Genomic DNA, 144,179 nt, shown 5'->3' on the forward strand with positions numbered 1-144,179 from the left:
ATTCCATTAGAATTCAATTTCCTGTAAACCATTTTTTTTCTATCCTGTCAAGTCTTAATCTTGCTTTTCTTGATACAGAAATCAGAAAGAAAATAAGAGTTGACTAGTCCTGCCTTCCTTCTTTCACTGTTATCATTGACCCAACTAGCTTATATAGACGTCATTTCTTTTCTTTGAACTTTTCTTTTGCCCACAAAATAACTTTACAAAACTGGTTTTGCCCACCTTAATATTGCCTGTCAGCTGAGTTTATTACTCCTGGCACTACTCTTAGATGACTTACCATACTTTGAAAACAGAAGCCCGAGCAATAACTCTAGAAACATAATGTGCTTAATACCTTTTTATTTCCTTCCTTAATAATTAATCATTTGTTTTCTCAGAAAGAACATACTTTGTAAAGGGATTTGTTTTGATGTTTCTTGACTGTATCTATTGTGTCACAACCAAATACATCAGTAAATTTTTAAAGAATTAAATTTGGAATTTTAAAAGATCACCAAAAGGGGGTGGTAAGGAGACAAGCCACCTTCTACCTGCATGGGTGCTTTGCCAAAGGAGATTTGCAATCCATGTAACAAATGTGTTATACACTTCAGAAATTTGTTATGAAGAAACCTCTTTGTAGATCTTATAGTATATATTGGCGATGTTATTTACTATAGGAAAGGGGAATGTAGGGCTAAGGACTATCCCTAACCATTCCTAGAATTCTCTCCTTCTTTGTCTCTACCTCCTGGCTTCCCTATCTTCATTCAAGTCTCAACTAAAACCCCAGTGACTATGTAAAAGTGACCCACCATAATACAAGAGATAAAATGGGTATGGAATGGGGTCCAGGGAACTGACATCAGACAAAAAAAAGAATTTTTGAATAATTAAGATCCCAGAAGAGGAAACTGTTGAATGAGTCTGACTTGATTGCAGTCTAAGAGCTCTCAGTCTTTGAATCTCAGAGTTGCTACTATTATTCAATTTCTCTCATATTATAAATGACATATAAAAACAAATGGGGCAGCAATGAAAACAATAATTGACATTGATAAATCTGTTTGTTAAAGGGATTACACATCTTTTTGATACTAGTCACAGAATATATCAATATTCTCTACTCATACTCAGTGCTTAAATTTCCTTCATTTAGTAAAGAATTGGAAACAACACATTTGGCACAATTAATTGTATATGAAACAGGAAAGAACAGTCAGGGAAGGCTGCTGTATACACAGATCTCTACATTTCCTCTTCTCTCTTCTTTTCTCCTTATGTACTTTGTTCCATGCTAAATATAGCATATCTCATACAAGGTAGGGAGTAGGAAAACTTGGCCCAGATATACACACAGATACATGCCCATAGCTTTAATTATTTTGGTAACTTGATTTCAAGGTACACATCTCCTTTCTGTGTTTAAAATATCTTGGGGGCATGTGGGTGGGACACTGAATGATTTATATTTTCCTTAGCAAAAGAGTTTTTCTTACGTAGGCCCAAAGACTGTACAAGAAGGGAACTGAATACTACAACATTCGTCTACATCCCAATGTCAAATATTTTCTGTAAAGCTCTTTTTCCTGATAGTGATAGGGTAAGAGTAAGAAAAGAAACTAGAAAATGAAGATTACCTAAAAGGATATGATGAATTCAATAACAATTGTATTTGAATTCTCAAAATAAATGATTTCCATTCCCATTACTGATAAGAATTTAGGAAAAAGCACAATTAAGAAACGGCAGAGTTTCTCTGATTGAAATTCATATCAAACCAGGTAATTCAAAATATACTGTGCCTAATTTTTTAGTCTGAAATCTGTTAAGGTATATTATTGATTTTGATTTTTAAAAGTTTATCAAACACATAAATAATTGGTCTTAAAACTGATCTCACTAAAACAGTTATATCTATTTGAACTTTCAACTCAAAAACAGATGATCATAGTTTAAAGGAAATTTAGGGATCATTGAGTACACTCCGTTTATTTTACAAACAAAGAAACTGAGGCCCCAGAGAGATTGTAAAATATCTAAGGTCACACTGGTACTTAGTGGCAGGGTCAGCATTTGAACGTAGGTCCTCTGCTCTGTATTGCCTCTTTCTTGATTCAGCACAAAGCTATGGAGGGTAGGAGTCCCAATTAATTGGAGTAATGAATAAAAGAGCAGACATTAACACATGATTACCATTTCTTAGAGAAGTTTAATCAGTTATCATAAAGAGGAGACAAAAAGTGCCTAGACTCTGCCTGCCAGAAAACACTTGTTTTCCATGCCAAGCAAACAGATAGGACAACCTAGGACAACACTGGGTCAAAATATAAATTCATTCATAAAATCTTTTAAAGAAGATCAGTGGAAAATCATGAGTTGTATGACCTAACAAAAGAGCAATAAGCAATGGAGGAATAAAGAAATATACAGAAAGTTTGGCAAGAGAACAAAACAACTAAAAATGATCCTGAGAGCATTAAAAAATAAAAGTGGAAGAAGAACGAACAGAAGAAAATAGGAAGAAATCTGTAGAGACTTTTACAATAAACTTTTTCTCCATTAATATACAATTTATTGAAAGATACAACAATAGAGATAACTTTGACAATTTTGTGATTGTTAATATCAAGTGATGCATAAAACAGAGAGATGTGTGTAGCTGCCAAAGGTTTGTGCTATTACACTAGAAGATGTTCAGTGCAGAGTTCAAATGAAAGAGGGATTTCCTATATATATTAAGGTCCTCCACTTGTGAGTGGCATTGTGCGGACTGCATCAAGACCAAGAGATTCCCAAGATCTATCATTCATATATGAAATCAATAATTACCCAAAATAATTCTGTCTAAATAGTCACAGAGAAAATACCAAGTGGAAGAAGAATGCCTATGTGCAGTTAGATGGGCAACCCAAAGAATTCATCTTTCTGTGGATATATCTTGGACAAACACCTTGAATGGGCCTTGAGCTGGACCTAGAATTGAATAAGAGGGAAATGGTGACCTGCTTTGAATTTGGGAAATTGTTCAGTCCTTAAAATGATGCAATGAACCAAAGGTCCATTTTTTAAACAATAATATTCTTCTAGTGATGCTATATAGCTATGTATGATGGAATTCTGCAGTCTCTGATTTAAGTGTTCTGTCACCCAGAGGACAATGGAAAAGCATGTGATGGGAAGTGGGTGGGATAGAATATAGTAGGACAGGCAAGTAGTATGGATCTATAGTATTACCCAGCAGGAGAAAAGAACCCTGGTTTGTTAGAGCATAAAATAGCTAATTCTTCTGGGGAATCCCATATCCCAGGATTTATACAGTCTTATAAACAGAATTTTTCCACTTAGGAGAAAGTATCTGGGGTCAACTTATTCTCCTGAACCTACTCAACTCACATAACTGAGTATTATTAAAGTAGAAATTATGAGTTTGTGCCTCCATATTATGGTTCTTTCCCTTACTGTTCCTTGGCTTATTTCTTTCTTGGTCCAGAGACTCTTCCTCTTGATGCAGGAGTTTTCCGTTGGATCAAGGAACTTAGTCCAGGATCTTCTACACTGTATCCAGAATGTATAGTGACTTTCTTTGTATCCCCAGTGCTTAGCACCTGGTAATGTTTGTTCATTGACTTGGGGTCATCACGAGTTGTCTTAATTTATGTCTTGCCATTGGTATCCAATGACTCTGGGTGAGAGAGCGAGGCTGATGACTTTCCACAGCTCTGCCTCACTTAAATTCAATTCACTTGAAAGTTAAGATATCACCCTTTTGATGCAATTGATCCTCTTTGAGAATAAAGAACAACAATCTATGAGTAGTAGTAGCTGTCCCCTGGGGACCCAATCAGACAGTTTGAGTTGGTCAATGCTGCTATTATTTCTTCTTCTTCTACTTCTCCTCCTCTGTCTCCTCCTCTTCCTCCTTCTTCCTTCTTTTTCTTCTCTCCTCTTCTTCTCTTCCATCTCTTCCTCCTCCTCTTTCATCTCCTCCTTTTTCTCCCTTTGCCCATCTAGGGAATCATACCCACACATGTGAGTGATCTATCCAAAGGAATATAATTTTTTATTGCTTATATTTTACTTTGCAAGGCATCTTGGGGCTTGGAAGTTAGATTCCCCCCCCCACACACATATACACAACCAGTCCATTTATTTATTTTGTAATTTTTTTTTCAAAAAGCTGGAACAATTAGCTCTTTGTCTCATGTAGTTTTAATTTATGATTTCTTGAAATACAGCTCTGAAAAGACAGGCTTTGTAAAAGTCCATTGTGATTCAAATAGAGTTACTTAACTATGCCTTTAAACCCAAATCACTTTGTCTTTCGTTGCTTGACCAATAATAGGTCCCAGCCCAAGATTTTCTCATTCATTGTTTGAGTTTTGATGGCTCACTTGTTTTCTGTTCTAGCCAGAAATTCTGAGGATCTTTTCCTCCCAGATTGATTCTTTTGTGATGGCAAACTAGGCCATCTTTTGTCTCAATTCTTACCTAGTCCTTGATCACTAAAAGAGCCTTGTCTCAGACAAACCAAGACTTGGGAAAGACCTCAGTTTCAAAAGGCTAGTCATCCACTGGATTCCGCACCATTGCCAGTAATAATGTTTAATATAAAATTTTGGAGTAATCTCTTTGTTCTCTCTGAAGCAAACTCAGAGAATGCCTCTCCTATGTCAACAAAGCCAGCCAAGGCTGACTCTACATTCCTTAAGGAGACCTTTGTGTGGGATGGCTCAGGTCCCTACATAAATCAATTGCTCAGAGGCCTCTCAAAATGATGACAGAAAAGAGATTTATTCGATTCTCGAGAATCTGGACAATCCTACAGCAGTTCACCTGGAGTAGGAAAGCCGAAGACAAAGAAAAGGCAGTGATTTATGTAGACTCTAATGCAAGTCCCTCCCCTCCACTGACCATTATCCTCATTAGCTGAGAATATGATCTTACATTCTAGACACGAAATCTAACCAATCCCTTTTGAAATGAAGACATTGAAGAATTAGGTAAACTTTATCCAATCATTGAAACCCTAATGTACTACATAGTTTTATATCCTTATATGGAATTATTCTGTTCTAAAAATATAGTAACCTTGAGCCTCTCAGTCTTACCTCACCCCTGGGAGAAGAATTACAATCTGAGAAGTCTTCACTAAACCTATCCCACTCACCTTTAACCTAAGACACTATATCTTGACATCTTAGGTCGTAATTTCTATTGAACTTTGTTTACCCTTTCCTATGTCAGTTATCTGTTTAGGGCAGGAAGCCTGCCACTTACTAGTGGTGGGATTTCCTTCTTTATCACCGAGACATATGTTTACCCAGCTGGAATCCCAAGGCCTGACCAACATGACTTTGTTAATTGTCCTCTCTTACTGAATTTATGGTTTGCTTAATTAGGAGAGTTCCTCTCTCATGGCAAAATGTATGTAAGCCAGAAGATTTCTGCACTGGGTAGCCAGAACATTTCTGGCTCCATAATGCATTATGTTACCATTGTCTTTAATAGGGAATTGATTAATTAATCAATTAAATTATAAAATGTATGCATTCAGCCTGTTGCCTTTTCTTTCAAAGTTTTCAGGTTAACAGTTATGGCGCCCAAACGTGGATTGGAACTGTGGAACCGAATGGACATTTCCTCATCTCGCCAACGCCAGGACTCCGGCGCCAATAGGAACCGTTTTTCCTAGAGTCCTGGGCCTTGACGGGGTCAGGGTAAGTCCTTCCATTCCCAGCTTCCAAAGGACTCAAAAATTCCCTTTAAAGATAACCGCAGGACAGAGACCACTCTGCGTGAAAACGCCTCTGTATTAATTAGGTCTCCTCTGAAGATTGATCTAGGGAAATCAGCTAGCTATGGGTCAGTCAAAAACTAGAAGTAGAAATCCGGCTGACAAGACCCCTACTTCTTGTATGTCAAGCCGTTACCAACCTGATGATCACAGGTATTACTAGCACTAGTGTTAATCAACTAAAGATAGCCCTAAATTACGTTGGCCACCACAGGGCTCTTTTGGACCAGTCAAAGTTACTTTATCTCACAACCAAATTAAGTTTAAAGGCCAACAAAACAACTAGCCAGCAGCGAGAATATTTCCTCTTGGGCTTGCTGAGTTGGCTGAGTGAGAACAAAAGACAGGTAGCCTCTTCCCTGTAGGGCTGGGAGCTGCTTCAGCACCTAGCCGTATCCTGGCAAAAATCCTTTCTTCTTCAAGGGCTCCCGTCTGTCCTTCCCTTCACTCCCTCCGTCCTATTCCTCAACCCTTTCCTTCCTCCCCCTCCCCTTGAAGGCCTCTGATCTGGGGAAACTGACGGCACCTAGATGCAATCTTTCCCCCTGGCCTTCCCCTACCTTAGACCTGAGGAAGGCAGCTTCTGTTCAAGCCTCTGTTGCCTCCCTCCTCCCCATTCCCCCTCCCTGCTTTCCCGTAAGGGCTCTGGTCCTGAAGAGGACAGTAACAATCCACCTAAGAACTAAAGGCCTGAACCTATTCCCATAGGGCCTGTTCCTTTAAGACAGTCAGAAACTTTGGGGCACCAAGGCTCCCCACCCCTCCAAAGACCACAGGGGTGCTCTGAGCAAAGGCTGCAGGATTCCCCTTTATTATCAGACCTTGGATTCTTGCAACCCCCTTTTCTCAGAAGACAATAGCCAATTCATGATGGGGATTTCTAGCAAGCTTCTAATTGCCTTCTCTCTCTGGATTGTTTTTTGTGAGCTACGTTTGTATTTGTCCTGTTGTCAATTTGTCTGTTGGTGTATGTCCCTGTCCGTATCATGTGTGCTGTGAATGAGTGTGTTATCTTGTAAGATTTAAGTGCCAGCAGCCAGACTTCAAGGGCTGCAGCTACGGAAGTAAATAAACAAACAAAATTTTAACACTTTTCCTTGTTGTTCGGGTCTGGCCAACCTGGAATTACAACGAAAAGTTAGATCATCTTAGGTAAAATCATTTTAGCAGATTTGTATGTTGTGAAATTAATCAGAACTATTTCGGGAACTGATCATTTGAAATAACTCCTAAGACTGTGAATAGCCCACCTTTCTAGGTACAGCTTGGAAATGCCACCTAGGTCCTAGACATTCCGCCCACTGTCCCAGCAGCTGCATATCGCCTGATTGTAAAATGCTTAATGTAATGATTGATATATGTTACATACAACATTATTATCTCTCTCTAATGTAATTATTACCTTTGAAGTGGTTTTAATTGCTAAAAGTAATAAGATCAATAATTTCTGGAAATGCAAATTATACCATTTGCAGTTATTGTTGTGTTAAAACTATCTCTAGGATTGTATTTCTGAATTTCTCTTAGACTTTAAAGAGAAAGCAATTTATAATTTGAATTTTGTTGAAACTAAAAGATGTTGGGAAAATTGTGTAACACCAGTTGTGTTACTTTATCAGTCCTGCTAACTTTGTCTTTTAGTGTTTTGTAACTGTCATTTAGAAAACCAGGTATTTTCACCCTTGTCTGTTAAAAAAGTTAAAGCTAAACAATTTGGCTATCTTCTATGAAGTTGTAGGATTGTTAACTAAGTTATTTGGGATTACTGTTTTAATACTGAAATCTAAAATTGTTCAGTGATTCCTGTGTATGGAAAGGAGGGAATGGAGTGAAAACTTTATCTAAATTCCTTCTGTTCATTCAGAACAGTACTCCCATTCCTGTGGATAAGATCATCAGTCCTAGTAAAGGAATTTGGTTGGTTAATGAAAATTCTAAACAATGAATATTACTTGCTCAGAAGTTGTAATAGATAGAGAGAATTTTTAATAATTGGTTTTTACATCAGGAAAGTTTTAAATTTGAGAAGGAAAGATGCTAAATGGAATCCCTTGTGTGTGTGTCCTGGTAAATCTTTATTGTTTATTGTAACTCCAAGAGAGTGGAAATAACTGTTATCTGACTCTAAGCTGGGATTAGTGAAACTTGCTGTTTAAGGTAAAAGGCATTTGGGACTATAATTCTTTTTGTTTTGAGTTTGAATTTGGGTATAGTTGTCTGCATTAAATCAGTATCTGAGACACATGCCACAAAGGAATATTTCTCACCTGACTAAACACTGAGGGGGCAATTCTGGACTCAATCTAGGATGGGATCTCCCTGCCTCAGTTTCCCTATTGTGTTCCTTTAAAAATGAATGTTTCTCACCTGACTATTTCTGAGTCTGGCTATGAAACAGATACTGCATGATTGGAGAATTTCACTCCTATCTGAATTCAAACAGAGTAAAGGATGTTTTATCCTTTCATATTTGGTATATCATATGTCCCTGCTTTTTCCTTCTATAGCAAATTTCTGTGGTCAATAACAAGTGACCAGCAAAACATGTGAGCCTTTTGTGTAATCTTACTGGAAAATCTAATATTATTTTTATCTGAAATTAGAATATATGCAGAAGTTTATGTAAACTACTTAAGACTCATCTTAAGATGTTCTCATTGTTTAAAAAGATTTTAAAAGCAACAGTGTTTTTCTGTGAGTCAGTCTCTTACATCTAAGAGTACTGTAATAATTAAGAATTCAGTTTGTTATAATACTTTGGGAATTCATATTACTTAAGAACATTTTTGTAACAACTTAGCTTAAATTAATTTCAGTTTTAAAGGTTTATTTTTGCTTAAGAAAGAAAAAAGAAAGAGATATCAAGCATTTTAAAAGTTTCCAACTAGTTTTCTTCATAAGAGTTTAGTGAACATTAGAGTAAATTTTAAACTGTTTTTAAAGAAGGGAAATACTTTTAGAAGAAATGTTTTGAAAAATCATGTGTGATTCTTAGAAGGCCTACTAAAGCTTCAAAATAATATACTGTTAAATTAAGCTGTTTTGACCTGAACATGTAGTCATTCTATGGCCTAAGTTAGAGTTAAAGTTTGCATTTGAATTTATTATATGCTAAAGATTTAATTCCTGAAGTATCTCATTCTTCCAGAGTGAGTATAATTAGGGAAGAATAACAACTTGTGAAACAAAGACATAATTCCATCAAACTATAAATTTAGTCATTAACCTCTTTGTTTTGTTTAAGCTGGAATGAGATTCCAGTACAGTTATGCTAGCAAAAAGTAATAACTTATGAGCTATCTTGTCTTATGGTTAAAATGTAAAAGCAAGTGGAAGAATAGGATTGAGAGATTTGGAAAGATAAATTAAGTTCTGGTTGAAACTATGAAAGGTAAATAAGATTTGGGAATAAATATGGGTTATGCAAACCCCTCTTGCTCCTAGATAGTTGTTCTGGATACTTTTGTGTCAGTTTCAGATGGTTTAAAGAGTGAGGAAGTATTTTATCTGAGGGATACCAGCCAATATTTGCTATATAAGACTGGGACTGCAATTTACTATTGTTTGAAGCTCTGATTACGGGAATACTTGTCTAAGTTATCATAAAGCCAATTGACATGTGCTGCAGGCTAATGGTGGATGCTTGGAAAAGTTTTGAAGACAAACTTGGACACGGTCTAGGTAGGATCTTCCTAACTTTATTTCCCAAATGTGCTATTTCCTTTCTGAAAAAGGAAATTCCCCACCTGATTACCTCTAAACCCTGCTTTCAGCACCTGGTGACCTCACGATTACATGTCAGATAATGGCTTATTCCTGAAATCAACCAGAACTAAGGAAATCCTTTCCTTCTGTTACCATTGTCCCTCTCTTTTTCTTTTATAGCAAATCTTTGTAATTAAGAAGTTCTGTAAGTACAATACTAAGTCTATCAAATAATAAATGGAAATTGAAACATCTCTGAGTTACTAAAATGGGATGCAGGAATGAATAGCTTACAATTTTAACCTACATTCCTGGCCAAATAAAAATAAATATAATATAGAGATAATATCAAGGAAATGATTAGACCAAGTAATAAGAGCAAATTTTGAGGAAAAGCAACAGGATCAGACTGATTCCTCTAAGAATTATATACAGGAGTATATGATTGGCTTCTAAAATTTATCATGCTTTTGATAATAAGATCTCAAATCTGGATTTTTGCACAAGATTGTATAAGATAGTGGTAAATTATTTCTTGTCTGTTAAAGTACCTGTCAAATCATTTAAAAGGCAGATGAGTTCATTTTATGGTTGAACTCTCACATTTTAAAAGATTCTTATTCCAGGTAGAAGATTTAGGTAGAAACAGAAACAGCAAATAGGATAAACTGTAATTTTCTGAAATTTCAAAAATGGAGAACAAATTTTAAGTGATTGTACTAATTTATATTGTCAAAGTTATCTGGGAACTTAAGATATGAACCAGAAAAGCAGAATTCTCTTTTTAAACTATCCCAAGAATAAAACCTATTGTCAAAGAAAAGATATCTAGGTATCAGATAACTACATGAGAAATCTGGGATTCAAAAAGTGATGCTTGAATGAAAATCAAGGATGGATTACTGAGATATCAGGAAGTTAATGTTAATTAATGATTGCATTTATTTGTACGGTTCATGTTTAAGTTTTCTTCTTTTATATTGGTGACATGTAAATCTCCCTTTCAAAACTAGTCTATTGTGAGCCATCTAAGTTTTAATCTGTACCTGACTTAATGTAAAAATATAATTTGTGAACTGTAAAAAAAAACAAAACTTCACTGTGTTGTTTGAACCTAGCCCTGCATGGCTGGGAAACTGAACTATTGCTAAGTGTCTTTAGCCATGTTAACTATGTTGTATTGTTTCATCTGAATTATCAAATCATGTTTTCTGGGAGACCCTGTCAAGTTTTCTGTATAGACTTTTGGATCCATCTGTCACCTCCATTGCTCCTGCTCCTGAGTGGATCATGCCCTCCAATTTTGAAGAGGATGCCAATCTGAAGAAGATGCCATCACATTTAGACAACTTTCCCAAGAGCCTGGACCAGACTTGCATGAAGAGTAAACTCTCACACTACTGGTTATTTAGAGGTTTTTTTCATATCTTTGTTGGTCTACAGGCGAAGCCTTCATCTTGATTTATGTCTTGCCACTGGACTCTGATGGCTCTGGAGGACAGAGTGAGGCTAATGACTTTACACAGTTTTTATCCAATTCACTTGTAAGTCAAGATATCACCCTTATGATATCATTGGTCCTCTTTAAGAATGAAGGACAAAGGATAAAGAACAAATACAACAACATCAAAGCATATTGTTATTACTATTCACCCCTACACTCAAAGGCAACCAAATAGACATTAGCAACTACCAAATTATAAATCTCATTTCTAATAAATCTGTAAATTTTTTAAAGAATGATTTATGAGGATAGTCATATGACTTTAACCTTGATAAAAACATGGAAACTGAATGGACAGGCTTCCATTAGTGATTTTTGACAGTTGACCATATTTTTACAGTCAAACAGTTGATTGGGAGATACAAAGTTATATATCTCTATATCTATACCTATCTATCTTTCTATCCATATATATGATGCCACTGCATTTATTTATTTTCAAAAAAGCATTTGATTGAGAACAAAATGTAACTTTATAGGTTCTCCTTAAGCAAAGTATCTCATATTCATTAAAATTACAAAAGATTCTTGCAAATACAATTACAAAGATACTTTTGTTCAATAATCTACAGAGTATCAACATCAGGTAATGCAAAAAACAGGCAGATAATGCAAATCGAAGATTTTCACTACTGTCATGGTGGGTGTCCTCTATGTCATTCAAATAGAAGAAGGATTTCATGAGGTTCTCTTGATGTTCCTGTTATGAGTGAAACTGAGCTAATTGCCTCAACCCCTCTAAATGCCTTAAGGCCTTTTCAATGAGACAGTTTGGCCATTTGAAAGAGATTACCTCAATTAGACACATCTGAAAAACAAAATGAATGAAAAACATCTGCTGCTGCATGCAACTGGATGTGTAGTTCATTGAAGTAGTCCACCAGTATTTGTGTATTTGTGTGTCTTGACAGATACTGCATAGTCACAATAATCTGTTATCTAGAAGCAAATAGGAGATCAGGATTGATCACATTAAGGAAATTTTGCCATAATCTTCGTATTCTCAAATTGCAGTCTTCTGCCAAAGTTCACCTTTTAAATACAAGTAATTCTTCTGGTGATGTTCATCATTGTGAATCATGGAATATCACGATCTTAATTAAAATTGCAGGTGACAAAAATATAAAATGGGCATAAGTAAGCTCTATAAAGATATTAAATAGTATTTGTAAAGTGTTATAGAAGACATTATCATGGATCTGTATGATGAGAAAAGGAGATGAACCAGTGTGAGAAATGCGCTTACTCTACAAAGAACAATACTTGTTGTGAAGCCAGGAAAGTTTTAATTTTACATTTATTTTACATTCCCAGTGAATGGGTACCTCCAAAATGGAGAGTACGCTTGCTCAGACAAATGCAATAAGCCTTTTTAAGCTGTTCCCAATTTGAATTTCCTCTCCTTGCTCTCCATTGGCTAGATGCAACCTCCTGAACTGCCCACTTCATGTTCTCTTACTTGGTGTTTTCCCCCTCAAACAGCTCATTAAGCATGCACACAAGCTTCTGACCTTTTACCTGATCAGAAGTCTGCTTCTGCTAGAACCAGTCACCTCTGACTTACATTCCGTTAGCACTCAAAGCTAGGAGGATTTTTAATCTTGTGGAAATAGAATTCCTTTTTTTGTTTCCCACACCCAAAATGGAATAAGAGTGAAAGGTTATATATATAGCTCAAATATTACACTAATATCTACCAAATATTGAAAAAAATAAAGATCTTCAGAATGATAGGTGAATTTTAATGGAGAATTTATGAGAATATACAGCGAGAATAAAATAGGATAAGGAGAAGATGACTTGTACCAATGAGCCATTGAAACATTAATGAATTGTACGTCCTAGAATTATGCTCAACAAGTAATAGTCAAATGAATGAGTAGCTGGGGTCTTAGAAACCAACTAAGTGAACTTCTTAATATTTCATATGGAAAAATTAAGGCCCAGAAAAGAAAAGTGACTCACTTGCAAGTCACATCAATTAAGAGATTCATTGCTAGATAACTTTGACCTTTTAACAGAGAAGGAACCAAAGTAATGTTGCTGAGAACTGCAATTTCGATTACCTCATTTCTTCAGCTAAAATACTTTTGCTCATTTTAAGGGATTAAGCTCCAAAGTTATTTATACATTCAATTATGTTGTTCTTGCAAACTTTCTTCTAATAGGCCCATGAGAACACAACATCAAACCAGTATTTCTAAGTTCCTCTTCCTGGAACTCTCTGAGGAACTAGAAGTACCAATAATTGAACAACAAAGGATTTCTCACAGGAATGAATTCTAAAAAGCTACACTTGAAACATCATGGGAATGGAAATCTCACCATCATAGACACCTCATTAGAGATATTTTAATGAATGTATGGGCTGAACAACAACAAAGGATTTCTTACAGGAATGAATTCTAAAAAGTTACACTTGAAATATCTTGGGAATGGAAAATGCACTATCACAGACCCCTCATCAGAGACATTTTAATGAATGTATGAAAACCCTAAATATTAAAACATGAATAACTTTAAAGCACTGAGTAGTATTCATCACATAGAACAAAAGTGTCAAGGAAATGGTCAGATTTATCCTTTCTTTATGGCTATTCTTTATTTCACAAGTTCTCTAGAAGGTTGATGAAGATGAAAGTGAGGAGGCAGATATAACTGTGTTGACAGGGTTGATTACTGTAAATTTAAATCTGTGTGAGATATGTGTTCTTTATAGGCTAAGAGGCTGGGACTGTGCCTATCAGGTTTTTGCTAACATAAGAAGGAGAAGCATTAAGCATTCAATCAGTCTGTCTCCTGACTGAGCCAAAACTTAGGATGGAACCTAGAAGATTTCTATTCTGAACCAACTCCACTGTTAATAATCACTTAAAGTGAGAGAGAATAAAGAACTTTTGGGAGTAGGGCAAAGGGAGCTAAAAAGAGAGCATCAAGAGTTTTGGGCTGAGGAGGAATCATTATAGTTGCTTATTATAGATTTGAAAGTGGTCAAGAGAAAGGCAACGATTACAGTTCTCAGCTTTTCCCATTTCTACACTCTCCATTAGTGCCTCATCAAAGCTTCAATCTAAAAGGAGAGGGATATGCAATAACTCTAATTCCCATGGATTATAAGTGGCAGTCAATATCTAAAGAACAGACTTACAATATAATCTAGGGCCAGAAGGAGTAACAAGGGAACATACATCAGAGAAAGTGGGAGGTTACAGAAAGATTATAACAATAACAATAACTTGCTTTTACACTGTGCTTTAAGCTTTGCCAAGCATTGTATATATGTTAATGAATTCACTGAATCAAAAGGTGGTATCTGCCCAAAGCCAAAACTAAAGTTGAGGTAGAAACTAGAAATGGAGGCTGGCTATCTAGAAAGTTGGGTCAGCCAAAACAATCTGTGCACAGAATTGTTTTTAAAACAGAGGTTCTCAACTTGGGATATATATATATATATGCACTGGTTAAAAAAAAAAAAAAGGCTTGGCCAAAGGATATGGGGTAAGTAACCATATTATATTATTGAAATATTCCCAAAATAGTAATATTCATGAAAAAATTTGTGGTTTGTACAATGAGGAGGAAGAAAAAGTGAGGAGGAAGAATTATTCAAGGAATTACCCCTATTGAACAAACCTCAATGGATAAATATGAAATACTTTTCATGTTGAATTAGAAAAAACTGCAATAAAACTCAGTGAAAGGCAAATTAAGTGGTCTTTACAATAATCAGAAACTTTGATTTCTAATCAATGAAGTCACAGAAATTTTGCTGTACTCTTGAAGAAGTAAGTATATCCTGTTCTTACTAAAGGAACTTTAATTTCAATTTTAACAACTTATCTTTGTGAATCAGAATTCTAATTCCTGTTCCTAATAAAAATCCCAATCAAGTAACAAATTACAAATGGATTATGAGATACTGGTATCTCATTTAAACCTACACTAAGGATATAACCAAGAGGTTAACAAGAAACAGAATCAAGAGACTGCTTATTTACTCTGTTCTCTTAACATTTAGCAACTTTATGTAACTAAAATGTTTGTTTTTTTCTAGGATTTATTTCCTTTTATATCAAATTGGGGGTAGAGGGCTTACTGAAAGGCAAGGTGTTATAGGACAAAAAAAAAAAAGTTAGGAATCTCTGCCCTGAAACTCTGCTTTGTTTGTATTCTTTAATCCATCAAGAGGTGGCTACTTCATAGAAGGGAGGGCATCTTAAGGGACAGTGGGATCAGAAGCAAAACACATTTTTGGGAAGGGAAGGTAAAAAGGGAGAGAAAAAAGAATAAACAGAGGGAAAATAAGGTGGCATGAAACAGATAGTTAATAATCATAATTATGCATGTGAATGGGATAAATTCGCCCATAAAATGGAAATGGATAGTAGAATAAATTAAATAACAAAATCCAACAATATGTTGTTTACAAGAAATACATGGAGTAAAAATAAGGGGCTGGAGCAGAATTTGTATGCTTTAGATGAGGTTAAAAAAAAAAAGCAACAGCAATAATCATAATCTAGACAAAGTAAAAACAAATATTGGACTAATTAAAAAAAAATAAGCAGGGAAGCTAAAAGGTATCATAGACACTAAGTAATATCAATACTAAACATATATGCACCAATTGATATAGCATCCAAATTCTCAAAGTAAAAGTTAAATGAGTTATAGGAAGAAATAAATCTAACCATAAAATAAACAAGAAAGAAATTAAGGAGATGAATAGAATAGAAAATTTAGGTATGATAGATTTCCGGAGAAAACTGAATGGGAATAGAGAGAAATAGACCTTTTTCTAAGCTGTACATAGCACTGTCAAAAAAATCAACCATGTATTAGGACATAAAAATGTAATAACAAAATGCAGAAAAGCAGTCATATTAAATGCATCCTTTTTAGAACATAATGCAATAAAAATTATATTCAATAAAGGGTCATGGACATATAGATTAAATATTAATTTGAAACTAAATAACCTAAAGAAAGAGTGAGTCAAAAACCAAATTATAGTAACCATAAATAATTTCATTAAACTGAATGACAATGAGACAACATACCAAAACTTATGGGTGTAAAGCAGTAATTGATGAATATTTACCAAAATATAAATTGCCCAGACTAACAGAAGAGGAAATAGAATACTTAAATAACCCTATCTGAGCAAAAGAAATTGAACAAACCATCAATGAGTTCCTTAAGAAAAAAAAAGTCTCCTGGACCAAATGGAAAGAACGACTCATTTCAATGCCATATAAACTATCTGGAATAACAGACAAAGAAGGAATCTTTCCAAATTCCTTTTACAACACAAATAATGTGCTGATACTAAAATCAAAAAGGGCAAAAGCAAAGAAAGAAAAATAAAAACCAATTTCCCTAATGAATTCTGATGTAAAAAATTTTAAATAAAATACTAGCAAGGAGATTACAGCAATATATCACAAAATTCATATGCTATGACCAGGTGAGATTTATACCAGGAATGCAGGGCTGGTTAAATATTAGGAAAACTACCAGCATAATAGACCATATCAATAACAAAATGAACAGAAATCACATGATTATCTTAATAGATGCAGAAAAAACTTTTGATAAACTACCACACCCACTCTTACTCAAAACACTAGAAAGCATAGAAATAAATGGAGCATTCCTTAAAATAAGTACTATCTATCTAAAACCATCAACCATCATTTAATGAGAATAAGCTAGATACCTCCCCAATAAAAATCAGGGGTGAAACAAGAATGCCTATTATCACCACAGTATCAATACTGTACTATAAATGCTAGCTATGACAATGAGAAGAAAAAGAAATTGAAGGAATCAGAGAAAGTGATGAGAAAACAAAACTATTACTCTTTGCATATTATGTGATGGTATACTTAAGAGAATCCTAGAGAAGCAACTAAAAAATTACCTGAAATAATTAACTTCACTAAAATTACAGGATATAAATTGAACCCATATAAATCATTAGCATTTCTATATTACCAACAAAATACTGCAGGAAGAGATAGCAAGAGAAATGCCATTTAAAATAACTGCAGACAATACAAAATACCTGGGAGTGTACCTACCAAGACAAATTCAGGAATATATGAATATAATTATAAAATACTTTTCACACAAATAAAGTGAGATCTAAACAATTGGGTAGGCCAAGTCAATATAATAAAAATGACAATTCTATCTAAATTAATTTATTCAGTGCCATACTAAACCATCAAAAAATTATTTCATAGAGCTAAGAAAATAATAACAAAATTCATCTGGAAGAACAAAAGATCGAGAATATCAAGAGAATCAATAAAAAAAAATGTGAAAGAAAGCAACCTAGCAGTACCACATCTCAAACCATATTATAAAGTGTTAGTCATCAAACAGTCTAATACTGGCTAAGAAATAGTGGTAAATCGGTGGAATAGATTAGGTATGTAATGTACAGTAGTAAATGACCACTGTAATCTAGTGTTTGATAAACCCAGACATCCAAACGTTTGGGACATGAACTCACTATTTGACAAAAATTGCTGGGAAAACTAGAAAGCAATTTGGCAGAACCTAGGTATAGACCAACATCTCACATCATATACCAAGATAAGGTCAAAAATGAGTATATAATTTAGACATAAAGGGTGATGTCATAAACAAATTGGGGGAGCATGGAATATTTTACCTGTCAGATTGAAGAATAAGGGACGAATTTATCACCAAAGAAGAGATAGAGAGCATTATAGGATGTAAAATGCATAATTTTGACTATATCATATGAAGAAGACTTTGCATAAACAAAACTAATGCAGCCAAGATTAGAAGGAAAGCAGGAAATTGGGAGAAATTTCTTTTTACAGCAGTTCTCTCTGATAAAGGCCTCATTTCTCAAATATATAGAAAAATAAGCCAAACTTACAAGGATATGAGTCATTCCCCCATTATAAATGAGCAAAGGATACGAACAAGCAGTTTTCAGAACAAACCAAAGCTATCTATAGTCATGTAAAAATGCTCTAAATCTCTATTGATTAGAGAAATGCAAATTAAAACAACTCTGAAGTACCAACTCAAACCTGAGTGGCTAATATGACAAAAAAAGAAAGTTACAAATGTCGGTGAGGATGTGGAAAAATAACTAGCATACTTTTGGAACAGTTATGAACTGATCTGACCATTCTGGAGAGCAGTTTGGAAGTTATGTCCCACGGACTATAAAACTGTGCATACCCTTTGATTCAGCAATACCACTACCATTTGTATCCTAAAGTGATCAAAGGAAAAGAAAAAAGACCTGTTTGTACAAAGGTATTTAAAACAGTTCTTTTTTGCGTTGGCAAAGCACTGGAAATTGAAAGGGGGCCCAACAATCAGGGTATGGCTGAACAAGTTGTAGTACATGATTGTGATGAATACCATTGTGCTATCTATGAGAAATGACACAGTAGACGGAAAGATTCACATGAACTGATGCAGAGTGAGAGAGCAGAACCAGAACATCCGCACATGGTAACACCAATACCGTACGATCATCAACTGTAAATGAGGTAGCTATTCCAGAACAATTCAATGTTCCAAGACAACTTCAAAGAACTTGGAAGGAAAAATCCTATCCACATAACTGGTGGTGGAGTCTGAATACAGATCAAAGCATACTTTTTCAACTTTATTTTCCATTTTCTTTTGGTCTGTTTTATTTGGCAATACGGCTAATACAGAAATATATTTTGCAAGACTGCACAGGTATAATCTGTATCCATTTTCTTGCCTTCTTAAGGAGGACACATGAAGAGAAATAGGAATTCAAAATTTTAAAACATGAATGTTACAATTTTTTAAAACATGAATGTTACAATTTTTTAAAACATGAATGTTACAATTTTTTAAAACATGAATGTTACAATTTTTTAAAACATGAATGTTACAATTTTTTACATGTAATTGAGAAAAAAGAGATTAAAAAAACACGATGGCTGCCTTCCAAAAGAACAAATGATCTCGTTCAAGGTCACAGGTCCATACCACGATCACACCCGCCGTGAAGTCCAGGAGCGGCTTGGGACGAAGGCTCCCCTTTGCTCTGCTGCCCCCGGCAGTAAAGAACAAAGGGGCAGGAGACAACCAAAAGAAGGCTGGGGTTCTTCCGGTGACAGCTGAATCCTGGGGTCACCGGCTATGCAGAGAGCAGGTGCCCCGAACTTCAGAGAGGTGGGCCCTGAAGATCTGCGGGCGCGGCTTGTTCTTGGCTGGTTGGGAAGGGCTGGGTTTAGAGTCTGGAAGATTCCCTGTCCTTGGGAAGAATATTCAGCTAAGTGATCCATGAGCCTCTGAAGTGCACTGGTGTGGGCAGTTCCAACCCCGGGAATTTACGGTTTGAATTCCCCAAATTAAAACCAAAAAACCTACGTCCCCGTCGATGGGCCAGCGCAGAGTAAGACACCGGCCCCACGAGGGAGGCCGGACAAGTCTCAGGCTGTTTCTGCAGGACGCAGGCCCGCGAGCGAATAGCGCAAGCGTAGACACAGGCGCATGCGCGGCACCGGGCCAGCAAGGCCGCAAAGGCCTCAGGCTGAGCCTGAATCGCGAGTTTCTCGGGGTCGAAGGAGAAGGAGGCACCGCGGTTCGATACCGGACCTTGTGCCGGCTTCTATGACTACCATACGGATCCTAGCATCCCAATACAAAGGCAGCCTCCACACCCTAGTGGAACTTGAAATAGAGTAGGCCGAAGTACCGGCAACTTACTTCCGGCAGGACTTCAAAGCTCCGCCCTCCGTCAGCCGAGCACCAATCACAGGAATCCCTGGGAACCCGCTCGCTCACGGGCCGGGTGCAAACACGCATGCTCAGTGTGTTGTGTCGTCCCGGCAGCGCGTCCGTGGTCGGGCCGGACTCGAGGTCCAGCGAGGTCGGCCTGGGGGGCTCTGCGGTGCCGGCGGCACAAGAGCCGCCATGCGGCTGGGCTCCGGGGCCTTCGCCGCCTGCTGCGTGGTGATTGAGGTGCTCGGGGTCGCTGTCTTTCTCCGGGGTTTCTTCCCGGTGTCGGTGCGCTCTGCGTCCCGGGTCCGGCCCCTGCCCCCTGCGCCGGAGCCCGCGGCAGGTACGGAGGCTGAGCCTCCTCTCCCTCGGTCCCGGAGCTCCTCCGCTCCGCTCCTGTCCTCCCCGCTCCATCCCTCTCCCCGTCCCCTGGAGCCTCCCACCGGTGCCCCCCACCCCCGCCCCAGGATGTGTCCCCCCATACACCTGGGGCGGCCTCCCCTTCCTACCCCTCCCTCCCCGGCATCCCCTCCTGCGTGCCGCTCCCGCCTCTTCCTGTGCCTCCCCCACGCTCCATACACCTCACCTTAGGGTGGTCCCGCCCCCACCCCAGGATGTGTCCCCCCATACACCTGGGGGGGGCCTGCCCTTCCTACCCCTCCCTCCCCGGCATCCCCTCCTGCGTGCCGCTCCCGCCTCTTCCTGTGCCTCCCCCACGCTCCATACACCTCACCTTAGGGTGGTCCCGCCCCCACCCCAGGATGTGTCCCCCCATACACCTGGGGGGGGCCTGCCCTTCATACCCCTCCCTCCCCGGCATCCCCTCCTGCGTGCCGCTCCCGCCTCTTCCTGTGCCTCCCCCACGCTCCATACACCTCACCTTAGGGTGGTCCCGCCCCCACCCCAGGATGTGTCCCCCCATACACCTGGGGGGGGCCTGCCCTTCATACCCCTCCCTCCCCGGCATCCCCTCCTGCGTGCCGCTCCCGCCTCCTCCTGTGCCTCCCCCACCCTCCATACACCTCACCTTAGCGTGGTCCTGCCCCCACCCCAGGATGTGTCCCCCCCATACACCTGGGGGGGGCCTGCCCTTCATACCCCTCCCTCCCCGGCATCCCCTCCTGCGTGCCGCTCCCGCCTCTTCCTGTGCCTCCCCCACGCTCCATACACCTCACCTTAGGGTGGTCCCGCCCCCACCCCAGGATGTGTCCCCCCATACACCTGGGGGGGGCCTGCCCTTCATACCCCTCCCTCCCCGGCATCCCCTCCTGCGTGCCGCTCCCGCCTCTTCCTGTGCCTCCCCCACGCTCCATACACCTCACCTTAGGGTGGTCCCGCCCCCACCCCAGGATGTGTCCCCCCATACACCTGGGGGGGGCCTGCCCTTCATACCCCTCCCTCCCCGGCATCCCCTCCTGCGTGCCGCTCCCGCCTCCTCCTGTGCCTCCCCCACCCTCCATACACCTCACCTTAGCGTGGTCCTGCCCCCACCCCAGGATGTGTCCCCCCCATACACCTGGGGGGGGCCTGCCCTTCATACCCCTCCCTCCCCGGCATCCCCTCCTGCGTGCCGCTCCCGCCTCCTCCTGTGCCTCCCCCACCCTCCATACACCTCACCTTAGGGTGCTCCTGCCCCCACCCCAGGATGTGTCCCCCCCATACACCTGGGGGGGGCCTGCCCTTCATACCCTTCCCCTCTGCCTTCTCTCCTGCCTTCCCCTTCATGCCTCTCTTTTAAGATCTTCCCCTTCCTACCCTCTCCTCCACCCCCCCCCACTTCAGGTGAGGGGGGGCTCCTCCCCGCCCCAAGCCCCCTCTTGCTCTGCAGGTCAGGGCTCTCTCAACTCATGGGGGGTGGCGGGGCCTCCCCTACGTCTGACTGATCAGCTCTGGCCTCTCCTGCCCTTTTTGGGTCCACACCCTTCCCTGCCTCTACTGAGATTCCTCCAGAAGGATCCAGCGTCCAACTTCCTTGGCCTCCCCAGAGATGCCTTTAGTTTGTGTGTGTCTGTGGTTCGTTCAGTTTCTCCAGTGAAAATTTATGAAAGCCATACTATGTGCGAGGCATTGTCTCCACCTTCCTGGTGGTGAATTTTAAGTTCCCCTTAGGTGTAGCTCATTAAAGGCTGCAAAGAGACAGCAACCTTAGACCTTCCCACCCATTTTAAATGAAATCAGGACAAAGTACATCCCAAAGGTGATGTCTTGGCTTGTGCTTGAATTGGATGTAAGTTAGAATTACACAAAGTTGACACTAGGGGAAATAAAGTTGTTAAATAGGCACATTTTACAAGTGTGACAGACATAAGTAATCACCCAGAGTCCAACAGTGTGATTTAGAAACCTGTGTTCAGTACAGCAGGGTGGTAGTGTAGAAAGTGTGCTCCAGGGGAGAGGTCTCGGTGCAGGATTCCTGCCCCCAGTGTTGGAGGCACAGAACCCCGATTTGTAATTTCCACACTCTCTAGGGCCTGTAGAACTAGTTCCCTTGGACCTCAATTTTAACTATACTTCCCCCAAACCCCACCCCCACAGGGAAAAAGGCATTTACATGCCTTAATTGTACAGGTTAATTTTTTTTCTGCTCCTTCGTTGCCCAGTAGATCATGATGCTACAGTAACGGGGATAGTGAGCCTCAGTGGTTTGAGAGCCATTGCTCCCAAAAAAAAGTATTAACAGCTTCTCCAGGTATGAATGTATAGATTTTTAGGAGGAGGATACTTCAAAACTTAAAATGATCTATTTTAGAGCCTGGTCACTTAGCTGTACTGGTATGAAACTATTCACTGGATATTACTGACCCGTTGAAAAATGGCTCTAAGTACAGACTTTTTGTTTTGTATTTTTAAAGTCACTTCAGAATTCTTAAATGACATCGGGAAGGTACGCAAACATTTTCCCCTCTTCACCATTAACATATGTTGGACACATACTCTCCTATTTTCTATCCCATGTAAATGTGTGTAACATGTTCCCTGGGGTGGGGAGAAGAACAGTCATGAGCTTTTCTTCCTAGCTGGGCCTTGGTATCAAAACATCTTCCACTAATATGGGAGAAGATTGTCCGTTTTTTGGGGGAGGTGGGATCCTTCTGATGATACGCAGAGAGTTTCCTGGGACTTAGAGCATGTGTGATGTTGCTGTACATTTACCGCTCCTTGGCATCCTGCAGAGAGCTGAGTGATTGTCCAGTTCTCCCCTAACTCCCTCACAGAGCCCAGCCCTCCCCCGCCAAGCTTTCATAGCCATCTGATCCACAGTAACATTCATTGTGGTGAGCGATGCAAAAAAAAATGTATGAACCAATTTTACCTTTAATTTCTGATTCAGAGATATCATAGTTGGAGAAGACTTGGGTTTGAGTCTTTGACACATTATCACTGTAACTATGGATTTACTTAAGCATCCTGAGCCTCAGTTTTTTATGAGACTAATAAAATTGTACTGGTAAGTAGATGTGAAGAGTGCTTTGTGAACTCTAAAGCACTATACAAATGTGGGTTATCACTACAATATTTGGCATTCTTTAGCTTTGTGTGTATGGCCGTAAATGGTTAGGGATTGCTCAGGATTATCCAAATGCCTCCTGAGCAGAGATGTCAAGCAGAAGGCCTGTGGGTGCCAAAGAGACCTGCACCAGATTAAAATGTGATTGGGAGATATAATAAAAGAAAGAAAAATACAATAAAACATAGATGAAACATTACATTTTAAAACTAAGTCCTTTTGCAACCTGCAGGGGTCCTTATGTCTGGATTAGTAGCCTCTACTTCTATTTGATTTTTACACCACTGCTCAAGAAGACTGAATACCTTCCACACTCTCTCTTCATAACCTAGCTCTCTTGACCTCCTCTAACTTACTGCAGTATGGTTTCTATGCTTACCTTATGAGTCCCCTCCCAGGGCTTGCTGTAGCTCACGTAGCTTTGAGACCAAAGCAGAATGACTTCCCACTTCTGTTGAGCACCTCCCAAATATCCATCTATCCTCTGCTGTGTGCTGCCAATTCCCAAAATGACTCTGCTCCCAGTGCCAGCATTAATTTTGGGTTAACCATCAGGACTTTTGACAGCCCAATGCTACGTATGTTAGCACAGTACCTTTTTGATCATAAAAATCCCCAGGTGAATTTATTCAGTCAAAGCACAGCCCCACTGATAATCTTCTTTCTTTGCTGTGATCAATTGAGCCTGGCTTTCTTGCTCCCTATCAGCTACAGTTGGCTGTTATTTCTTACTGTTTTTTTCTAACCTCATCTTTTCCTCCTGTATCCCATCCCTGAGCAGGTAGACAGGAAGTCTTCTTGAGAGTCTGTAGGGCTGGTTTTTTTTTTAAACTATAAATTTTATGAGATGGGTATGAGAGGACATCTACTTTCCCAATAGTTATTAATTTGTAATGATAAAGTCTTAGAATAATTTCTTAGCTTTTTTCTTGACTTGTACTCATCTTTGTATTTGTTTGGACAGACCTTGACTGTTTCTTCCATCCCTCATGTATCCTTTCTCCTCTTGGACCCCTTTAACACGACTTTCCTACCTGTTCCTCTAGTAGAATAAGATCTAACACAAACATAAATGGAGACTGTGTCTCACTTTTTGCTTCCCCTAGGAAAGCCTTTGTCTCTCATTCCCAGAAGTTTTTCCTTATTGGAATTTTTGGCTTGCTGTCCTCTTTCATTTCCTCTCCCCATGGTTGTGAGTTATATTGGTTTCTATTGCTCTTCTAGTGTGTTTTCTTTATGGCTGCTCTTCATGTCTGGAAAGATTTCTTTTCTTCACTTCAGCTCTTTAGAATCCCGTTTCCTTCAAAATTTAACTCAGACACTGCCTTTTACATAAAACCTTTCCAGAATTTTTTTTAAACTTACTTTGTGTCTCTAGTGCTTAGCACAATACCTGGCATATAGTAGGAGTTTAATAAATGCTTGTTGGCTTAACTTGACCCCTTCTACCTCCAGTTCTTGTTACCCTCTTTGCTCTAAATAACCTTGAATTTATATTGTATATACTTAGATGCAGACATGTTACTCTCAATGTAATATAAGCTCCTTGAAGTAAAGGCCTGTAGTATTTTTGTTTTTAAATCATCAAGGCCTGTCACGTTGCCTGGCACATAGAAGGTACTTAAAAATAATCCTTATTGATTGATTAATGTATAATTGATTAATGATTAATATATTATAATATATTATAATAATAAATGATTAATATATTAACTATCTACTAAATATTCTTATCATGAGTATGTTGATCATTTGCTTTTCATTTCTTGCCATAGAAGGTCTAGAGAGGTTATTTGCTGTCTGGAAAGGATATTAGAGAGGGAAATGGAGTTCGCAGGTAATATGAAATTCAGTAGCAGAACCTCTTTACAGCTCAGTAGTGAAACGTTTATAGGAAGGTTCTGTTGGATATATGTAAAACAGTCCTGGGTTAGAGACTTTTGAACCTACCTTGGTTCAAACATATATATAATTATATATAGAATATAGAATTTATGATATATATTACTATAGTAGTGTTTAGTAAATATCCCATCATTTTACAATAGACCTCAGCTGATTTTTAACATTGTGTTTAACAACTTTGTGTCACGGAAATTTAAGTTCTTTTCTTTTCCCCTTTTTAAATACTTTGTAGGACCAAGTTCCAACTGGACCCAGCTTCCGCCTCCTCTCTTCAAAAAAGTTGTTATCATGCTGGTGGATGGCTTGAGAAGTGATTTTGTGTTTGGATCAAAGGGTGTGCAATTCATGCCTTATACAACATATCTTATGGAAAAAGGATTCGCTCATAGTTTTATAGCAGAAGCAAAGCCACCCACTGTCACTCTACCTCGAATCAAGGTAAACAGTTTGATATGGTGTTCTGTAATCTCATAGTTTAACAGAGTGGCTCTATTTATCCCACTTCTTAGAATCTACACCAATATCTTTATTCTTTTACACTCTGTGTAAATTAACTTAGTAGTAATGCAGGAGATGGGTCTGGAAATATCCCAGTAACATGGTTTTGAACCTTGGTATTGCACCTTCTGTTAGCAATGAAAGTCAGCACTTGCCTGATGAATCCCCAGGAAAGGCCCTTTGGAATCTTTGGCCTTAGAACGGATCTCAGGGAGATCTGAGGGAGGAAGGAGCTGTGGCTTTACCATTCAGCAAGATCTTGCTTGTGGCTTTCCACACCTGTGCATGATTGTGTTTAACCATTACAGTCCAAAAGTGCAGAACTTTAGAACCAAAAGGGATCTTGGAGGAGACTGTGTCCAAACATGTTAGCTTAACATCTGAGGGAACGCACCCTGGAGAGACAAAGTGACCGTGGAGCTGCTTCATAGAAGAGCTTGAACTAGAGGAAGTTCTTTTGTTCATTCATCTAAAATTTAGCTAGAGCTCTCTGGATACAGAGAGCGTTGTCGTAGGTACCAGGGCAGATACCGGGGGTAACTAAGGTCGTCTGTCTGAACTCTAGGAGGGGATAAGACAGGAACAGATACCTGTGAGACAGAATACAGTGTCCCAGAAGTTTTAGTGCAGCATTGACCCTTAATAACTGTCACTTCATCCTCTTTCTTCCTAAACTTTAATAGCTTAAAAAGACTTCTGGGATATGCTGTGTAAGTGCATTAAAAATGTGTAAGCAATGTGTTAGTGACCTGTTGAGGATTAGAGATGATTCATTAATGAAGGAGGTATTATTTCATTTGAGTTTAAAGGAATTAGGAATTCAGCCAGTGAAGAGGGAGAGGAGGATGTTCCTCAGATAAAGTGCAGGGCATGCTAGCAGGGCAGGGTGGGGAGTGTATTGTGGGGAATGAGGAATGGAGAGTTGTTAATACCATGAGATAAGGTGGAGAGATGCGTGTTGTTTGTGGAGAAGATACAGGACTGGACTAGGCAGAGCAGTCATAGAGAGCTGCTGGAGATGATTGAGTCTAGGACTAACGTGTCTAGTTCTGTGAGTTTTGGGTACCACCGCCTCTTCTCCTGCCTTAAGCCTGTGAGTTCATTGGTATAAGTAATTCCTAATGAGGAAACTCCCACAGCCAGTGCGCATAGGCATCTGCTCTGTAGCTCAGAGAGGCACTGAAAGGTTAGATGACTTTCCTTATTAGGCAGCCTAGGAATTTAACTTGGGTGTTCCTGACTGAGGCCAGCTCTCTATCCACTATATCATGCTGCCTCTTGGTTAGTGGATAAGGAAGATATTTTGGCAACAGTATGAAGGATAAATTGGAACAGGAGAGAGTGGAGCTGGCAGAGATGTGTGCATGTGTCTGTAACATTGGAGGTGAATGGTCATGAGGGCCTGTAGTAGTGGACTTGATGAATTTTCGAGGTGCTGGGACCTGGGAATGCCAAGGCACTTCACATGCTTAAGCCTTCTCTTAGTCAAGTGGCAAATAGTTTATTATAATACTTCAGCAAAAGTTGGCAAAGGTCCTTAGGGAACCTGTGAGATAGTGAGGATGGTGCTGGGGCTTATATTCGAGAGATAATAATTTGGTAATGCAAGGGGTCCAGGTGTCTCAGGGAGCTATGGATGGGAAAATGTAGGGAGTTTTGCAGAGATAACTTTGTTGATAGCAGATCTTGAAGGAGTTGTCAGAGGCATAGATGTTGGAGAATCTGGTGTGAAGGAGTCCTTGGGCCAGCCAGGGACAAAAATCCTTGGACCAGGCACCCCTGTGTCCTGATAAGAGAATGTATTCTGCAACAAGGGAAATTTTTCTCACTATTTTTCTCTGAGAAATTGGGAGGCTTCCAGAGACATGATTTTAGGGCTGGGGCCCAAGCACCCCATGAGAATGGCCCTAGGAACAGAGTTAAAGGAATGAGTAGAGAAGTTGTGGTAGTCTGTGAAGGTTGAGCCAGAGGGAACAGTCACACCAGAGCTTCAGGTTTGGGAAACGGGGCCTGATGGGGTCATAGAATAGAAGCAGCAAAACCAGAAGGAGGGCCGCTTTTGGGGGCAAGAAAATAACCTCTGTTTGGGACGTGTCGGGTTTGAAGTATTGTTGGGACATGTAGGCAGCTGTGTCCTGTAGGCTGCTGTAGATGAGATTTGAGCTCAACAGGGAGGCCAGGTCTGGAGATGTAGATTTGGAAGTTATAAAAATGAAGAAGCTGGCAGATAGAAAGTATAGAGAAGGAAGAGAAAAGGCAATATGGTTTGTGGGAAAAGCCAGAGATTTAGAATTCAAAGGTGATGCAGAGTCCCAGCTCTGTTTAATAAATGTTTCTGGCTCGATTGGAATGCCTTTAGGTAAGCACTTAACCTCTTAGTGCCTCCATTTCTTCATCTTTAGAAGTAGGGGATTGTAGTAGATGGCTGTTTTCTTTTTTTTTCTTTTCGTAAATGAATTTATTTTTAGTTTTCAGCATTCACTTCCATAAGTTTTAAATATTTTTCACCTCCCTCTCCTCCCCCCAGCCCACGACATCGTGCACAGGCTCTACCTATATATTCTTATTAAACATATTTCCACATTGGTCATGTTGTATAGAAGAATTAGAACCAATGGAGGGAACAGATGGCTGTTTTCCAAGGAACCCTACAACAGCTCCAGCAACAGGAGTAGTTTGAAAGATAAGCAGAGTGGCTCCTTGGTTGAGGCCATAGGAGGAGGGAACATTCAGTGTGAGAAGCTGGGCAGCAGAGAGCTCTAGAAGATCTCCAGCTGGGCATCTGCCCACAAGGAGGTATTTGGTGACCTTAAAAGGAGTGGTTTTAGTAGAGTGAGTAGGTAGTTAGGAGATAGAAACTTTGGGTATAGACAACTTTTTGCAAGCTCTCCATCCTTTTGTAAGAAAGAGCTACCTCCCCCCAAGCCTTGAAATTAAGATGAGGTAAAGACAGCTAAAGAGATAATGGTAATAATAGTAACGACTGATATTTACATGGGACCTCTTGTGTAAGATAATTTAAGCTAAGCAGGAAGGGATAAAAATCCATAATTATCTTTGACCCTTTCCCTCCTAAGTTCCTTATTTATTTACCTTCACTTGGCCACTTCCTTGGTGGCGCTTAAGCAGATGTATGTGGTACCATTGATTGCACCACACCTGGATACTAGCAGGCTATTGACAAAAGACTGGGGGTATAGAAAAGGAAACTCTTAACTTTTATTTCAAGTGAAACAAGACTGGAATTTTTCCAAAAGGAATTTTTAGGAGGAAACAAAGAAAGTAAAGAGGGCATAAATGAGTTAGTGTCCTTATACAAGCATAAAAATAAAATCTACATTATGTACAGGGCAGCTGGGTGACACTGGATGGAGCCCTGGACCGGGAAGCGGGAAGACTCATCTTTCTGAGTTCAAATTCAGCTTCAAACACTTACTAGGTGTCTCAGTTTCCTCATCTGTAAAAAGACCTGGGGAAGGAAATGGCAAACCACTCTAGTATCTTTGCCAAGAAAGTCTCAGGTGGGATCACAAAGAGTTGGACATGACTGAACAACATTACATACATTTCTGATCCTAACTTCAGTTGTGATAAACCAAATATTTATTTGATTTGACTGGTCCCTTTTACTCACTGTAGCCCTATTTGGGGGCCCATCCCCCAAAAGCCACCCTGGTTAAGTTTTCAGTGGTCCCCTCATGAAAAGTTGACGTTATATAGCTGGGAGCTTTAGGCATATGTAGTTTTGATAGTACACATCCTGATCATCATAGAGCAATCTTCAGGGTCTTTACTGGGTTAATAATAATGATAATGATCCTAGTTGGCACTCACATAGAACTTTAAGTTTTGCAGAATGCTTTACATGTGTGTTAACTAGAAGTAGAGAGGAAAATATTTTATTAGGACAATTGGAACAGAAGATTGAGAGTGAGTGTCATTTGTCTGTGGATATATGCTCATGTATATGTTCCTGCTTGACCCTTATCTCTTCTTTCCTGAGACTTCTTTAAAAAAACAGTCTTACATACATAGCATTCCCTGTGCCCTACTTCTAATAAGTACTTTTACATTTTCTCCCAGACTGCTGCTTCCCTCATTCTTCTTATCCTGGCACTTATAATTTCATTGGGGTGGATGCCAGTTCCACTGGTCTTGATCAGAATCTCTCCGTGTCATCTTTTCCTGTGCAGTTTTTATCCATGTCTTTTTTTGTATATCTCAGACTTTTCAGGTCACATCTTAAACAGGAGTTGAGACAGTTCTTGTTACTTTCCATGCCAGAGAGATCTGACCACAAGGAAGGTAATGTGAACCTGCCTGTAGGGGCCTTGTACAATTCCCTCCTTCACATGTGCAGGGAAAATCCCATCATTGCTTGGGCATTTCCCACCTTGCATCTGTTTAGTTGCTGCCACCATTTAGTCCCGCACTATGGGTGGAATGTGTTATTAGTTGATGCCCAATGCTTTCCATCTGACTGATTCAAGAGCACTGATTCAAGACTATTGTAGGACCTTTGGCAGGTAGGGATTTCATTCCCTTGTGGTCCAGGTTGCAGTGAGTGTTCTCATCTTTTAATGTCACCAGTCTTCTCTGTTGCGGTAGGGTGATGCTCCTCCTTTCTCCAGGATGTGTAGCCTTATTTTATAGGCAAGGCCTTCTGAGTTCCTTGCTGTCCAGGCTGACTTTGATTTCCTGCCTTGACTGTCCCCTCCCCCTTTCCCAGGCAGTTTGCCTTTTTTGCTGTGTTCTATTTTGCTCTGACTTGAACGTTCTCTCTCAGCACCAAGGATAGATAGCCTTGTGAAGAAGCAAGCTCCCATCCTCTGTTTTGGCTCCTTTCACTCTGAGCCAAAGATCTTCAGGCCTTAGTATGCTAACCAGTACCAGTACCGCCACTGCTGTGGCATGGAACAGTTTGCACAGCAGGGGTCCTTTGAGTTTATCATATTTTATCTTCTTTTGCAATGACATGGTCGGTCATCACTGACTCTGAGATGCTGGCAAGGATTCTTCACTAACAGAGAAGAACTGCCTTGTGTCACTTGGGATAAAATGAGATGAATTAGTGCTGTCTTTTTGGGACTGGTCCATGTTACCAAGTGTTTCTTTCTGGTTTAGAAAATTTATATATATGATTCAATTCAACAAACATGTATTTGCTGTAAACAGAACCCTATCCTTAATATTGAGGCACCTACAAATCTCATATAAGACCTCTCTTTGCTCTCTTGGAACTGTCTAGCAAGGAAATATGATAAGTAGACAACTGTAGTAAAACAACAACAGTGTAAATCTACTAGTAAAGTGCAAGCAAGGTGATTTGTGTGAGGTTTAGGGGATGAAAAATTGTTACTGCCTGAAGGGGATTAGGGAAGACCTGATGGAGGAGACAGCCTTAGTTGGATCTTAAAGAACTAGTAAGGAATTTAACAGGGAAGGAGGGAAATCCAGACAGAGTTAACAAAGGCCTCAAATTTGGAAATTGTGAGGAATGTTAGGGAGATGGTAAATAGCCCTAGTGTGCTTGGTTCATAGATATGGAGGAAAGTGTAGAAATATGAGAAATATGAAAAGATAGAGTGGTGCCAGATGGGGGAAGGTCTGTGTAGGATTATAGATTTAGGTACAGAAGAGACCACATCCAGTGCCTTGGCCACTTAACCACTCTGTCTTTGATACCAAAGGTACTAAACCTTGGGCTCACATGCTTCCTTCTCTAAGAGACCTTTCTCCATCCTCCTAGCTGCCAGTGCCTTCCTTTCTCATGTGATAATGCCCCTATGTATGTTTGTGTAGTCTTCTCTGTTATAAGGTGTATTTCTCGAGATCAGAGATTGGTTCTGGTCTTTGTGATTCCAGCGTTTGGCACAGTTCCTGACACACAGCAAGTGCTTAATAAATGCTAGTAGGTTGATTGAATAATTGAGAAGGTGGATATTATGGAGGCCAAGAGGAAAGAGAAACCCTGTCATCCCCTATTGGAGCCCTGAGGGACCTTAGAGGCCAGCTGGTCCAAATGTAATTTTGCAGATACAGAAGCAGTGTTCGTATATAGACAGGAGGGTCAGACTGTAGGCACTATTATTCTCTAAGTCCTTATAACTCTCAACATTTATGTGACTTAAAGATATACTAAGACTTTTGGGACACCCTGTATAATACTTTGTAGTTTTCAAAGCACTTACATATGGATTCTTTTAGGATGTCTTTGGATGTTAACAGGTTTGGTTGTTTTTTAAAAAGAATGATCAGTTGGATCATTTTGAATCCCCTTGTTTGCTGTAAGGGATTTATTGGGAGTGAGAAATAGCAAGACTTCCCTGAACAGCATTTTAAAAGGAATAGATAGGCCTTCTAGACTGCCTCCCTAAATTCCTTGGGATGAAGAAGGCAAGAAAGTAAATTAAATGTTCAGTGCTGATTTTTCTCTAGCATATTATTTTAGGTCAAATTTATGACAGTTATATTATGTACTGTGCATATGCTTTGATAGTACCTTGGAGGCCTGAATATAATTGGATCTCAACGGTATACTTATACCTATTTTATAGGACTTTTAAAGGGAGCCAGTGTGATTTAGTAGAAGTAACATTGGATGAAGCATTTGAAGATTTGGATTCTAGTTCTCTTTGCCACTAGAGCTGTGTGTGACTTTTAATAATGAGTTACCTCTATTGTTCTCAGTTTTTTTGTATATGCAGTAAAATGAGACCAAAATAGATGGTTTCTAAGGATATCAAAAGGCAGTTTTCAGATGAAAAAATCAGAGATATTTGTAGTCATAAAAAATGCTCTAAATGACTTGATTAGAGATATGAAAATTAAAACAACTCTCAGGTACCACCTCATACCCATCAGATTGACTAATATGACAGAAAAGGAAAATGATAAATGTTGGACAGGATGTGAAAAAATAGGGACAGTAATGCACTTTTGGTGGATTTGGAAACTGGTCCAACCATCCTGGAGAGCAATTTGGAACTATGCCCAGAGGGCTATAAAGCTGTGTATGCCCTTTGATCCATCAGTACCACTGCTAGGTCTGTATCCCAAAGAGGTCCTATTTGTTTTTGAGTAGTTCACTTTCTGCCAACCCCAACCCTCCCCTGAGGCTTCCTCTATGACAGATTGTTTTTTAACTCCAACAAACTGGCCAGGGTTGGGTCTGACAGCCTATGCAGCATACTGTACCATTGATTTTCCACTTCTCCAGTATACTGTTTTCTAGCAATGCCTTGGATCAAATGTGAAGCCTGCCCACACTTTAGGAACCTAGATGGGCAACCCTTAATCTCCAGTTCTTATCCTTATGCCACTCTTGTTAGTCTTTTAAAAATGCTTCTATACTATGTCACTTCATTGCTTATAAATCTTTGATGGAGATCTATTGCCTACAAGATAAAAGTCTACTCTAGTTCATCTGGAGTTTAGGCTTCTTGTCTCTAGTTTTTCTGTCCTTGGATCCCAGCACATTAAAGTAAAAGAGCATGGAATGTGAGTCATTCCAGGGCTCCATTCCCGGCTTGCCATGACTTAGCTGTAGGACTTTTGGTACATCATGTCCCCACTCTGAAGCTTATTTCACCTGTTTGTAAAAGGAGAAGCTTGGACTAGATCAGGGTGGGAAACCTGTGACCCCGAGGCCACTTGTGACTTTCTAGGTCCTTGGGTACAGCCTTTTGACTGAGTCCAAGTTTTACAGAGCAAATCCTTTAATAAGGGAACTTGTTCTGTGAAGTTTGGATTCAGTCAGAGGACTGCACTTGAAGACCTAGAAAACCTTGAGGCCGCAGATTCCCTACCCCTGGACTGGATAATCTTTTTTCTCTTGGGGAAGCACTCTAATCTATTGTAAAAATCATGGGTCACTCAAACCTCTTGGGGCCTCATTTTCTTCATCTGTAAAATGAAAATGATACTGTCCCATCCACCTCCCAGGGTGGTTGTGAAGAAAGCCTGGCTGAACCTTAAATTGTTTTATAAATGTTACATAATACTATCTGTCTCTGAGAGTCCATGGTTTTGTGACCTAATTTTTTTTAATGTTTCCTCCTACACAGGCCCTAATGACAGGAAGCATCCCTGGCTTTATTGACGCTGTTATGAACTTTAATTCTCCTGTGTTGCTGGAAGATAACCTCATTGGGCAGGCAAAAGCAGCTGGGAAAAGAATCATCTTTTATGGAGATGATACGTGGATTAAGTTATTCCCAAAGCATTTTATAGAATATGATGGAACAACCTCCTTTTTTGTGTCAGATTTTAGAGAGGTGAGTGATTTGATGATGCCAGTTAGCCAAAAATTTTTGTTAGCTAGTGACTAGCCTCTGAATTAGCTAGATTGGTCCTTGGACAACAGACAGCAACAGACAGCCTCAGACACTAAGTGTGACCTGAGCAAGATGCTTCATCTCTCTCTGCCTCAGTTTCCTCATCTGTAAAATTGGAATAATATCACCTGCCTCTTAGGGTTATTGTGAGGATCAAATGAGATAATATTTGTGAAGTTCTTGGCACGGTGCCTACTGCATAGTAGGTGCTATCTAAATGCTAGATAGCATTATTATTTTTATCATCATCAGTAATAATAAATCATTGTTCCCTTCCCCCTGTGTAATTAACGGTTCGGGACCTAATTATTCTCTGCCTTGTATCCTAAGAAATAATGATAATGATAATAATATTTACATAAGACTTTAAGGTTTGTAGAGCACTTTATATATGTTATTTCATTTCATCCTTGGAATATTCCCATTTTCCAGATGAGGAAACTAAGTCTGAGAGAGATTAAATGAATTGCTCAGAGTTCAAACTCAGATGTTCCTGATTTTAAGACAGATTTGCCCAAAACAAGCTGCCTATTTTGGCTGTAATTTCTCTTCTTCTAATAAAATTGTTGGTGCTGTTAGTAAAAAGGTTCCACAGGTCATAAATGGCTGTGATTCAGATTTTTATATTTACATTTATACAGATATAGACACAGTACAGGACTCACACTCTTCATCCTTTGGTCTCACTGTATGGCCAACTCACTTTTCTGTTCATGTTTATCCTTCATATTTTTTGTACAACTTCTTGTATGTCAGCCATTGCCAATAGTGTGCTGCGTACAGCTTGCTTATTTAGGTGCATTCTGTGTTTCTCTGTTGCCCTTTCACTCACAATTTTGATTTTTTTGCCAGTCATAGTTCTTCCTTATTCTTAGTCCTGTAGCATCATCAGAACATCTTAGGTTGATAAGATTGGTGTTACTCTTGGCTTTTGTGAGCAAATCATGTCACTTGAAACCTAAAAACTGCAAAGAATTGAAAATCTATCATTCTTTTGGCCTAATATTACAGTAGTGTTATTTTATTGTATTAGAAGAGAAAAGCCTGCTTACCAGTAGAATTCAGCCAATTATTTCATTTTCACCCATTGGGGAAAGGAGAAGGAAGATTAGATGAGTGTCTAAAGGTATTTTTTTCCTTCCTTCTGAAGGTGGATGATAATGTTACAAGACATTTGGAAAATGTATTAAAAAGGGAAGACTGGGATATGCTAATACTTCACTACCTAGGATTGGATCATATTGGTCACATAACTGGGCCACATAGTCCTATGATAGGACCAAAACTTAAAGAGATGGATTACATCCTAAAGAAAATCCATATTTCGTTGTTGTCCAAGGTAAGTAACTTGGGGGTGAGGTGGGGAGGTGATTGTTCTGGTGACCATAGATTTTGATCCATTGCTGTTTGTTTTTTTGAAGAAAGAGAAGTAATAAGAAATCTTTTGTTTTCACATTTTGCCTACCCAGGCATATACTCTTTTAGGTTAACATTAATATTCCTGAACCTTATTATATTTTCAGGGAGAATTTGTGCCGTGTACATCATAGGTGTTCAAAAAACATTTGGTAAAGGATGGCATGATTTCAGACTTTGGAATCATCTGGGATTATTTACATTCTTATTTCTTTGGCATAGCATCTTGCCCTCTAACTTCCCCAATGTATTATGAGTGCTGTGGGTTCATAGTGTTGTTTTTCTTCCACAAATGCTATTATTTTAAAGACTTTTTAAAGAAACATCTACATTACATTAACATGGAAACTTGTCATGACCTTAAAAGTATGTGTGAATTCTGAGCACACTACTGATTCATTTAGAGATGATTTGGGGGGGTTCAATCCATAAATCTCTTTATAGCTCATCTGCTATTAGAATTTCTATATCAAAGGAGCAAATCATTTTATTGGAGTACATTTGTTATGATTGGGGAGATGAAAGATATTTTCAGTGACTTGATGAGGACAGCATTGCATACATGAGAGTACTTTTCATCCAATAGAGAGAAACCCCTTCAGCTGTCTACTCCCTGTTTCATTAACAACAATGGCCATCCAGTTGCTCTTCTGTGCGTGTTTAGGAGTATTGCCTTTTCCACTCCCATACCCATGATAGAAGTTATTGCTTTCCTAATTTCTTAGTACTTCCATTACTCCGATGAAATCATTGATCCACCTAGGATGTATTTTCTCATAATCTTGACTCTTCTGTAATGTTTCAACAATTATTAATCAGGAGATCTCTAGGGCTGATGAAGATCAGAGCTGGATAGCTCTAAATATCTGTGAACGATGGGGAATCCCTAAGGGCTGTAAGACCTTTAGGAGCTAGACTAGATGGATTCCTTTAGTTCCTGAGCCTTATTCTTTCCCTGTCCCAGTGTTTCATGTATGTTACAGCGCGGAGAGGCAGACCAAGGATTCTAGAACTTACAACGGCCTTTCAATTTGTAATGCAGTTGAGAAGTTTGTCCTTTTAATTGTAGGAGAGAAAGGCTTCTTTGCCCCATTTATTGGTCCTTTGTGGAGATCATGGGATGTCTGAAACAGGAGGCCATGGGGCCTCTTCAGTAGAGGAAGTGAGCACACCTCTGATTTTGATCAGCTCTGCATTTCAAAGGAAAAGCGGTATGAATTTTGAAGTTTTTTTTTTTTTTGTTAAATTTATAGTACTGCATTTATAGACATTGTATGTACCATAGTCTCAGTTTTTCAAGAAAGTTTTTCTTAAACTGTTAACCATTTTGCCTCTGCAATCCCTCTGACTTCTGTCCCCTCCTCTCTGTTCCCATTGCTGTCCCCCAAAGTAGACTTGGACTATTCCATCCATCCTTCGTGTCTCTGCCTGATTCCTGTTCCTCATGCATAGACTTGATTATGTGTCTATTCTTCCCCATACCCTTCCTTGACTTCTTGTTGCCTGCCAGGGGATCTTTAGCCTGTCATTCTAGGCTCTTAATGATATGGAGCCTTCTTACCCTCTCCACTACTTTATTTCATACTGCTCCTCTCTACATACTCTGTGTTCCAGACAAAATAGATCATTACTGTCTTTGCACATGCTGCATTTGACACCCCCCCCCCACTTTTCTGCCTCTATCCCTCAGATGCTTTTCCTCCTCACTGTTTATTTTTTACCTGTCTTGACCCTCACATAAATCTTTGTTGTGCCTCTTAACATCTATCTGCAGCAAAGCTCTTTGTGTATTTAATGTAAGCCATGTGAAAGCAGGGATGGTTCTTGATCTGAATATTGTGTCTCCCTGAGTGTCTTCCACAGTACCATACATGTGATTCTTGCTGAACTGACTTCAGTTGTCATTTTTCCTGGGCGGTTTGGGCCTGAGGATCAAGGGGCAGGGCTTGGAATCACTTGCCTACTTCCTAGAGTGCATCTGGCTTTAAGGACCAGAAATGTTAACAGAGATGGTACTATGGAAAGAACACTGGTTCAGGAGTCAGGATCTGGTTTCAAATCCTGCCTCTGATTCTAGCTGACTCATTGAGCTTGCATTTCCTCAGCTGTAAAGTTGAAGGGATTGGACCAGGGCCCTGAGGTCCCTCCTATCTCTTGATTTGTGGGCCTGTGAAGCTAGCTGAGTTGTAAAATGTGAAAATTATTGCCAAGATATCTGGAAATAGATATGGACAAGCGTTGCCTAGCCTAGGCAGGCCTGGATGGGTTGTGATTAGCATCATCAGAAAGAGTAATTCCATGTCTGCAGTCACTGATCCATTGAAGTAGTGGGAGTTATTAATATATATTGTGGGAAACCTGAAGATTTCTAAGCAGCTTATTTAGACTAGAAGGGGAAAAGGAATATTTCATTTTATGGGGAAGTTTCCATTGTCTAAAATCAATTTTTTTAAAATGGTATTAGCTGGCCTGAGTTAACTAGGTCACCAGAGATCACAGGCAACAGCATCGGACTGGATTGAATGTTGGAGGCCTTTGTAGTCTCCCAGCCAGTGAGGCTTGGTCCTTTCCTTTTCCTGTAAGGTTCTTAGAGAGTTTATATTCCAATTTATTCTCCAGCTATGGTCTTAGCAGGGATATGGCTGGCTTAATTAAAAGGGGTTGCAGGTAAATTGACACCCTATTAAGAGGGAGAGAATTTTTTTAAAGGTGGCACTAAGAATTTTCTGAACCTTCAGACAAAGGGAGTACAGAATTAAAAGAATTCAGCACCAGTTGCTTGTGATGAAATGGTCTTTCTCTTACTGTTGATGGAAAGATGAGTAAGATTTATCTTTGAAATTGGTTTAAACTGTGCATAGTGTTATTAGTAAAGAAGGATTCCTCTGCAGAAATCTCCTCTGATGCTTCACTGTGGCATGGAGGGGAGCCTCAGTTGTCAAAGACCTTCCCAGTAGCATCCTAGCTCTGGCAAGTTCTACCAAGCTAGAAAGCCTTTGAATTATGGGCCTGCTAACTGTGGATCAGCCTGCAAACAGAGACATCCAGTAGCTAACAGGTTGACTTATTAGAAGACGATTAATTCTTTGGCCTTAGCAAACTGTGAAACAAAGAATACAAAATAGTCCTTTGTGGCACCTCTCACCACCATAGTGATTGTAGTGAGTGCTAAGGATAATATGGGTTTTATCTTTCTTTTTTTTCACATGTTTTATTGATGCTTTTTTAAAACATCATTATCACTTCCCAGTGATTCCTCCCATTCACCCTTGTAAGGAATGAGTATGCTTAGGCAAAACAAATCAGCACATTGGCCATATCTGAAAATATATACCTCATTCTAGTCACTCAGCAAATATTTATCAAGTGCCTGCTATGTACTAGACCCTGGAGGTACAAGTACAGAGAATAAAGCAATCCCTACTCACCAGAAGCTTACATTCTAATAGGGAAATACAGTATGTATATATAAAATATATACATTGTCATGCTTGCATTTTAACAAAAGAGTAAACTGAGGCAGGCCTCTGAGCAAGATAACATTTATTATTGGCTGCCTGTCAATAAATAGGTCATTGGCTTGCTTCCATTAATGCCAAAAACTCCAAGCAAAAGAGCAGTTCCCTTTATATAGGTTTTGGGAAGGACAAAACAAAGAACAAGCAGGGTAGATAACATCATAAGATTAAAGGCAACATGATTGGTTACAGAGCTGAGAGGTCGGGAACAACCTGAGTGGTTGAAAGTTTGATCTTAGGGGATAGCAGGGACTTCCCTTCTCTCATGAGACCAAGAAGTACTCTTGGTTTGAGTCCTGGTGTGAGGTTCTGGCCCACACATAGCTTGGAGTGGTAAAGGTACCAGGTTTGAATCCCTTTCTTTCACATATATTGTCATAGATCATTTAAAGTCTTAGAGCAGGAAAGCTGGATTTTTAACCGTAAGCCATTACAGGCCGGCTGAACTAAGTTCAGAGACACAAGACTCATGACTTAAGCAATCACTGGACAAAATCAATGAATTGTAAATAGGATCAATAAGAAAATGTTACAGGATCAGTCTTAATCTTTTCAACAGCATCCATATAAAATTTAATACAGCTATATACAGAGGAGTTAAATATAAAGGAGGACACTAATAGTTGTGAGGAGTCAGGAGAAGCTTCATTTAGAAGAATACTGTTTTAGTTGCATCCTAAAGGGAAAGATGGACTCTGTGATGCCCAGGTAAGGAGGGAGTGTATGGTGGTCAGGCATGTGTGATGACCATTGCAAAGACATGCAGATGAGGGATGGACTGTCAGTTGTGAGGAACAAGAGAGAAGGCTGGTTTGGATCGATTGCTGAGTTTGGAAGGGAAAATAATCTCTAGAGAAGCCAGGAAGATTGGAGCCAAAGTGTACAGGACTTTTAAAGCTAAACAGAGTTGTTTGTTTTTGATCTTAGAGCCAATAGAGCCAGTAGAATTAATTAAGTAGGGAACTCATGGAATCACCTCTCCGCCACGGGGTGGGAGACATGCTTCACTATGATTTTTCACAAGTCATGACATGGCTTATAGAGTTCTGAAACCTTTTAATGATTTTTTTATGTTATTGGGTTTTTATGCCATCTATAAAAATAACTATTAGAATTATATATGAGATCTCTGCCCACTGACAGATGGGTTAATATACTGAACTATTTGCATATTAACATTGTCATCATAAGTGAAATCAGAAGTTGTCAAGGTGCAGCTTGGAGAAGCAAATGATGGACAATGGCATTGGTTTTATCATACCTCCAAAAGAACAAGAAATATGTTTTTGTGCGGTGCTTGGTCATAGCCTTGTGGTTTTCCTGATGAGTGTGGGCAAAGATTGCCATAAAGATAATTGCAGTTTTTGTGCCTATATTCAGTTTAGAGGATGAAGTGGCAGAGAATTCTCAAAGAAACTGTAAAGATCTCCAAATTAAAGTATATTTTGATATTCGATGACTTCATTGTGAAAGTAGGTCCAGGGAGAGCAGGGAAAAATAGGATGGAAAACATGGTTGGGGGAAGAAATGAAAAAATCGCTAAAGCTTTAGGATTATGGACTTATTGAAGCTAGAGACCTTAGAGGTCATCTTATTCAATCCTCCTATTTCATATTTGAGGCATCCAAGGCCGGAGAAGTACTTCAGCATTCAAAAGCTTATCTATCTGGAACCACCTCATCTTTTCTGTCTTTTTTCTTACTATACTAACTATACTACCTGCCAAGGATCCGAACAAAGTTATTTGCCTTTCCTCTTATCTGGTTTTTACTTTCCTGCCTTTGGAGTCTTTGCTCACACTTTCCCTATATCTGGAATTTTCTCTACCTCCTCACATACTGAATTCTTGGTTTATATTTTTTAAATTAATTTTTTTCAATGAAAAAAAAAATCCTTTCTTTCTCCTTTCTGCCACCCCGATACCAGTTGAAAAAAGAAAAGCAGAACTTTTCTGATAACTGTGCCCAGCCAAGCAAAATATATTCCCACATTGATCATATAAAAATACATATGTGTATGTATGTATGTATGTATGTATGTTGTGTCCTTTACCCAGAGTCTGTCATCTCAGGTTCCTAGCTGAGGTGGGTGGCGTGCTTCAATACTTCTCTGGCATCATGCTCGTCGTTGTATCTATCAGATCGTTGTATTCTTAGGCCTTTCAAAGTTCTTTGTTTTTAAAATATGCTTGTTCTTTAAGTAGTTCTCTTTGTTCTGCATCAGTTCATGTAAATATTCCCAGGTTTCTCAGAAATTGTTCCTTTCATCATTTCTTTGTCCTGTTTTTTTAGCCGTTTCCCAGTTGGTGGGCATCCTTTTTGTTTCTGGTTCTTTGCCACCACAGAAAAGGCCATTATAAATATTTTTTATACATATAGGTCCTTTTCTTCTTTCTTTGATTTCTTTAGGCCTAGTAGTCTTCCTTATTTCTTTAAACCCTACTAATCTGCCTTCCCCAGGAAGTTTTCCATAATCTTCCCTTTTTCCCCATGCAGCAGTGATGTTTTATTGCTTAGACCTATACAAAAATATTCAGCTTTTATTTTTCTGCTTTATATTTTTAAGACAGTTTTACTGTGGTTACTTAGCTCTGTGTCATATTTCCTTGCTACATTTCATTCCATAAAAGCAAAAACCAGGTCTTATGTTTCTTCATCACTGGCATAAGGCTCCTTACATAGCAGGCACCCAAATAGTATTTGCTTAATTTAATCCTTTAAAGAATCATTCTGAGAAACACTTCGGAATATATACTCTTTTCACTAAGACAGCATTTAATCACATCGATTTCACCCTCAGTGACATGAGGTAGTTCTTTTCTGTCAGTGAAGAAAGAGTCATTGCCAGGATCTCAGAATGCCTCGTGGTTGTCCATGTTACTGCAAAAGAAGATCAAATGGAAAAAGTTCCAAGGACTCTTGCTGTGCAAAGTGCTCCATGTGAGCTCACTGGCTGACCCCGGGAGAGTGGAGAAGGCAGGCAGCAGATGATGAGAGCTGCCTCTTCACAAGGCTGCCCCTGGTGAGAGCATTCAGCCAGCTCATGAGACTTACATGAATATGACAGTAGAATGAAACTCAACAGGAGAGGTAGGCTGCCCTTGAAAGCAGGAAAGAAGCTCACAGAAGGCCAAGGCAAGAAATCAAGATCAGACTAATAGCAAAGAATTCAGAAGACCTCTTCTCCAAAACGAGGGGAAACACTCTGGGGAAGGGAAAAGAGCATTGTCCTATTGCAGCAGAGAAGACTGAATACAGGGAAAGGCAAGAACTCCTACTGCACCTTGGACCATGAGGGAATGAATGTCATCTGCAAAATAAATTCCTTAATACTCTGTTTCTTGAACCATAGTTAGGATTGAGCACTGCATCAGTCAAGAAGGTATTCTACCTGTGGTATGCAGTGACATAGCAGCAACAATTGAATGCTCTCAACAGGCAATCATGTCACTAGACTTATGTGAAAACCAGGTTTATTGCAAGAGAAATGAGCATGCATGTGGAACCCAAAAGGTTCCCAGTTTTTACAGAAGTTTACGTTTTTATAATAGCATCTAAAAGGAATAAGGGGATACCAGGAAGACGGTGTAACATGGGAGGAGGATCAGTGTAGCAAAGGGTGGAGAAAAGACAAGACCACTCCCCACAGGGAGGAGCAAGGTGATGACAAAAGCCTCATTCTTTTCCCTTGAAAAAATATGAAGATAGGAAGTTCTCCTTATCTGTAAAGGACCTGAGCTGCACAAGCATTATCACAGCTTGGCACAGAGTGATTCATGTCTTGCCTCCCAAGGACACACAAGGAGTCCAGTTTGGGGTACAACAGCCAATTGTGCCAATTTAGGGGGAGCTTCATCCTTGACACATTCAGGACCTCCTGCATGCTTTGAGTCCAGTGTTTCTGGAAAATATGGCAACTCAAAAAGACAAGTTCAGGGACTCCTTACCAGCCCTTACCATCATGCCTAACTCATTTGCTAATGGCATTCTTCCTGCTTATGTCAAGGAGGGGAATACAAGGCACCTACAGATGTGCTTCACCTTATCTCCCACATGACTAGATTCCTCTGGCACAGAGACTGTTAAGAACTGCCTCATTCCTGTTTAAAAGGTAACCTGGAAAACCTCAGATTTACAAAAAGAATTAGACAAGAACTGCACAGGCCAGGAAGGTTTGGAAGAATATGTTGTGAATATTTTCTTAACAAAGACTTAGAAGGTTCAGGATTTGGTGAGCACTGAGCATCATCTCAAAAAATGAAATTGATTTCCTCTTGGGAATTCAGTGGTTACTGATGGAGTCATTTCAGAGTCATATATAGTCAGACCACATAGGGCAAAAATTAAAATCAAAATTTTAAAAAGGGATGGATGAGAAGACAATAGTTACATTTATAATACTCCCCAAGAAACCTTATGTTGAATATATTAAATTAGAAATGGGTAAAAGGATCCATTCACTGTGGTTGTGATCATTGACTCTGATTATCATCTTGTCTTAGAGAAGACTATCATTTGAAGCAGCCAGGGACATTGAGCTTTCCATTTCCAGCCTTCTTTCACTATTCCTTTCACATACTCAGCTTTAAAACTAGTCTCTGCACTTGATACATACTGTTTCCTCCTTCTGCTATGCAGATCATTCTCCTTGTCTCCTCATCTCCCCTTTCAGAATCCTTCAAGGTTTAGCTCATTTGCTCTCTCTTCCATTTATTCTTCCCTGATCCCTCTGCTACCACAGAGCAGGGATTTGAGTGGGTGTTCAATAAATGCTAATTGAATTGAATTAAATAAGATCGTTTTACCCACATTCAATTCAACAGACCTTTATTAAGCGCTCACTGTGTGCAGTGTACTGTGTTAGAACTGATGGCTGGGGGTGGGGGAGGAGGAGATGAATACAAGGTTTAGTTAATTGAGTCCTAAATTAGATGGGGTAGAATTTTGCATTGTCCCAGCTACCAGCATTCAGTTAGTAAAATGATTGATTTTTTAAAATAGTTAATTTTTAATTTTCAATATTCGCTTTTATAAGATTTTGAGTTCTAAATTATTCCCCCCTCCCCCAGATGACATGCAGTCTGATTTAGGCTATACATGTATGATCATATTAAACTTATTAAACATCAGTCATGTAGTGAAAAGAATCAAAACAAAAGGGAAAAACCATGAGAAAGAAAACAAAAAACAAGAAAAAAGAGAAAATAGCATGCTTCCGTCTGCATTCAGACTCCACAGTTCTTTCTCTGGATGTGAATACCATTTTCCATCATGAGTCTTTTGGAATCGTCATAGATCATTGCACTGCTCAGAAGAGCCAAATCTGACAAAGCTGGGCATTGCACAGTGTCACTGTTACTGTGGACGGTGTTCTTCTGGTTCTGCTCACTTGACTCAGCAAGTTTGTGCAAGTCTTTTCAAGTTTTTCTGAAATAAAAGATTCATTTTTTAAAAAAAAAAAACCTTAAAAATTTTGTTATTGATATCCTTTTTACATTACCAAATTTTCTCATAGTATCCCCATTTCTAGAGAGCCACCCCATATAACAGATAATATTTTAAAGACAAAAATAGAGAAAAAATTAGCAAGACATTCACTGGAGAAGTGAAAATATGTGCAATGTGTCACACCATGGACCTCCTACTATTGCAAAGGAATAGACTGGGGATGTCTTTTTATTTCTCTCCTTTGGAACCATGTTTGGAAACATTACTTTTTAGAAGGTTGTAGAGGATCCCACAATGGTAGTGTTTTAGAGTTGGAAGACACTTTGACACCATCTCCCCCAATCCCTTCCTGTTATATGTGTGACCCCTGAGGCCCCAGAACTCTAGAGAGCAGCCCAAGTTCATACAGTTAGTTAATCTGAGAGATGGGATGAGGGCTCTGGGTTCAGGGCCCTTGGTATCACACTGCCTTGAGTAAGAAACTCTCTCACTTTTCCAGGCAGCTTCCAACCTCCAGAACACGTCCAGCAGACGGACCTGGCTGCCACACTAGCAGTGAGCCTTGGTTTGCCGATTCCAAAAAACAGTGTGGGGAGCCTGTTATTTCCGGTTGTAGCAGGAGCACCAATGAGAGAGCAGCTGAGATTCCTGCACTTAAACTTGGTACAGCTCAGCAGACTGCTGCAAGAGAATGCACCCATGTATGAGAAAGGCAAGTCGCTCATCTGCTCTCTTAGGAGCTGCCCTTCCCTCCGAGCACACAGGCATTTTCCTAATGTGTTTTTTTTCTTATGAGGCCAAGGGATTAGAAATGAGGTGTAGTCATTTGTTTTCCTGTATGCGAATGCTGCTACTGCCTTCTTTTTGTAAAACTGCCATGCTCACTATCAGCAAAATTTGTGCATGAGATTATCTGCAGCAGGGTCACTTCTGAGAAGGTTGTATCAGGCCTTCTTTTTTTCCTGTGGCACTTAATGTGAGTTGGCTGGCAGTGTTTAGGGAATAACCAAATGGAAAATGAGTTTTTATATGCCTATTAGAGTAGTTTGCTACTGTTGGAGTGGGTAAGGCATACTGTAGCAATTATTAAACTTTATTACTGATAAGCACTAAATAAAGAAAAGGAAAGAGAAAAGGAGCAGAAGTTAGTGGAGACAAAGTATAAGGGAAAAAGGGTGAGGGGAAGGGGAACTTGTCTGTACAGAAGAGTGAGTCAGTTGGGAGAAAAGAAGGTTGCTCGTATTATGGTCATTTTTTTTGTTCTGAAGTATTTAGAACCATTTGAGTCCTGCCAGTAATCTGTGATCCGACAGATGAACAGATAGTAGAGAGAATTTGAAAACATATAACTGAAGTGACTAAGGTGAAAATATGAATTACCGATATGACTAGTAAATCTTGCTAGACATACTCAGTATTTTTTGTTAGTGTGATAACATTTATCTCAAAGCACTGGGATTGATTAGGACTCGAGTCTAAAGTAAAAGTTCATAGTTATCCTGGATATTAGGACAAGTTTCTAGTTAACACACACTACTTTAGCCATGGTTCTTGAAAGTAGATCTGCTCCTTTGCCTCCTACAAAAAATGAGCTGGGTAGCTGCCCTGGCTCCCAGAGTTCACATGTCTTAGTGTAATTTTAGGCTGTTAAAACTTAAAACTTCACGAAGACTTTTGGGATACCCTATATAATAGATAATTACCCTAGTTGGTCCCTCTATAAGAAAGCACCACAGTACCATTGGTGCATTTTATCTGCTGGGAGTGATTGTGTAGGGAGTTAAACTTAGCCCTTACTTTTTAGAATTTGACCAAACTGATCCCAACTAGTGTTGACTGACAACTGTGCCAACCCAAAGAGAGTGGTACAGCTCCTGTCTTTGGCCTGACTTCATTTAAGAGTTTTATCAGTGACTTAGAGGAAGGAAGCATAGGTGTCAGCTTTGCAGGTGGTACAAATACAAAAGATACCTAATACATTAAGTAATAGAATTTGGATTCAAGGAGATATCAACAGACTGGAGCAATGGACCGAATCTAATGAAACACATTTTAATAGCAGTGAAAGGGAGAGGGGGAGCTCCACCACCAAAACCTTCTTGTGGAGCCTAGTTGTGGTGTGGAGGTGATGGTTCTTGAAGTCTGGGCTAGGAGAGCATAAGTTTTGCCATGAGGACCCCAGGGCCTGGCACTCATGTGTCAGGTTAGCTAAGTCCAGAGAGATACTTCTGTGGGTTGGCTGAAAGGTGATGAAATTTTTAGCCATCATGACTCTTAGGGACCTGTTGAGTCACAGATGAGTAGCATCTCTGCACTTGTGTACCTGTAGGAGTACCTGTACTAGTGAAATCACAGGTCATTAAAATGATTAATGTGGATGATAAACTCAAATGTACTTGAGTTCATATTAAAATTCCGGTACCTAAGTACAAGTTTGGGGAGATGTGACTTATTTTAGAAATGCTGAGACAAGCTGAAGCAGGTCCAAATAGTGTGAACAAGATGGTAGAGGAACTTGAAATTATGCCATATGAATATTTGTTGAAGGAATTGGAACTATCTACCTAGAGAAAAGGAGACATAGAATGGACATGATAGTTGACTTCAAATATTTGAAAGGTTTGCATAGAAGGTGGCATTAAACTTGATCTGGTTTCTATCAGTGGGCAGAAGTAGGAGCAAAGGGATTTTATTTCAGTCATTTCACTCCTAACCATTAGACCTGCCCAGTATGGAATTGGGCTGCCTTGGAATATAATGGAAATACTCAAGTGGAGGCAGGTTAATCACTTGTCAGAAATGTCTTAGAAGGAATTGGCACTTGTGGGATTTGGACTAAGTGACTCCTGAGTTCCCTTCTATCTAAAATTAGGTGATTTCTACTTGGAGTGGCAGAATCAGGAACCCAAAGGTCTTAGAAACTTAGAACAAGTGATGGGCAGATGCTAACAGAATTAAGTTTAATAGCATCTAATGTAAAATCTTCAGTTTAAGTTCAGAATTTCTGTACAAGTACAGGACAGGGAAAGATGACAGGAAAATACCTGGCTGTTTTTATGACTGCAACCTTAAGATAAGCCAGCAATTTGATATCTGTCAGAAAAGCTGACGTAGTCTTAGACTACATTAGTAGAAGCTTAGCATTCTGAGTGAGGAAAGTATTTGTCCCACTATCCACTGCCTGGGTCAGAGCTGAAATATTGTGTCCATTTTTGAGGACTACATTTTAAGAAGATATTGACAAACTATAGTGGAAGGTGATCAGTGTGGTGGCAGAGACTTAAAACCTAACAATGAAGGTTGACTGAAAGAACTAGGAATTTTTGTTTTAGAAAAGATTTGTGTGTTCGTCCTTCATTGCCGAAAAAGACCATGCCATCAGAGAAATAATGACATGACTTGCACTTGACTTTGTTTTGAGTGAGGGAGTGCTGTGCAGGTCACCAGCCTCACTTCTTCTCCAGAACCATCTGAATCCAGTGACCAGATATTCATCAGGATGGCTGGAGATGACCCAGGATGAGGCACTCGGGGTTAAATGACTTGCCCAAGGTCACACAGCTAGTGAGTGTCAAGTGTCTGAGGTGAGATTTGAACTCAGGTTCTCCTGACTCTTGCACTAGTGCTCTATCCACTGCACCACCTAGCCTAGAAAAGATAGAATTGAAGACAAAGTATGAGAATTGTCTACAGGTGTTTGAATCCTACACATGTGGGGCATATAATAAATTTGTTCTAGTTGAGAAAACCCAAATCAATGGGTAGAAGTTCTGTGGGTATAGATTTCAGCTTGGTCTTGGGAAGATATTTCTTATTCATTGCCCCTTAATAGTTTGTTTTTTTTTTTAATATGGTGGCATATTCACCATCATTTAACAGATTCAGGTTCAGGCTGGATGTCAGATAGTTGAGGATTTCTATTTAGACAGGAGATTGGATTGGATACCTTTAGGTCATTTCAAACTGAGATTTTCTCAGCCTCAGTAGTAGTTAGTGGAGCATCATCATTCTTTTTGGACTACGGAAATGGAAACACTTCCAACTTCCAGAGGTGTAAAGCGTCTATCATAGCATATGGAAACCTGTCTTCTTAATAAGTTTATAAAAAGTGTGCACCAATAAGGAAAAGAGAAGCATCTACTTCATAGGGTTGCTGTGAAGGTTGCTACCGCATATAACTGAGATATTTACAAAAGTGATTAGTAGGTTCCATATAAATGTTTATTTCTTTTTCCCCTCTCCCCTTTCTTTCCCCTCCTTTCCTCCATAATCAGAGGTTACTAAAATGTGTTTCTCCATTTGTGCAGTTTATTTTCATTCAGATTAACACCCATTGTTCTGGATTACCATGGGAAGTAATGAGCTCCTTGTCATTGGATGTACTTCTGAAGAGACTGGATAAGCACTCGTTGAAGATGTTGTAGGAAGGGATTGATGTTGGATTCTATGACCTCTGAGGTTTCTTCCAACTCTAAGATTCTTTGTTGAGCTCTGCTATTGGGGACTTCTTAGATATACCTTTATTAGCGGGAAAAGCATTCACTGGGAAAATACTAAAACTAAAGTATTTACCACTTTGGCTTTTTTTTTTGCAGAGATGTCTTAGGTTTTCATTATGTATGTTTAAAAAAAACCAGTTTCCATTAAACTACATGAAGTATCAGTTTTTAAAATGACTTTTCCAGTTGTCATATGTAAGAATTTGAAGATATTATAATTATATTACAATGTAATTATAATTTTATCTTTTTAAAACTTTTTTTGTCTTCTCATGTTAGATCCTGGATTTCAGCAGTTTAAAGTAACAGAAAAGTTGCATGGGAATTGGATCAAACTCTATTTGGAGAGAAATAATTCAGAAATCCTTTTAAACCTTGGCAGAAAAGTTCTTAAGCAGTATTTAAATGCTTTGAAGACCCTGAGTATGTCACTGAGCAAACAAGTAGCCCAATATGATATGTACTCAATGATGGTTGGGACTATCATAGTCTTGGAGGTATGAATTGTTATTTGTCAATTTATGGTCATAGACCAGCATTATATAGCTCTGCTTTGGGTTTCTCCCAGATCCTCTGTCTTCCACTGTAGCACTCCTCCAGTACCTCATCATAGTATGGAAAGGTGCCAGCTATCAAAGGGCACCAGCACCATGCATTCTCTGACAGGTTCTCTGAAACTGTCAGAGCATCTTTGAGTGCAGACCCTGCCACAGGCTGTGTCTACTCTCTATGAACCAGCCTAGCTAATCTTGGAAAGGTGAATCTTCATCAGAAGGTTGACTGTGAGGTGATTAAGACTGCTCACTAAGATGTGTAGTAGCTGTGTGGATGAAATCACTTACTGATGACATATTAAAGAGTCATCCTTGTTTGTCCTTTAAAACATGAGAAACCAGCCTTTTTCCAGTTTCTGGGCCTTGCCCTTGGCTTTCCTGATTTTTGCACAGTATCATCTCTGGGCATGAGTAAGGTGCCAAATGATTCCCTTTGACTTGGTTACTTGGTGAGATGAGGGAAGGAGGTTAGCAAGCAGACTGTTGCTCCTAATTGACTTGTCCTCCTTAACTTACTAGCTACCAGTGCTTGCTGGTGCTGAAAGAAACAAGTCGTGCATCTTTATAGTTCTTTGTAAATCACATTTGAGAAACATCATTTGGTTTCATTAGTTCTCTCTGTCAAGTATGATATGTTCGTGCCGGAGTAAACAAGTGCACAAGAAGTACATTACCTATTTTAAATAGAACTTTTTTAAAATCTAGAAATTAGTGCATGATGATACTTTTGCAATTTTCTGTTCTAGGTTCTGATTCTGCTTTTGCTCAGTACCCCGAAAGCCTTGTGCCAGAAGGCTGAGTTTGAGATTCCACTGTCATCTTCCTTGTTTTCTTTGCTCTTCTACCTGATGGTCCTTGTTCTCTCTGCGGTCCATGTCATCGTGTGTACATCGGCTGAGAGCTCATGTTACTTCTGTAATGTCTCTTGGCTGATGGCCGTTGGGGTGATGATGCTGATTTCTGCACTTCTCTGTGTGATCTTGTCTCTTCTCACAAATACATTTGAGAGCATCAGACTTCCCACTAAGGTGAGATGTATCCCTTTTTTGTTTTTTTTAGGATAGATATTATTGGTTTTTGAATCACAGTTATTGCCAGGTATACTCTCCTCTAGTTACTTTTCCCTTCCTACAGCCAGTGAGTTTTCCCTTGGAACAGAGAAAAAATAATGAAGCAAAGTTGATCAACTCAACCACATCTGGCAGCATGTGAATTGAAGCATTTGCCTCAGGTTGAGTTCAAGAAGAGGAAGGAGTCTGATAATTACCCAGGTTGAAACCTAAGGGAAACAGATATTTGGAGGATAGAAACTGGTTTAAGGAAACAAATGATGAGTTTAGTTTGATCATGTTGCTTTTGAGGCAACAGTGAGACACCCAAGTAGAAATACCTGGCAGGTAGTTGTTAAAGTGATCCTTGAAACTGTGAGAATGAATGAGAGATTAGGATAAACAGAGAAGCATTGGAGAAAATCTACCTTTATTGATAAAATGTCAAACTCTGACAACATTGTTTTGCATACATGAATGTACAAGAGTTTGACTGAAACTGTGTCCCAAAAGGATTATATAGGGGAGTGTACCTTAGTCCAGATTCAGGTTCCACAAATAAAAGATTATGAAAGGAGAACTGGCCTAGAAGGTTTCTGGTCTCTGCTTAGCCATTTGAAAGCTCTTTGACCAATGGCATATCATTTAACTCTTCTTGGGCCTTATTCCCTCCTCTGTAAAATAAGGGGGTTGGACAAAGTGATCTCTACCATTTCTTTGAGCTCTGACATTCAGTGGTTTTGTGTTAGATTATCTTCCCTTATTTAAGGAAAAAAGGACCTACCAATTAAAATTCCTAATAATTAGAGCTCTACAGAAGGGGTGGATTTCCCTTCCTTAGAATTCTTCAAGTAGAAGCTGGACCATTCATTTTAGGGTATGGATGGGTTGGAGTAGATTGCCCCTGAAATCTCCCTCAAACCTCCAGCTCTGTGATTATGCAGCCTATTCACAGGTCATGTTAGGTGACTGTGACTTCATTATCTTTTTATCTGTTGTGTATGGAAAAGTGCTGACCTTTCTTGAAGAAAGGAGCTGGATTGTGTACTTTCTTGGAGCTTCTAGACCTTTAGAGTTCTTTGACTTATCCCCAGACTACTCAGGCTTTTTCTTTTTGACCAAAACAAAGCACTGTATGATGGACTTGGGACTTGGGCCATTTTAAGGGATGTATGCTTCCTGTGATTGATCATTAACATGAAAGAAACTAGCTGGAGGCTATGTTCGGCCAACCTTAGAAGAGCTCCTTTTTTTGTCTGTGAGCAGTGAGAGAGCCAGGAGGGTGTAGTGGAAAGAACACAGAACTTAAGCAGCAAGAGCTCTTGAACATAGAGTGCTTTAATTTTGCAAAGCACCGAGGTAGGTAGTTCAGATATTATGATGTCTATTTTAGACATTAGAAAACAAGCGCAGAGAGGTGGACTTTCTTACGTGTGATCACATAATGAATACAGGTTTCCTGACTGCAAGCCAGGCACCACTCTGCCTTACTGACTTGAAGCCTGGCTTCAGATCTCACCTGTAGTGCTAAGCAGCTCTGTGACAATATTCAAATCACATTCTCTGAGCCTATCTCCATGTCTATAACGTCTGTAGAATCTCCCTCAAAGGGTCACTGTGAGAACCAACTGAAATGTTGTATGTGGAGTAGTTTATACACCTTAAAATGCAATATATACATACATACACACACACACATACGTATGCGTATATATGGATGTATATATGTATTGTTATTTCTTCTTGTGTCCCTGTTAATAAACTCACTTCTCTCATGCCATGGGAGAAAGTGTGTTACTATGAATACTGGAGAAGGATTATCTTCCACGTTCTCTTAGACTACTCTTATTATCCCCAGCCTTGTTCGGGGGAAGGGAAGATCTGTTGATAGCTCCCTCAACTAACTCTGGCTGTGCAACTTCTAATAGATTCTATCACTTTGCTCCCTCTTAAAGACATTGGGAACAAACAGTATCTCTCTTGAGATCAGTGGAGACATAAAATGTACAGTCTTACCCCTTTTTTCTTCTCTTAACCTTAGACCTTACCTGATCTCAGCAATGGGACCAGGGCTGTCTGAGGACAAGGGTTCAGTGTATTATCTCTCTGGATGTATCAGAGAAGGGACAGCTCTGCTGCCATTATCTCAGCACCTACATAGGCTGGAGAATTGAACTTTGTGCCAGGGGATATGACATTTAACATTTTTTAAATGGAATTACTTTATAAATTATAAAACAATGTTGATTTTGATATTCCTTTTCAGTGAATATAGGTTGTCCAAAAGTTAGGGGACATTGACAGTCTATGGAAACATTGTGTATTCTGATTATCTTTAGTCCACCACAAGGTCCGCATTTTTTCCCCTCTTTTTATAAATGAAGGGAAAGAACCAATTCTTGCTTTTTGTTCTAAACAAGATTAGTAAGGGAAAACCTCAAGTCTCTAATGTCAGATGTTAAATGAAGTAGAGAATTGAGGCAATTGTCTGAATATTTCAGCCTCTGTCCAAATTACTTTCATCTGAGATAGCTAAATAATTCATGGCCTTTATGCTCTAGCCAAACTGGATTACCGGTTGTGCCTGCCTCTGTTCATTTACACAAACTGCCTCCGTGCCTACAATGCTCTTCCAGAGAAAACTGGAAAATAGTGTGATAGAAACTAGGCATAGACCAACATCTTATGCTGTGTACCAAGATAAGGTCAAAATGGTACATGATTTAATCATACAGGGTAATGCCATAAGTAAATTAGGAGAACAAAGAATACTTTGCCTGTCAGATCTATGGAAGAGGGAAGAGCTTGTGAGAACATTATGAAATGCAAAATGGATCATTTTGATTACATTAAATTTAAAAAGTTTTGCACAAGCAAAACCAATGCACCCAAGATTAGAAGGAAAATGGAAAGCTGGAAAGCAGTTTTCACTGCCAGTGTTTCTGATAAAGGTCTCATTTCTAAAATACATAGAGAACTGAATAAAATTTATAAGAATACAAGCCATTCCCCAGTTGATAAATAGTCAAGGGATATGAATAGGCAGTTTTCAAATGAAGAAATTAAAGCTATCATCATGAAAAAATACTCTAAAACATTATTGATTAGAGAAATGTAAATTAGAACAACTCTGTGGTACCACTTCACACCTATCAGATTGGCTAATATGAGAAAAGGAAAATGATAAATGTTGGAAATATGGGGAAATTAGAACACTAATGAATTGTTCATGGAGTTATGAACCAATCCAACCATTCTGGAGAGCAATTTGGAACTGTGCCCAAGGGGCCATAAAACTATACCCTTTGATCCAGTAATACTACCACCAGGTCTGTGTCCCAAAGAGATGAAAGAAAAAGGGAAAAGGACCCATATGTACAAAAATGTTTATAGCAGCTCTTTTCGTTCTGTCAAAGAATTGGAAATTGAGGGGATGCCCATCATTGGGGAATGGCTGAACAAGTTGTGGTAGATGAATGCAATGGAATACGATTTTTCTATAAGAGAAGACGAGCAGGCAGACTTCAAAAAAACCTGGAAAGACTTGCATGAACTGATGCTGAGTGAAGTGAGCAGAAGCAGGAGAACACTGTACACGGTAACAGCAACATTGTGAGATGACCAACTTTGATCGACTTGGCTCTTCTCAGCAATACAATGATCTTAGATAATTCCAAAAGATTCATGATGGAAAAGGCTATCCACATCCAGAGAAAGAACTGTGAAGTTTGGATGCAGATTGACGCATACGTTTCTCACTTTTTGTTGTTGTTTTTTTCTTTCTCATGGTTTTTCCCTTTTGTTCTGATTCTTCTTTTATAATGTGATTAATGTGGAAATATGTTTAATATGATTGTGCATGTATAACCTATATCAGATTACTTGCTTTTTTGGAGGGGAAAGGAGGGAGGAAAAAATTGGATCTCAGAATCTTATAAAAGTGAATATTGAAAACTGTCTTTACATGTAATTGAAAAAATTAGTATTAAGTGAGAAAAAAATAAAGTACATTGGGAAGTGGAGGAAAGAAAAAAAGAATGCTCTCCTAGAATCCTTATTGTTTTTCGGGACATGGCTCTACATGCCACTTCCTTGGTGAATAAAGCATTCTGTGTAATACTGCCTCATGTGTGACGCTCCTCTCCCTCTTTTCCATCCCCTCCAGTTAGTGCTCTCTCCTTCAAATTACGTTGTATTTACTTACTTCTGTGCAAGCTGACCCCTTGTCTTTTTCCTTAGCTCTCCCCTACTTCTTCTCCCCTTCCCCACATGTAAGGCACTTTAGGGCAAGAATTGTTTAATTTTTGTTGTTGAATTCATGTCTTTCCCATTTTAGACATTAAATAAGTATTTGTGGAATTGAATGGAAAAATTCAGGTAAAAGTGAAGGTTTGCTCCTGTCTCCTAAATGGTTTTTACTTTACTTTGGTCATGTAAACTTTACTTAAAGGTATTTATGGTTGAAGTAACTTTTGAAAAACATTTTTATTTATCTCTTTTGTCTTTATATCAGTTTCAATTCCAAATACAAACCTCCCTCTTTCCTACCCAGAGAAAACTGACCCCTTACCTGAATTTGACAGTATATTCAGTGTTCTATACCCATAGGCTCCCACCTTTGCTCAGTTATATTTTCTTTTTTTTTTTTGTAGTTTAGTTTTTATTTCATAATCATAAACTTAACTCTGTGTTCTATCGAGACTTGTGGAACAAAAAAGGAAATGACATCCAAAGAGAAATTGTAGCAAGTGAGAGCACAAGGATTACAGAATATAAAAGCAGATGGGGTTTAAGTGGTACTCTCTCCAGCTACAGAGGAATGGTTTGATGGTTAAGACAAAAAACAAAACAAAAAAACTTACGAGAGTTGTCCACAGTCAGCAATAGTGATCTTGCTGGTCTTGCCATCCTGATAACTGAAACACTCCATTGCTTCCACAGTATTTCATGCCTTCCTTCACTTTTCCAAAGATCACATGCTTCCATCCATTCGATTGGTCTTAACAATATAGATGAAAAACTGGGAGCCATTTGTGTTGGGTCCAGCTTTTGCCATGGACAAGATTCCAGGACTAGCCAGTATGCTTCAGAATGAAGTTCTCATCAGCAAATTTCTCCCCATAGATGGACTTGCTGCGAGTACCATTATGGCATGTCAAGTCACCACTCTGGCACATGAACCCAGGAATGATTCTTTGGAAGCAGAATTCCTTGTAACCAAATCCCTACTCTCTAGTGCTCAGAGGATGGAAGTTTTCTGGCGTCTTTGGAAACTTGTCTGGAAAGAGCTCGAAAGTAATCAGCCCCAGGGGCTCATCATCGATGGCACACATTGTGGTTGGCCATGGCCACAGATACCTGGGCTGGGTGCTAAGGTAGAGGAAGAGGCTGAGGGGATCGGTGTCCAGCAGACGAAACCAAGACGAGGACTCCCAGTGGCAATGTCTGCAAAGCCTCTCAATTATATTTTCAACAACATTGCTACTTCTCTCTCCTTTGGAAGTATTGATTTTTTTTCAAGTTTTACTTAAGTGTAAGATAGCTTGAGTTCAGTATCCCTAAAGGCCCAGTCTTGCAGCACTGACTTAACAATAATAGAATTAACCTTCTTGGAAAAAAATGGTGGAAAATCCAAAGAGAAATGTAACCACAGTTTTCCTGTGTTTTTTTAAGGGTCTTTTTTAGGGGAAGTGTAAGTGTATAAAACAAGTGAGTAAGTGTATGATACATGTAAAATAGGCTTAGCGTTCTTCCTGTGATCGTTCACATTGGCCCATTTCTTTTCACAGAATCCAGCTGCCTCCAGTTCTAGCTGGTCGGGATTAGACCTGCTTATTTTATTTGGAACTCTGGGCCACGTTTTGAGTTTGGGTGCAAGCAGTTTTATAGAAGAAGAACACCAAACCTGGTATTTTCTTACCAATACTCTCTGTCTAGCACTGGGCCATGAAATATGTAGAAACCACTTTCTTGGGAAGGACTGTGATCATAATTTAGCTTTGGAAGGAGATTTTCAAAAAGATACTAAGAAGGTTTTGCAATGTACAAATGACTTTGTGGATGTCTCAGAATACAGTAAAATGCACAAGATGTCTTCTTTGGAATTATCAGAAGGCTATGAAAAGTGGTTAGGATTGGCCAGTCCATGGCTTGTACTGATTTGCTGTAGACTGCTCCGCTCCTTAAATCAGACAGGAGTGCAGTGGGCCCATCGAGCTGACTTTGGCCACTGGCTGACCAGGTAAGAGTGTGAAGTGTTAAATTCTTTTACTCTTGAATTGTTGTTTTCTTTCAAGTGAAAAGTTCATTGATATTTTTTACATTCTTTATTTCAGAGCTTCACACTGATATCAGAAACACTGAAAATTAGAGGAGGTGAAAGAGCATCCCTTAGTCTGTAACGTTAGGGGACAAAACCATCTTGAGTACTAACCTATTAGTATTAGCTTGGCTAGCACTGGGTTTGTCATCACTCTCCAAATTTTATAATGCTAAGTTTAAGTAAGATGTAGTTTTTTCAATAAAAGTGTTCCCAGTGACTAATTTTGGAGGAAGATTTCTGATGATTAATTAGTCACCAAGCATTTTTGTGCTAGGCAGTGGAGACAGAAGTAAGAACATTCCCTGCTCTCCAGGAGCTTATATTTTAACATGGGGAACAACATGTGTGTGTGTGGGTATAGATATATGTCTGCATGTCTACACATATACCCATATCTGTCTGTCTTTCTGTCTTGGGAGGGATTGAGAGCACATGTTTATATTGATCTTTAAGACTTGCGAAACCTTTCCATGTATAACTTCACCCTCATAGCATCTCTCTCAGGTAGGTAGTACATTGTCCTCACTTTAGAAATAAAGCAGCTGAGACTGAGAGGAGATAAATGATTTGTCTGGTCACCTAGATAGTCAGTGTTGAGTGTAGGAGCTGACTTCAGATCTGCATGATTCCACGCCCAGTACTCTGTCTATCATGTTACAAGGCCTCACTACTACTCTTTGTGCAACCCCTACAGAGGAGATGAACAGCGGCCTTAGGTGGGAAAGTCCTAGGAGCTGGAATGACCCGGCAAGGCTCCTGTAAAAAGTGGCATTGGAATTTAGTTCTGAAGGAAGTCAGGCATTTTAAGGGCAGCCATGAGGAATAGCAACATTTTCGGCATAGAGGCTGGGCAGTGGAGCATTGTGTGTGAGGGGTAGCAAATAGGCCAACTTGACTGACCATAGAGCAGGCGAGTGGAAGGGAGTCATGTAAGGCTGCAGTGCTAGGAAGGGACCAGATAGTGCATGACTTTAAGTACCAAGGGAGTTTGTATTTAATTTTAGAGATAAGAGGGAGCCATTTAATGGCCATGTCCAGTCAGCATCCTTCTTGGTTTCTCTCTATCATCTGGCATTTTGGTCACCTACTCCTCCTAGATACTCTCTCCTCCTGGAGTTTCAAGATCCTGCTCTTTCCTGGTTTGCTTCTTGCATATCTACCCTCTATCCATCCAGTCTCTTTTGTGGGTTCATTATCCACAGCCCACCTTTGATTTGTGCTTGTACTACTGTGCTTACGTCATTTGCTGTGTTCTTCTTCTTGATGACCTCCATTCCTAAGAGTTCAGTTATCATGTCTGTATGGATAACGGGGCAGTTAGATGGTGCAGGGGATAGAGTGCTGGGCCTAAAGTCAGGAATACTTCTCTTCCCTAACTCAGACACTCACTAGCTGTGTGACTTGGGCAAGGCACTAGCCCTGTTTGACTCAGTTTCCTCATCTGTAAAACAAAATGGCAAACCACTCTAAAATCTTTGTCAAGAAAACCCCCAGTGGGATCACAAAAAGCTGTACACGACTGTAAAACAACTGAACGACAACAGCGGCGATAGTGCAGATGGCTCCCACATCTATATGTACAGCCCTAGTTTCTCTTCTGAGCTCCAGTCTTACATTATGAATTACCTGTTAGACATTTCCAGCTGGATATCCTGCAGGCAACTCTTCATGCTAAAATGAAGAGTTTCCCTCCATCTTCAACCCTTCCTGATTCCAGGCTTCACTGTTCTGTTTAAGGGCACCACCATTCATGTAGTTGCCCAAGTTCAAACCTCAGATTCCTCCTCATTTCTTCCCTTTCCCTCACACCCCCCCATATACAGTCAGTTGCCAGGGCTCTGTAATTTGCCTCCACCACATCTCTCAAATCCATCTCGTTTTTTCTGCTCGTACAACCATCACTTTTTTTCTTCATCATTTTTCATGTGGACTTCTGCAGTGGCCTGTTTGTTTTTCCTGGCCCCATTCTCTCATCTCTTCTGTCTATCCTCCACATAGCTGTCAAATTGAGATTTTTGAAGCATGTCTGACCTTGTCATTTACCTGTTTGGAAGCTCCAGTGGCTTCCATTTGAATAGAACATCAAATATAAATTCCTTCTAATATCTAATAGTATAACTTGCTATATGCCAGGCGTTGTCCTATGCAGACTGTTATCTCATTTGATCCTCTCAACAACCCTGGGAGGTAGGTGCTTTCATTATCATTCCCATTTTACAGATGAGAAAACTGAGGCAGTTTGACTGTCCTGCCCAGGGTCACACAGTTAATAAGGATCTGAGACTATAATCGAACTCAGATCTTCTTGACTCAAGCTCTGCTTCTCAGTGCACTGTGCCAACTTACTGCCCCAGTGCCCCAAATGTTTAGCATATAAACCCCTTGACAATTTGACTCCAGTCACTCTTTCACCTTGTACATTATTTTCCTTGCATTTTGTATGCCAGTCAAGCTGGCCTGTTGCTGTTCCTTTATGTGACTTTGGTCCCCTTTCTGTGCTTTCCCATAGGCCATCCCCCATCCCTAGAGTGTAAGCTTTTCTCTTCTCAGCCAGTTTGAAACCCAGGTAACTCATGTTACCTCCTAGAGGAGACCTGTTCCTTTTTTGTCCCTGTTTGCTAGAAACCTCTAGTTTTAAAATTACTTTGTATTTACTTTGTATAATGTGTGCACATGAACTTGAACTGCGCTGACACACACATGTTGTATTTACTTGTCTGTGCTCATATTTCCTTCCAGTAGAGTTTTCAACACTATGGTAGGGCAAGGACTGTTAGATTTTTGTTTTTGTATTCCCAGCATCTTCTGCAATGCCCAGAAAGTACATGAGGTGCTTAATAATTGTTTGGTAATGAATGTGGACTAAACCTCCATTAATAGTAGTATTCATTATGCTGAGACCTATTTGACTTCCTTGGGATCATCTGAGTTGTCTTCCTGGGTCATTTGGGCACATAATGGACATGGCCTTTGTAGCACTTGTACCTAGAGCCATGTAGGGCACATGGTTGTTGGCTAACTGCCTCTAGAATGAGCTAAGGAAGGCCTTTTGTTTCATTAGGTCATTAATGAGATCCTAGAGCACAAATGGAGATAACTACACCATTGGTTGTGGAAAATTCAGTGAAGGATTTAGTTGGCAATTTAGTCAGCATAAGGGGTGCTTTAGAAAAGGAAAGGCTGGCCTAGGGAGGTGTGCAAGAATAGGGAGTCAAGGAGAGTGGGGCTACTGTTGCCTAATCCTGTTCCCCCATTTCTAAGTATGTACAAACCCCTCTGGACTACCTTTCCTCTGCTAGGTCTCCCTTCCTCTTCCTTTTCTGTCCTTTCTCTCTCTCTCTCCCTCTCTCTCTCTCTCACTCTCACTCTCTCTTTCTCTCTCTCTCTCTCTCTCTTCATCCATCTGAAGATATTACGAGTTGGGAATGAGAATGATAACCAGCGCTAGTGATAATCTGCTTATTCAGGCCTTCATAATCTTCCACCCTCTCAGTCTACCTTCTTACATAAGAGAGAGAGAGACTAGGAAGTAGTAGGGGTTAAGGGTGGGTAGGAGCAAGGCTAACATGGTAATCATGGAATGATTTTCGCTTTGTGGTGTCCTGAACAAATTAACGCAGATCCCCAGTGGGTACAGAGACCAGACAATCCAGGTTTCTTATTATATACCCAGAGTGAACTGGTGTCCCATGATTCTGGGAGCTTCATCACTAAGGAAACTAGAAACCACTCAAGTTTGATTTACAGAATTTTATTTGATAATACTTAATAAGATATTATAACTGGCAAAATAATTAGTAGTACCACTCACCTGTAGTGTAGCAAGCTGAGATAGAGAATAAAGGCCATATTTTCTTGGAGTCTTCCTATTTATAATAATTATATATACGTAAAATACAAAAACATACACATACGCTGAGGTTTCGTTCTTTGTACTTATATTGATAGCACCTAATACAGTGCCTGGCACATAGAAGCTTGAGAATTTTGTATACATATATATGTATAATTGATAAGTAATTTATTGATCAATACGTTACAGTTAACTAGGCTTTTGTGGGCTAGTCTGGGAACATAACTATCATTTATACCATAGGGGGAAAAATTATATTAAGCAACTTCAGATTACCAAGTAACTACAAGCTTTTGGAGCCTGACTTGTCCATAAAGACTGGAGATGCTATTGATAAAAGTTTTTATTGTTTCTGCTGAGACCATATAAACTCTGAGGTTCATTATCCCAACTCCCACTGGTAGACCAGTGTGAAGTCCTTTGTATCTTTCCCTCTGGGTTCTAGGGGTACCCCTAAAGAGCTAAAGGAGATTAATGCCATTGTTTTTAACCCCCATTAGTGTGCTCCCCCCAAGGTCATCATTGAATCATTTAATCAGTCCCAAGATTTATCAGTTGAACCATTTAGTCAGCGAGCCTTAAAGTGTTTTAAGAAAACAGTATTTACGAAGGTAGTCTAATAAGCTGTCATTAACAGAAATCCAAACATCTGTGTCACATACTCCCACAAGTACTTACAGTCCCAGGAATGGTGGAATCAAGCTTATAGAGCACCTGTAGCATGGAAGTGACCCACTGTTCTTGGTTTCTGGAAGTCATCCCTTTCATGGGGTGCTCAAGAAGCATGGTGAATCTTCTATAGCTAGTTTATCCTTGGCTCCAGCAGACTACTGCTGGCCTAGGGGAATACTAGGATGATGGGAAGATGGTAAATCCAAAATCTTCTGGACTCTTCAGAGTGTGCAGGTTTCTTTTCCAGTCAGAATAAGGGGCAAGGGAGGAGAGACCTATGCCAAGGTTGGAGCTGACATCTTTCTTCCCTCATCCCTGCTTCAGGGTTTAATGAATGAAACTCTTGCTCTAATTTTTGATGACTTTTCTAAAGAAAAGAGTTTACCTTGCTTTTTTTTATTATTTATTGTGTTGTACAAATATTATATTTTATTCAGGAAATAATGAACAGAAATATGATTGTGTTTGAGCGGAAAATCTAAACAATTTATGTTGAAAAGTAAGAAAACATTTTAAATGTGTGTCTTAGCCACTAACATGCTACAGATTCTTAGAAATGCAGTCATTAGGTTGTACTTGGCAGTAATTTGTGGCATTTTCTGTTTCATTACAGTTCTGATCATAAAACTGAGCTCTCTGTTCTGACATTTCTCTCCCTCATCATGATCTTCATTCTGGTTCAGAGAAGATGCTCCCTTGTTTCCAAAGTAGCAATGGCGCTGGGGCTCTTGGGAGTCTATTGCTACCGAGCAGCATTTGGAAATGTCTTTTTGCCATGGCAACGAGACAACAAAGATATTTCTAAGTAAGTTCATAAGCAGATATGTAAATCTTGTTTTAGATCTATTTTAATGACTTGCATACTGAAAGGCATTGTGCTGTTGCTTATGATGTCAATTTAGTTCTTAAAAGTTACGTATTATGTTTTTCACTAATTGTAATAAGGTAAAATTGTAATTCACTGCAACCCTGCTAACCATTTTGCTTTTTAGGAAGAAAGGGCAAGCTGATGTAGATTTATTTAAAAAAATAAACATACAAAAAGTCTCCTAATTTATAGGGTATATCATAGAATCAATGGGGGGGGAGGGGAAGAAACTTTGAATTGACCTGAAAATTTGAGTAGTCAGAATTCAAGTCTGCCATACTATAGTGCTTCCTGTTATCTAGACTCCAGAGTAGCGGGAGAGTAAGGTGGATTGGAGAAAAGGCACTTCTCTATAATTGAAGGATAAGTACCCAAATCCTCATCTTAGTTGTGTTTGGAAATCTTTCTGAAATAGCACACTTCCTTACCTTAGAAAACACTCAACATAATTTAATCTTTTCTTGATGATCCAAGGTATTATTCAGAGCACCAGATACCCTGTCCTATAGATGAAGATGTAGAGGACAAGTATTGATGTAGATAGTAGGAACTCAAAGTTGGGACCTTGGATATCATCCAGTCTGTCTTGTACTTAAACAGTTAGCTTATCTACAGCAAACTTTAAAATTGGTTGTTCCATATACTTTCCCAGACCTCTGCCAGAGGGGAACCTACTGCCTCCCAGGGCAGCCTTTTCACTCTGGGATATGTCAGATCATGGGAAGTTCTTCCTTATATCTAGCCAGAATATTCCTCTGTGTGCTGTAGCGATTGGTTCTGATCTTGCCTCTGAGATCAGGCAGACTTGAACATTTCTAAATCCTCTCTTTCAAGTTTCTGGAGGTAGCTACTATGTCCTCTGTGAGCCTTCTCTTTGCCAGACTAAACTTCCATAGTTCTTTACACTTACCATTGTGTGGAATGGTCTCCAGTCATCTTGCCTTCCTGATCATCCTTCTCTGAAGCAGACCTTGTGAGCTAGGACCAGCCTCCTCTGTGTGAGGTGTCCCACACCTGTTGTTATTTGTGGTTCAGCCTTCATTTTCTAGGACCAGTGACAGACGTCACAGGGCGATGTCTTCGCTTGTGTGTCTTCACTTGCATAAAGTCTTCAGCCTTACTCTCCCTTCCAGTCATTGAAGTCAAGTGATGGTTTGATTCCTTCTATTTCCACTTTGCCTTCTGGTTCTAAGAGATCTGGACAGTTTTCATTTAAGATTTCTTGAAATAAGATGTGTGGGCTCTTTTTTTGGTTGTGGTGTTTGACAGTACAATAATGCTTAGAGCTTTTTTTCCTCCTCAGTTATTTTCCAGGTCAGTTTTTTATTGTTGTAAGGTGGCTTACATTTTCTTTTATACTTTCAGTCTTTTAAGTTTGTTTTAATATTTCTTATTGCCTCATGGAGTCATTAGCTTCTATTTGGTCAATTCAGATTTTCAGGGAGTTTGCTGCTTGGACAAGGTCTTGTACCTCTTGTGCCAGTCTGTTCATTCTCTTTCCAGTTCTTACATCCATAGCTCTCATTTCTTTTCCAGTATTTTCCTCAAGTACTCTGATTTCATTTTTAAAAATGTTTTAAATTCTTTTTTAAATTCTTGATTCATTTGTTCCAGGCATTGTAATTGAGTTTGTGTCTAAGATGGGTTTTCTCTGGAAGCTTTGCTTATAGATGTTTTGGAGTCATCCTTTCCTCCTAGGTGTGTATCTTGAGCTTCCCTGCCACCATTTCAGCTCTTTCTTGAGAGATTCTTTTTTTTTGTTTGTTTGCCCCATCTTCCAGCCTGCAGTTAAGAAGTATCCTTACTTTGAACTTGATATCAGAGCTGGACTCTTTGATACTTATCATGGGAAGATCTGGCTGGTCTTGTTGCACTTTTCTTGGGACTGCTGAGTATTGTGTTACTCCAGGAACTCAGGGACATCCTGGAAACCACATTTGCAATGGTCTGAACCAGAGCAAAGTCTGATTGCTGTCCTTCTAGTCTGAGGAGAACCATGTTTAGTTTAAAAGAAAAATAAATATAAACTTTGTTTTGGATATGTTCAGTGTTATGCGTCATCAGGGCATTCATACAGTGATGTTCTGCAGGTAGCTGGGGATATAGGTCTGAGTTTTGAAAAGAGGAGAGACTAGATATGTAGATTTGGAAGTCATCCGTATGGGGCTGAGAGTTAAAACTGTCGAAGTGGATAAGATTGCCAAAGAAGAGACTCTAGAGAGGGAAAATATCCAAGGACAGAAAATTCTGGGGAACATTAATAGAATGTAAACTCCTTGAGGGTAGTGGTTTTTGTTTCTGATTTTGTATAGCCTAGCAGGCACCTTGTAAACTTTTAATAAATATTTATTGAACTGAATATCCATTTTAAGGAATTTGGAAAAGGACAAGAATCAAGCAAAAGAGAGAAGTGGTTAGTTCAGAAAGACCTCTTACTGCGCAGTCATGAGACTGCTTTAGAAAGCTTGGAACACTAAAGTTCAGCAGTCTAAAGGCAGAAAGCCACTGATTGCCTTAATGAAAGCACTGTGGCAAGTAAGACATAAGCAGAGGTTTGCTAATAACTGATGGCTCTCATATCTGGGAATATTAGCACCAGATAAACAAAGGAAGTCCAGGGAGCTGTAAGCACTTGGTTAGAAGCCAGAAAACCAGGTAGCCAGAGCAAACTCCCTGGAAGTTTTAAGTGCTTTAAGTGAGGCAAGCCATACAGAACCAAGGGCCCAAGATTCAGGAGGAGTGGAAAGCAATTCCAGTAAGTTGCAGAGAATACACCTGCACCAAAACCATTTGGGTTTCTTTTAGAAATAAAGACCAAATTACTCAACTAGAAGAAAAAATATTCCTTGATAGGATAAAGATTATCTAAGAAAGAAATCATGAAAGAAAAGGCTGTGAGGAGGTAGAGAGGTTTTAAACAACACTCATTGCCCTTTGCCTAGGCTATTATAATCTTCTTCTAACAGGTCTTTGCATGTCTGCTTTGTGTTTTCTTTATGCATTTAATAGTGCTCTTATGCTTAGGTGCGGTCACATCATTCTTCTGTTCATAAGCCAGTCAAAATTTATTTTAAAAGGAACTAAGGAAATTCAGAACAGCCAGAGTTCATACTCAGACTAATGAGCCAATGGGAAAAGTGACTTAGTATATTCTAATGGGATCTTGGTGAACCAGAAAAGTTGTTTTGTCTTCCCAATAGGAATAGTCTGCTTGCGTTATCTACTTCATAAAGTTGTTGTGAAGAAACAAGCAAAACTTTGGTTAACCTCAAAGTGGTTGGTATTGATAGACCCCACCTTTATCAGCAGAAGCTGATGTGTGGGACAAACTCATTTATCTGACCTCACCTTGGGTTTCTACTTCTAGGCCTATTTGTTGTTTTTTTCTTATAGGTTTAGAGAACCTTCCACTTTCCTTCTGTAGGTGATATTATATAGAAACACATATCTTAAGGGATCTCAGTGATCTCTGATAATTTTTAGAACATTCAAATGAGAATGTAGGGTCGTTCCTCCAACCAAACTTCACAGTAGTTGTGGGTCGAAAGCCACCATGGATATTATATGTCATAAGTTCATTATTTGGGGAGATACTAGGGGATTCTCTGACAATTTCCTTCATTTATACCTTGTTCAATTGACAGCCAGTCAAGCTAGTCACCATCCTAACTTTTCTGTTTGACCTTATCTCTTGGAAGACCATTGCTGCTTGTGCTCGTGCTCATAACAGTTTCCTTAGAGGGACCAAGGTGATAAAATAAGGAATCCCATCCAGTACTGATTTCTGACGTGCTAAACTGGAGTCCCACCCCGGTACTGAACAGAAATCTTTATGATCTGTGACCTGGCTGAGGCTCTTCGAAGTTAGCAGTTGACACGATCTCTTTCATGAGCCAGTCATCAGTGCAGTGCTTACCTCTGCATAACTTGTTCTAATCATCTTAATAGATGAAAGGAATGTAGAGGTTCCCAGCCTCTCCAGCCCTTTTGGACCGGGTGGCAGACATTAAATTGGGTGGTTTCCCGTTATGTAAAGCAAGAATATATTAGAGCTCTCTTGCTTGTCCTTAGTTCCTTCTCAATAAATCTCACTGGTGCCTTTAAAAGCCAGGATGTCTTGTGGAATCTGTTGCCTAACAAAGAACCGAGCAAGGATTTAGGAGGAGAGCAAACTGAAGGTCATTCTTAGAGGTTTTGTTCTTTAATCATTTTGAAATGAAATAGTTGGATGGGGCTAACTTTCGAGATAAAGAACTAAGAAACAAGTGAGTCAAGCAGTCCCTGACCCAAGTTGGGCTCAGAGAGAGATGTCTTTAAGCAGGGTCGGTCAGCCCTTGACTGCCAAGACCTGCATGTGTCCCAGGACCAGCAGGGGGCAGCAGCGGTCTGGTCCACAAACCAAGGGAGTTCAGCCTAGGAGTGGCCAGAGATATGAGAGGTCAGCAGAAGGAGCAGTGAAGTCTAGCTGGAATGGGAGGGTCTAGAAGCAGCAGAGCCAGTGGAGGCTGAGTGGCCAGCAGGGACTGGGGCTCTTTGGGAGAAGGTCCCCCGGATGAGGCCGCTGCAGCCTGTGAGCCTCAGTGTCTGGTGCCCTTGGTAAAATGAACCGGTCCTTTTTTTTTTTTTTTTTACCTCACATCCCTCTGTGGCATCTCCTCTGCTTCTGCCACATAACTAACAGTTTTTCTCAATGTGTGAAAGAGGGATTAGATTTGTTCTCATTGACCCTTGAGGACAGAACTAGAGCCCCTGTGCAGTTGCAGGGAGGCAGATGTCATGAGAAAAGACTTCTGGAAAAACTAGAGCCATCCAAAAGTGGAGTGGGCTCCCCATTTCAGGAAGTCTTCCAGCAGAACTCAGATCACCATTTTGGGAAGGATGTTTTAGAAGATTCCTGCTTTGGGCAAAGGGTGGACCAGACAACCTCTGAATAACAGCTAACATTTCTGTAGTGCCTTCTGTGTTCTAGTGCAGTGCTAAGTGCTTTGCAATTATTATCTCATTTGATCGTCCCAACAGTTCTGGGAGGTAGGTGCTATTATTATCATCCTCATTGTACAGATGAGGAGACTGAGGCAGGAAGTGAAGTGACTTGCCCAGGGCCACACACACATACACAGTGTCTGAGGTGCTATCTAAATTCAAGTCTTCCCAGCTCTTGCCTGGTGTTCTGTTCACTGCACTACTCAGCTGCCCCCTCTATGAGATACTATAGACATTCCTTATTTTGTTACACTTTACAGATATTGTAGGGGGCCTTTTGTTTTTACAGATTAAAGGTTTGTGGCAACTCTGCATTGAACAAGTCTGTTGGCACCATTGTTTCAGCAACACATGCTTACATCCTGTCTGTGTGTCACATTTTGGTAATTCTTGTAATTTAATTTGAAACTTTTACATTATTATTATGTCTGTTGTCAGTGATCTCTGATGTTACTATTGTAATTGTTTTTGGGCTCCACAAACTGCGCTCATACAAGACAGAAAACTTCATCAATAAATGTGTGTGCTCTGCCTGTCCCACCCACTGACTAGTCGTTCCTGGTTCTTTCCCTCTCCTTGGGCCTCCCTGTGCTCTGAGACACAGCATTGAAATTCGGCCAGTTAATAACTCTAAAATGGCCTCTGTGTTCAATTGACAGGAAGAGTCAGTTGATGCAGCAAACTTCATTGTTGTCTTTTAATAAATTGCCACAGAAACCCCACCCTGATCAGACAGCAACCATCAACATCAAGGCCAGACCCTCCACCAGCAAAAAGATTATGAGTCACTGAAGGCTTAGATGAGAGTGAGCATTTTTTGGCAATAAAATATTTTTAATTAAGGTATATACGTTTACTTAAAATAAAATATTATTGCACACTTAATAAGCTAAAATATACTGTAAGCATAAGTTTTATATGCATTGGGAAACTAAAAAATTCGTGTGACTCACGTTATTGTGATATTTGCTTTATTGTGCTGGTCTGAAACCAAACCTGCAGTATCTCTGAGGTATGCCTGTAACATTGCTATAGTACACAGTATTTGTTGTACATTAGAGAGCTGCAAAACAGTAACTCTGCAATTCTAATATAATTAATAATTCAGTGGCTCACCCAAGGGCCTGAAATTGCATCATTTGTTATAATTTAAGGCATCTTGTTTTTCATATCAGAGTTGTGGAACCAACATAGTGATTTTTCAGACCACTTGTGGCAAACCAGTAGAACTTTGTTTTTAGTTTGCTGTGATCACAGATATTACCTTGAATCTTAAAATCCAGATTCCCTCTTCTTCCATCTGTCCGTACAAACGTCTGACCCTATAAACACAGAGCACTGTTGGGTATGTTAGAGTATAGTGGGATATTATTGCTCCTTTTTGACTCACATACAAAGACTTAGTCTTAGCATCCCCTGACCGTGGGCCATTGCAGTTGATTCTGTGGAGGGTGATTCTGAGAACACAAGAACTAGCTTGTGTTCAGTGTTTCCTTTGATGCAATTAGAATTGTATGCCACGTATGGAAGTAAGTACTTGAATTTTGCAGAAAGATGTTAATAAGTCTAATTTGTTCTTCTCTCTTCTAGGGGAATTATTGAAGCTCGCTTTGTATATGTCTTTGTTCTGGGTATTCTATTCACTGGAACCAAAGATTTGCTTAAGTCCCAGGTCATTTCTGCAGATGTCAATGTCAGGAGTCGAGGTTTGTGGGAAATATATAGCGGATTAGTTCTTCTAGCAGCTTTGTTGCTCCGACCTCACAATCTTCCTGTTTTGGTGTTTAGTCTGTTGATTCAGGCTGTAATGACAAAATTCATCTGGAAGCCCTTGAAACATGATGCAGCTCAGATTACCATAATGCATTATTGGTTTGGCCAAGCATTCTTTTATTTTCAGGTATGTTACTGCCACCAAGAGAAGACTCTTTGCTTTTTATGTTTTCTGTATTTTAGAAGTCTGTCTTTTTCGGTTGTCTGTTTACTTTTTACATGCTGTTGTTTCCATTTTTTTTTTAACTTGGGGGGAAATTATTAGCAGTATTTCAGGTCTTGAAGTTGTAATCTTTGCTGAATGAAATAGTTGTTGGTCAATATATGGCATTATGCATTATATGTATTGTAAAAATATTTTATTAGTGTATTTTGTTTTTTACATCACCTCAGATTCCAAATATACTCCTTACTTTTCCCCTACTCAGTGAGTTGTGCCCTTTGACACAGAGTAAAGAGGGGAAAAACTTTTCAACAAAATCAGCTAACAGAATCATCTGCCAGTATAGGCATTATTCTATACCTGTAGTCCCTCATCTCTGCAAAGAATGGAGGAAAATACGTTTTATCAACTCTTCTCCTAGGCCAGGTGTATTCATCTGGTTGCACCAATTCACAGCTCCACCAAGAGTATATTAGTTTACCTGTCTTTTTGTAACTCCTCCAACATTGACTATTTTCATTAGCTATCTTCTCTGCCAATTTCCTGGATGTGAGGTGGAATGGTAGCTATTCAACAAAATTCATTTTACTCAGCTTTTTAATAAATGTCTGCTTGGGCATGGTACTAACTATATAAAGATGAAAATCTGTAGTTCCTGCCCTCAAGGCCTTTAATCTAATTGGGAAGATTTATCATGTACACAGGTAAGTATAACACAGCTGAAATAAGATAAAGGCAAAAGAGACTCCAGTATGATGGAGAAATGTGAGGAGAGAGATCCATTTGAAGTAGGGATGGGGAGGATCATGGAAATCCTCATGGTGAAAGTGGTACTTGTTCTAGCCCTTGGAGGAGAAGAAAGAGAATTGTCTTTAGGGAGCGCATTCCAGGTGTGAGCTTATACTGCGTCATGACCAGATTAGGGAATAACTGGAGTCCACTTGGACTGGCAGTCAGAGTGTGGGAAGGGAAATAGTGTAGAAATAAGGCTGGAAATAGTGTAGTAATAGTTTTGGAATCAGATTGTGGAAGGCCTTTAAAGACTCCAACCTAAGGAATTTGTGTTGTATTTTGTAGACATGAAGGAAGCACAGGGTTTTGGGTTTTTTTCCAATTTATTTATTTTTAGTTTTCAACATTCATTTCCACAAGATTTTGCGTCTCAAGTTTTCTCCCCATCTCCCCCCTCCTCCCACCCCAAAACACCACGCATTCTGATTGCCTCTTTCTCCAGTCTGCTCTCCCTTCTGTCATACTCCTCCCTTCCCTTATCCCCATCTTCTCTCTTCTCTTGTAGGGCAAGATAGATTTCTGTATCCCATTACCTGTATTTCTCATTTCCCAGTTACTTGCAAAAACAATTCTCAACATTTGTTCCTAAAACTTTGAGTTTTAACTTCTCTCCCTTCCTCCCTCCCCATTGAAGGCAAGCAATTCAATATAGGTTATATATGTGTAGTTTTGCTAAAGACTTCCATAATAGTCATGTTGTGAAAGACTACCTATATTTCCCTCCATCCTATCCTGCCCCCATTTATTCTATTCTCTCTTTTGACCTTATCTGTCCCCAAAAGTGTTTACTTCTAATTACCTCCCTCCTCTCATTTGCTTTCCCTTCTATCATCCCTCTCACCCTCCCACTTGTCCCCTTCTCCCCTACTTTCCTGTAGTGTAAGATAGATTTTCATACCAAATTGAGTGTGCATGTTATTCCCTCCTTAGTCCAAATATGATGAGAGTAAGCTTCACTTTTTCCCTCTTGCTTCCCCCTTTTCCCCTCCATTGAAAGAGGTTTTTCTTGCCTTTTTTATGAGATAATTTGCCCCATTCCATTTCTCCCTTTCTCCTCCCAATATGTTCCTCTCTCACCCCTTCATTTTGTTTATTTAGATATCATCCCTTCCTATTCAACTCACACTGTGCCCTCTGTGTGTGTGTGTGTATAATCCCTCCAACTACCCAAATACTGAGACAAGTTTCAAAAGTTACAAATATTATCTTTCCATGTAGGATTGTAAACAGTTCAGTTCTAGTAAGTCTCTTATGATTTTTTTTTCCTGTTTACCTTTTCATGCTTCTCTTGATTCTTGTGTTTGAAAGTCAAATTTTCTATTCAGCTCTGGTCTTTTTATCAAGAATACTTGAAAGTTCTGTATTTCATTGAATGACCATTTTTGCCCTTGAAGTAGTATACTCAAGTTTTGCTGGGTAGGTGATTTTTGGTTTTAGTCCTAGTTCCTTTGACTTCTGGAATATCCTATTCCAAGCCCATCAATCCCTTAATGTAGAAACTGCCAGATCCTGTGTTATTCTGATTGTCTTTCCTCAGTACTTGAATTGTTTCTTTCTGGCTGCTTGCAATATTTTCTCCTTGACCAGGAAACTCTGGAATTTGGCTGCAATATTCCTAAGAGTTTTTCTTTTCGGATCTCATTCAGGAGTTGATTGGTGAATTCTTTTAATATTTATTTTACCCTCTGGTTCCAGAATACCAGGGAAGTTTTCCTTGACGATTTCATGAAAGATGATGTCTAAGCTCTTTTTTTTGATCATGGCTTTCAAGTAGTTGCATAATTTTTAAATTGTCTCTCCTGGATCTGTTTTCCAGGTCAGTTGTTTTTCCAATGAGATATTTCACATTATCTTCCATTTTTTCATTCTTTTGGTTTTGTTTTGTAATTTCTTGGTTTCTCATAAAGTCATTAGCCTCCATCTGTTCTATTCTAATTTTTAAAGAACTGTTTTCTTCAGTGAGCTTTTGAACCTCCTTTTCCATTTGGCTAATTCAGCTTTTTAAAGCATTCTTCTCCTCATTGGCTTTTTGGGCCTCTTTTGCCATTTGAGTTAGTCTATTTTTAAAGTCATCATTTTTTGGGGTCTCCTTTTAGCAAGCTGTTGACCCACTTTTCATGATTTTCTTGCATTGCTCTCATTTCTCCTCCCAACCTTTCCTGCACCTCTCTTACTTGATTTTCAAAATCTTTTTTGAGCTCTGCCATGACTTGAAACCGCTGCATATCCACTTTGGAAGTTTTGGGTGCAGAAGCCCTGAACCCTAGGTCTTCCTCTGATGGCATGCATCAGTCCTCCTCATCCAAAAGGATGGAAGAAAGTACCTGCTCACCAAGAAAGTAACCTTCTGTTGTCTTATTCTTTTTTTCCTTTTTTCAGCATCTTCCCAGCTAGTCACTTGATTTTTGAATTCTTTTTCAAGGGGAGGGTATACTCCAGGGACCTGTAAGTTCTCAGTTCCTCCGCGGTGGCACATCCAAGGGAGAAGAGTTTATTCCTCTCCTGGCCTGTGCTCTGGGTCTGTGAGCAGGATTTCCTCTCCAGAGCCTCCACCAGCTCCACCACCCCAGCACTCCTCCTCACCCCCAGGTAGCCACTCAGTGCTCAAGCACAAGGTTTTGAAGCAGAAGAGTAAGATGAATTTGGCAGTTACATGAAAAATAAATTAGATTGGAGAAAAGGGCTGCAGGAACCAGGAGACCAGGATCCTAAGCTTTAGAGCTGGAAGGGCCTTGGAGGACATGCATCCCAATGCCCTGGTTTCACAGATAAGGAGATACTGGTAAGAGCCAGACAAGTTCAGTGAATTTCCTGGAATCACACAGATAGCAAGAATTCAGAAGTCTTCCTGACACCAAACACAGGGTTCTTTACTACATCATACTGTCTTTCGATTCAGATGCCAGTGTAGTCATTTCAGCGTGGGACAGTTCGGGAAAGGCAAGCATATTTCCTGTCAAGGTGAAGAGTCCAGTGTTCTGTTCAGTACCACCTTGGGTTGGGTTCATTTCCTCTTCCTCTTCCCCCTGCTTTTTCTCCTCTTTTCCCATACTACTCTGCCCTGGTCAGACTGCATCTGTAATAGTATGTTCAGTTCTAGATGCTACAATTTTATCTTGAGTGAAATGAGTGAAAAAAAAAATGGATTGAAGCATATTTTGACCATGGGAGAGCTCTTTTTAATGTGATTTATTCAATACATTTATCTGGCTCCTAAATTTGGTAGCTAGCTTCCAAATCCAGAACAGATTTGTTTGTGTCTTGTTTGTGTCTGGCTGTGACAGTTGTCCAGATCTCATTTCAAAACTCTCAGGACAGGAGATTCATGTCCTTGTTGAGCACTTTACATTTATGCACATTGTATTACACTTCGCTATCACGCCTTAAGACACTTCGTATTCCATTGGTTAACAAACTTTGCTGCCAAAAGCTCCTGCAATGCGGCCAACTCTGAAGTTGTCATTGCCAGTGAAGCTGGTTTTCTCTGGTCTTATCTGACTTGGAGATGGGCAGTGTTGTTTCTTCTTTTACTTGGACTTCTAAGCCAGTGAAGATTGACTTTGATTCCTACCAAAATTCTAGAAACCTAGTGTTAAGGGAATGTTTTGCAAACATTTTGAAAAGGGGGTGGTTTTTAATGTTTGTTTATTTATTTTTAGTTTTCAGTATTCATTTCCACAAAATCTCTCCCTCCACCCCATAATGCTTTGCATTCTGATTACCCCTTCCCTCAATGTGCCCTCCTGTCTATCACACCCCTCCCTTCCTTTATCCCCTTCTTCTCTCTTTTTGTAGGGCAAGATAGGTTTCTATACCCCATTACCTGTATTTCTTATTTCCCAGTTACTTGCAAAAACAGTTCTCAGCATTCATTCCTAATACTTTGAATTCCAATTTCTCTCCCTTCCTCCCTCCCACCCATCCCTATTGAGAAGGCAGGCAATTCCATATAGGCTGTATACATGTAGTTTTGCAAAACAATTCCATAATAGTCATGTTGTGTAAGACTAACTATATTTCCCTCTATCCTATCCTGGATTTATTTATCTATCTACCTATCTGTCTGTCTGTCTGTCTATCTATCTATCTGTCTATCTGTCTGTCTGTCTGTCTGTCTATCTGTCTATCTATTTATCTATCTATCTGTCTGTCTGTCTATCTGTCTGTCTGTCTATTCTATTCTCTCTTTTGACCTTGTCCCTCCAAGGAGGTGGTTTTTACTAAGAGCCAATTTAAGTTCATTAAGATTAGGTCATGCCAGGCTAATATAATTGCCTTTTTTTTTTGCCAGGGCTCAGCTCAGGAGAGTGCCAAAGACACCATTTACCTGTAATTTGGTGAAGACAGTCTTTGTCAACAATTTGAAGATACATAGACTACATGATAGTATGGATAGGCATGTTCAGACTGGTTGAATGTCAGACCCAAAAGGTAGTCATGTAGTGATAGATTTCATCTTGGAGGAAAGTCTCTAGTCGAATGCCTCAGGAGTCTGTCCTTAACCTGACACCATTCTACATTTTGTCAGATAAAGAAATAAACAACATAAAGACATAGACAGCACTCTTAGAACATGCGCAGGTGATATAAAGCAGGGCGGGGTAGCTAGCTAGATTTTTCCAATTGGCGGAACAGTTCTAGACGTGTTATTTGGTCATTGTTGGGATTTCATGATAAGGAAACTCACTCCAAAGTAGAATAACCAGTGTTCTGTAGTTGATGATCTTAGAGAGTTGCCTGACAGGTCAGTGAAAGATTAAGGAATTGGCCCAAGGTCATAGAATTTTGTGACTCTGACATTGGCTCTCTCTCCATTAGCCTGTGGTGCCTCTCAGAATGACACAATTAGGATACAGAAGACTTCAAGAGCTAGAAAAGATTATGAGCTAGGTTTCATTGCAGATTAAATTTAATGGGATCAGTGCAAAATCCTAGTTCCTAGGACTTAAAACTAGAAGAGAAGCTCAAAGCTCGTCTTGTAGAAGCACCTCAGACCCGGAGAGGTTCAGTGAGTCGCCTAAGGTTGCACTAAAGGTAAACAACCCACTCCAGTTTCAGACCTTGGTTCTCAGACAGAGAATTGGATGCTCTTTCCACTACACCTACACTGTTCTTTTTTTTCTTGAAAAATCAATTGTACAAATGCACTGTGATGGAAGATAGCAAATAGTTCCTGCAAATAGGTCTTAGTGCACTGGAAGCTTAGTGTGAGTCAGCAGTTTGATTGAGCCAGAAAACTAAGAACATTTCAGACTCCTCAGAGAGAAGCAGAATCTAGAAACAGGTTGTTGAGGGTCCCCTGTCATCTAGTGAGGCAACATCTGGAGGATATTTGTATTTAATTCTGGGAGCCAAGAGTATACAGGATGACAGATAGGATGGGCAAGGGATTCAGTGACAGTCTATATGAGAAAACACTTGAAAGACCTGGGGACATTTTTCCTGGAGAAGAGCAAACTCTGTGGGGGCCATTATGCCTGTCTTCAGAATAGTATGGGAAGGGCCCTCATGTGTGATCTTATCAGTGGAGAGAACATATACAGCATATGTGAAGTGCCTTGCAAACCTTAAAGCACTTTAGAAACACTCACTTTTATTATGGCAGAAGGATTCAACTTGTTCTGCTTGGCCCAAAGAGAGAAATAGAAGGAAGGCAGGACAGGGCCATGGACTTGATGTTAGAGAACCTGGTTTGAATCTCCCTCTGCTACCTTCTACCTCTAACTGTCCAAACTTTCTGAACCTCAGTTTCCTCATCTGTAAAATGAGGCCCTTGGAATGGGCCTTGAGAGGTAGTAGATTCTCTGTCACTAAAGATTTGCTTTGAGTGGTAGCTTTAAGTGGATGTCATAGAGAGAATTCCTTTCTAGCTATAAAATGAGCTTAATGACCTCCATTGTAAGGTTCTTTTTGTGTATTTCTGGTGAGAGTAAGCTGATTAGAGAGTGAAGAAGAGGAAGAGTGAAAGATGATTGAGGGTTTGAGCTGTGGTGTCTGGAACCATCAACAGAATCATGAGAGGAAGAGAATTCAGCTCAATGTGTATTGAGTTTCAGAGTTTTGGGAACATCTAGGTGAATGTGCCTGTGAAGCTGTTGAAATTTTTGACTGAAGGTCTGTGTTTAGAAGTCATCCTCTTAGAGATGATCCTTGGAGTTGTGAGAACAGATGTGGTAATCCAAGATACAGAGAGAAAAAAGAAAGAGTACCAAGGACGAGATGATCTTCTAATAACCTTTTTGGATCTGAAATTCTTTTTTTAATGGGACAGGATCCAGTATAGAGCTGTCTTCATATACACCCATTAATCCATAGTCTTTGTTTAGGGATGATCAGCTATATGTCCACCTCTTGTGCTATTCAACCCACGTTTCCTTCTTCTTGTCTGAAAAGATTGATTGAGAGGCCTTTTCCCAAGCATGCTGAAATCTAGGTCTATCGTGTGGTCCACTGAAATCTTGCATGTAAAATCAAGTGTCCTTTAGTTCTTTAATTACTAAGAGACAATGTACTTGCGTTTCATAAGAATGTGTGAATTAATTATACACAATCTGGCATGTTCTATCATGGTTCCAGCCTTAATATTTTTAGGCAATACTCAAGAAGCAGCTAATAAATGGTGATCCTTCTCAGTAGAACTACATGTGGGATGTTAGTTAACAAATGTGTTCTTGGTCTTTATCCTCAACAATTAATTCCAGTGAGCATAGGAATTTAATGGCAAAGATTATTACTACTTTAATCTCCACATCATCTATATTTAGTTCAAAAAAACAACTATTGAATATGGGTAATCTTAAGTATCTAGGAATTCACCGAGTTATACTGTAAAGAGTTTTAGATAGAATTCATCAGTTGCCCAGTTCTGCTAGATCACCATGTCATCCCTCTAAGATAAGAGAGATGGATTGATTTTCTTCTAGATTTGTATGCAGCCTTCTGACTTCAAGTGTACTTTCACTCATGCTTTCAGTTGCTTTTATCTGAAGAGGGAGAGGGAAGATAATTTAAAGTCCTACTTTAAGAGGTAATGGCTATTAATAGGAACAGTTTTCAAAATAATTGAAAATTATAAATGGCCATATGGAAACCTGCTCCAAATTTAAATGCTGATTTTACCCAACATCCTACAAGTGGTAAAGATGGAAAACAGTTAATGTTGAAGGACTGTGGGAAGATAGGCACACTAATATATTTCAGGTGGTGTTGGGAATTAGAGCAACCATTCTGGATAACAATTTGGAATTATGCAAGAAAATGACTAAACTGTTCCTACCTTTTGACTCAGAGATCCCATTACTGGGAGATCTAAGACAGAAATAAGAGTTCCAGTATAAACCAGAATATTTATAGTAGTTTTGTGATAGCAAGGAACTGGAAACAAAGTGAGCACCTATCATTTGGAGAATGCCTCTATTTGGAGAATTGTGTATATATAAATGCAATGTAGTGTTATTATGCAGATAGAAATGAGAGCTATGGGGAACTTGGAAGCCTGGGAAGATTTATATAAACTGATATAGAATGAAACAAGTATAGGATCATAGATTCAGAGCTGAAAGGACTCTTGAAGAACTTCTAGTTTAACTCCCTCGTTTAAAAAAATTCTAATATCTTTTGCTTTTACATCACCTTTTTGAATATGCTCACTCCCTCTCTTTTGCCCTTTGAGGCACTACCTATTACAAAGATATGAACAGGAGGAAAAAAAAGTTTAGCAAAATCAATCAATAAATCATGTTTGACAATATATACATAATATTCTACAACTATAAGCCTCCAATTCTGTAAAGAAATCAATTTTCTCAACTGTTCTCTTGAGCCACACTCAAATATTATAATAATCCAGGATTCAGTTTAGGTTATTTATTCTTTCTGTTTCTATTGCCATTGTCATTATGTACTCCATTTTCTTCCGTTTTGTTTTCGGCTCAAATAAGTCTTCTCTGACCACAAATATAATGTCTAAGGTGTAAAAGTGAAACTTGCTTTTTAAGAAGTAACTGAGCTATAATAGAAATGGACTATATGTTAGTTCTGAGGGCATGTGGGTCATGTAAGGAATAAGCTATTTGAGGAATTTAGAGTCAACAGCAAAATTCATGTGATCATGGAATCCAGGAAGTGAAAGGGATCTGAAAGATCATCTGGTTTCCAAGCTCTACCTAAAGCATGAATTCTCCTACAATTTCATGTGACCATTTCATTTCTACTTAAATACCATCAAGGAGGTGAAAGTCACTGCTTCATGTAAGAGTCCATTCAGTTTTCTGAATGTTAGAAAGTCCTTCCTTATTGGAGGTGGAAGTTGGTTTCCCTATAACTTCTGTAGTTCTGTCCTGGAAGTGTGCTAGTCAAAACCTGTCCTTCCCTGCTTCTCGGAGTCACTTAGATGTTTGAAGTCAGTGATCATGTCCCTCTAAGTTTTCCCTTGCCTGAAATTTCTAAGATTTAATTGAAAAGCAGTGTTTCCCTTGTTCCCCGATAATGACTCACATTTTTATAGCCCTTAATATTTTTTGAGGTACTTTTCTCACAAGCCTGTAAAGTAGTTATTATAGGTATTATCCTCACCTTTTTGTTTTTGTTGAGTCGTTTCAGTCTCTCTATGACCCCATTTGGGGTTTTCTTGACAAAGATAGTGGGGTTTGCCATTTCCTTCTCCAACTCATTTTACAGAGCTGAGACAAACAGGGTTAAGTGACTCGTCCAAAGTCACACAACTAGTAAGTGTCTGAGGCTGGATTTGAACTCAGGTTCCCTTTACTCCAGGGCCAGCACTCTATCCACTGTGCCACCTACCTGCCCACTGTACAAATAAGGAAATTGAGTCTCAGAAATTAAGTAATTTGCCAAGTCAGAGGGAAGTCTTAGACACAAGTATTCTAACTCAATGGCAAGACACTTTTTATTTCATCATGATGCCCTTACTGAGAACTTTTAAATAGGTTATGGTGATCCATAGATGGTGCTTTTTCCATGAAGCTTTCCTGGATCTTTTAGCCAGGATTGACTTCTCCTGTTTTCAAAGCACTTTGTACTTTCCTTATGCACAAATCATATACATCACATTTTGCATTATAGTTATGTGAGTTGCACATCTGATTTCCCTTGCTAGACTATATATAGACCCCTTGACAATAGGGACCTGGTTTTATTATATTAGGCTTTGTACCTCCGGCAATACTTAGTACAGTGTCATGTGTAGTAAGTCTTAATAAAAAGTTTACTGAATAAATACGTAATTAAGATTTGACTACTGGCATTAAACCCTCTAAGCATTGTGTAATCTCTTAAAATGTTTCACTGAATTAATAAATTTAATATATTACTAGTCTAACCTGCCTTTTTTCTCCTCTATTTTCAGGGTAATTCCAATAACATTGCCACAGTGGATATTTCAGCAGGCTTTGTTGGACTAGACCACTATATTGAAGTACCAGCTATGTTCCTCACAGCCTTTGCAACATACATAGGACCTATCCTTTGGGCCATTCACTTACTGAGTTTTTTGAGTTCAGAAAACAACAGGTAATGACTTATTTTAACTACAAGTCTGGTGATAAAGTAGCTAGAATTAAGAATAAGACTTGCATTCTCAGAATTATATAAGAGTTAGAGTTGTTGGGAACCTTAGAGATATCTAATCTGGAGTCCATGAACTTGTCTTTTTCAATATTTCAATAATTATATTTCTGCATGATTGGTTTCCTTTGTAATCTTATGAGTTTTATTAAAAGCATTTTAAAAAAAACAACATTCTTAGAAGGTGTCCATAGGCTTAACCAGATTGCTAAGGGGATTCGTGACAAAAAAAAAGGTTGAGACCCTCCCGATGGAGACAAACCTTATTTTATGGGTGAGGGAAACCGAGCCCAGAGAGGAAAACTAAATTGTCAGGGATAGGCAGTAAATAAGCGGAACCAGGATTGGAACCCAGGTGTAAGTCTAGTGTTCTTCCTCCAATATGCTGCCTCTCCTTTGCCTTCGTAGTAGTACCAGGAAGCCTGAAGGATTTTTTTTTTCCACACTGGTTATTCATGTCCATTGTTCCTGACTGTTCTACAGAACAAGAAGGAACCATTAAGCAACAAGGGCTTGAGAGATTCTCGCATATGAAATATCCAGGAGTGGTAGTGGGAGGTCCTTTGGTACCTTCAGAATTGGATTGTTCTCCCCTGAAAGAGCTTTCCATGACAGCTCTTGGCTGCGGCCTAGTCTCTTTATATCTGTCATTTCTTTGGCCTCAACATTAGTTGGCCTGACTGCTGCTAAGTGCCGAGGAGATGATACGTACTCAGCTGTCTTCACAGATTTTGTCCTTGGGCATCTGGCTCAATGGTGAGATTCATTCTTACCCTTTCTGGAGCATCTGACTTTAAAAGCCACAAAATCCCTGGATACTCCTGTAGGGAACCTTCTTAGGTTCCTACTAAGAGCCGCCCCAGGAGAAATGCTGCATGGACTGTGCCAGTGGCTTGGCATAGATCTGTTATAAATAGAGTATCTATGAGTAAAGGAGACTTGACTGTATTTTTCATTGTGTTTTTAAAAAGAGGTGTGTAAAACTGTATAGTTTAAAAAGTTCATTGATGTTCTTTTTTTTATCACTTCCTAATGATTCTCCATCCCTTCCTCCAAAATGAGTACAGTCAGATCAGAACCACACTTGGCCCTGTCTGAAAATGTCTGCCTCGTTCTGCCCCTCTAGTCCACAAACTCTGCCAGGAGGTGTGAGGCACACTTCTCCCTCATGACCGTTGGTGGCATTGATCAGAGGCCTGAGGTCTGTCAGTGTTATTGTCCCCTCTGATACTGTGGTCATCGTGGACATTGTTCTCCTGATTATATTTATTTCACTCTGCCTCGGTTCTTCCTAAGTTTATCCTAACTCTTCATAGTCACAATTTCTTATGGCAGAAGAATATTTCATTACATTGGGCAGCTAGGTGGTGCAGTGGATAGAGCACCAGTGCAGGCGTCAAGAGGACCTGAGTTCAAATCTCCCCTCAGGCACTTGGCACTCACTAGCTGTATGACCTTGGGCAAGTCACTTAACCCCAATTGCCTCATCCTGGGTCATCTCCAGTCATCCTGATGAATATCTGGTCACTGGATTCAGATGGCTCTGGAGAAGAAGTGAGGCTGGTGACCTTCACAGCCCTCCCTCACTCAAAACAAAGTCATGTCATTACTTATCTGATGGCATGGTCTTCTTCGGCAACAAAGGATGAACACACATTTCATTACATTAGCATACTATTCTTCACCATTGGGCATTTACCTTTCTTCCACCTCTTAGCTGCTACAAATATTTTTGTATACTTGGGATCTTTCTCTCTGTCTTTGACTTCCTTGAGAGATATGCCTAGTAGCTTTGCTTCTCTGTGTTAAGTAAGTCAACAAAGAAAAAGCCATTGAATAACGTTGCATCATATGCAAGGTACTGCTCAGACTGGCCCTGGGAGAGTGCTCGAGTAGTACGAGACAGTTCTTTGGGTCTTACCAACTCTACTGGGTGAGTTAACAAAAAAAAAAATCTTTGGGTACAGAAGTGGTCAGCAAAGACCTCGTGGAGTAGGCAGCATCTTGTGGCAAGGAAGATTTGCATCGTCTGAGAGGAGAAGAAGAATATATTTCCTTGATAATTTCATGAAAGATGATGTCTAGGCTCTTTTTTTGATCATGGCTTTCAGGGAGTCCCATAATTTTTAAATGGTCTCTCCTGGATCTATTTTCCAGGTCAGTTGTTTTTCCAATGAGATATTTCACATTATCTTCCATTTTTTCATTCTTTTGGTTTTGTTTTGTGATTTCTTGGTTTCTCATAAAGTCATTAGCCTCCATCTGTTCCATTTCTAATTTTGAAAGAACTATTTTCTTCAGTGAGCTTTTGAATCTCCTTTTCCATTTGGTTAATCCTGCTTTTGAAAGCATTCTTCTCATTGGCTTTTTGAACCTCTTTCGCCAGTTGAGTTAGCCTATTTTTCAAGGTGTTATTTTCTTCAGCATTTTTTTGGGTCTCCTTTAGCAGGGTGTTTACTTGTTTTTCATGCTTTTCTTTCATCTCTCTCATTTCTCTTCCCAGTTTTTCCTCTACCTCTCTTACTTGATTTTCAAAATCCTTTTTGAGCTCTTCCATGGCCTGAGCCCATTGAGTGGGCTGGGATACAGAAGCCTTGACTTCTGTCTTTCCCTGATGGTAAGCATTGTTCTTCCTCATCAGAAAGGAAGGGAGGAAATACCTGTTCACCAAGAAAGTAACCTTCTATAGTCTTATTTTTTTTCCCTTTTCTGGGCATTTTCCCAGCCAGTGACTTGACTTCTGAATATCTCTTCACACCCACTTTGCCTCCAGATCTGCCCAGCCAGCGCTTGGGGTCTGAGATTCAAATGCTGCTTCCCAGCCTCAGGGCTTCTGCGGGGGCGGGGCTGCTATTCAGTGTGAGATTAAGTTCAGGTGCTCAGGTGGGGGCAGGGCCGCCACACAGGGCTCAGTTCCCTCAGGGAGTTTATGCAGAGACCTTCAACAATGGATCCAAGCTCCTGCTTGCTTGGGGAGCCCTGGTCTGCTGCTGCCTCTGCTGCTGCCTCCCGAGGGGGCCTGAGTTATGGGGGCACCCCACTCCCCTCTCGACCTGCCAAAGAGACCCTCTCACCAACCCTTGTCACCTGTGGGTGGAGCGACCTGCGCGGCCGCTGGAGATTCTGTCCCTGAAGCCTGCTCAGATATGCTCCCCTTGGCGCCCGCTTGGCCAAGGCAGGGCTGGGTTCCGCTCTGGGTCCGCAGTGCGAAGGACCTTTTGCGAGAGGTTTTCAAGGCTCTCTGGAACAGAAATCTCTTCCGCTCCGCTGTTCTGTGGCTTCTGCTGCTCCAGAATTTGTTGGGAGTTCTTTTTTGCAGATATTTTATGGGCTGTGGGTTCAGAGCTAGCGTATGTGTGTCTTTCTACTCCGCCATCTTGGCTCCGCCCAAGAAGAATATATTTCAGGCAAGATAACGTGAATTTCTCCATCCAGGTCTTTGCTTAGAGTCAGTTGTGTTTAGGAGCCAGTAAACGCATACCATTCTGTGGAACAGTATAGAAACTGGGAATAGTAAAGTTAGAGCAGTAGATTGGAACCACATTTTAGAAGACCCTGAACGTCAGCCTAATCAGTTTAATGAAGCAAATATTTGTTAGGTATTTAACATGCCAAAGGCACTGTTCTAAGAACTAAAAATGAAAAATGACATATTCATCCCTCTGAACTTCCTACCTAGAGGGGAAGTGTTGAGTAAGTTTCTCCATCAGGGAACTGATGTGACAGCTTCAGCATTTTGGAAAAATTCCATTTAAAAAATATTTATACACTGGGCACTGTGCTATGTTGTGGAACAGAAAGGCAAATGAAATAAATAGACTTAACCCTCAAGGGCTAAGAACCACTTGTGTAGTTCAGGGGATATACATTAATACAAAGAATCTAGTAAGTCATTTCAGGAGGGAGAAAGTGCTAACGTTTGGGGAGATGAGCTCATAGCATTGTGGATGCCAGCCTTCCCTGCCCTCATTCCTATCCCCGTCCCCTTAGGAGGAGCAGAGGCAAGGAGTGAGGGAGACATCTTTGGTTCCTGTAGGCAGAATAATAATAACTTAGGATTATATCCATCTCAACTTCCCTTGAAAAGCAATATCTACTGAACTGTCTCTCTGTAATTTGTGTTCTTATTCCTTTACAATTATATAGTACAGGCAGATACAGTAATGCCTTCTGATGATAGTATATTCTAGGTGGAAGAAGGACATTCACAGGCAGATTATCCCTGTGCGTTGGGGAGTATGAATCTTTTTGAGGATCAGAACATAGGGAGGCTTCTTTTACAACTCCTCTTGTATTCTCTTTCATATTTGGGTTTAGGGGAGACTCATGGTGCTTAATTGAGTTGGTCTGTTATATTCCAGAGGATAACTGACTTGATTTTCATAGGCTTTATTACAAGGTATTGAGAAGGACTGGCTGTTCAGCCCAGCTCATTTTTCTAACACTTTAAGGCGTATGTAAAGCAGTTTCATGGCGACCCTGGGGAGAGATGATGTGTATATGTGTGCGTTCACTCCTCCCACCACAGCATTTTGGCAGAACAGTATTTGGCTAGTTGAAGAGTATCAGGTTACATGGGCCTGCCCTGGGCCATCTCTTCACCCAGGGCCCACCCCTGCACATTTTTGCTCCTGACAAAAGGCACTAGAGTGCTTGGCAACTTAGGACACAGGCTGCCACTAAGCATTTTTCCATTCAGATTGTGACCATTTTGAGCTGAGAATCGAAAGGCCAATGGAGAGCTTTTCCTCTGTGCTTTGGTTTTGACTTCTCAGAGCTGCAATAGAGAAGTTGCTGGAGTGAATCCTAGGATCTCAGAGTTGAAAGGGACCATAGAGGGCACCTAGGCTGGTCCCTTCCTGAAGACAAATTCCCTTTACAATATTCTTGACTGATATTCAGTCTTGCTTCTACTTAAATACATTTAAAACAAGAAACTCCTGACCTTTCAAGACAGCCCATTCCAAAGAGTTTCTGAATATTTAGTTCAGGGTCAAATGTTTTTAATTTGAAGACAAACCTGTTCACAGATCTTGACCTGCCCTATCAGATTCCCCTGGCTATATACCTCCTTTGGAGGGGGCAGGGGAAGGTTAATAAGAAAAGGTCTATATGGCACAATGTTCTACTTTGCAGATGACACACACTGGATGACAGTGAGGATCCAGAAAAGTCTTGGCAGATTAGAGCATTGGGCTGAATCTGCTAAAATGCCTTTCAAGTATGGATGAATGGAAAATCTTACACTTGGGTTAAAAAATCAAGTTCACAAGTACAAGATAAAGGAAACATGATTAAACAGCAGAAAAAGTGCTGAGGGTTTTTAGTGGACCACAGGTTCAGTTGGAGCCACCAGTGTGATGGGGCAGCCACAAGAGCCTGTGTGGTCATGGACTGCCTTAAGATAGGCATAGTTTCCAACAATGAGGAGGTACAGTCCTAGTCAGACAACATCTCAGGTATTAGGTTCAGTTGTGGGTGTCATTTTTTAAGAAGAACATTGGGGAGAACCTGCGTAGTGTGGTGTGTAGATGGAGTTAGGAAGACCTAGACTCAAATCAGGCCTTTGACCCAGATTGCTGTGTGATGGTTGAGAGGCCATTGAACTCCTTGGTGCCCCCAAAGCAGATGCTGCACTGCTTTCATATAAGGAGTGAGAGCCGTCTTCCAGTGAAGTCACTTGAAGTCACAAGTCCTGTCCACAAAGGGGACATTGATCTACCGGAGAGAGTCCAGAGGAGGTTGTTAGAATGGTGGAGGGCCCCAAGTTTGTGTCCTTCAAGAATCATTTGAGGTGATTGGGGATCTTGAGTCTTTTTTTTTTTTTTAACTTTTCAATATTCATTTCTACAAAATTTTGGGTTCCAAATTTTCTCCCCATTTGTCCCCTCCCCCCACCCCAAAACACCAAGCATTCTAATTGCCCCTATCACCAATCTGCCCTCTCTTCTAACATCCCTCCCTTCCCTTATCCCCATCTTCTCTTTTGTCCTGTAGGGCAAGATAACTTTCTATACCCCATCACCTGTATTTCTCTTTCCTCATTGCAAGAACAATACTCAACAGTTGTTCCTAAAACTTTGAGTTCCAGCTTCTCCCCATCCCTCCCTCCCCACCCATTCCCTTTGGGAAGGCAGGCAATTCAATATAGACCATATCTGTGTAGTTTTGCAAATGACTTCCATAATAGTCGTGTTGTGTAAGACTAACTATAATTCCCTCCATCCTATCCTGCCCCCCATTGCTTCTATTCTCTCTTTTGATCCTGTCCCTCCCCAAGAGTGCTAACTTCAAATTGCTCCCTCCTCCCACTGCCCTCCCTTCCATCATACCCCCCACCCTGCTTATCCCCTTCTCCCCCATTTTCCTGAATTGTAAGACAGGTTTTCATACCAATATGTGTGTGTATTTTATTCCTTCCTTTAGTTGAATGTGATGAGAGTAAACTTCATGTTTTTTCTCTCACCGCCCCTCTTTTTCCCTCCACTGAAAAGTCTTTTGCTTGCCTCTTTTATGAGAGATAATTTGCCCCATTCCATTTCTCCCTTTCTCCTCCCAATATATCTCTCTCACCGCTTAATTTCATTTTTTTAGGATATGATCCCATCCTATTCAATTCACTCTGTGCTCTCCGTCTCTTTGTGTGCGTGCGTGTGTGTGTGTGTTATGTAATCCCACCAACTAACCAGATATTGAAAAAAGTTTCAAGAGTTACAAGTAATGTCTTTCCATGTAGGAATGTAAAGAGTTCAACTTTAGTGAGTCCTTTATGATTTCTCTTTGCTATTTACCTTTTCATGCTTCTCTTGATTCTTGTGTTTGAAGGTCAGATTTTCTTTTCAGCTCTGGTCTTTTCATCAAGAATGCTAAGTCCCCAATTTCATTGAAAGACCAATTTTTCCCCTGAAGTATTATACTCAGTTTTGCTGGGTAGGTGATTCTTGGTTTTAGTCCTAGTTCCTTTGACTTCTGGAATATCATATTCCATGCCCTTTGATCCCTTAATGTAGAAGCTGCTAGATCTTGTGTTACCCTGATTGTATTTCCACAATACTTGAATTGTTTCTTTCTAGCTGCTTGCAATATTTTCTCCTTGACCTGGGAACTCTGGAATTTGGCCACAATGTTCCTAGGAGTTTCTCTTTTTGGATCTCTTTCATGCGGTGATCGTTGGATTCTTTCAATATTTATTTTGCCCTCTGGTTCTAGAATATCAGGGCAGTTTTCCTTGATAATTTCATGAAAGATGATGTCCAGGCTCCTTTTTTGCTCATAGCTTTCAGGGAGTCCCATAATTTTTAAATTGTCTCTCCTGGATCTATTTTCCAGGTCAGTTGTTTTTCCAGTGAGATATTTCACATTATCTTCCATTTTTTCATTCTTTTGGTTTTGTTTTGTGATTTCTTGGTTTCTCATAAAGTCACTAGCCTCCATCTGTTCCATTCTAATTTTGAAAGAACTATTTTCTTCAGTGAGCTTTTGAACCTCCTTTTCCATTTGGCTAATTCTGCTTTTGAAAGCATTCTTCTCCGCATTGGCTTTTGGAACCTCTTTTGTCAATTGAGTTAGCCTATTTTTCAAGGTGTTATTTTCTTCAGCATTTTTTTGGGTCTCCTTCAGCAAGGTGTTGACCTGCTTTTCGTGCTTTTCTTACATCTCTCTCGTTTCTCTTCCCAGTTTTTCCTCCACCTCTCTAACTTGATTTTCAAAATCCTTTTTGAGCTCTTCCATGGCCTGAGCCCATTGAATATTTGTTTTGGATGTTGGGATACAGAAACCTTGACTTTTATATCTATCCCTGATGGTAAGCATTGTTCTTCCTCATCCGAAAGGATGGGAGGAGATATGTGTTCACCAAGAAAGTAACCTTCTATGGCCTTATTTTTTCCCTTTTTTGGGCATTTTTCCCAACCAGTTACTTGACTTTTGGGTCCTTTGTCAAGAGTAGGATATACTCTAGGGACCTGTAAGATATCAGTTCCTCCAAGGTGGCACAATCAAGTGTGTACTGGTCTGGGCGCAGGGAAGGATTTTTGTGCCCAGAATCTTAGCAGAGTTTCCTTTCCATAGGCACCTGACCTCTAGTTCCACCAAGCTGGCACTGGGGGGATGGGATTCAGTCAAGCTGTGGGGGCAGGGCCACCATTCAGTGCGAGACAAAGACCAGCTTCCTCAGTGCCCCCAGGGGTTTTTACGATCTAGCAATGGTCTCGGGCTGCTGTAGGGGCTGCTGTGAGAACTCCTGTCACCTGCCCGATGTGGCCTCTGCGGGCTGCTGCCTGAAGCTGGAGCTATGGGACTGCCCTTCTCCCTTCCTGGCCAGCTGAAAAAACCTCCATCACTGACCTTTGGTGCCTGTGGGTTGAGGGATCTGGGAGCTGCTGCTGCTGTGACTGGAGATTCTGAGACTGGAGATTCCACCCCCTGAGGGTTGTTCACGAGCTGTGCCATGCAGCCAAGGCTGGGCTGGGCTCTGCTTCATATCTGGTGCAACTGATGTTTCTGTGGGCCTTTCAGGTCACCCTGGGGTGGAAATCTCCTCCACTCTGTTGTTCTCCACTTCTGCTGCTCCAAAATTGGTTGAGAGTCCCTCTCTACAGGTATTTTATAGGCTGTGTGGGGAGACCCTGCGTATGTGTGTCTTTCTACTCCACCATCTTGGCTCTGCCCCCCGGGGATCTTTAGTCTTAAGAGGAGGAGAATTAGGGCACATGAGAGGTCTCTCTAGATTATTGTAGGCATCTATAGCAACATGAAAGGGAGGTAAGGCTTGCTCTTAGCCTCAGAGGACAGAAGCAGAAACCAGGTTGTGGTGTAGGGAGAGAAGGGTGAGTAGCAGAGAGACAGACTGAGGCCTGATGTTAGGGGAAAGCTCTGTGTGCTAGAGCACTGCACAGATGTGTTGGGGCAGGCTGCCTTGTGTGTCAGGGGGTGACTGGACACTTTTGGGCTACATTTTAAGGAGAATTCGTCTTAGGTAGAAAATTGGACTCAAGAGACCCTGATGCCCCTACCTTCTCTAACTTCTGTGAAGGACACAAGATGCCAGGATGTTAGGAGCTTGGTATGCGGTTACTGAGAGGTAAAAGGGAACATGAGATGTTCACTGGAGGCCTCAGGAGGACCCACAAGTGTTGGGGTGTAAGCTTCACGTGAACGGTTTCAGGCAGGTAAAAGTGAGGGCTTCTAAACCTCAGAGCTCTCACGAGGCCCCCCAGGAAACAGCTGGGAATTGAGGAGTGAAACATGAGCTATCTTGTATTTTCACATCTTCTCAGTGGAAACTTGCTGGGGAGAGCATCCCACCCTTGAGATTGGTCTGTGGTCTGAGCGCACCTGTTGTTAATTAGCTAGGGGCTAGGAGCACGCATGGTATTCACGTGCAAACTATGCAGCTGGGAGAGCTTAAGTAGGGACAGGAAAGCCTGAGGCGGCCCTCTTTTGCTGTGGGGTCCTTGGAGGGAAGAGGGTCCCTCCCCTCTTCTGCTCCTGTCCTCTTGCTGTATGATCCTTGCTCCTTGGGAGGAGGAGGGTTCCTTTCTCCTGGGGAAGAACTCGCCCTGCATATGGATATGTAACTAAGACCCTGAATAAAGCCTACCACCTTGTTTGACTCTGGAAAGTCTCTTCTCTCAATACATTTATCTGGCTGATCACCGAAGACCTGCAAAAGGTAAGCAGACTCGGGTAGCCCACAGCAATTAGGCTGAACACACAAGCTTCCAATATGTGGCACTATTTAGGAATACCAGTTGGCAGCCTGAGGATGAGTGTTGGTCAGTTTGAAGGTTGAGAGCTGGGGCTGGAAGCCATGGTTGAAGGAACTTGGAAAGAGAGCTAGATCTTGTGAGGCACAAATGGCTCTGGTTATAGGTTGCAGTGAGAGTCATTTCAGTATCAGGGTGGTTTCAGTGGGCATGTAGAGAAGAGTGAGTTGAGGAGCGCCCAAGTAAATGAACAGTTGGAGAACTCATCTGCATGTCCAGACCTGGTGGGGAAAGAGAAGTTAGGCTGGCAGTCATCCTTCTGTTCCCTTTCTCCTTACAGCATATGCCAGCAAGGTAGGAGTAATATATGCTAGCAGGGTGTGACCAGGATCTTAACATGGTAATGTCTATGTAAAGTGGAGAATGACAAAAGCTAGAATGGACAGATGGGGCAGCTGGTTAGAAAAGTCTCTAAGATAGGTTGTTTTGTCATATAGCGTGGCAGAAGCATTGGTTTCTGAGTTCTTCCTGGCCTGGGCTTGGGGGCAAGACTTTGGTCTGCTCAGGCTTAGGGCATGGTGATTGTTTTGTGACACAGCTGTCGAGATTTTAAAACTCAGACGTCTGGAAGGGACATTGAGTTTGGCAGGGGATTCATTGCCCACTTCCTAGGAATTCACCAACCAATCCACATGGGCAGGGACCCAGAATCTACTTCAGGGCTCAGGGACCAAGCAAACTGCCTTCCACTGCCTCCCCCTTTGTCTTACAGATGGTTTTCCACCAGCTTTTGTTTTCTCAAAGCAGAATTTTGCTTAATCTGTTTCTTTCTAAAAAATTTTTTTTTAATGGAAAATTTGAATCAGTGTATTCTATTCTCTGGTTGATCATGCAGGTCATATGCAAAACCACTCATGAAATCTGAGAATCATCTGCCTGCAAATGGAACAGTCCAGAATTGTGGCAGTAGACAGGGATCCACAAAATCATTAAACAACCTCTTGTGCTGTGAGATCCTGTGCTGTGCACCAAGGACACAGATCCTGCCTGCAGAGGGCTTCCATTCCACCAGAGGAGATATATCACATGCAAGATAGTAAAAGAAAATAAAGACAAAAAAAACAAAACAAGTTAGTTTAAGGAGGGAGAGAGCACTGATAAATGGGAAAGGAGATCAGCAAAGGTATGAGACCTGAGCAGAGCCTTGTAGGAAGCCAAGTAGTCTAATATGAAGAGGGTATTCTGGGTGGAAAAGCAGTCTCTGTGAGGCATAGAAACAGGAGATAAAATGTCAAATTTGTGAACAGTTTGGCTTAGACATAGAACATGTGAGGGGAGTGTGGAATGTCTTGAAAGGCAGGTTCCAGGTGGATTGGGAGGGCTTTACATGCTAGATTGAGGAGTATGTATTTTTTCCTAAAAGCACTGGAAGCTCCTTTAACAGGTGTGGGGTTAACTGAAATGACCTCTGAACTTCTTCTCAGCTCTGAAATGTGATTCTGGTAAGATTTTTGTGCAAGGGAATGGCCCTATGAGATAGATGCCTGAGGAATATGATTTTGGCAGCCACGTGGAAGATGGAGTGGAGAGGGGAAAGACCAGGAACAAGGAGAACAAGGAGAGAACTCACAGCTATTACATTGATCTAGGAGAGGGAGGGATAATGAGGGCCTGAAAAGGTTCCTGGGGCTATAAGTAAAAGATGTTATTAAGGTAAAATGACAAATTGTGATAGTTGATTGGGTTAGTGGGTGGGGGGAGAAGGAGGAGTTAAAGATGATTCCCAAGGTATGAAACTTGAGAGTGACAGTGCCCTCAGTACAAATAGGGAAATTTAAAGGACAATGGGTTCAGCAATTAGTTCTGTTTGGGAAATGCTGAATTTTGAGGTGCTGATCAGACATCCTGGTGAAGATGGTTCAGCAGGCAATTGTTGTTGATATTCCACAGAGAAATGAAAACAGTTGTTAGGGGCAGCCCCCTCATCCCAGCATGAACACTTAGTAGTTACTAAGAGACTTAGGCATTATTTTCCTGGGAGGTTTCCTGGTCATGACATGAGACAGAGGTGTAACCTTTCTAGTGATAAATTTGGAGATGAGAAGGACTCCAAACCCCGTCCTTGGAAAAGACCAAGATGGGGCAGTAACTCTTCTCCCACTCTTTACTACTCTTGTACACACTCCGTTGTCATTGTATATACTGTTTGGAGTGGAGAAAGGGAACTAGAGATGGGAAACAGCATGAGAACTTCTTGGGTTCATATAGTACAGAAGGAAAACCTTGCATTGGTGTAGAAGGAGCCCTGTCACTATTTCTCTCTTTCCCATCCCCAGCCTGGCAGAAAGAACCTTAAGAAAGGGGAGGAGTGAATCTCTGTGCACTCTGCCTAGGCTAGCACCTTCATGTACTTGTGGAGCACTGGGCATGGGAGATGTAGCGAGGAGTCCCCTGGAGCATCTCAGAGTCACCTTTCTACCTAATCAGTGCAATTCAGCAGAAATAACTAAGCAGCTGCGTTATGCTAGGCCTTGGGGAAAATAAATAAGTCTTTGAAAAAGACTACTGACCAACATTATCCTAGACACATAGCAGAGATGGAGCTATTTCCTGCAGGAGTCAGGTTTTATAGAAGGCCACAGCAGTCACTATAGTATATAGAATTAGGACATAACCCTGAGACTCTTCTGCTAGGCAGCAGTTTCAGAGAGGACAGGCAGCTTGTGCTGTAAACATGTGAGACTCACGTAGTTACAGCCAGCCTGCCTGTAAGTGATCTCGGTTATCGTCACTGAAGAAGTACAGGTCCATCCCTTTGCTTTCCAGCCAGTGCTGTTTGTTTTCCTTGTATGACTAGTTGGAGAAATAAGCTATGTTCTCATAATAATAACTTCTGTGTAAATACAGCATTTTAAAATTTACAAAATGTTCTCCTAACAATCTTATGAAGAAGATAATGCAAGTATTGTTATCTCCATTGTGTAGGTTTTGTACACTTGAGACTTGGTGGGGCTGCTGTGCCCTTGGCTATGCAGCCAGTCAGTAGAGACTGGCTTTCCCGTGAAGGAAGAGCTTAGCGCATATTAAGATTCTAGCAAAGGTCAAGGATAGAGGCTAAGCAAAGAATTTTGGGGTCTCCAGAAAACAACTTTAGGAACATGCTTCTGGGATTGACAGTTTATCTCATGAGATAAATCAACTCAAGGAAGCATTCTTTTTAAGATGCAGTACACTAGTTGTGCCCACCTTGTCAGCTAGCTGGACCTTGCACTGAAGTCCTGCCTCCAAGGGCAGGGCTCTTTTTACTATGGCTCACCACCTCTCACCATGGAATACATTGATTCGTCCAGTCTTTAAATGGTGTAGCAGAATGCCAGAGCTGGAGGAGGGTGGGGCATCAGAAAGTCAGGCTTGGAAGAGATTGTTGTCAGGGTGTTATGTAGGTGGCAGGACATTTGCTGAGCCTTGAAGAAAGACGTAGTAATAGTGAGATCAGTCTGGCTTCAGACGTAGTGAATTCCCTGTTTCCTGTCTTTTGTTGGAGTGTAGTGATTAATGATTCACATAGAAGTTAGACTAGATCAGGGGTCAGTAAATGATGGCCCAGGGGCCAAATCTAATTCAGATTGGAATTTTGTACATCAGTGAGCTAAGAATGGTTTTTACATTTTGAAATAGTTTAATATTTAATTTCAAGTTTAACTTTTAAATCAAATTTAATGTTTAAATTTTATATCAAATTTAAATCTATTTGCTGTTTTGTTGTTCAGTAGTTTCTGTCATGTGGCCCCATTTAGGGTTTTCTTGGCAAAGACACTGTAGTGGTTTGCCATTTCCATCTCTATCTCATTTTACGGATGAGAAACTGAGGCATACAGGGTTAAGTGACCTCTCCAAGCTCACATAGCCAGTAAGTGTCTGAAGCCAGGTTTAAACTCAGAAAGATGGGTCTTCTTGACTTTTTACCTAGCACTCTATCAGCTGTGTCACCTACCAGCCCCCATATTCTATTTAGTATACTAAATATATTTAAAAATATAAAGACCACTTTTAGATCACAGGCCAGCCATAGCAAAAAAACAAAACCAAACAACCAGACAGAGGGCCTGATGTGGCCCTTGTACGGGTTCGGACTGTGGTTTGCTGACTCCTAAGTCTAGATGACTTCTAAGATAACTTCCAAGTTGGAGATTCTATAATTCTAAGACTGTTAGGATTAGGCAAAGAAGTGGGAAAAGGGTGTTCCAGAGGGAAGGTGAATATGGCGTGTATAGGAATGTGGTAGAATTTTATGGTGTTGTAAGAAATAATAGGAAACGGCTTAAGAGAAACCTGGGAAGACCTGTATGAACGGATGCAGAATGAAGTGAGAAGCAGAAGGACATTGTATTCAGTAAAGACAGTACTGTGAGGACAAACAGCTGTGACAGACATAGGGCTCTGGTGAGCGCAATGACCAACCACAGCTCCACAAGGCTCATTAGAAAGCGTGCTGCCGCTTCCTGGCACAGAGGGGAGAGGGACTCAGTGTGGGTGGTTGTGTTTTCACTGTGGCCAGTGGAAGAATCTGTTTTGCTTCACTGTTTTTGTTGTTCAGTTGTTTCTTTTTCTTCAGTCATGTCTGATCTTTGTGACTCCGTTGGGGTTTTCTTGGCAAAGTTATGGAAGTGATTTGCTCTTTCCTTCTCCAGCTCATTTTATAGATGAGGAAACTGAGGCCAACAGTTACATGGCTTGCCCTGGGCCACTCAGCTAATAAGTGTCTGAGGCCATATTTGAACTCAGGTCTTCCTGACCACAGGCCTGGCACTTTATCCACCACACTACCTAGCTGCTCATATTGCTTTACTGTACATGTTTTTAATAGGTGTTTTGTTTTTTTTTTTCTTCTCAACGAGGGGGCAGAGGGGAAAAAGTAGAACTTAAAAGGTAGATTATTTTGCTGATTGAAAAAATTAGGATTTAAATTAAAAATAATTTAAATTTAGACACATTACATTTCAGTTGATGTGAAGACCTGGAATGGCATGAAATATTAATTTAGAGGTCAGGTGAAATATCAGGACTGAAAATGTAAATTTTGCAAGTATCTGTCCCAGGAAGGTAGTGGATATTCTACAAAGCCTTGTTGAATGAAGACTGTAGCTAAAGCCGTAATAGTAACTCACTTTCAAGTAGCACTTCTGAGTTAGAGTGCTTTGTGTCAAGTACTTCCTTTACTCCTCCCCACATCTCTTTGAGGTGGGTACAGGTATCACATTTTGCATCTGGTAGATGGGGAGAGTGAGGTAGAGTGATTTTGCCAGGTTACACAGCTAGTAATCAGCAGAGCCCAGGTTTTCTGATTCCCAGGTCCAGTGCACTTTCTACCATGTCAGTTTTCAAAGGAGGAGAGTGGAGAGAGAAGCTCAGAGGACTCCCGACTGACTGAAAGGCCTGTAACTTATTGTTGAGGATTGTAGACAGTGCTGCAAGACTTAAGTTACATTGCTCTGTAGTTTCTGCTCATCCTCTTATGGTTCATGGATCAGTGGTTTGCCTGGAGGATGGATTTCCTCTCTGCATAGTAAGAACTTAATAAATGTTGTTGACTGTCTGCCCAGCAGTTCCCCCAACTCCTGCTAGCCCAGGATTTCATTTGTAGCTAGCCTGCTTCCAGTCAAGGTGTAGCTTTATACTCAAGCCCGCTGACAGCCTATTCTCAATTCAGCATTATTTCAGCCTACCTTGATGGCAGAGCACATTATTGATTGGCCAACCTGGATCCTAGTAGACCCTAAGGGACCACCATGTCTCCATTTTAGACATAGAATCAAAGGCTTCTGTTTCTCTCAGAAAATTCAGATGAGGCACGATGCTGGAATTCCCAAGGCAGATGCACTCTGAGCTTGCCCAACCTAGGACCATCTAGATCAGTGAAGCAAATCAAACAGAATCCTAAGTAGTTAGGGGGTGTGGTAGACAGAGTGCTAGCCTGGGAATTAGCAGGACCTGAGTGCAAGTCCTGGTCATCTAACCTCTCCCAGCATTAGTTTTTTCAACTGTAAAATGAAGATAATAATAGACCTCCTCCACAGGTTGTGGTGAGAATGAAATGAGATAATATATGCAAAGGATGTCTAAATATTATTGGTTGTTGGTCATAGAAGAGTAGAAGGGGATCTCAGGGACTTCTAACCCAACCCATTCCTGAAAAAGAACTTCCCTTCCCCTTTGATCATACCAGTGTTCATTGAGGGGAAGCTCCTCCCTGTGGGGCAGCCCTTTCCAGTTGGGGCAGTATTCCATTATCTGAACTAGTTTCCCTGTGCTCCTTTCCCCCATTGTTCCTAGTTCTACTCTCTGGATCCAAGCAGAAAATTCAGATCTCTTTTCCACACTTTCCCAGGTACCTTGCCCAGGACATTCTCTAGCTCATCAACATTATAAAGAATTCTGGTCTCAGAGTCCAGGGAGTCAAATCCAACCTTTGACACTTGTTAGTCGAATGACAATGAGCGAATCACCTAACCCATCTACTGGTATTCTGTACTCATTTTCTTCATCTGCAAACTGGAAATAATGAGACCCATAGTCTTTACCTAAAAGGATTATTATCAGGATCAGATGAGATGAAGTAGAGAATACTAAGCAGACCTCAGAAGTATTTTGTATGTCTGACATGTCATGATAATATTTTGTGATTGTTCCTGAATTGTCATCCAGAACTAAATTTGATATTTATTCCACGTGGGATTTGACTGGGACTACCTTCAGTAGAGTTTCATCTCCCTCATTCTGGCTAAGGTCAGGTTAAGTTTTATGACTGCTCTTGTCACATGATTGACTCAGTGACTTGACAGTACACTAAAAAGCCTATGGTTTTTTTTTCAGAAACTGCTGTCCAGCCATTGTTTCCCCACCTTAAACTTGTGAAGCTGACTTTTTGAAGCCACATTTATTTGTGTCTGTGTATTTATCCTTATAAATTTCATCTTATTAGGTTTGGCCACACTCTTAAGACCAAAACCAGCAAGAGGTGAGGGTGGGAGTGTTAGAGAGGGGACATTACTCACAGATCAGGATTCTTTACTTCATGAAAGATTCCCTTCAGAATAGGGAAGTTCCTTAGTATATCTGAATTATGATTTGATTTATATGGACCTTTTCCACATCATTTATATAAAATCAGGTGATAAGAAAGCAACTTTATATCAGTAATATTTGAAAATTTCTTCCATTAAATGGTTGCATTTTTCTTTTTTATTGTTTCACAGGTCTAAGGCAGCATGCCAGGCTTAGTTTTCATATTTTTCTGGTAAATCAGGAAATCTAGAAAAGAAAGAATGGCTGTCCTCCCTAAACCCTGCTCCTCTACTCACTCACTGTGATCAAGTCATTTAACTCATCTGTGTTTTAGTGTTCTTATCTGTAAGATTGGGCCATAGTCAGTATTCTCTCTAAAGCCCTATAAAAAAAATTGTAGGATTCAGTAAGTTTAAAAAAGAGTCCTAAAAATTGTAGATTCTCTCCTCTAGAGAATTCTATGTAGGTAAGCAGATCTGAGTGTAATGGACATCTGCAGGAGTCCAGTACTGAAGTATATCCCTTCTCAGCTTTGTTGGAGTTGACCTTGGCTCACATTCACTATAAGTCATTCATTTATTAGAATCTAATGTCACTACAATATCTATACAATCTAATGTATAATCTGGGACTCTCTGGGAAAGTTTCATGCAATGGGGAGGCTTGAAATGAAAGTTAAAAACAAGAAATAGGAATTAAACAAGGGGAATGGGGAGTTAGAGCATTCTAGTCAAGGAGGAGCATGGTAAGTAAAGGCTTAGTGGGACCAAATGCCTTCCAGTCCTCAAGTCTGAGATTCCATGACTATGACTGGCAATCAGATGGACATAAACAAAAGAACAGTGAGACATTGATTGATTGGGAGCATTTGAAGGGAGGAATATGTGCAGTGCAATCTTTTATAAAGACTAATTTGGCAGCTGTGTGCAGGATTTAATTAGAGGAGAGAATCTCAAGTTGGGGAAACCAGTTCAGACACAATTGCAGTTGTCCAGACAAAACAGGAGAAGGTCTATGCTGGACATTAGGAGAGTAGAAGAACACTATAGTGTATGTTGTCTGCCTGTACCTCTACAGTAAATGTTCCCTAGAAAACGTTAGTCTGCCACTATTTCCCAAAGGGCTAAGCTAATTAACAAGTTTCAGGCATAGGGACAGCTGCTATCCAGGGACAGAGTCTCTAGATCTGCCCTGTTAATAGAGAGGATTCCCTCAGAGCTAAGTCCCTTGGTTGTCTTAGCTTGGACCCAAGAATTCTCCAGGAGAGCTCATCCACCAGGGAGCAAGGGAATTTCCTTAAGCTCTGGTGGGTCTTTTTTCTTTTTTTTGGATAGTACTAGCTTCTCTTGGGGCCTGTTCTCTTCTTCCACTTTTGTGACTATTAGAAATAACCCAGCAATCCCTTGGAAGGAGTCGTGTATACTTAGTCATGTTCTTAGTTCTGCTTAGTCCTCTGCTCATTCCCTCTCCTGGAGAAAGAATGATATCCTGGGGAGAAATTCCAGCCACCCTTTCCCTTCCTTCTCTGTCTTCACCCAGTTCCTTAAATTCTACAGTCTGTTATTATCTGTTGTAATGTTATACATAATGTGATTATGCATTACGTTTAGCTAAAAATTGACTTTTCCCAAGCGTTGCAATCCTTTGCTTACAATTACTAATCAATATTTTAGCCTACTTGTATGTGCAGTACTATATATTCTTCGACCTTCATCTTCTGCCCCTTTGCAGGTTTCCTCCTTATCTTCTTTTGTTATGTGGAAATGCAGCCCCAAACCCCACCTGCTCATTCATCCTTTATGCTCTGCTGGATTCCCATCTTCCTCTTTGCTCTTGTTGTTGATGATACCCATTGCTGGTCCCACTTCTCAGTGTCACGAAGCTGAAGTGCAGTTAATTTAGATCACCTACTTGAGAGGAAGATATGCTTACTACTGGACAATACTGAGCCATAAGGCATCTTCCGAAAGCCAGAACCAGGGTTGTACCACTGACAATGGAAGAGAATAAATGAGATAGCCAAGGAAGAATTCATAGAGCTGTGTGACTAATTAACAGTTGGTAAAGAGAGAAGGAGGAATTTAAAATGGCCTTGGAGACTAGTGGAATGACTAAATTGTGACTGTTAAAGTTCGAGAGACATAGTTTCTGGGTAATTTAATTATTTTATTAATATGGCCAACAGGTTATTAATAAAAGGACGGTCATTTGGCTGTCTCTCTTAGACCATAGACTCTTAATGGTGGTGGGGTCAGCTTATGTGCCCTTCAAAAAGGAAGTATTCCTAAGGGATATCTGATCATCTCTGATTGGTTTAACACAGTGGGAGGTGGACTGTGTTGGGGTACGTGACTTAAGACGTGACAAATCTTGGCCAAAGAGACATCAATTTCCATATCCCCTTTGATAATAGGGAGAATCAACATTTTCCCGGGACCTGTCTGAGCAAACACAGTGAGCAGGAATATGCCTATTAGCCAAAACTTAGAATTTCTTTTACTGTCTGAGTATGGCTTAGCCTGGATAAATCTTTAAGAGAGATTTCACACACTAGTTGGTTTCTGGATGCAGAAGTAGAAAAGGGGAAAAACCTTTTTCCTAATACAATAATTATTAATTAATAAATATAATAGTGAAATATTTGTTTCTCACAATACCATTAACAAGATAAAGGAAGCTAGGAGCAGGAGCCTATTTTGGGAGAAAGATGAGAATTTGGTTTCATATGTGAGTGAAGTGAAGGGTGAGATTTCTTCAGTATTTTGATATTTTGTTAATATGAGTGAGTCAGTATTCCCTGCATGAATGCATAACACAATCCAGCTGTGCCTTCTCATCCTATGTAGTTCATATCCATGTCTTTCCATAAAATCCTGCACAAAGAATGGTAGAGGCCTTCCTCTTGTAGAGACTGGTGCATGGACTGACCGTCACCCCACATTCTTGTCATTTTATGATGTCTTCTTTGACATTTCTTGTTATTTTTAGTAATACAGTCTACCATGTTCCTTTCCTTTGCCCCCCTTGGTCACCCGCAATTTAATCAATGATTATGGTTTCTCATGATTCATAGCTATATAGTATTGCTGAGAGAACATTATATTAAAATGATGGATTTTGGTGGAGGGAAGACTTTGTTGGAAGTGTTACTCAATTCTCCATCCTGATACAATCTAAATTAATCTGTTGTACCTACTGCCCATCTTCAATACCTATCAAAAAGTATGTACTGATAGATTGAGTGGGATGCACATTCAGCTGCATGGCATAATCTAGGTAATAAACTCTCTTCCCCCTTTTGGGTTTCCCTTTGCTCAGTCTTAAACCCAGTCTCATCTTTGATTGGCCTTTGATCAGAGGAGGCTGTGTCCCATCCCAGGGCTCAGTGTACCCAGCACAGTGCCATCTGCATCTATATGAGCATCTGTGTAGGGAAACCCTCTTCCATTTATTTGGCCTTTCAGTAAAACAGAACATTTATTAAGCACCTACTGTGTTCTGGGCACTTTACTGAACAAGGAAGGGTAATAATTAAGATAAAAATCAAACAGCTCTTGCCCTTAGTTAGCTTACATTAAACTGGGGGAAATACATCATGTACCCAAAAAAAGAGAGCACCAACAGCTGGGCAGGTCAGGAAGGATTCCTTGGAGGGGGATGCTGCCTTCCAGGAGGGAGCCCATTCCAGTCATGCCTAATGGTACAGAGGCACTTGGTCCTTATCTCTAGCTGCTAGAATCCTTGTCTTCCTTCCATGAAACCATTCCTGATCTCCCTCACCTTCAGTTAGTGCTCATTTTTCTTTAGACTACTTTGAACGTTTTGTATCTCTTCCCAGAAGGAAATGGATAGAACTAGGACTTTAATTTTTGTCTGTGTATTCCTGGCACTTAGCACAGTGCCATGTACACAGTAGACCCTTCATATGTGCTTGTTGGATTGCATTGAGGTGTCTGGAAAACAAATCCCTGATTGCAATTAAAATTGTCTCTTTGCGCATGATTTTCTCTAACACATTCTTGATCTTAGAATGTGCTGCATTTCTGGGTTTCCTTTTTCTGAGTGCCATTTCTGCTTCTTCTCATAGGCTATAGGCTATCAGGTACTGAAGAAGTAGGATACCAAATGTGGGGAGTCTACTCTCTCAGCAATTGTGATAATACCTCACTATTCTGTTCCACTTCACATTCTGGGGGTGGGAGGGTGCCATTTTCATTTGTAAAATGCTCTTGAACTCATGATATGATCCAATTCCCTCACCTCCAGGTTTTTCCAAAGGCTTACTTTCACTGCTTTTTGGTATTTTGTGAGGCAGCGCTATTCATAATCTTCTATCATTCCTCATTATAATCTTTTGCAAATGACCTTGTGCGCTAAACTAGTGGTTATTGTGGTTATTGAGTCTCTTGGCAAAGATTGATTAAGCTGAGGCAGCCTGGACTCTTTTAGTTTGCCCCTTTGGTGGGGGGTGTGTGTGTGTGTGTGTGTGTGTGTGTGTGTGTGTGTGTGTGTCTGTGTGTCTGTGTGTCTGTGTGTCTGTGTGTCTGTGTGTGTCTGTGTGTGTCTGTGTGTGTCTGTGTGTCTGTGTGTCTGTGTGTGTCTGTGTGTGTGTCTCTGTGTGTGTGTGTGTGTGTCTCTGTGTGTGTCTGTGTGTCTGTGTGTGTGTGCACATTACCAGCTAGCAGTTGATTTAAATAGGTCTAAGTGCTGAAATTGGATGCATCTTCTCATCATCTTTATTGCTTCTAATCAGCCAAGGATTTTTTATCTTAGATACCTAACACCTAAAGACCTAAAGCACAGATGATTCTGAAATGAATCCCACATTAGCAGCTAGTCATTTTTTGCTCTTTAAGATGTAGTCACTTCCTTTTGTGCATGGAAGAGTTCTCAACAATCTTATCAATGGTCTCTTTGGGATATCATCCCAGTAGTGGTTCAAGGGGTGTGGACATTTTAGTCCCTTTATTTGTGTAATTTCAGATTGCTGTAGTCAAAACTGTAGCAATGATCAGCTGTGAAAAACTTAGCTACTTTGATCAATATACAATGATTCCAAAGGACTCATGATGAAAAACGATTTCCACCCCCAGACAGAAAACTGATGAACTCTTGAGTGCAGATGGAAACATTTTTTTTGTTTGTTTGTTTGTTTTTTTGGCAACATAGCTAATATGGAAATATGTTTTGTATGACTTCACATGGATAATGGGTACCATACTGCTTGCCTTTTCAATGTGTGGGGGAGGGGCTGAAGGGAGAGAATTTGGAACTCAGAATTTAAAAATGAATGTCAAAGAATGGTTGTACCATTTCACAGCTCCAACAACGTGCCTATCGTTCCACAACTTCTTTAACATTGACGATGGCTGTTTTTGTCATTTCTGCCAATTTGTAGGTCGGTACAGAAGCTTTCAGTTTTATTTAATCATAGTTATTAATTTTTTTCTTTTGTAATTGCCTCTGTTTCTTGTGTAATTAAGATACATCTTCTATCCATAGCGGGGAGAAGTATATGATCTACTTCTCTTCTGATATTTTTATAGTAATGTTAAGGTCACATATCCATTTAGAGTATATTGTGGGGTGTGGAATAAGGTGTTGGTTTAAACCTAATTTCTGTCAGACTGCTTTCCAGTTTTCTCAGCAGTTTTATTCAAATAAGGGGTTTTTTCCTAGGTAATTTATTGAAACATCGGTGTATTGAGTTCTGTTGTTTTGGGTTTTTTTTAATTTCCCCTTGTCTCTAGTCTGTTCCACTGATCTGTTTCTCTATTTTTAAACCAATACCAGAGGATTTTGAAGACTGCTGCTCACTCTTTTTAAGAAAAGAGTTCATTACATTCAGATGCAAATAATTCACAAGCCTCTACCTCTGAATTTCTTAATTTCTTTACCAGCATTTTTTGCCATCCTTCTTGCCATACCTTCTCATTGGTATTGGCATGTATCAAAGTGTAGGTTGCCTTTGTTTGTAGTATCTTGACAGATTTTCCATAGAATGTTTTTGTGTCTCCAATCTCTTAAACAGATGTTGGTAGTAAACCAGTTATCTTCCTTCCTCGCAAGGAGCGTTTCAAAGAGTGATGAACAGTATCTCTTGAAATGTTTTTGCTGCTCTTTAGCATGTGATAAAACTAACTCTGTCAGCTCCTTTGTTCACCATTCTAGGATCATCTGTCCATTACCTCATTGTTGGTTTAATTTCTAACAGAATGTTAGTTTAATTGTGATTCCAGTGGTGTATAAACTTATTGGATGTTAACCAAAAGCCTCATATTTATTTTACCAATGGTTGTTACTATTTCTATATAACCTAAAAGCTGTGTTTCTTACTACCCCATTGCCCACTTTTTGATTATCCGCTGTACAAGAAGCTATCCAGGACTGAGTGCCAATTTGTAATATTTTTTAAAAATTCTATTTCATGGTCTGCCCTGGCTGAAAAATGAACAACTTAATGACTACTTATAGCTGATGAGCCTCTCCGTATTTAACTTGGGAACATAGTTTGTCAATGGAACTATATACAAAGTTTTTTCAGCTTTGTAGAAGCTGCCAGAGTTTGGAAAAGTCAGAGTGGGACATCCATCAAAGATCCTTCTAGGGAGAGGTAAAGCCTTGAGATCAGACGAGTTCTCAAAGGAAGGCAATGGGGAAAAGGAGAAGATTTAGTCTTTTGAATGCCCATATTTAGAGATCCAGAAAAAGGGTAGTGAAGGAGATTAGATAAGTGATCAGAGAACTTGGCAAAATAGGATAGTGTTGCACAGTGGAAGCTAAGGAAGGAGACAAATAGAATGGGAAATGAGAATTCAGGAGAATTGAATGGTTTGGTTTGGTTTTTTTTCAATAGAGGAGCTTATGTCTTTAGTCCAACAAGAGCATAATTCCTCAGTTTAGGTGAAGGTAGTTTCCATAGAAGAGCTGGATAAAAGCTGCATGTTGAAGGGTCAGAGGAGGCAATAACATGAAAAAATGAAAACCAGTGAGAGCCCTTGCCTGTGGTGCTGCTAGTTTTTCCATAATCACTCCCTTTCACTTTTCAGATCTTTTTTTCTTGAAAGCTTCTGACCCAGTGGAGAAGATAAAACTAAGCCTTTTACTCCTCCTTTACTAAAATTAAACTCAGACTTTAATCCAAAGAATTTCTTCACTTATCATTCTCAGTCTGCCTTCCCTGCATGGTGAATGTGCCCACTGTCAGGTTCTTTCATGCTCTCTGTTGAGCTCCCATTTTAAAAGAATGTGTACAAAAGGTAGCATCAAGGGCCCACAACCAGAGATAAATACAAAAGGATGACACGGTCCTATAAGGTTAGCACAAGGACAGGATGAGCTGGGCTGAGGCTTGGCAGAAATGCTGAGGATGACAGAAAGAGATTTGGGAGCTTTTTGGAGGCAGGAAGAATGAGAAAGGGCTGAGTGCATGCTTGGGGCTCATGGGAATGTGGCAGTAGGGAGCACAACTGTTCAGCTTGGCTTCTGTCTCCTCTCTTAATGAAAATGGTTTTTACATTGAAAAGGAGAGGGAAAATAATTGAGGAAATTGAAACCTGATGTAAGTGAGGAGAGTAGAGAGCATTTCAGGTGAGCTGGTTGGGTGGATTACCTTCAAGGGTAATGAAAGTGTTAGTAACATAGATTCACTAACTCACTCTTCATAGGACTGAGAATAGGAAAGGTCCCCTAGAACTGCAGATTGGCAAACATCTGTACCAATTTTCAAATGCAGGAAAAAATTGGGTTCTGCAAACTCTAGCCGTGTGGATTTGATGTTGATGTCAGGGAAGATTCTGGAAATCATTCTTAAAGGGCTGGTTTGTAAGTAATTGGAAAGGGAGGCAGTGGGCATGTTCATTAAGCATGGTCTCATTAAGAAACAATCAAGTCAAAATAAAATAATTTCTTTTTTTGACCAGGGTCCTGGTGGATCAAGGAAATGTCAGATGTATGGAAAACCAGAATTTCAGCAAAGGTTTTGACCAAATCTCATACCATGTCCTTCTGGACAAGATGGAAAAATGGAATTAGCTGAATAACCAGACCCAAGGAGGGATGAATCTATTGAATTGATTAAGAAATTTATGTTAGCCAGAGGGAGATTACTAGTGGCAAGCCACAGGGATCCGTCTGGGATCTCATTGTGTTCGGCATTTTTATCACTAGCTTGAAAGATGACAGCACATTTATCCAGTTTGTAAATAGCATAAAGCTGGGAGGGGTAGGTAGAGCCTTCAGTGACAGAATAGGGATCCCAGATCTCCATGGACTTGAATAATGAGTAAAATCCTATTTAAATTTGAAATTTATTACAGATAAATCTAAAATCTTATACGTACAAGTACAAGATGGGGGCAAGATGGCTGACCAGTTTGGGGGGTTTTTTAAATTATTTTATTTGTTTTCGTTTTTCTGCAGTCACTTCCATATATCTTATATTTTTTCCCCTCTCTTCTTCACTCCTTCCCCGAGACGGTGTGCAATGTTATATAGGTTCCACACATACATTCCTACATTTTCACCTTAGTGATTAAACAGTTTGTTTAAAAAAAAAAAAGACTTGAGTTTTGGTGAACCACTAACTCAATAGGAGTTAACCACCAGAAAAACTGATGAGCTTTACTTCCGTACTTCAGAAGAGCCCTTATTTGGAAGCAGCACTTTCACTAATGCACGTTAGCTCCTTGGTTGCCTTTATTGACAGTTTTCATGAATTGCTTTGGGCAAATATTCAATACTTAATATTAAACCTTCCCATGATTCGCCAGGCCAGTCAACTTAACAGCCAATTATTAAGCTCCTACCTTGGGCTTTGCCTTGACCACTGGGGATACAAAGTAAACATGAAACAGCCTCTACCCCTAAGGAACATATTTTCTGGGGGAGGCAGCAGAATACAATGTATGCACAAATAAGCACAATACAAGGCAAATTGAGGAGGGAAAGAACACTGATAACTGGGAAGTATCCAGGAAGAGGAAGAGCTGAGCCTTGAAAGAAGACAAGAAGAGGGGGAGATAAGAAGTGAGGGCATTCCAGGCATGGGGATAGCTTGTGCCAATGTATGAAGGTGCAGATGGAGTGTCAGGTTTGGGGAACAGCTAGAGGTTCATTTTGGCAGGAATATAGTTTGTGAAATAAATCTGAAAGGGTAGGTAGGAGCCAAATTTTGGAGTTTTAAATGCCAGGCTAAGGAGTTTGTTCTTGTAAGCAGCAGGGAGAAGCTGAAGGTATTTGAGTAGAGGAGTAACATGGTCAGAGCTTTGCCTTAGGAAAATTATTTGGCAGCTGTATGGAGGATTGATTGGGGAGGAGACATAATAGAGGCAGGGAAACCAATTAGGAACCGATTGTAGTACAAGAGAGAGAGGATAAGAGCCTGGTAACCATGGGAGGGGGAGAGAAGAAATGTGATGGGGTTAGACTTGTCAGCTGATTGTCAGATACTGATTGGATAAGGAGGAAAAGTGAAAAATCAAAGACTGCCAAAGCTATAAACCTGGATGATTTTGTGGATGGTGGTGCTCTCAACAAAAATAGTAGAAATAGGGATATTTAGAGGAAAGACAGATAAGGGTGGAGGACAGATAATGAATTCTGTTTTAGACACTGAGTTTGAGTTGCCTGTGAGACATTCAGGAGGATTTCAGAAGACACAGTACATCACTGCATTTAAAGCCTGCGCAGGTTGGTAGGACTTGCTCACATAGTCTTTGGGATCCTCAGGTCCCTTCCATGATATGAGGAGGCAGGTGTTTCTTTAAACTTTGTTAATAGAAGTACCATGTCCAAAGCAAAGGAGGTAGTACTTCTGGAGAACTTTGCCCTAATTGGGTCACATTGAGAATGTTATTTGGATCTTGTGCTGCATTTCAAGAAAAACGTTTATGAGCTGGAATATGTCCAGGGAAGGGAGACTGAGTTAAAAGGATTCCAATGTATGTTATGGGAGAGAAGACGTAGGGAGGACTTCATGGCCATCTTGAAGTGTTTGATAAATTGTCATATAGAAGAGGGGTTCGGTTTATGTTGGTGGTGGTGAGCCCTATTGGATAGATACAGTTGCAAGAAGATGAATATTCATTTAGCTTGAGGAAAAAAATTCCAAGAATCAGGGCTTTCCAGAAAGTTCAGTGACTGCTTCATGAATTCCCCTTTACTGGAGCTGAGTCTAGAGGACCACTTGTCAGGGAGGCTGCAAAAGGAATTCGTGCTTTAGGTACAGGTCATGCTAAGATGATCTCTGGGGTCTCTTCCAACCCTGAGATTGTGTCTGTCTCTGTTTTCTGTGGAGAATATGGTATGCAAGCAAGATGCAATGTACAGCTGGTATATCGGTGGAAAGACAGTGAATGTATAAGGGACTACAAATAAAAATGAAACCTGTTGCCATTGAAGGCAAGAAGATTTCTCATGGCTTATTGCACTTCCTTCTGATCACCACTTGCAGTCTCTCTTCTCATTATGTTCTCTCCACTCCCTAGGCCTCAGCACCTTCGTTTGCTCTCAGGAGTTTGGTGACAGCTTTGACTAATTCCCATCCCCTAATCTGTGCATGTCCTCAGCTGTGGAGTGGAGGCTGCTGCTGTGTGGGTCACCCTTGGGATGGAGGAGGCCGTCCAGCGCTCGATTACTAGGATGGTCCCATCGTGTGCATGTTTTTCAGCTGCTAGTGAAAGTTAGCCTATTCTAACTGATGCCAAATTCCTCAGACTCTGTATCATGCTTTCTGTTGTATCTTGTAGTTCATAATGCAAATGATTTAATAGCACTCTTAGCTTGTTCATCTCCTTTTCAACTCATTCCTTTATTTATATGTTGGTGATGGTTGTGTATGATCTCTTAAGACTACTGCATGCATCTGGATAGCAAAAGTATAGATGATTTGGGTGCTGTGCATTGTTACTCATTGAAATTCATGTTTTATTTACCTATGAACTGGGATTACTTATCCTGGCTTCCAGGGTAGCTGACTGCCTTCACCCTTGGGCATGTTCTGTTTTTTAAAAAAACATTTGTGGGTTTAGTTGCCTTTTTTTTATTTACTGTGTTTCTACATCATTCAGTGTGGTATTCCCTGGAGCCTCATGGTTTTATTGACTTGGGTGGTTTTGGTATGTGAAAATCAGTTTCTCGTACAATGGAGTTGCTGCTGCACCTTCTTCAGTCTTCACAATGTGAAAGTAGATCTTGGGAAGCCTTCTTTCTATCATTCTGCAAAATATTCTGTAGTTCTTCCCAATTTGGCAGTACTTTCGATGTGTACTGCTCTACCTGTTATGTGCCTGGCCCTGTGCTAAGTACTGGAGTACAAAGAAAGGTTCCTTGTCTCAAGAACCTCACGCTCTTCATGGGCAAGATATGTCAATAACTATGAACAGACAAGCTATCTACAATTGAAAATAAATCACTAGAGGAAGGCAGTACCTTTGTGCATGAAATCTTTGTGTCAGAGGTACCAGGCCCTAGGAACCTCTCACTTACCTTGCTTTTTTCCCCCTCACCTGGGGGAACCTGAGGCTCTAGGATCTCACGTCTGCATTAGAGAATGGGCCACTTTCCCCAGAGACCTGCCCTATATTCGGCCCAGCAGAGGGGGAGGCAAGGATTCCTTTTTCCACATCATTGTTTTCCTGGTCTCATGCCGGAGACTCTCCCAGTCTCTGTTTTCCAGTCACTGTTTACCCTCATCTCTCCTTCAGTCCTACCAGGTGTCCAGGATCCCCAGTTCCCACCACTTTTGCTGTCCTCCAGAGCCCTTCCAGGCATGTGTGGGTGACTCTTTTAAGCAATTTAACTTATCTTTTGCATTTTACTGTTACAGGAAAATCACCCTGAAGGCTCGGCTGGCTTGGCTGGCTCTGCTAACGTTTCTATGCCTGTGGCCATTGTGCCTTCAGTTTCTGAAACCTTTTGTCTTATACCTAGGTTGCACAGCACCCTACCCCCCCCCCCCCCCATAGCAATGCGAATGACTTGTTTTGGGGACTAACTGTACAGTCTGTGTTCTCCTCTGAATTGGCCTTATTTTGACTGTTCTCTCTGCCCTCCCCCTTACCGTCCCTGAGCAACGGGCCTTTAGTTCTTGTTAGTCCAGGGACTCCGAGGGCAAATCCTGCTCCCTATTTGTCTTCCACCTTTCATCTTCCTCCCTGGCAGTTGGACTGGATTATACAAATTATCCCAGATTGCTTCTTCAAAGACCTCCAAAAGGCAGAGGTGGAGGAAGGGGAGGAGTGGTCTTTCCTCCCCCTCCTCCCATGCCCATCCCCAGGTTTCCTGGCCTGTGGGAAGCCTGGGGCCTAGGCCAAGCCCAGCGCCGTGACTCAGCCCTTGCTGTCCGCCAAATGCTAGTCCGGCGTCCCCCTCACACTTTGGCCAGACTCTTACACTCAGGCAGGCGTTGGTCCACCATTTGGTATGTAGGAAGAGGGATCTCCGTTAGGGTAGGGATTTGTAATCTGTGCCACATGGATATATGAAAAATCATTTTCACAAGAAGAGATTCAACAAAAACCTGTCACTGTTTAATGTGGACTTGTATAGATTAAGATCTTTTTACACTATACTGTAATTTAACATTCACAGGTTAGTATGCTGAGCATTGTAACCATGATCTAAGTAAAACAATCTTTAAAAGACTCATTTATAGCTTTTTAAACTTTGAACACAAGTATGAGTTGTATATCCCACCATTTTGTCTATGTAAGTACTAAGATTTAGTTCTCATTGGCATGCATACTATGCGTGTTAGCTTAGCTTTTCTCTTTGCCTTGGGAAACATGCTTTCCTTTGTTTAAGTCTGTCATGTTAATCCATTAATCCAATTTCTACCCTGGAAAATGACTTTCTGATAACTTTAGTTTTTGTGGGACCTGACTCCAAGACTCTTTTCTACCTAAGCATCAGTTGTAACAACAGGATGGTCAATTAAGTTTGGCCTTTATAGAACATTAGACTGCAGGCTTATTAATCCCTAATATTTTAAGATTATTTTAAAATCTCAGAATAACTTGGAGAAAGACCAGTCTGAGTGAGTGACAGTTTGAATTACTGAATAATTTTAAAGGATTACAGGTTAATTATTTTTAAACAACTAACCACTAACATTGTTATTAAGTCATGGGGTCTATCCTTAAATAACGGAGAAAAGTCCTATGTAATAATCACATTAATTGTTAGTATTCAAATAGATGATACCAAAGTACTTTAAAAGTCTGTGTTCCTGACCAAGTTCAGCATTTCTCCTAAATTCTCATTTACACTGTTCTTTGGCTTAGCAGATGCTTTTTTAATGATACTTACTGCAGAAGTGGAATTTGACTTCACCCAGGCTGTTACCATGAATTATCATAAATTAGAGAAGTAAAAATTAATAGTCTTCCTTGGGGTCATTTGTGGAAATTAGATTATTGATTACTTTTTAAATAGCTGCGTTTAAGATAAAGTGTGAGTGTGTAGTATATAATAACATTAACACTCTTCATGGTTTTTTCTTCATTAGCAGGAGTTCAGCAATGAGTCATGCCTGCTTCTGCTATGCAGTGATATGTTCCATCCCTGTATCTGCGTACATCATCCTAGTGACGTCCCTACGTTACCATTTGTTTATATGGAGTGTGTTTTCTCCAAAACTTCTCTATGAGGGAATGCATCTATTACTGACAGCTACTATTTGTGTATTTTTCACAGCCATGGACCAAACGAATCTCATAAAACCTTAGTCTATTAAATATGCCAGAAGAGAACTGTACTTTTTAAAAAGCCTATTAATTGCTGACTGGATTTGAGTAATGAAAGATAAGCTTAACTACTAAGAAGATCATTCCAGAAAAAGATAAAAAGTTATTTATGGCTTATGAGTTCTAACAGTTGTTTTAAAAAAAAAATCTTCAACCTCATTGACTTGAATTTAGATTGACTCTAAGTGACTTTTGGTGTTTGAGATTGGGTAGGGGACAGATGAGGGGAGGGGGAAGAGAAAGACAGACTCTTTGACCATTTGAAAAAGTACTACTTTTGTTCCAGAATATTAAATTTGATTACAAACCATGACTCTTTTCCCTTCACACAAATCAGTTTACAAACTTCTGGTTTTGTTAATTTACTGTAAACATGTTATAAATATGACTCAGTTTTGTTTGTTAATTAATGACAATCTTAAAAAGTTTTCAACTTAATCCAGTCGCTCAATGCACTTGACTCTGAGGGGCTTAAGAAGTGGAGGGAGAAGATACATCCTCACTTGGACTGTGGTGCATGTGAAGCAGATGCATCTGTCTAACCAACCCTGCTGTGATTATTCATGAGATGGCCCAGTCATGAGCATAACCATATGACCATCCATGAGCATCAGCAGGCAGCTGAATTCCTGAATTGCAGTCACAGGACATCCTAAGCCGAGAAGATAGAGTAGGAGGAAACTGAAAGAGAGGAAGACCATCTGATTTTTCAAGTGACAGGTGCAAAGAACCAGAGAACTATTAATGAGGAGGCTGGTGCCCAGCATTGCCCTTGGCTGGTTGAAGGTCAGGGAGGAGAGAGGATGCTCCCTCCTACTCCCTCTGTTACTTAGGGCGACATCCCTGAGCTAAGCCTGCTCACCTGAGAATCAGGGGGTACGGTGGTCCTACCAACACTTGGAAACTTTCCTAGAGAGAAACAAGGACAGGGACAGTAAGATGTGGCAGTTCCTGTGAAAAGACCTGGAGGTTTCAGCATGAGTCATCAATGTGATATGACAGCTACACCCTCTAATGTCTCAGTCTTCATCATTAAAAACATCCTGTCCAGACTTTCACAGGTCACAACCCCTCTGTCTTCTGGCTTGGGCGACCTTGTGCATAAAGCACTGAATCTGGAGTCAAGAAGACCTGAATTCAAATCCAGTGTGTTCCTGAGCAAGTCACCAGCTTCTCTCTTCAGCTTCCTCACCTGCAGAATGGGGATGATGATGATAGCCCCTCCCTCCCTGTGGGGTTGTGAAGATCAAATGAGATAATATTACAGCACTGTATAAATGCTAGTGGTTATGTTATTTTTAACATTGTGATTAGCAGGAAGGACATTAAACTAGAGCACATGTGGGATAAGATGGCCAAGAAGGCCACAGGATTCAAAAACTTGTTCTGTAATGATTGATGGGCCGGATTGGAGATACCCTAGAGAAGAAGAGGCTTGGAAGATGACAGATGTCATCATGTATAGTTAAAGGGGCATCCTATGCAAGAAGGATTAGGGGAGGGAAAGTTGTCTAGTTCAAGCTCCTCCCCTTCCCCACTTCTGCACATGAGGAGACTGAGACCCAGGGAAAGTCAGTAACTTGTGCAAGGTTGCAGGTAGTCAGCGTAAGAGGGAGGATTGAAACCCAGGTCCTCTGATGTCAGAGGCAGTGCTTTCCCCACCATTCCACACTATCTTCCTGGGCCAGATAGGACTAAACAGATTCAGTTTTGTTAACAAGGGGTCCATTATTGGGTGAAAGTTGCTGAATGGTATAGTGGGGAGGGAGCCACATTTCAGTGCTAGAATGTTCAGGGAGGTTATTAGTACTCTTATAGATGAAACAGAATCAGAGATATTAAGTGTGATTTGCCTATGGCCACAGTTAAGTGGCTGAAGTGGGATAGATAGATAAGGGATTCATTAAGTGATTCCTGAGTGTCCGGCTCTGTGCTGGGATAGTGAGTTCCCCATCTTTGGAGGGCTTCTAGTGGAAGGTGGAAGAAGATTTTTCCAGGATGTTGTGGAGGTTATAGGATAGTAACTAAATGACTTTTCAGGTCTTTTCCAAGTCTTTCATATTCTAGGATGGTTCCCCAGATTGGACTTGGAGTGACTAAAATATTCCTTTATGGGAGGTGTTCAATAAGATAGTAAAGGTATTTGTATTAAAAAATAAAAATGCAGTTTCACAAAACTTGTGAAGTTCAATAAAGGCCAACTGAGTGTTCCCCCAGAGCTTTGGGAACTAAGGTCCTTGGCTTTGCCCAGAGCAGCCAAAAGTGCTTTCCTTCCTTTGGGTTTTAAATGGAAACATCTTCAGAGAATGGAGGAAAACAAATAGTGAGGTTTGATAATAGGTGGAATCATGTGATACACACTTAGTATTGTGACTCAGACCTTGACTCGGTATCCCTGACTCTGGTCACCTCTACTCCTTTCAATAGGATCACTCTCCATGAAGGAGAAGGGGCAAGGATACTGGTTCTGGGAGTCAAGACCAAAGGGTTTGGTCCTACCTGTCTTTCATTATATTAAATTGGCAAATTGCAAGTGTGTAAGTAACTAACAACCTAAATTTATCTTTAGCCTTGAGATTTCATATTGTGTTACTGAAAAATTGGCATCCAGTCATAAGTCAGCTCTCCTCCAGCAAGGAGAGATGGGCTCTGACACAGGGAATTCAGATTATTAGAAAGAAATTGAGCTGGAGAGGGTTCCATTTGTTACTTACTTTCAATTCCTGAGAATGAAAAGCTTAACTACGTATGACTCTTTTAGTGTATGAATGTCTGTTACATGTACTTGGAATCATTGGCTGACAAGTTGTAAAAGCAAAATCACAGCCCAGAAAAATGTTGACAGGTCAGAATAATGATACCAGCATCTCAAGTACACAAGACTGTTTTGAGACAGTTGGAGTCATGCTCCTAGGCAAATATAACAGCCCCAGAAATTATCAAGCCCACCCAGAGTGAGTGTGCTAGTATGGCAGGGGCAGAGGTGGAGTAGTCTAGGGCCAGCTACATCAAGTTATTGTGTGTTGAACAAGTAAGAGATTGCTTTGGTGCTGGTGACCTGGAAAAACCCAACCCCATATTCTAGGAAAGTCAGAACAAGTTTGCAGTGTCGTGATGTAAAGCAAACCTGCACACGATAATTTGGGGTTTCTCTTCTCCATTGTGTGTGTTTTTGCCTCTTCCTAGTTCCCTTGCCCTTCCCTCTGCTTTGCCTAAGATTGCAGAGGACCAGTCCTGTCTGAATAATGTTTCCAGGAGGGTTGGAGATCACTAGGGAGATTTCACTGGCCGTCTGGGTAGTAGGAAAGAACCTGAGAAATTGTCTGGGCTGCTTTGATAATAGCAACTCAAATTTAATAGTGCTTTAAAGCACTTTCCTCACAGTAGTATCACCATGGGAATTCACCTCTCAAGACATCTGTCTCCAGATTCCCTCTCGCTAAATGCATTTCAAAGACAGACTTTCCCTTTCCTCATATTTAGGAAGTGGGGGTATGAGGTGGGGGCAGAGCATAGATGGTCTACATTTAATAAAATGACAAATGTAAAGTCCTCAAGTTCAAAGAATCAGCTGTATGAGGGCAAAGCAGCCTTAATTCATTGGAAGAAATTCTGGGGGTTATCTTAGCCAGCTTGCTCAATGTAAATTAGTGTGTAATGTAACCATCCCCAAATTTAATGCAATCTGAGGTTGCGTTAAGAGAGGCAGGATTTTCCAGGATCAAGAGTGGGGTAATATTTTTGTCCCATCCCATACCCTGGCCAGACCATACCTGGAATATTATATTCAGTCTTGGAAGCTGCATTTTAGAAAGGATGCCTGACACATAGAGAGGGGAGATGAGCATAGTGAGTGTTTGAAACCTAACATGATGAGGGGACTGTAGATGTTTCACACAGAGAATAAAAGACATCAAAAAATGTGAAGGGCGATCATGGAAAAGGGATTAAACTTGTTCTGCCTGGCCTAGATGGTAATAGGAGCAAAGGGCAAAACAGGGAAGATCAAGGAATCTAAAATTTTATGAGGGAAGACAGTCCAAGAAAGGCAAGATGCACTTAGGGGTGAAATTTTGATTAGACTCTTGATAGTGAAAAGGCAAGGTTAGGGACCATTGTGAATGCATTCAGAACTCATTGTCCAACTTAAGTTTTTTTTTTAAATGCATAGAGATGGAAGCAAGAGCAGATAACTGAAGATGAATACATAAGAATGGTAGAGTCATGTGAGAACAGTGCCAAGAGGATTAAAACAGAAGATGCTGAGTGTGGAAATGAATGCTAAGTCCAACACAAAGAACAGAGCTCGGTGGTAGTCAAGAAGAACATCAAAGAAGGGACAGGACTGTTGCTGGTGGGAGGGGGATGAGGGAGGAAGGTTTGGAACCATATGCACCCCCAGGGAGGGATGCAAAGATGAAGGACTTACAGTGTATTTGCACTTTTTAAAGTGGTAGCTTGACTTTTTAAAACTATACTACTGCAAGTATAACAGCGAACATGAAAAGATAAAAAAACTGTAGCAGGAGAATTCTAGCAGGTATGAAAGGGTACATCAGGCATAAGGCAATGAACCTACCGTGTGGGTATATGTCCTGATGACAACTCCCACTTAGAATGGCCAGAAACACTCAATATAGTTCATCCAGTAGGTACAGGAAAGACTTACAGCAAAGACAAGAGAAGGAGGGTCTTAGGCGACTTCTGGGAAGTTGAATTGGTCTCTCAGTGTACAGCGACGACTTGGTCTTCATCTTGCCAGAGACCCAGAGCCCAAAGGGCTTAGAGGTCATTTAGTCCAATGTCCTCATTTTACTGATGAGGAAACAACCCCAGAAAAATTGAAATGGTTTGCCAGAGATTACATAGATGGTCAGTAGTAGAGCCAGGTTTTGAACCCATGGTTTTTGATGCTAAATCCATTGCAATTCACACATTACCAAGAGGGTAGATGGAACAAAACATTTTTTATACAACTCTTAAAAGTTTCGATCTTTCTTTTACCCTATAACTATAGATCTCTCTGGGAACAGTAAAGGAAGGCCTTGACTGGAATTATTTGAGGACCAACATTCAACTTGTATTTTGCTTTTGTTTTCTCTACCAAAGAGAATGATCTTTTGTCTAGTGAGAACTTAACAAAGATAAACAGAGTTGAAGTCCAAGAACGTGAGGGAATGAAAAGAGAGCACCCTGATGCCCTCAAAAGGTCAAGTCTTTAGGCTGGGACAAAGTACACCCCAGGGCAATGAAATACCCTGCAGATGTGATTCCTGAGCTACGTAATATGACTAGAGAGGGACAGTTATCCCAATTTTGACAGGATGACGAGACCAGTTAATCAGGGGAATGCCAGGGATAAAGCTTACTTGTTTCAGCAAAACATTTAACAAAGTTGCCTATGCTGTTCTTATGGGGAAAATATGAGCTAGAATCTAGCCTGAATTCTTTTATTAAAAGGATTTATTCAGTGAAATATTCAGTCAAAGGGCTGCACTTAAGGACCTAGAGGGCCACATGGGGCTTCCAGGCCATAGCTTCCGCACCACTGGGCAAGATGATAGTAAAATTAATTGGGAAAGGAAGGGAAAATAAATGCTTGTTTATTAAAGTACCTACTATGTGCCAGGCAGTGATGAGTACTTTATAAATATTATTTAATTTTATTTAGGTGGATTTAGAATTAGTTGAATGGCTAGCCCTAAAGAGTAGTTATTAATGGGTCTGTATCATTGGAAGGAGGTCTCCAATGAAGTGCCTACAGGTCTGTCCGTGGTGCTGTGGCATTTAACATTTTTATCAATGATTTGGACTCGAAGGCATAACGGGAAAACTCATCAAATTTGCAGAAGTCACAAAGCCTGGAGAAACAGTTAAAACTTTGGTTGGCAAAATCGGGTCCAAAAAGGTCTTGACAGAATGAAAGGATTTGGTACTGTGGGGAAAGGACCTGGATTCCAATCCTGCCTCTGATGTTTGCTTCCATGGGTAGGTCACAGCCTCAGCGTGTCTTGGTTTTCTTCATCTGTAAAGTGAGGCTGCTTGAACAAGATGGCCCCCAAAGTTCTTTCTAACTCTAGCTCATTGGGTTGAATCTAAGAAGATTAAAATTTAATAGGGATAAACAAATTCTAATGTGTATTAAAAAAAAACTTCATAAGTACAAGGTAGAAGAAATGTGTATAGTTAGTTATCAGTTCTTGTGAAAAAGATATGGGGGTTTTAGAATACTGCAAACTCGATGTGACTCAACAATATAGAGCAGGAGAAAAGCAAATGCTTGAAGAGAGGTATGACTTCAAGTATTAGAAAGGTGCCTGACTCTTCTCTCCTGGTCAGACTACTCCTGGAGCATTTTGTTCACCTGCAAGAGCCACATTTTAGGGAGGACATTGATAAAATCAACAGCATCTAGAGGCCAGCGACCAAGATGGAGAAGAGGTTATATCATGTGAGGACTGGTTGAAGGAGTGTGTGTGTGTGTGTGTGTGTGTGTGTGTGTGCGTGTGTGTGTGTGTGTGTGTGTGTGTGTGTGTGTGTGTGTGTGTTGGGGGCAGGGATGGGGGATGGCATTTAACCTAGAAAAGAGATGACTTTGGGGGAGCATGAGATCTGGCTTCAGTTATTGGAAGGACCATCCCATGGAAGAGGATTTAAACTTTTTCTTCATGACATCAAATGGCAGAACTAGGAGTAATGGCTAGAGGCAACTGAGAAGTAGATTTTGGCTCATTATCAACAAAAACTTGCCAGAAGCTAGAGAAAGGAACAGGAACTGTGATTTCATTGATATAGGGAACTCCAGGAGTTAGTTAATACAGGACAGCACCTTCTCTGGAGCTTGCAGTCTTAGAGAGTTGGCCAGGCCCCTAAGAGGTTAAATGACTGGCCTAAGGTCACAGAGTCAGTATGTGTTGGGGACAAGGCTTAAACCCAGATCTTCCTGACTCCCAAGCAAACTCTCCATCCACCCACAGCACCGTGCTGCCTTCCTAGTCCTAACAACAAGGGTTAGCTAAAAGTGAAATCAGTTGCCTGTAGGAAGTAGAGTTCTCTTTCATTGGAGATCTTCCAGAAAAGCTGGATAAGTTGTAGAAAGGATTCTCTTTCAGATATGGGCTGAACTAGCTGTCCTTGAGGACCCTTCCAGCTGAGACTCTGACATGCTCTGATTCTCTGATCCTCTCTAGGGAGGCATAGGATAGGGAGGGAAATTCTACTAATTAGAACTAACCCAAAAAAGTGGAATGGTATGGGTCTGACTAGATAACCACTGAATGCCCTTCCAACTTGGAGAATCTTGTTTGACATTTCTGTATGTTACTTGTAAAATGGGTTACAACAATCAAATCTCCAGATTTACAAAGGACATTCCATTTCTACCAAGTAGCAAAATGCCCCTGAAAGGCAGGATAAACTCGCAGATCACAGGCTGTCTGAGTGGCAGGAAAGAGCATAAAAACTTCATCATGGGGAAGCATAAAGTGAGAGAAAGTTAGCTAAAATACACATGAAAAACAATGGATTCAGTTTGGCCTAAGAATGGGATCTTGGCATCACTGTTGATTATTCCCTGAAAACATCATTCCAATGGATACTCTTCCATAAGTGAATCTTCTCCAATACTGACCTTCCTAAAGAAGGGACCTCAATCTACCCTTTTGTTTTTTACCCTCAGACTAGAAGCTCCCTGAGGTCAGGGACCTAATCTGTTTCTTTTCTGTCCCAACACAGGGCTGAGCAAACAGGTAACTGATCAACCCTGGTGGTTTGGTTGATAGCAAAGGGCAGTGATAAAAATCAGGGAGGACCATGGCTACTAGCAGACTGGTGTGTGACCAGCTGGACATGTTTTTATCAGGAAAGTCAGTTGCTTCTTTCCGTCATGGCCAAGTGCTTTTGATTTGCTCTGAGTAACCTTAAGGAGACTTTACTTACAAGCCTGTTCCATGAAGAAATTCAGATGAACTGATTGAGGTCTCATTTGAAAATATTTTGAAATAATTACTGAAAGATTCTCCCCTCAGGTAATTAATAGGAATATTTTGCTTGTCCAAAGTACACATTGTCTCAATTACATAAGTCATTCACTTGTGGGGAGGGGCAGGGAAAGGAAGAGTAATATTCATGATATCATAGATTTAGAACAACAAGGAGCCTTCTACTCCAATCTCATTATTTTACAGATGAGGAAACTGAGACCCAAAGAGCTTGTGACTTAAACAAGGCAACATAGATATTAAGGAACAGTGTCATAACTTGAACCCAAGCCCTCTAACTCCAAATCCAGCATCTTTTCATGGTACCATGTTGCCTCTTAGTTTCCACTGAGAACACCCTTTTAGCAAAATAGGTGAGGGGAAGATGGTAGGGGGAGGACAAAGTGAAGCAGGAAGAAGAGTAAGGGGAGCCAGCAGGGGTTTCAGTTGGTCCTGCAGGGCAAGGAGGAGAAGTGGTTTCTTTGGGGCTTAGTGGGGGAAGATGACCAGCTGAAGGTCTCCACCAAGGCTGCTGTTGTTTGCTAGAATTGAGTGAAGGCTCAGATACTCTTGCTCTGTGGTATTCCTGTTCTCTTGCTCTGACTCAATTACTTTCAGCTGGTAGGTGGAAACTAAAGCAATTTCCTATTCATTTTTTTTGTCTGTTCAGCAATTCCCATCCTTGATGAGTCAATCATTACAGGGGGCCATCCCGGTATAGTCCATGAGGTCCTACCATCACTACATGAGTGGCACTCAGCACCTGAAATGCTCCCTGGAAGTTACAGAAAATACAGTAGGCCTGCAAGATCACAAGGTCACCAGGAAGGATCCAAGGGCATCGGGCTGCTCGTATTAGATGCACTGTGCTTTAAAACAGGTTTTATTAATCCTGAAATGACAAAGTATTTATTGACATTATGCTGAGGATCAAATGTCAGATCAAAAGGCAAAATGGAGAACAGGGCTTCTTTGAATGGTTTCACATAGGTAAGTATATTTCCCTCTCAACCCAGAGACCTTAAAAATCATTTAACATGACTTAACATTGAGTTTGAAACACACAGCTCTGCAATACCAACAAGTTCTCTCATCAGCATCAGGAAATCCTTCAGAGAAGTCAAATTGTGTCAAACAATCATGATCTTTTAATACCCATTTTATTCCTGAACTGAATGAGATTCTCTTTAACCATTTCCAGCTTTATAGGTGTCCTGTATTGTCAATTACAATACAAAAAAATAGAACAGAATCAGGTGAATATATTTGGAGTGTATGGGGATAATATCGATTGGCAGCAGGTGGGAGCCTTCCTCTCTTATACAAAAAATAGTTACAGAGATATAGAAATGATTTATCCTTATTCACATGTCAGAAATAATTCTCCATTCAAGTCTCTGTGGCATATTCATTTTCTCAGGTCTTATAACTGTGTTATAAGATGAATTTTTTTTTTGGCCAACGATAACTGGACAGCACCAAAGGATGGCACTGAAAATGTGCATCCATTAACCCATTCCCTCTGTGATGGAACTGAACAAAGGAGAAAAGATGGCATATTAGCAAGAATACAATTATGTCATGTTTGTGTCAGATTCACCAGATAGATAACTGCCAAATCTAAACTTCACTTTGTTCCATGGTGATACCACTGGAATTAATTCTTATCTCGGCAGCCTGCTTCTAGTTGGGTATGGCAGTTTGTGTAGAGTCTATAGACGCTATACATTAGCACAAATGTTCAACATTTTGGTAATTAGAAGGGGTTCCAAAGACCTGGCCTTGTGTTTCACATGTAAAATCTGCTTTTTGCCCAATTCTACTGTCCTCACCAAGCTCTCATTACTCTAAACTCCTACCACAAAAAGATTGACTTTCTCCTCCCCGCTTTGGAAGCCTCCCTTACCACCATATTAAGACAATACAGCCTCCAATCTGTGGGTCAGAAAATTAGTGCTACTAAAAAGTGAACACATTTTGTTCTTATTCTGGAGACCCCTGATGATCAGAATGCAGTGGTAAATATGCCTTGATATTCCTAGGAGTAATAAGAATCACAGCCAGGCCTGATAGGTCACATTTGCCACTTAGATTGTTAATACAACATTGAAATCCAGTTAGACAACCTTGTTTGATGTACATGACACTGAATAAACAATCACTTTTGATTGGTATAAAAAATGAAATAGCTGGTAGTTTATCTGAATTTTTCATTCAAACAAAATGATACCCATTGCCTACATCAAAACTGTGTCAACTGAAGTGGTTCCCCAGCATCTTAAGAGTGTTACTGCATTGCCAGGGGTCTCAGGCCACAGGACTTTTATTTGACCAGTCTTTTTTATGAAAGCCTAGCTTTTCTGGTAAGTTTTCTTTCCCAAATCTGTATATGACATCACCTGTTACTCTAATTCAGCTGTTCTGTATTTAAATAAACAATATATGAATTTGAGTTGAGAAATATCACCACCACGTCAAACCATAGCATGAAGTTTAAAAATATTAATTTATAAAGGATGAATTATTCAATATATACTTGCTGGCACATATCTAATATACTTCTGTGCCTTTCATTGATATCATAAACTTTTGGAAAAATGACAAGGGAAAAGGCCCATTTGAAGAAAAGTTACAATACTGGTATTATTAGCTGAATGAGTATAAAGCAAGGATTCTAAATAGCAGACAGAAAAGATGCTATAGAGTGGGATGGACATGAATAAAAAAATCATAAATTCAGCATCCTTAAGCAATCTGGAGCCAGAATTCTAACCATTGAGAACAATTAGACCAATTCCTTCCTTTTCCATGGGGTTTCCCTGAGCACTGGTCTTTGGGACAATTGGAGTTTCAGAATATTTGGAATTTTGATTCTTATAGCAAAACTTTTAAAAAATAAAATGTTGGTATTCTGATTCCATATCAACCTCCAAAAATTAGAACTAGGTGTTTACGGAGCTAACAATGTTTTGCCTTTAAAATATTATTTGGCATTATTAGTCCCATAGGCTTGTATGAACTAAATTTCTCTTGGGCCCAGAGAGGAAAGAATAACCCAAATAGTCTGTCAAGCTCCTCTTCCTATCTTCTCCGTTTCACCTAGATATCCATCAGGGCAGCTCCTGAATACAGGTTTTGGCCAGCATGCTTGTGCTATGTGGTGACTCTCTGAAGCAGAGAACCTGTTCTATCCATTCTCTCTAACCAGCCCCATGATTCCATGAGGCCATCCGGAAGAACACCTTTTCTGATGCCAGATTCTGGAGCAAAGAGGGAAAAATCAGCTATGTCCAGAGTTTTGGGCTACTAGAGTTCGGAAATAAGTAGTAAACCAAAAATAAGTATGTGCTATCCCAAGAAAAGACTAAAAAAAGTTTTACACATTTTGATTTCAAATTTGGAAAGACTCATAAGGCATTTGACAGTTTAGATTGTACAAATTGTGCACATCAAAAACATCAGAGGAAGTGAAATAATACTGAGATTTAGCACTTTATGCTAATACTGCATGTATCCTTTCTGAGTCACTGGGTCCAGACCCAACTCAGCAACCTTTCCAAAAATTGTATTCCTCTCCACTTCACACCATTCTTGATATATTAGGAAAAGAGTATTACTTTTCTTCAGGAAAAGATTACCCTACAACTAAACATCAGATCTACACTCTGCCAAGTCTAGCAGGGTCTACATAGCTCAAAATACAAGGAAGTTCTAGCAATCATCCAAATATCTGATTGATATAGCCAGCCAAACAGGGCAATTGTGGTGAAAACATCCATTTTGGAGTTTTAGCAGGCATCCAATGTTTTTGATCAATATAGTCAGCCAAAAAGAGTAATTGTGGTGAAGTCATCCATTTTGGGTAGCTAGCTAGCTAGCTTAACTGTTAAGTTGAGCAAATCAACTGGATAATCACCACTTCCCTGCTCTACCTCACTCCTACTACCACTTTGTGGCAGTATGAGCTTGTGGCAGTATGTGGCAAGTATGAGCTTGGCCAAGGTGAAGTGGAGAGTCCACAATTGTTTGGTGCCTTGGAACTTAAATCCAATTCAATTCAGCAAGCATTTAAAAAGTGCCTGCCATGTGCCAAGCACTGTGCAATGAGCTGGGGATACACATATAAAAAAGAAACAGGCCCTGTCTTCAAGGAGCTTACATCTTATTACCACCATGTCCTAAATTTATGAAATTGTGATACTATCCTTGTGTGGTTCATTGATATCCTCATGATGTCAACAGAAGTTGATGAAGGCTTCCCAGCACATTGGCTTGGTCCCCTTAGAGCCTAACTGTGGGAGGACATGGGCAATCAAAGACAAGTTATGAACATTGTTCTTGGAGGGAGTAACCACATCAAGGAAACCTCACATCCATTTGTGTATTTATGTATTCCCATAGTTGTTACTGCTCTCTACTTCCTCAGATGATCATTAATATATTTATAAATTTGTATGTTGAATCCTAAGACCATAAGTGGCCGAAAGGGTACTGACCTATGTTGGTGGAACGAGTTTTCTTACCTGTGAGTTCCCTATACCAATGGAACTCAAAGGTCCAATCCCTACCCTCCTCCCTGTTATATTCACTCAGTAGAATATAAGCTCCCTGTGGGCAGAGGCTATTTTTAACTGTCTTTGTATCCCCAGAACCTAGCCTCGTACATAATAGGCACTTTGCAAGTGCTTGTTACATTGGATTTTCGTATGCAAAGCGTAACCAATGTGAACAAGAAGGTGGATGTACAATAAGTATATAGACATGACTAGAGGAGATGAGTCATTTTCCTCTACTATCCCTGAAAGCAAAATGAAGTATAAATTTGAATCTATATTGATAAATTCCATAAACCAAATACCTCCATCTTTTTTGTGTGTCTATAAAACACAAAGTGGATACTGACCAATTATCTCTCTGACTAATTTGATGGATACTGGTTGACAGCCAAACATCAGTTTAATGCTAATTGGTCTGAATTAATGTGCTCATCTACCTACAGGATCAGAATGAATCAGTTAAAAAACAAAGCTCTCCTTTCTATTGTGCCATGTAGACCACTTTGGAGTAGAGGGGACTTGCTTAAATTTTATGGTGTTTCCTCAGTTTTCTGTTTGGCTTTGGTACTTTGTGAACTATCTGATTCACTAGGACCACCTCCACACTTGTAGGAATAGCATTTTCAGATTCCTGACAGGGACTGACCATGATGATGCTATATGGAATACAATGGAGCAAATGACATCAGCAGGGGTCATGTAAGCTGACCTAACCTTTAAGCAAAGATAGCCCCAGTTTGAGATGATAGGATTTTAGAGTTGGAAGCATCCTGTAGATGTCTTCTAGTCCAACCCTCTCTTGTACAGATGAGGAAATAGGCCTGCAGAGGGGATGTGACTTACCCATGGTCATGTAAGTAGAAAGAGGGCAGAGTGAGGATTTGGACCCAGGTCCTCTAACTCCAAATCCATCACTTCTGGCACCCTCAAGAAGTATGATCTGATGCCAGGATCCCCAGGTTATAGGTTACTTCAATATCCATTCATTTTAAATATTTTTTTAAATTAAAAGTAAACTCCATGCACCACAAAACATAAAATCCCCAACTCCTTTCCCTTTGCTTGCTTAATGTAAATTGCTGCTATTAGCATTGTGGCCATGAGGTCCCAAATGAGGATTCATATTTTCTTTTTCTTTCCTCTGCCATCCTAGCTATGAGTCTGCCCATTAGCATGGAGGACTGGGGATTAAGCATTCTCTTTGGGGACTAGAGTTAAGACCCCTATGGATACATAGGACTTTGAGCCAGAAAGGACCTTAGGAATCATCTAGTCTATTCATTTTACAAATGAGGAAACTGAGGCCCAGGTAGGTGAAGTGACTTGCCCAAGGTCACCCAGGTAGTAAGTAGCAGATCTCTGATGAGAGCCCAGGTCCTCTGACTTCAGGTACTTTGATTCCAAATCTGGTGCTCTTGCCATACTATCCTGATTCAGGTCAGATAATGCTTCCTCCAACATCACATAGCTCATATGATATCAGTCTGATGTGATAGGGCTTGTCTTTAAGGCCATTAGCCCTGTCTTAGCACACCAATCTCATAGAGGGGTCCTGTGATATTTTATCTGGTGGCAAGATTAGAATACTAGAGTTTTCTGCCAACATGTTCTCTTAGAATTCATATGTGTGTGTCTGCCTGTATGTATATTGACATGTCATTTGTAATATACATACACATACATTTACATATATATCCTGTTCACTTAAGATTATGAACTTCACAGCAATTAAGGCTATTTAAGGGGTATATTTTAAATCAAGTGCTGTAATATTCAAGACGGTCTTTACAAGAAAGACTGTGACTGCAATTGTCTAAAATAGGATTGAATTGTTCATCTGTGTTAACCAAAAATAAGCTCTGCGTTGCAGTAAAAAACCCAGAACTGGCTTCCAAAAGAGGAATGTATGGGACCTCGTGTCAGTGTCTACACACACAGACACACACACACACACACACAACAGTCAACTTGAAAAAGAAAAAGAAAAGAAAAGATAGGCTGGATTCAGGCAAATAACCCACTGAACAGACCTGCTTGATGACTTTCACAATAATGCATTTCTGACTGAATCCCACCTTCTTTTCCTAAACCGTTTTGTGCGTAGATAGCCTTTGACTCTCTTTTAATTGGAATTCTCCAATAGCATTTCATTTTTTTTAAGTAAGGAAACCCCTGCTATTAAATTGCAATAAATTTACCAAACATTTTCACCATTCACTGGAAAGCTTTTACAGTAAGAAATTTGTCAACAAAAGCAGGCACATTCGTGTACAAAAAAAAAATGTCGTTCTTCATTTTTCTTTTCTTTTATCTTGGAAAGTGCAGGTTGGCTTGTGTATCTACCTCCCAACAACCAAAGTGTAACTCACGGCACTCTGGGGTGAGGGTACAGCCAAGTCACACAGCAGGCTCCCTCTCTTCCTTTCCCCAGCGGAGGGTCCGACGCTTCTGGAGGCTGCTTCTAGTTCCCCCTACCTCTACCTTGCTCTTGGCCCTCGGGTAGCTCTGCGCTGCTGCCGGGGCTTCCCTTGACCAAAACGATTCGCCAAAGAGAAATGTGGCTGGATGAACCAACCTATAAACATTTATTGTAAACTTTAAAACGGAATCCGGATATCGAACAGACACAGAGGAGAGGAGGGAAGTCCCCAGACATAAAAATTGAATACAAATGTACTCCCTTCTTGGTGCCCATCCCAGACATCCAATTCCACAGGAGTGGCCAGCAGCCATAGCCTCTGCTCCCGACAGCGGGACGAGTCTAGGAGCCGGAGAAGGGACGGGCAGAGGCTGGCGCCTGGGGTCCCGCGCCCCGGGACCCCCGGGAGATGCCAAGCCGGAGAGAAGCTGGTCTCGCTCTCTCCTAGGGGCGGAGGCAGTGGCCCGCTACGCCCCTTCCCCCCCAGCCTGCCCACCTTCCGATGAACAAAACGCTTCGCCGGCACGGATTTGGGCTTGAGGCGGCCAGCCCCTGGGGTGGGCTGCGGGGAGCGTGCCTCAGCTGACCCTTCCCGGTTCCCGGGGATAGACGTCCTCGTGGGGAGGCCGGCAGCAGTAGGGGTAGGAGACTTGGAGCTCCGGGTCTGAGGGCGAGTAGCCGGGCAGCTCCACCGAGGGGTGTCCCCCGCAGCGCACCTCCACGCCCGCTTCGTCCAACGCGTGGAAGACGCCCACGTTGATGTAGGAGACGGCGTGGCGCGCACCGGGGAAGGGGCCGCCGCCGCAGCCGCCGCCGCAGCCGCCGCCGCCGAGGCCCGGGGAGGGGAGGTCGGCCTCGTCCGGGGAGAAGAGCGAGCCCTCGCTGGGCCGCTGCAGCAGCCGCCGCCCGCCGCGCTTGCCTCGCCGGCCCCGCCGCTGCTGCCGGGACGCGGGCGCGTGTTGGCGGGAGCCCGGGCCGCCGCGGGGCCGTCCGCCCCGGCCGCCCCTCCGCCGGCCCCGCCGCCCCCGTCGCGCCTGCGACGACTTGTAGTTCTTGACGAGGAGCAGGTTGACCAAACCCAGCAGGCATTCGAGGGAGTTGAAGACGGTGGAGATGACGAGGCCGCGCTGGTAGTCCTTCAGCTTCTCGCATTGGGCCGACGCGGAGCTGTCCAGGGTGCTGCGGACGCGAGCGGGGGCCGGGGCCAGGGCCGGGGCCGGGGCCGGAGCCGGGGCCAGTGCTGCCGCCGGGGCATTCTCGGAGCTGTCCAGGGGGCTGCGGGCTCGCGCGGGGGCCGCGGCCGGAGCGGGGGCGAGCGCCCGCGGCTTCACACAGTAGTGCGAGTATTTACGCTCCACCAGGGACACGGTGTCGCCGTCGATCACAGCTCCGGCGAAGGCGCTCAAGACCCCGAGCATAAAGACCAAGACTCCGAGCAGGAGGAAGTTCTGGCTGCCGGGGATGGCGGCGGCAGCCCGGGCTTCGGCCGCTCCGCTCTCAGGCTCGGCCTCCGGGCCCCCTAGCGCGCCCGGCACAGCCCCGGGCCCGGCCCCGGCGCCCGGCACCGCCCCCGCGGGGCTCTCGTCCCTGGGCCGGCAGCAGAGCAGGGCGGAGCCGAGCAGAGACAGGCCGGCGGCCAGCAGCAGCCCCGAGTAGAAGGCGCCGGCGGCGGTGCCCAGGCGGAAGGGCTCCCCGCGGAGCTCGGAGCCCAGAGAAAAGCACTTGAGCCCCACGGCGGCGGCGCTGAGCGCGCAGGCGAGCAGAAGGCCGGAGGAGAGCGCGGCGCAGGCTCCGCGGACGCTCCACTTCATCGTCCGCGCCCGTGCCCGCGCCCGCGCCCGCGCCCGCGCCCCCGCCGGCCCACACCCCGCGCGGCTGCTGCCCCGGGCGCCGCCGCTGCCGCCGCCTCCCTCCGCCTCCCCCGCCTCCTCCCGGCGCGGTGCGGCCGGACCGCCTGCCGGCTCCTCATCCTCCCGCGTCCTCCCGGCCCAGTACCGCGGCCGCCGCCGGGGACCCCATCCTCCTCCTCCTCCCGCCGCCGCCGCCGCCGCCGCCGCCTCCCCGCACGGCAGCCGCCGCAGCCAGGCTCAGGGAGACCGACGCGGCGGCGCCGAACGCAGAGAGCTCCCCCCACCCCCCAGCACCCCCTCCCCCCGAAACTCCCCCAGTGACGGGGCCGCCCACGGCTCCTCGTCTGCCCGGCTCTGGCAGGGAGCCCTGACTCCTGGCACCCAAGCCCCTCGCTCCCCCGAGCCCCATCCCAACACCTGCACCCCCCACGCCCCCAGTCCGCTCTCCACTGACTCCCGGAGCCCCCATCCCCGATCCCAGGGCGTCGTTTTCCCCATCCCTATTGCCCCGGCCACCCCGACCCTGCGCCTATCTCCAACCCCCCAGCCCTCAACCTCCACCCTCACCTTTACCTCTCACCTCCACCCCCTCACCACCACGCTTGGGAGGAGATGGCTGAAATTGAGCCCCTCCCGTCCCACGGCCTCAGGACGAGGGGGTAGAACTTGTCCCCAAGCCCAGAGAACGAAGGGGTGGTCTCCTGGGATTACTATTCCTGGAGCTCGGGGGCCTCCCTGATACCCCGCCCCCTCCAGGGAGCTGGAGCCAAAGGAGGAGCAGGAGCGGGGAGACCGCTTGGGTCCGCTAGTAGGTTGGGGTGGCATAGCCTGTTCGAAGGGAAAGTTATTTTGATACAAACGAGGAGGTGTTCGTCTTGGAACAGGACCATGGATCCGTGTTCCTGGCTTAAGCCGGTATATCAGAAGGAAAACTGATAGATGGATGTGAATTAATGGGAAATTGCTGTTTTAACTCAACTAAAAAGGACATTTCTTTGTGAGGCAAGTTATTTCTTTCGACTTAATGGCATCTTTGAGACCCAAAGAGACAGATCAGGGCTTGAGATTGAAAGGGAAGAGCTGCAGAGTCCCTAGCCCTTGAGATTTCTTGGTCTTTTCTGGGCACTTGGCACAACCAAAATAAGTCAATATGCTCTACTCAGGCTAGAGGGAGGAGCAGAAAGAGATGAGGATGCTCAGAACCAACAAGGAAATGTCTTGAGATAATTGGAATGGTCCACTCTGCCCTCAGAAGTAATACCGATGTCAGGGAGGATATTTTACGTGACACCCACACAAAAACAACACTGCCAATCCTTGAGAGGTTCTTTTTGCAAGCTGACATTGAGCCCCAAACAGGACAAAAACTCAGTGAAATGTGGCCATCCACAGGGACAAAATGAATGGAAAAACCCTATTGCCTGGTTTATGACAAGCAACCATATGTAGATATAATCTATCAGTATGTACATTTTGGGCAGGCACTGCGTATGGACTATGAGTTGGCCTCATAATTGAATGAGAAGAAGGGAATCAGGCTAAATTACCTTTGGAAAATGAGTGTTTTAATGATTACTTGCCTCTAAAGGCTGCAAGTCTCTCTCTCTCTCTCTCTCTCTCTCTCTCTCTCTCTCTCTCTCTCTCTCTCTCTCTCTCTCTCTCCTCTCTCTCTTTCTCTCTCTCTCTCAACAGTATTACAGTAGTCTCCCAAAGATACTCTATGACTGTAAATTATGCAACACTATCATCTCAGAAGAATCAAATTTGTAGGTGTGCCAAGAGGCAATGAAAAGCCCTTCAAGGATGTAAGAAATTTGCCCCATATTAGCAAGAATGAATTGTGCAGAAGCAGCATAAAACATACTCATCATTAAGGACATGTAAGATCAGAAAAGGATGTGGGTTGACCATGTTGCAACAGTAAAAGATATAATAGATGCTGAGCTTCAACGTTGCATTAGTCTTCACAAGGTCTCCTGCCACTTGAGTAGAAACTTAATGGGGGGGGGGGAGGGTATGGAAAGTCATTGATAAAGGAGTCAGGATGAAAAGGCATAAAGGGATTGTGGTCTGTGCCAATAGAAGGAGATCCCAGATCCATTGAGGTATGGAAGTGTTATTATATTGAAAATATGTCATAATCTAATAATATGTGTCATGTATAATATATACCATAATGTTCAGCTTGTGATTTAATCACTGTAGAGTTTATTGCTCTATTTCTAGCTCAGGAAATAGGAGGAGTAAAGCACCAAAAAAAGTGATGAGTGGGAAAAAAATCATGAAGTTTGGGGAGAAAGGGGCTGGAAAGAAGACATGTAGGAATCTCAGCCCTCACTCAGAAAAGACCTGGGAAAATCCCTATGGCACTCCAAGCAGTCAAGGTCATTTCCAGGGAGGGTATGTTTGGCACACTTAAGGTGCTCACGTGCTCATCCAGATATGGGGTATGTAGATCCTTCTGCCTGCAGTTATGAGGATTATAAAACCACACATGGAGTTGCATTTAGTAGTCTCCTCTGTATTTTATAGGAGGACAGGATCCCAAGATCCTGAACGAATATGGCTTCTACCCTTTTCCTGGATATTGATGAAGTTTGGTCAGAAGGTTATCCCTACAGTGTGAACTTGCAGAATTCACTCTATTTTCTGCAGAGGCCATGGATGTGAATTCTGCAGATAAAACTCATCTTATTCAGAACTTCCTTAGTCTCTTATGAAAAATGATGAAGCATTGGGAATTTGGAAATCAAAGAAATCAAAATTTCTTCCACGCTGTAGTTTATATATTTTAAAAGGAAAAAGTCCGAGGCAACCGTGTGTCATATGACACCCTTGTCATGCACAATCACACTCATGTACTCTCTCATGCACACACTCACAAATGCAGATTTCCCACTCATGTCCGCTGCACTGACAAATAATGTCACACACACACATACATGTTCACACACATTCTTACACCCAAGCATACACTCATGCTTATATTCTCCTATACACATACTCACAAGTAGAATCACTCCCATACATATTCACATGCATTCATCCACTTAAGCACACACACATTCAAACTCACACAGTTGCCATGCGCTAGCTAGCTCTTAGTGATTATTCTGTTTCCGGGGAAACAGCTCCACAAGGAGCAGCAAACGGGGGCTGAGAAAGTGTCTTCCCAGTTGTTTCCCACAGAGACTACTGTTCACATTGATTGAGGCTGGGGGAAGGTAGGGGATTCAACCCTGTATAGGATGAGAAAGGCAGAAAGTGCTTCTTGACCCTGGCCCTCCCAACCTCCACCCCCTCTCTGGGCTAAGTCTCTGTCAATTGATGGGGAATTATGTGGGAGTGTACCTGGCCCTGTTTTTGGAAGACCAAGCCAAGTCCCTCCCTCCACACCATCTTAAGGACCCCTAAGGATACTCATCTGCCTTAGGCCCCACTTCTGCAAGCCCTGAAAAGTTGCATTAGAGCCTCTAGTCTTGTCTGTCAGGCAGTCACAGGGCATAATTTCAGGGCCTTCCAAAGGATCTCCCAGCTGGACCAAATCCCTCCTAACTCCAGGAGCTAGAATTCCATCTTCCTGGAGTCAGGATTGCTTTTTCAGTCAGAGCATGAACTGAGAAAACAAGTTCCCTGGGGAGGGAGATGCTGTGAGGAGCCAGTGTCAAAGCTTGACCTGAGAATAGGTGAGTGTTGGATTCCAGGAGCTGGACCATCTATGTCTGGGCACTGGGGAAGTGGAGATTGGCACTCCTCCCAGGGGCCCAGCAGGAGGGGGTTTCTATCAGTTGGTTTCTGCTCCCAAGGAAGGCATTTGTCTGAATGTCAATTCTATTTAACCTCTCTGAGGAATTCCCGCAAGAAAGTCCACTCCAGTGACTCCCCTGTGCCCTCAGTTGAGACAAGGCCTGGAGAGCCTTATCGAGGGCCTTCATCTCCCTGCCTTCCATTAGGGCCTAGTACAGTTGCAACTGTTTGTCTCGGCACAAGGGTCCCTAGAACAGAATGGAGGTGGTGATGCTTTATGGTCTCAACTCTTGCTGTTCTGAATCTCCCACACAGCCTGCAGTGAGCTCTGAGGGCAGCCCTCAGGTTCTGCCCTAAAACCATTGCAACAGCAAAATCACTCCTTACTTTAGACTAGAATGACAACATTAATCTTCACCCTCTCAATTAATCTTTGAATGGTAGCATGATAAACATCAAAACCTTCACATAGCACGGTATCCCTGTATTAGACATGAGTGCAGAGTTTTCCCTTTCCCTTCCCAGTGTATCTTTTTGGGGGGAGGGGAGGCAAATATTCAAGCTAGCTGACATACACTGCCTGGAGGTTTCTTCAACATATTGACTTCCTCACAGAGGGTCAGTACAGTCTGCTGTTTGCCATTGCCTCTTTCGGCCAGTATTTCTGATTTCTGTCCACCCATACCCAGCAGCTGGGCAGCTGGGTGGCACAGTGAATAGAGTGCTGGGTATGGAGTCTGGAACACTCATCTTTGTGAGTTCAAATACAGCCTCAGATACTTCCTACCTGTGTGACCCTGGGAAAGTCACTTAAATCTATTTGGGGCAACTAGGTGGTGCAGTGGATAGAGCACCAGTGCAGGAGTCAGGAGGACCTGTGTTCAAATCTCATCTCAGACACTTGACACTCACTAGCTGGGTGACCTTGGGCAAGTCACTTAATCCCAATTGCCTCATCCTGGGTCATCTCCAGTTATCCTGATGAATATCTGGTCACTGGATTCAGATGGCTCTGGAGGAGAAGTGAGGCTGGTGACCTGCACAGCCCTCCCTCACTCAAAACAAAGTCAACTGCCAGTCATGTCATCATTTCTCTGATGGCATGGTCTTCTTCAGCAATGAAGGACTAATAAACACACCCATACCCAAATCAGGCTGGCTTTGGGGCTTCCCCCTTCCCTATCTTGCCTTCCCATTGTTGGATTTTTATAATCCACTTCTGGATAATTGCATTCCATTACTGACAGATGCACAGCAAGCCGTAATAATAATAACTCATAATTTATAATTCATACTCCTAGAGCCCGTTAAGGCTTACAGAGCACTTTCCTCCCCCTAAGAGTCATGTAAAGTAGATAGATTAAGAATTCATCTCCCTTTATAGATGATTAGCCTGAGCCTCAGACAGGTTAAGTGATTCACCTGGGGTCATACAGCTAGTCTGTTTCAGAGCTAGGATTCGAACCCAGCTCTCCTGGCTCCAGATCAGATGCTCTTTAACATACCACTTCTCTCCTTGTATTTTAAGCCAGACCCAGTTCATGTTGGAAGGTCCCCATATGCTTGATATGGAGGTGTAGGAGGCTCTCAGCAGGAAAAGAGGGCTTAGACAAGAGATGAATTTTTGCAACATCAGAATTTTGCAGAGGCTGCAGTCCAGGAGGCAATCATTGGACTAAAGGATTTCTAAGTCATTTCTCCTCCCTAACCTCAGTTTCTTCAACTATGTAATGACGGGGCGGGGTAGGGGTGGGAGGCAAAATGATCTCTAAGGACCCTTTCAGCTCTCATGTTCTCTTTTCTAAGTCAGTTACTTCTGGGAGTAGTGCCAGAGTATTTGGACAATGTTAGTGAAGGTATCTGTGAGCCTGAGTTCAGGAAGGGGGCAGAAATATGGCTGTGGGAGGTATGATTGGCAGGGCACACACACTCTAGAGGGAGGGGAATTCATGTGACTGATTGCAGGTGATCATGGCTATCTCTACGTCACCATTCTCAGCAAAGGACCTCTGACTTACAGGGGCTGCTCCCTGTTGTGAGGACAAGATCTCTCCTTAAATACAAGAACTTTGATTATCAGGCCTGAGAATCCAGAATGTGCTCCTGGACACTGGACTGGAATTCCAGTGGCATTGTATAAAATACAATTACTGTCACTCCCCGTAACCAACAGCTTTGCCTTCTGACGCCCACAGTCTTGTCACCTTTCTTTGTTACCTCCTGGCAGCCCTACTGACCACTGCTCTGACGTTTATGCTCTTGGTTCAGCTGAGCCAGGATATGCTTGATATATTATTATAGTATTCATACAGTGCAGAGGGATAGATCAGGGGAGCCTGATTAACTTAATGAAACTATTGTTTGGGACTTTGTATCACCCAGTGCCAGGTACCCATGCCCATTAATACTGGAAGAGAAGGTTGAGGCCACCTCCTGTGCCTGGACTCTTGCTGACCCATTGACAGCAACATGAGAAAAAATTATTAAGTGTGATTGATTCGGGCAATCTTAGTTTGAGTGTCACTCCCCCTCCTCTTTCTATTGGTTCTATAAAAGAGAGCAGAGAGTCTTTTTTTTTTTTAAAGCAAATTTTCTAAATTTTCTTTTTTTTTTATTATTTTTTATTTTTTAATGTTTAACAATCACTCCCATACAATTGCGATTTTATCCCCCCCACCTACCCCCCACTACCCCCCTCCCTCCCCACGGCTGCATACAATTCTGTATAGATTCTACATATACTTTCCTATTGAGTATATTTTCACTATAGTCATGCTATGTAGTCAGACTAAGATGAATGAAAGAAATCATATAACAAATCAGAACATGATACACAAACACATACACATACACAGACATGATCTGCTACATTATGTGAGTGGCCATATTTCTCTCTCTGAGTGTGGAAGGCTTTTGCCTTGAGAACCACCATTGGGATTTTTTTTTTTTGTAAGAAGTTCTTGTGTTATTACAAAATTCCAAGTCTACCAGAAAAAACTCTCACACACTGTGGTCGTTGCTGTGCATAAAGTTCTCCTGGTTCTGCTCCTTTCACTCAGCATCAGGTCATATAAGTCCTTCCAGGCCTCTCTGAAGTCTTCTTGTTCATCATTTCTTATGGCACAATAGTACTCCATTACATTCATATACCACAATTTATTCAGCCATTCCCCAATTGATGGACATCCCCTTGACTTCCAGTTTTTGGCAACTAATAGAGTGCTGCTATAAATATTTTTGTACATGTGGGACCCTTTCCCATTTTTTTGATCTCTTGGGGATACAGTCCTAGTAGCGATATTGCTGAGTCAAAGGGTATGCACATTTTTGTAGCCCTTTGGGCATAGTTCCAAATTGCTCTCCAGAATGGTTGGATGCGCTCTCAGCTCCACCAACAATGAATTAGTGTTCCAACTCTCCCACATCCTCTCCAGCATTTATCATTTTCTTGTTCTGTCATGTTTGCCAATCTTATAGGTGTGATGTGGTACCTCAGAGTTGTTTTGATTTGCATCTCTCTAACCAATAGTGATTTAGAGCATTTTTTCATATGCTTATAGATAGCTTTAATTTCTTCCTCGAGCAGAGAGTCTTTTGTGTGAGATTAGAGCTAAGAGTTGACCTAGCTTCTGGGGGGAATATGGGAAGTCCTTGTATCCAGAACAGATTCCCCCAGGAAGTCACTATTGGTAGTTGAGGCAGGAACAGTCATTGGCAACTGCAAGAGGTAGTGCTGGTGGTTGTTCAGCTGTGTCCAGCTCTTCGTGACTCCATTTAGTGTTTTCTTGGCAAAGACATTGAAGTGGTTTGCCATTTCTTTCTCCAGCTCATATTACAGATAAGGAAACTGTGGCAAACAAGGTTAAGTGATTTGCTCAGGGTCACACTGCTAGTAAGTGTCTGAGGCCAGATTTGAAACTGAGTCTTACTGACTCCAGGCTGGGCACTCTATCCACTGCTCCACCTAGCTGCCCAAGTGGTAATGGTAGATTTCAAGAGGTAGTGGTACATCCCCTCAAATAAATGGCTTCAAGAAAAGATGGAGTAACATGACTCATCTCTTGGATAGAGAAGTGAGGATTTCTTGAACAATCCTGAGACTCTGGGCACTTGAAGAGCTTACTCCTTTAGAGGAACAAAAACACGGGAGAGTTTGGACAACTTCAGTCTATTTGAAAGGAGGGGATCCTGGGACCCTGCCTTCTAGAGGGAAAAGAAGGTATATCTGGGCCGTACTAGCCTCTTTGAAGGAAGGGGGTTGAGAACAAGATCCTAGAGGCAGGAAGGGATTGAGGCCACAGTATTAAGGAGCAAAAACATTAACTTCATTCTCTGCTGCTCCTGTGAGCTGTTAGGAAGGCAGAGATGAAATAGGGTGTTTCAGATCCCTTATCGTTACTCACACAGTCATCACCTTAGCTCATCTCATCTTGCCTCAATTATCGTGACACTCTCTTAATTGGTCTCATGACTTCACATCTCTCCTCAGTCCAGTTCATCCCACACACTGCTACCAAAGTGATTTTCCTTAAGTACAGATTTGACCATGTGACTTCCCTACTCAACACCAGTGGCCTCTGGAGTAAAACGCAAACTCTTCTGTTGGTCTTTTAAGGCCCTGTCAACTTTGCCTCACCTCTATTTCCAACTTCATTCACTATCCCTACTCTGTCACTTCAGTCTCTCACTGTCTGCTGGCTCCTTCCCTATTGCCTACACATATATTCGCGTGTCCACCATCCTCAAAACCCCTCCCTTGATCCTTCCATCCCCACTAATTATTCTTCTATTCCTCCCCCCCCCCCCCCCCCCCCCCCCCCCCCGCCGTCTGCCTTTTGTGGCTAACCCCCTTGAAAAGGTCATTTACAATAGGTGCTTTCACTTTCCCTCCTCTTGTTCTCTTATTAACACCTAACAATCTGGCTTCTGACCTCATCATTCCACTGAAACTGCTCTTTCTAAAATAACCGATGATCTCTTAATTGCCAAATCCAAAGGTCTTTCCTCAATCCTCATTCTCCTTAATCTTTCTGCAGCCTTTGACACTGTGGATCACTGTCTTCTCTATTTTCAGAATACCTTTCCTGGATCTCTTCTATCTATCAGACAGCTTCCTCTTAGTATCCTTTGCTGCATCCTTCTCCAGATCACACCCTCTGTTCATAGGTGTCCCTCAGGGTTCTGTTGTGGGCCCCCTTCTCCTCTCCCTCTATGCTGCTTCATTTGGTGATCTCATCGGCTCCCATGAATTTAATTGCCATCTCTCTGCTGATGATTCTCACATCTATCTATTCTGCCTTAACCTTTCTGCCGGTCTCCAACCTCACATTTACAAACTACCTTTCAGACATCTTAAACTCAATGTGTCCAGAAGCAAGCTCATTATTTTTCTCCCTAAGCTCTTCCCCTCCTAATTTCCCTATTACTATAGAGAGCAACACCATCCTCCTGGTCCCTCAGGCTCACAATCTAGGAGTCCTCCTGGATTCCTCACTATCTCTCACTTCCCATATCCAAGCTGTTTTCAAGGTTGGTCAATTTTACCTTTGCAACATCTCTCCAACCCCTCCTCTCCTCTGATGCTGCCACCACTTTAGTGCACTTCATTATCTCATGCCTGGACCATTGCTGGTGGGTCTGTCTGCCTCAAGTCTCTCCCTGCTCCACTCCATCCTCCTTTCAGCCACCAAACTGATTTTCCTAAAGTACAGGTCCAACCGAGTCACCCTTATCCCCCCTGCCCCAACTCACTAAATTCCAGTGGCTTCCTATCCTGTCTGTGATCAAACTCAAAACCCTCTGTTATTCAAAGTTGTACACAACCTATGCCCTCCCTGCCCCCCTCTACCTTTCTAGTCTTCTTTGGGTGGGGTTACTCCCCATCATTGTCTCTTCAGTTCAGTGACATGGGCCTCCTCACCATTCCGAAAACAAGACACTGGATACTCTCTGTCCTTGTCTCTGCCTACTGACCTCTCTGACTTCCTTTAAGTCCCAATTAAAATCCCATCTTCTCCAGGAAGCCTTTCCCAGTCTCTCCCTCTGTTAATTATTTCCTATTGATCTTGTACTGAGCTTTTTTGCCCATATTTGTTGTTTCCTGCATTAGACTGTGAGTTCCTCATGGTCAGGGACTGTCTTTGGCCTCTTTTTGTATCTGTAGTGCTTAGCACAATGCCTGGCACAGAGTAGTCATTTAATAAGTGTTTATTAACTGACTGGCTGCCTCTGTGGGATCCAGTCAAACCAGGCTTTTCTTGCTCTTCATACACCTTGTTCTGTCTCCCTTCTCCTTGCCCTTGTACTGGCTCTGCCCATGTCTACAATAAACTTGCTCCACACCTTCACCTTATAAAATTCCTCTCCTCCTCCAAGACTCAGTTTAAGCAGCATCTTCTGCAATTTTTCCTGGTCCCTTCAAGTATTAGCACTGTCCCTTTCAAGCTGTCCGGTGTTTTTGTTGTTCAGTTGCTTCCATCATATCCAAACCCCATTTGGGGTTTCCATGGCAAAGATACTGGAGTGGTCTGCTGTTTCCTTTTGTAGCTCCTTTTACAGATGAGGAAATGGAGGCAAACAGGGTTAAAGTCTTTGCCCAGAAGTCTCAGAATGAGTGAATGTCTGAGGCCAGATTTGAACCCATGAAGGGGTTATCTTCCTGACTCCAGACCCCGCACTCTATCCACTTTGCCAGCTAGCTGTCCCATCGAATGTTTACCGACTTGGTATTCATTTCTTTTTATCTGCTTTGTGGAAAGGTATCGTTTCATTTATTGTATTTGAATCTGTAGCACTGAGCACAAGGTCCATTACACAGTAGGCCTAGTAGCTTAAGAGACGCTTATTAATTGATAGATCTCCAGCAATACTGAGTTCATTGTTTCTTTTGCAGGGAACCCTAACTGAACACTTAGCACATTATCTGGCATATGGTACATGTTTAATAAATACTTTTGGACTGACTGGCTGACTAACCATTAGGGTAATTCCTATAAGAGTGAAAGTCTTACAGTGTCCTTGGGGTGAGTATGGGACTCACTGAAAGGGAAAGGGAGAGGAGAATCATGTCAAATTTGAGCTCCTATGAGACTTTGGGATGCTTTGCTTTTTTGTGGAGTGAAATAAAGAATCCCACTGCCCTTCCTAGAATCCTAGGGGTAGGGGGACAATATGTAGCCAGCCCTAGAATCCTGAGGAGGGAGACCTAGCCCTCTCCTCTAGGGATCCTACTTGTCACTGCCAGTGGGAGTTGGGACAAGGAACCCCTGCCTATCTACAGGTTACATTGGGTATAGATTGTACTTAGCCTCTGATGACAAGAGTTCATTCATCTTCTTTCTTCAGTTAAATTTAAAAATTACAGAATTCAGAGTAAAGTCCTTGATGTTAAAGGCTGCAAAGGTGAATAAGATGGGTTCCTACCCTCAAGGAGTCTAGTAGGGGAGATCAAACATTTAAGATTCCTGCATGGGATCATTTCCTTGCAGAACAAAGTTGCCATGTGATCCTTAGGTGGTGAAATGAGTGATTGACTAAGAGACAGAAGGGCCTGAGTTTGAATCCTGCCTCAGTTACTAGCTGAGTGACCTTAAGCATTGTCTTAGCTTTAGTTTTTCCATCTGTAAAATGGGGATGACAATAAAATAACATCAACACACTAATCTCATAGGGTTGTTGCAAGGATTAAGATACTATACAATGCTGTCTATTATCATATCCCAAAGTATTTTCCCTAACAATTCCTGAAATCCTACCATTAAAGTCTTATTTTTTGAGTTCCTACAATCTAATTTTTTCCCCTATTACTCCACTGAAACCACTTGATGATGATGATGATAGCTAGTATTTATACATACACACACACACAATATAAGTAATAGGCTCTAAGCTGAGGTTTATGGATATTATCTCATTTTTCAGTCCCTCAGTAGTTTTTGACCATGTTCGCTCCTTTCTCCTGGATACTCTTTTCTTCCTCTTGGTTTTTATAACATGACTTTCACCTGGTTGTCTTCCTGACCGGCCATTCTTCGATCTCTTTTGCTGTATCATCCTCCATCCTTGCTATACATGCATATTCCTTAAGACTCTGTCCCAGGAGCGGATGGCAGTATGTTGTGCAGGCCTGCTCTATCCTCAACCCTCCACTCTTCCCTCTCCACATTCTTTCTTGGCAACTTTGTCCATTGCCATGGGTTCAGTTTTCATCTCCATGAATGTGCACCATGTCTATATATCTAACTCCAATTTCTCTCCTAAAGCACATTACTCACTTGATATAGTCACCTAACTGTTTCATCTATATCTCAAGCACAGCTTGTCCCAAACAAAACTCATTATCTGCTCCTGCCTAAAACTTGCCCTTCCTACCAAATTCTCTATTTCTTTTGGATCTACCACCATTCTTCCAGTCATCGTTGTTTACAGCTTTGGAGTTATCCTTCACTCTTTCCTCTCCCTCTCCCTCTTTCCAACATCAGATCGGCTGACTAGCTTTGCTGATACAGTCTCCACAATTTTTGATATGTCCTCTCTTAAAACACCGCCATTACCTTCAATTTAGGCCTCTCTCATGGACAATTGCAATGACCTCCTCATTGGTCTCCCTGCTGCCAGTCTTCTTACGCTGGTCCATCCTCTACCCATCTGCCAAAATCTTCCCAAAGCAAAGTTCTGATTGTGTCAGTCTCCTGCTTAAAAAACAAACAACAACAAGAAAAAACTGCTTCTAACATGAACCACAACCATAGCTTTTAAGACCCTCTGCGATTTGTCACCTTCTCTCATGGTGTTCTTTGCCATGAACTTTATGCAGCAGACAAAAGACCCTACCAGCTATATGATGAATTCAATACTTGTCTCTTGCTTCTATCTCAAAAACCTAAATGTTTTTCAAGGTTCAGTTCAAATGCTGCCCCCTCCTTGTTAGTGTTCTTTCCCTTATTTACCTTACATTATCCTTATTGTAAAGTTTTTCTTCCTTCCTTTCTTCCTTCCTTGCTTGCTTTCTCAATCACGATTAAGTGACAACTAGTAAGTATCTGAGGCTGGATTTGAATTCATATCCCCCTGACTCCAGGGTCAGTGCTCTACTCACTGAGCCACCTAGCTGTCCCTACCCTAGAGTTTCCATAGGATGAAAGCCCCTTGAGGGCAGGTCATATTGTATTTTTGTCTTTGTAGTCCCAGAACCTGGTACAGTGCCTGGAACAGAGTAGATACTTAAACAATTGTTCACTGAATTAACTTAAGCACAATCCTTTTTAAACCCCTTCTTTAAAATGCATTCCCACCCCATCTTGTACAACTGAGCCTTCCTCCCATGCACTGACTTGCTGATAACTCCTTCAGTGAGATAGGTTATGGGCATGGCCTCTCCTCACCAAGGAGCGAGAGGGGAGAAGAGAATGACCCCATCTTAAAGTCTCGTTCAAGCAGCCAGAATCATTGTTCAGCCTTCTGGGTGGGTGGAACAGAAAATAGACAGCATGGCAGCCAATAGGAGCACACGATGGCCAAGAAGCTTGCATTACTCATGGTACTACGTGACTATGATAGATCTTGTGGTTTTTTATGAAAAATAATTACTACTACTAATAGTAATAATAATAAAAATAGTAAAATTATTGACAATTGATATTTGTATAGTACATCAAGGTTCACAGAGTATTTTCATGATAAATACTTAAAGGCTTAAAACTGAGAAAAGAAGAAATATCTAGGGTGGACTGATTCCTGGCACTATCCAAATTTACCATATTTTGTTCATTATCTCATCCTGTGAGGCTTGTTCAGTGGAAATCAAAGTCCCTTTATGCCAGAAGTGAGAATTCTCAGAACTCAGAGTAGAGAAAAGGTTCCTTGGAGGTGCAGAGACATGATATGGATAAGTAGGTCCTTGATGGTATCTAATGATTTTTCCAGATTTGACATGAAGTCCACAATCTTGGAATTTTCTTCCAATGTCCCTTATGTTTCTCTGCATTCACAAGCAGACTCGTAGAAAAACTATCTAGCCTTCGTTTCCTACCCCTGGCAATTTGACTTCTTTCCCCACCACTCAATGGTAATGGCTCCTTCCTACACCAGCAGTCATCTCTTTATTGCTAAAGTCAATAATAGCCTTTTCTCGTGTCTTATACTTCTTGACCTCTCTTCACCATTTGACCATGTTGAATACCTCCTCCTCATTGGGTTGTTATGGCACTGCTCTATTCTGGTTCTTTTTCTGTCAAAATGAGCAAATCCTTAATCTCCTCTGAAGAATGGTCAACCATGTTCTGTCCCTCTTTGTGGGCATTCTCCAGGGTTCTGTCTAGGATTTCATCCCTTTCTCTTCTGGCTCTTTCTCAGTGATCTCATCATTTCCCTTTGATCCAATAAACATCTCTACTCTGATGACTCCCAAATCTCTCTCTCTGTCTTTCTTGTGAGTTGCAGTCCTACATCTTTTCCACTTAGATATCCCACAGACATCTCAATCTTAACTTGTACAGAATACAACTCACTGTATTTCCTCCTAAACTCTCCCCTTCTTTCCTACTGTGGTTGGTGGCACCCCTATTCTTCCAGTAATCCAAGTTTGCAACCTAAGAGTCATCTTCAACTTTTTACTCTCGCTCATCTCCTGATAGCCAATCAGGAGCCCAGTCTTATTCCACTACCTCAACATCTCTTGAATCTCTGTCTTTTACTCTTTGCACACCACTACCACCTTAGCTGAGGCCCTTATCAATCATCTCATGGAATATGGCAATAACTTTGGAACTGGTCTCCCCATATCCAATCTCTCCCTCCTCAATTCCATCCTACATACTGGTGCTAAAGTCAGTTTTCAAAAATGCAGGTTTGGGGGCGGAGCCAAGATGGCGGAGTAGAAAGACGCACATACACATAGCTCCGAACCCACAACCCACAGAATGGCTACAGGGGAGCAACTCATGGTGAAGTCTGCACCCAGAGGCCACAGAATATTGGAGTGAGGGAGATTTCTGTTCTGGAGAGACCTGCAAACCTCTCGCGGGGGGGTCCTTCGCGCTGCGGACTGGGCGCCGGGACTGGGAGCAGAGGGCAGCCCTGCAGCAGCCATGGCACCGAGAGGAAAAGATCCGAGTGGGCTTCGGGGACGGGATCTCCAGCGGCTAAGCAGGTCCCTCCACCCACAGAGGGACCTGCAAACCTCTCGCAAAAGGTCCGTTGCGCTGCAGACACGGAGCCCAGTCCAGCCCAGACCTGCTGCGGCCACAGCACCAAGAGAAACAGACCCGAGCAGGCTTCAGGGATGGGATCTCCAGCAGCGGCACAAGCCCCTCCACCCACAGGTGATGGGGGTCGGTGAGAGAGTCTCTTTGGCGGGTCAAGAGGGGAGTGGGGTGCCCCCATGATTCGGGCCCCCCCGGGAGGTAGAAGCTGAGAGGCGGCTGCAGACGGGGGCTCCCCAAGCAGGCAGGAGCCTGGATCCATTGTGGAAGGTCTGTGCATAAACCCCCTGAGGGAACTGAGCCTGAGAGGCGGCCCTGCCCCGACCTGACCACCTGAACTTAATTCTCACACTGAATAGCAGCCCTGCCCCCGCCCAAAGCCCTAAGGCGGGAGGCAGCATTTGAATCTCAGTCCCCAAACGCTGGCTGGGAGGACCAGGAGGCGAGGTGGGTGTGAGGAGAATATTCAAAGGTCAAGTCACTGGCTGGAGAAAATGCCCAGAAAAGGGAAAAGAAATAAGACTATTGAAGGCTACTTTCTTGGAGAACAGACATTTCCTCCCTTCCTTTCTGATGAGGAAGAACAATGCTTACCATCAGGCAAAGACACAGAAATCAAGGATTCTGTGTCCCAGCCCACCCAATGGGCTCAGGCCATGGAAGAGCTCAAAAAGAATTTTGAAAATCAAGTTAGAGAGGTGGAGGAAAAACTGGGAAGAGAAATGAGAGAGATGAAAGAAAAGCATGAAAAGCAGATCAGCTCCCTGCTAAAGGAGAACCAAAAAAATGTTGAAGAAATTAACACCTTGAAAACTAGCCTAACTCAATTGGCAAAAGAGGTTCAAAAAGCTAATGAGGAGAAGAATGCTTTCAAAAGCAGAATTAGCCAAATGGAAAAGGAGATTCAAAAGCTCACTGAAGAAAATAGTTCTTTCAAAACTAGAATGGCACAGATGGACGCTAAGGACTTTATGAGAAACCAAGATATCACAGAACATAGTGAGAAGATTGGAAAAATGGAAGATAATGTGAAATATCTCATTGGAAAAACAACTGATCTGGAAAATAGATTCAGAAGAGACAATGTAAAAATTTTGGGACTACCTGAAAACCATGATCAAAAGAAGAGCCTAGACATCATCTTCCATGAAATTATCAAGGAAAACTGCCCTGAGATTCTAGAACCAGAGGGCAAAATAAATATTCAAGGAATCCACAGAACACCGCATGAAAGAGATCCAAAAAGAGAAACTCTTAGGAACATTGTGGCCAAATTCCAGAATTCCCAGGTCAAGGAGAAAATATTGCAAGCAGCTAGAAAGAAACAATTCAAGTATTGTGGAAATACAATCAAGATAACACAAGATCTAGCAGCCTCTACATTAAGGGATCGAAGGGCATGGAATAGGATATTCCAGAAGTCAAAGGAACTAGGACTAAAACCAAGAATCACCTACCCAGCAAAACTGAGTATAATACTTCAGGAGAAAAAATGGTCTTTCAATGAAATAGAGGACTTTCAAATTTTCCTGATGAAAAGACCAGAGCTGAAAAGAAAATTTGACTTTCAAACACAAGAATGAAGAGAACCATGAAAAGGTGAACAGCAAAGAGAAGTCATAAGGGACTTACTAAAGTTGAACTGTTTACATTCCTGCATGGAAAGACAATATTTGTAACTCTTGAAACATTTCAGTATCTGGGTACTGGGTGGGAGTACACACACACACATGCACACACGCACACGTACATAGAGACAGAGTGCACAGAGTGAATTGAAGAGGATGGGATCATATCTTAAAAAAAAAAATGAAATCAAGCAGTGAGGGAGAAATATTGGGAGGAGAAAGGGAGAAATTGAATGGGGCAAATTATCTCTCATAAAAGAGGCAAGCAAAAGACTCATTAGTGGAGGGATAAAGAGGGGAGGTGAGAAAAAAACATGAAGTCTACTCTCATCACATTCCACTAAAGGAAAGAATAAAATGCACACTCATTTTGATAGGAAAACCTATCTCACAATACAGGAGAGTGGGGGACAAGGGCACAAGCAGGGTGGGGGGGAGGATAGAGGGGAGGGCATGGGGAGGAGAATGCAATCCGAGGTCAACACTCATGGGGAGGGAAAGGATCATAAGAGAATAGAAGTAATGGGGGACAGGATAGGATGGAGGGAAATATAGTTAGTCCTATACAACACAACTATTATGGAAATCATTTGCAAAACTACACAGATTTGGCCTATATTGAATTGCTTGCTTTCCAAAGGGAAGGGGTGGAGAGGGAGGGAGCTAAAGAAGTTGGAACTCAAAGTGTTAGGATCAACTGTAATGTTCTTACCACTAGGAAATAAGAAATACAGGTAAAGGGGTATAGAAAGTTATCTGGCCCTACAGGACAAAAGAGAAGACAGAGACAAGGGCA

At 41.3% G+C, this 144,179-nt stretch overlaps 2 protein-coding genes across 8 annotated transcripts; one reads left to right on the top strand and one right to left on the bottom strand.

Annotated features, from left to right (window-relative positions):
* Nucleotides 1-18,529: 18,529 nt before the first annotated feature.
* PIGG (phosphatidylinositol glycan anchor biosynthesis class G (EMM blood group)) lies at nt 18,530-112,180 on the top strand. 7 transcript variants are annotated; one of them, XM_072619722.1, is made up of 13 exons: nt 18,543-20,088; nt 25,391-25,596; nt 33,723-33,932; nt 35,143-35,331; nt 36,478-36,619; nt 44,873-45,085; nt 49,152-49,369; nt 50,173-50,454; nt 56,265-56,716; nt 61,936-62,127; nt 68,764-69,073; nt 79,269-79,432; nt 109,769-112,180. In XM_072619722.1, exons 1-13 carry the CDS (start codon nt 19,941-19,943, stop codon nt 109,983-109,985), a joined length of 2,943 nt encoding a protein of 980 aa, XP_072475823.1. In that variant the 5' UTR covers nt 18,543-19,940; the 3' UTR covers nt 109,986-112,180. The 7 variants fall into 7 exon arrangements, 6 of the variants coding, with proteins under 6 accessions (XP_072475826.1, XP_072475827.1, XP_072475825.1 ...); XM_072619721.1 differs by having other exon boundaries at nt 18,548-20,088; nt 109,766-112,180; XR_011969388.1 differs by lacking the exon at nt 68,764-69,073 and having other exon boundaries at nt 18,538-20,088; nt 109,766-112,180.
* A 12,598-nt stretch (nt 112,181-124,778) lies between these two features.
* Nucleotides 124,779-126,768, bottom strand: TMEM271 (transmembrane protein 271). Its single transcript, XM_072622320.1, has one exon. It carries the CDS (start codon nt 126,766-126,768, stop codon nt 125,536-125,538), a length of 1,233 nt encoding a protein of 410 aa, XP_072478421.1. The 3' UTR covers nt 124,779-125,535.
* Between the last annotated feature and the right edge of the window lie 17,411 nt (nt 126,769-144,179).

Source organism: Notamacropus eugenii, chromosome 6 (genome assembly GCF_028372415.1).
Source record: "Notamacropus eugenii isolate mMacEug1 chromosome 6, mMacEug1.pri_v2, whole genome shotgun sequence".
Taxonomy (NCBI): domain Eukaryota; kingdom Metazoa; phylum Chordata; class Mammalia; order Diprotodontia; family Macropodidae; genus Notamacropus; species Notamacropus eugenii.

Bases quoted from the DNA above. Each gene is read 5' to 3' on its own strand.
- PIGG (XM_072619721.1), top strand. From the start codon at position 19,941: ATGCGGCTGGGCTCCGGGGCCTTCGCCGCCTGCTGCGTGGTGATTGAG. The intron at 36,620-44,872 runs GTATGAATTTTG...TCACTTTTCCAG, and splicing joins TGCATTTCAAAGGAAAAGCG to GCAGCTTCCAACCTCCAGAA. The intron at 50,455-56,264 runs GTGAGATGTATC...TTCTTTTCACAG, and splicing joins GCATCAGACTTCCCACTAAG to AATCCAGCTGCCTCCAGTTC.
- TMEM271 (XM_072622320.1), bottom strand. From the start codon at position 126,768: ATGAAGTGGAGCGTCCGCGGAGCCTGCGCCGCGCTCTCCTCCGGCCTT.